General features: G+C 43.8%; 2 protein-coding genes and 1 non-coding gene across 12 annotated transcripts; all 3 read right to left on the bottom strand.

Moving 5' to 3' along the window:
• Window positions 1–47655: 47655 nt before the first annotated feature.
• On the bottom strand, window positions 47656–74440 carry YTHDF2 (YTH N6-methyladenosine RNA binding protein 2). Its single transcript, XM_036348005.1, has 6 exons — window positions 74075–74440; window positions 73550–73574; window positions 72887–72966; window positions 67823–69409; window positions 51058–51225; window positions 47656–48526 (listed from the first exon to the last, which is right to left on the bottom strand). Exons 1-5 carry the CDS (start codon window positions 74099–74101, stop codon window positions 51193–51195), a joined length of 1752 nt encoding a protein of 583 aa, XP_036203898.1. The 5' UTR covers window positions 74102–74440; the 3' UTR covers window positions 47656–48526; window positions 51058–51192.
• A 14365-nt stretch (window positions 74441–88805) lies between these two features.
• Window positions 88806–124988, bottom strand: GMEB1 (glucocorticoid modulatory element binding protein 1). 10 transcript variants are annotated; one of them, XM_036349536.1, is made up of 11 exons: window positions 123706–124325; window positions 116726–116858; window positions 115397–115551; window positions 104906–105018; window positions 103482–103606; window positions 101244–101347; window positions 99343–99500; window positions 95149–95280; window positions 93541–93678; window positions 92381–92503; window positions 88806–89630 (listed from the first exon to the last, which is right to left on the bottom strand). In XM_036349536.1, exons 3-11 carry the CDS (start codon window positions 115522–115524, stop codon window positions 88930–88932), a joined length of 1722 nt encoding a protein of 573 aa, XP_036205429.1. In that variant the 5' UTR covers window positions 115525–115551; window positions 116726–116858; window positions 123706–124325; the 3' UTR covers window positions 88806–88929. The 10 variants fall into 10 exon arrangements, with proteins under 10 accessions (XP_036205429.1, XP_036205424.1, XP_036205430.1 ...); XM_036349531.1 differs by lacking the exons at window positions 116726–116858; window positions 123706–124325 and adding an exon at window positions 124877–124988; XM_036349537.1 differs by lacking the exons at window positions 116726–116858; window positions 123706–124325 and adding an exon at window positions 124877–124988 and having other exon boundaries at window positions 104906–104988.
• Window positions 124989–143104: 18116 nt separating this feature from the next.
• On the bottom strand, window positions 143105–143238 carry LOC118678018. The gene has a single exon (XR_004974706.1). It is a non-coding gene; the product is annotated as a U11 spliceosomal RNA (small nuclear RNA).
• Window positions 143239–144179: the final 941 nt, after the last annotated feature.

Genomic DNA, 144179 nt, shown 5'->3' with positions numbered 1-144179 from the left:
TCATGGGCTGATGCTCAACCACTGAGCCACACCAGCCGGGCCTCCCTCAGCTTTTGACTTCATTACCCCTCAGTCATCCTTCAGCATCTCAGAGGCCTTCTCTGAGTTCCCTGCCCAGGTGAGACCCTCCCCGGACCCCAAAGCCCCCACAGCTACAAATTTAAGCTTATTCAGCTCCCTGGATTCTGACCAATGACCATCTATTTCTCCCACCAGACCCTAAGCTCCATAAGGGCAGGGGCCGTGTATTTGTTTCCTCACCATTTCCTCATCAGCATCTAGCACAGTGCATCCATAGAATCCTCTTGAATTAATTAATTCTTTTCATTCCATCACACAGAGACCCTCCCTGTGCTCAAAGGGCTTGAAAGGCTCAGCTACAACACATGATCACATTTAATCCTCACAATCCAGGATGCAGTGTATTCCCACTTTACAGGCAAAGAAATGGGCTTCAGAGGTTAAAGTCACAAGCCCAAAGATACAGCCAGTATGTGGCTTTGAACTCAGGATTTGAACTTAGTTATGTCTGGCTTCGGAGCCCCAGCTCTGCCACTATACCAGCCTGCTTTCCTGCCCCAAGGGGCCTTTGGATCTTCCCTTGCAAACTTTCCCCTGCACTCCAAAATGCCTAAGCTCAGAACTGACAAGCAGAATTCATTCATTCATTCATTCACTTACTCACTCATTCATTCAACCAATCAACTGACTCACTTATTGGTTGTGCCAGGCCTTCCATGGAGAGTCAGAGAGAGCAGAGGCTTTTCTCTGTCCTCACTGCTCTTGGGACTTTACCAGCAGAAGCCAAGCCCCAGGCAGCCACCCTGCCCCTAGTCTCCCACGCAGTGGGGAAAGACTAACCTGGATCCTCCTTCATTGGCCCTCCCCCAAGGTGAGCAGCCTAAAATACATGGGCCGAATAACATGCAGGATCACAGTCCATTAGGCCCCATCATTCTCTGAGGATTCTAGGACAAGAGGAGGGAAAGATTCTGCCCCCTCCTTCCGTGCATTTCTTTGACTGTCGCCTATCCCAGACAACTCTGGAAAAAGTTCTGGATGTGGAGTCACAAGACCAGGGTTCCAGCTCCGGGTCTAGGTTAGCTGTGGGCCCTTAGGAGAAAAAGTCGCCCTGCCTCTCTCTGAACCACTGATTCCTCATCTGTAGAATAGGGATGATGCTAAGGATTCCAATGCTTACCGGTCAGGGAGGAGGTGAGGATTAAATCATTCAGACCCAGATATACAGTTATCACATGGTTGGCCATGATCATGCAAAGTGGGGACCCCTGGGGGCTAGCTACACTGCTGGCAAGATGTGTTTTTTAAAATATTTTTTTATTGATTTCAGAGAGAAAGGGAGAGGGAGAGAGAGGTAGAAACACTAATGATAAGAGAGAATCATTGATCGGCCACCTCCTTCATGCCCCCCAGTGGGGATCAAGCCCACAACCCATATGTCCTTGACCGGAATCAAACCCTGGACCCTTCAGTCCACAGGCTGACGCTCTATCCACTGAGCCAAACCAGCCAGGGCAGCAAGATGCATTTGATAATGTGATTGAAGGAAGGTTGGTTGGGAGCACCCCTAGCAGGCTGAGCCTGAGGCCTCCCCTGAGTGGACCCTCAGAAGTGAGGCCTTCCCCTATCAGTGGTCGGCAAACTGCGGCTCGGCAAACCACGGCTCGCGAGCCACATGTGGCTCTTTGGCCCCTTCAGTGTGGCTCTTCCACAAAATACCGGCTCTTCCACAAAATACCGACTTCTGCGCATGGGCCACGAAGTTTCAATCTCACTATACATGCGCGCCCGCATGTGGTATTTTGTGGAAGAGCCACACTGAAGGGGCCAAAGAGCCGCATGTGGCTCACGAGCCACGGTTTGCCAACCACAGCCTAGCTCAATGGTAGCGGGGTGCTGTGCTCATCAGCCCACCAGCCAGAGGCCCTGGAGAAGAGGCTGGAAGTGGGACTGAACACACTGACACAGCTTTCCTCAGACTCGAGCACCAAGGGCTCCCCAAGAGAGGGTGTATGCCAGGAACCTGGAACCCTCAGAACAGGAGCCACTCTCAGGCCCACCTTAGGACAAGTGCCTCCCTCCCTCTCCCCTCCTTAATAGACACTAGATTCGAAAGGATCTGGAAAACTCCCCCTCTTCAGCTTCCATTTATTGGGCCCGGGAACCAGGCCAGCTGCATTACATATGCTCTCTCATCGACACCTCACAAAACCCTGCTGAAGAAGGTCCTATTATGACCTCATTCTAAAGATGAAGATAGTGAGGTTCAAAGACACGAGGTGACTCACCCACATCCCAAAGCCAGTTCATGACAGAGCTGGGATTGATACATACACAGGTTGGTCCAACACTATCTCAGAAGGCAAAGTGGAGAGAATCACTGACAGAAACACAAAGCAAAGACCAATGCTGCCGACGCTGGGGGAATTTGCCCACTGTAGCTAGTGATGAGTCCCTGAAAACACAGGAAATTCTGTGACGTCCACTCTTCCTGGGGGAGCAAAGATCCCCCAGAGCTCACGGATGCCAAAGCCCCCTCAACACCCACATACCGCATCCAATACTGTACTCCAGTGCACTGAGCTCTGCCCTGCAGAAACCCCATACTTCCCAGTTGAGGAGATTGGGTCTCTATCCTTAGGACAGGGAAACTGAGGCAGGTGGGAGGTTGGGCAGGGGGAATGGTTGTTCCCGCTCTGTGGGCATCGGTGACTGGATTGATACCACAGTTCACACGTCCAACTTCTGAGTCCACAGTCTCCCTCTGCCTTGCCTGGTGGCACCACAGCCCAGAGAGGTTTAGGGCTGTGCCCTCGATCAACCAGCACAAGGACCCATTGTCAGCTAACGGTAAATACCAAGGCATCTTTGCTGTTACAAGAATAGGAGTTTCCTTTCAATCCTTTTGCTCATGTCTGAACTAGGAGAGCTGGTTTGGGGGGCTGCTGCTGGGGCAAGACAATGATGTTTTAGACTTTATGAGAGGCTCATGGATACCAAGAAGGAGCCTTACTTCCTGATGCGAAAGCACAAACTCCGGCCCAAGCACCTGCTGCTGCCTTTGGCAGGAAAAGACGATTAGAAGAGAGGAGGGGAAGAGTAAACTGAATGAATAAATTAGAACTTGCTAAAAAATATATTATATTGACAGGACAAATCAATGGAATATATTTTAAAAAGAGAGAGAGAGAGAAGAGGTGAACATGGGAAGGGCATTTGTGAAGAGGATCTGGGGCCTCTCAAAACCACACCCAGCGCTCCCGACCGGATGGCCACGGGGGATGGAGCAAAGGACTGACCGGCCTGGCCAGTGCGGCTCAGTGGCTGAGCATCGACCTATGAACCAGGAGATCATGGTTTGATTCCTGGCCAGTGAAGGGCATGCAGGAGGTAGCCAATCAATGATTTTCATCACTGATGTTTCTCTCTCTCTCTCTCTCTCTCTCTCTCTCCTCCCTTCCTCTCTGAAATCAATAAAAATATACTAAATAAATAATAATAAAAAGAACGGACTGGCTGACCCACAGCTGTTGGCCACGGTACCCAGGAACCATGGGCTCTCCACTGGCAAATGCACACACAGCTGCATAAACACAGTGTCCAGGGGCACTTTGGATGCCCCTGCCGCCGTTTCAAGGATTTGACGAGAAACAACACCTTGTCACGTTATCATACACAGAGAATCACAAATTGACAGTGTGGGGCAAGCACACACCCACACAGGGACCCAGCGGGTGATCACCAAATGTGGTGTGGTGAGTGCCCCACAGCACCTTGCAGACACACTCTCTTGTGCCTCCCCCCCCCCCCGCCACACACACACACACACACACACACACACACCTGCATAGGCAGCCTATACACAGCCGTTTCCCCCAGAGTTCCCTGGCACTTCAAACACCTCTGCCCACCCCTACGGGGTTCAGAAGTCCAAACACACAGAGCATTTGTACTGTCACAAACACAGAATCACCCACTCACAAACTGGCAGACACACAGACTGTCGCCAAACTGTCCCCCAACGCCGGATGCAGAAGGAAATGCCAACAGATGATCCCGTGTCATTAGTTACACACACACACACACACACACACACACACACACACACACACACACACGGAGATGCAAACCCAGCGTCCTCTCCCAATGAAAGTGGTCTTGCCGCTGGGCCCCATGCGCCCCCTACAGGAAAGTACGGAGGAGGCCCGGGGAGTTCGGGGTCCCAGGTCAGGGTCCCGAGTCCGCGGTCCCTCCACACCCGGGCCCAGCCCCGCGGCGCCAGCCGGCAGCGGACTCACCGGACGATGCCGTACATGACGAGCACGTTGCCCAGCAGCCCCACGGCGCACACCGCGGAGTACAGCGCGGTGATGGCGATGGCCAGGGCGAGGGACGAGGCGCTGCGGACGCCGGGCGGCCCCGACGCATTGGTGCCCGCGCTGGGGAAGGCGCTGGGAAAGGCGTCCGAAGCGGTGGCGAGGAGCGGGGACTGCAGCTCGGCGTCGGTGGAGGGGGCCGGCTCCATGGCGGCTGGGCGGCCGGCGCCGTGTGAGTCCCCACGGTGCGCCCTGGGCGCAGAGACCAGAGGCGTGGAGCGCGCCACGGGCTGGGGCTGAGGCCGAGGCCCCGACGCCGCCGGCCGCAGCGCCCTGGCCGCCCCGCTCCCTCCGCGCCTCCGCCGCCCGCCTCGCCGCCCGCACCCGCCCTGCCCCGGGAGCCCTCCCGCCTGTTCTCCGCGCCCGGAGCTCTCTTAACTGGGAGCCGCTGCGGGCTCCTCGGACGCGTCCGCCGCGCGCACCACGTGGCCCGGAGGCGGCCTCCCGTCTGCGCCCGCGACCGGGGGCGGGCGCTGCACCACCGGCTTGGAGCTGGGCGAACGCTCTCCCGGAGATGCTCCTTGGGCTCGGGTGTCCGCGACCCCAGCCGGGACACCCGCTCCCCACCCCCCCACACACACACCTTGGCTGCTTTGGAGTCAGAAGGACCTGAAGGTGAATCTTGCCTCTCACCCTGCACTAAGGAACAGTGACCTTGAGCGAGTCACTTAACCTCTCAACTCCATTACCCTCCTCGGTAAAATGAGGATCATCACACCGCTTGGCCCAGAGATTAATTAAGTCAAGAACTTAGCTCAGTGCGTGGCACACAGTAAGTGCTCCGTAAATAACCATTAGTATCCATGGTTTCTTGTACCCCATTCATTCACTCAGCGGACTTGGGCGGGGGTTGGTAAGAGCCAGGAACTACTGGGGATCCGCTAGTGCACGAAAGCTGGTGTGGCCCCTGCCTCCTGCGCCCTACCTTCAGTCCAGTGAAGGGGAGACACCAACCGTAAAATTACACCGATGAAGATAGAGTTACAAATGGAGGAAAGTGAAGGTAAGCAAGGTTTTCCTGCGGCAGCGCCTACAAAACACAGAGGTCAGGACAACTTCCCTGACCAAATGGCACTGAAGGTGAGATGTGAAGTTTGGGAGTAACTAACTTAGGGAACCACATGTCCACATGTGCAAAGGCACTGTGGTCAGAGGGCTCAGAGGAGGCCAGGAAGAAGACAAGATAAGGGAGCAGGTGTGGAGAGAATGGGATGAGGTGGGGGAAGGTCTCAAATGCCACCGGAAGGGGGGGCATTTCTCATATTCCTTCCCTCCCCTGACCTGCGCAGGCCGAGAACCATCCTCCTTCTTGGGGCTCCTGTCCTTCCCAGAACATTCTCTCTACCAACCATCACTCTGTGCCTGGCACTTTATCCATGCATCAACCCTTTGGAGTAGATTCTATTATTAATGTCCCCATTTTACAGATGAGAAGACTAAGCTAGGCACTAAATTATCCCATAGAGCAATTATTTCTACCTGAGTTTGTTTCCTCCTTGGGAAAACCAGGCTTGATTGATCTCTCCACCCAGTAGAGGGCTAGGGTCAGAGTGGGTGCTCAGAAAATACTGGTTAGATAAATGGAATGGGACCACATTGGGTTCCTGAGCTGGAGGCTTTGGGGTGATGCTCATGGCCCTGAGAGTGGCTGGCAAGGACCCCTCACCCATATCACTCTCTGGCTTGAGTCATCCATCTATATGCAAGACTCTTACCCTTCCCAGGAAGAGCAAAGCCAGAATTCTCAAGTTCACCCTCCTCTCCATTCTCTTTGCCCCTCCCAGCTGCTGCCCAAGCCACTCAATCAGCTACAGTAGACTCCTCACCCCCAGGCTTCCCACTTAACCATCTAAGGCAGTGGTTCTCAACCCTCTGGCCCCTTACATACAGTTCCTCATGTTGTGACCCAACCATAAAATTATTTTCGTTGCTACTTCATAACTGTAATGTTACTACTGTTATGAATCGTAATGTAAATATCTGATATGCAGGATGGTCTTAGGCGACCCCTGTGAAAGGGTCGTTTGACCACCAAAGGGGTCGCGACCCACAGGTTGAGAACCGCTGATCTAAGGACTCCTCAGAGAGGTGATTTTCGCTCTGTGGTCACATGTGTTGCCAAAACTCTCTCCCCTGTCCCAAAGGGCCTGACACTCAGAGACTTTTCTGGTGCCAGGGGAAGAAATTGGGACAAGAAAGAGGAGAGCTACTTTATTGGAGTTCTGGCCCTCCCTACCCTTCCAACAAGCCAAACGTTTTCCTTCCTCAGGATATTACACACTCTGTTTCTTCCACTTGGAAGGCTGTCACTTCCCCAGGCTAAATGCTATTCATCCTTCAGGTTTCAGCTTAAATATCACTCCATTCACTGCCCCCATCCCACCAACTGGACCAAGCCCCTTGTTTTGTTTTTAATATATTTTTATTGATTTCAGAGGGGAAGGGAGAGGGAGAAAATTCAATAATGAGACAGAATCACTGATTGGCTGCCTCCTGCATGTCCCTACTGGGATCAAGCCCGCAACCCAGGCATGTGCCCTTGACCAGAATCGAACCTGGGACCCTTCAGCCCACAGGCCTACGCTCTAGCCACTGAGCCAAACCGGCTAGGGCTCCCCTTGTTATTTGTTCTCATATTATCATGAGCCTCTTCTTTACAGAATGTCTTACATAGTATTTATACCCTCATTGGATTTTTGTGCATCACCTTTACAATAGGTCTAGTGCATTCCTGTACCCCCACCTTAGTTCAGTTGTTGGTGCTCAGTGAGTGAGTGAATAGGTAGTTCAGTTCCAACTTTGGTGAGCTCTCATTTTGCTGAGGGAGACAGAGCAAACAGAGCTTAATGCAGGCCTAGGAATTCTAAGCAATTAAAACCCTTTGCATAAACTCTGCAATCACATCTTACTTGGAACTGAAATACTAGATCCCAGCTCCATGCCCATCCCTGGCTTTTGGCCATCACCAAGCAAGTCTACCCTCACTCCTTGGCCTTGCATTGGTCCCTCCCAGGGTGGTCCCAACCAGGGTTTATTGCTGTCCTCTTGCGACTCCATCCCCTACTCCTACCCCAATGGCATGCTCCAGTCACTCTGGGCTGAAAGCAATTTTTTTTTATTGCATTTCACAATGTTTCTTTGAGTCCCTCCTGGATACAGAGATGCTATGGTGGAAACCCATAGCTATAGTGGAGGCAAAAGACAGAAAAAGATTCCCTTCACTTCTCTGAGCCTTAGTTCTCTTCTGTAAGGTAGAGAGGTGCAGATGGGTGAGAATCTGGTGAAACAACCGATGCTCTGCCAGCTGAGAAAGGCTGCCTGAGCATCGTTATTAGACCGTAAGGATGAGTAAGACCATTGCTCTCTAAAACAAGCTCAAATCAAGAGGCTGTGAGAGAGCCCTGGCCGGGTTGGCTCAGTGGGTAGAGCGTTGGCCTGCGGACCAAAGGGCCCCGGATTCGATTCTGGTCAAGGGCGTGTACCTTGGTTGCAGGCTCCTCCCCAGCCTGGGCCCTGGTCAGGGCTCGTGCAGGAGGCAACCAATCGATGTGTTTCTCTCATGTCGATGTTTCTCTCTGTCTTTCCCTCTCTCTTCCACTCTCCCTAAAAACCAATGGAAAAATATCCTTGGGTGAGGATTAACAAAAACAAACAAAAAAGAAGCTGTGAAAGATGTAAATGACCAACTACTTGAACAGAATATCAAAATTGCCCCCCCCCCAAAAAAAAAAAACATATACTAGTATATGCAATTATAAATGGCCCTTTCTAAGAGTTTGGTCAGGGCTCATGCAGGAGGCAGCTGATCAATGATTCTCTTTCATCATTGATGTTTCTATCTCTCTCTCTCTCCACTCCCTTCCTCTCTGAAATCAATAAAAATATATATATCTTTTTTAAAATGGTTTAGGAAGTCACCCCATAAAACATAAGATTCCATCGCTTCTGCCTCTGCTTGGCAGTTTTCCCCTTGAGTTCATCCCTGCTCTTGGTCAAGCACAGGGTAGACACAGCCCTCCATGGCTGGGTTACACAATGGTAACCCAGGCTTTGCTTGGGGCTCCCCCCCCCCTCCCGCCCCAGCATCCTTGACTTCAGGGGAAAACACAAAAACATAAACGCTTGGGAAATCCCGAGCCAACTGGGGGCATCAGAAGGTGTCAGCAGTGGAGAAACAGAAATCACAGAAGGAGTCGGAGCAGAGAGGAACTCCCTGGGGAAGCTATTAACAATTTAGTACGTGGGAATGTGGTTCCCACCTGCCAGAGAGACAGCTCCGCCTGATGGAAAATACAGCGGCTCCTCTGCGTGAGCAGGCAGCTCCCCTGGGCTGCCTTTCAGTCTGGCTCCATCTGCAAGCCCCCGGAGAGGGAGGACTTTAACAACATCCATAAAATAATAACCACTTACATTGGCAAAGTACTTCTGACTTTCCGAGGCACTTTCCTATTGATGACTTCATCTTATCTTGACACCATCTGGATACATGGGAAGGTCAGGTTTCATTATCTTCGTTTTACAGCTAAGAAGACAGATATCTAGAGAGCCTGGGTGAGAGCCCCAAGGATACATAGCAAATCGGGGAAAGAAATAGGGTTAGTACCATCCATCTGGTTGCTCAAGCCAGAAACCTGAGAGTCATTCTTGACTCCCCTCTCTCTTTCCCTCTAATCCAGTGGTTCTCAACCTTCTGGCCCTTTAAATACAGTTCCTCCTGCTATGACCCAACCATAAAATTATTTTCGTTGCTACTTCATAACTGTAATGTTGCTACTGTTATGAATTGTCATGTAAATATCTGATATGCAGGATGGTCTTAGGCAACCCCTGTGAAAGGGTCGTTCGACCGCCAAAGGGGTCGCAACCCACAGGCTGAGAACCGCTGCAACCAATCCTTAAGTCCTGTCCATTCTTCCTAAATAACCCACGAATCCTACCATTGTCCTTTATTCTTACTATCATCTTCCAATCCGATGGCACCACCATTTATTGCTGAAATTACTGAAATAGCCCTGGCAGGGCCTCCCTTGCTGCCTTCAAGCAGTCACATGGCTACAGGATGCTCACTGTCACCCCTATCTTGTAGCCTTTTGTTGTACCACCTTTCCCTTCACACACTATGTTCCAACCAAAATAAACTACGTGTGGGTCTCCAAATAACCTGCTACTCTCACCTCCAGGTTAATCTAAGTGGTTCAGAGGGGAGCTTTGGCCTGGCTGGTGTGGCTCAGTGGTTGAGCATTGACTTATGAACCAGGAGGTCACGGTTTGACTCACAGTCAGAGCACATGCCTAGAGAGCAGGTTTCAGGCTCGATTCCCAGGAGGAGCACGTGAAGGAGGTCACGGTTTGACTCACAGTCAGAGCACATGCCTAGAGAGCAGGTTTCAGGCTCGATTCCCAGGAGGAGCCGATCAAAGATCCTCTCTCATCATTTATGTTTCTATCTCTCCCTCTCCCTTCCCCTCTGAAATCAATAAAAATATATTTAAAAAATAAATAAACTAAAAAAGAGGGGAGCTTTGGCACCAGACTGGTTGAATTTAAAATCCCAACTTAGCCACTTACTGGTTGCACAACCTTGAGCAAGTTACTTTTTTTTACTTCATTAAAAAGTTTATTGTCCTAGTCGATTTGGCTCAGTGGATAGAGTGTCGGCCTTCGGACTGAAGGGTCCCAGGTTCGATTCTGGTCAAAGGCACATGCCCAGGTTGCCGGGGTGTGTAGGAGGCAGCCAACCAATGATTCTCTCTCATCATTGATGTTTCTATCTCTCTCCCTTCTCTCTGAAATCAATAAAAATGTATTTTTTTAAAAAAGTTTATTGACTTTATTGGGGTGATATAGGTCAATAAAACTAAATAGGTTTCAGGTATACAATTCTACAATACATCATTGGGCAAGTTACTTAACTTCTCTGAGTTTCATAAAATGGGGACAACAAAAGTATCTGCTTTATACTCCTGGCATGTAGACAGTGCTCTATATGTGTTAGCAGTCGCTGTGATGGTTCCTCTGCCTGGAACATGCTACTGCAGGCTCCCCAGCCCTTTTGTCACCTAACCCACTCCCATGCTCCCCTTACATCCCAGCTGACATGTTGCTTGATCCCCCAGATTAGTTTATAGCACACATGGCCTGTTCCTTTTGGGTATGTCTCCTTCCTGGAAGCACAGTCAGGTCCTGGGTCCCTAGAAAACCATCCCCCAAGATGTTACTGGAGAGACCTTGGTCTGTTAGGAGGGGAGGATGGAGTTGAGGAGGGAAGGGGAGAGTTGGACTCCCTGAGAAGGGGAGACCAGAAAAGCTTATAAGTTCCTTGTTAAAGACTTCGATGGGCCATAATAGCCTGAAATTTCCTGCAACAAGTTCAGGGGCAAGGGAGCAGAGATAGCCTCCCACTTTCTAATGGACCCTTGGGGCTTGGACAAAAGCATCTCAGAGGTGACCTGGATGGATGAAATGCCACAGGTCTTTGTCCCATGTTTCCTGGGTCATGCAAACCCCAGAGAGGAGAATGACCAGACTACCCACCCAAGCCTCATCCTCCGTGAGTAACCCTGGGTTTTCCAACCCTGGTGGATGGGGGCCGAGGCAGAGTTCAAATTTGTTTGTTTGTTTTTAAATTGCTTTTACACCTGAGTTTCATGAGGCCCAGGCCAAACATCAACTAAAGACAGATGGAAATCACCCTCTTCAGAAAAAGGAAGGTGACTTGGAGAAATTAAAGCTGCAAAGTCTCCCTCCTCCTCCCTGTGCCTGGGTGAGTCCCCTGTGCAGACACTGTCAGCCATCTGCCCAACAACCATGTCTTTGCCTGATTCCCTGCAACTGTACCCTGACCAGGGGTATGGATGTTTCCTTGATTTGGGGAGAAGGGAGCCTCTTCTGTACCCCAGGGGGTGAGTTGGCCTAAATAAATCACGGTAACCTGTGGTAGAATGCAAAATAGTCACATTCTTCATTGCTCTCTGCATCTACGCCCTACGCAGCTTTGCAGCTCTTCCCATCAAGTGGTGGAATCCACGTCCCCACCCTCATACCTGGGCTGGCCTTGTGACTTGCTTTAAGATGGAAACGACAGTGCCAGGTCAGAGTCCAGGCCCCAAAGGGCCTTGCTGCTTCCACCCAATCTCTTGAAACTCTATTGCTGCCATGGAAACAAGCTCGAACTAGCCTGCGGAATTAAAGACCCAGTTACCCATCACCCCAGTTGACAACCAGCCAACACCAGATATGTGAATAAGTAAGGCCATCCTAGACCAGGCAACCCCAGCAGACCCAACAGTTTCCACAGGTGCACGAGCAAGCCCAGCCAAGATCAGGCAGGCCCGGCTCGGAACAGAGAACCACTCAGCTATCCACTGACAGCTGACGGATAAGTGGCTGTTGTTTCAAGCCAATAGGTCAGTGGTCGGCAAACTCATTAGTCAACAGAGCCAAATATCAACAGTACAACGATTGAAATTCCTTTTGAGAGGCAAATTTTTTAAACTTAAACTATATAGGTAGGTACATTGTTATTAACTTAATTAGGGTACTCCTAAGGCTTGGGAAGAGCCACACTCAAGGGGCCAAAGAGCCGCATGTGGCTCGAGAGCCGCAGTTTGCTGACCACGGCACTAGGTTTTGGGATGACTTGTTAAGCAGGGGCCATCATAATACTTTCCCACATCAGTGATTGGTCTATGGGGAGATACATAACCAAATGAAATGCTAAGAGAAATCTACTGACGGCCTTTTTTTTCCATTAAAGAAAGCAAAGCCCCATCAGGAGACTGTTTGACCAAACCCCTTGGGATGTTGCTATGATGCCTGGAGCTGTAGCAGCCATCCTGCAATCAGTAAGCAATAAGCATGAAGATGAAAAGCTAATATGGTGAGGTTTTCTGTAAAAAGACAGAACAAACCTAGTCTTTGGTGACGCTGTTGAGCTCTTAGTACGCCAGCCCTGGGCTGCCTGCTTCAAGACCTCTTGTTTAAGCCACTCCGTAATGGCTCATCATTTTGTTGTTGTCATTGCAGCTTAAAGCATTCCTACAGGATGCACCAGTGTTCGGGTCACATTCTACGAAGAGTGACCCAGAAATAAACAGACATGGTTTGTTGGCATAAATGCATCTTTGTTTTGAGACTGAGAGGTGGCATTCTGTGATTAAGAGTAGGGACCCTGGGTTTGAGCACTGGGTCTGTCACATGCTAGTTATGTGACTTTGGATAAGTTTATCAACTTCGTCAAGCCTCAGTTCCCTTACCTGTAAAGAGGAAATGAGAATAATACGTATTTCATAGGATTGTGCAGGAGATGAATGAGGCGATGCAAATATAGAGCTTGTTGCAGTGCCTGACCCGTTGGAAACATTCGATGAACTTTGCCTTGGCTGGTACTATTATTCCAATAACCACGTTTACCGATCAACCTTCCTGCCTTGACGTTGGGAAGCAGTGATCCCAGATTTAGACGAATCCACCGTGGGATTTAGCCAGTGTTGGGCACACGTACTGAATGGTGTGCTGGGCCCTGCCTGGAGTGACTCACAGTGTCAAATTGCAGGATTTGTTTGTTCAGTGTGGAGGGTGAACGGGGAGGGACTAGAAGGGACTTGGAAAATGAGTGAGCGGCAGCAGTGGCGGGGCAGTGGCTAAGGGGGGAGTGTGGGACAGGCTCACACTCCCCAGCCCAGGGCCAATAGATCTGCATGAATAGAGGCCTAGGAGTCCCGGGCAGAAAGCAAGGGCCGCTGAGGAGGGGCCCCAGCAGCCCAGGCAGTCAGGTGTGACCCAGGGGGAGAAGGTTTTCTCTGGAACTCTACTCCGAGAACAGGGCGCTGGGCCTCCCCGCCGGGCTCCTGGGGACAGTGAGCGAGCAGCATGATAGTGGACGTGAACACACTCTCTCCTGGCCTTTTAATCCAGCTGTCATTTTTCTTAGACAAAAGGCAGTTCTCCCCCGTCCTTCCCCTACTCTTTTCTCTCTGTTTATTTCCTTCAGCTTCTCACTCCATCTCACCAACCCCCCACTGGGAGTTCCCATTCCCTCCAGTGGAATCCCTAATGCCACGCCCCTCCCCCTTCATCCTCAGGAGTCACTCTCTGGAGCATGGCAGCTGCCCGGCTCTCATCTCCACACTCTGATGCAGGGGGTGTTAAAACTTGCTTTCAGTTGACCTTGTCAAATGGGTACAGTCTCCTTATTCAAGGTATCCTTCTCTCCCTGCCCATCCCTGTCCTCCCCAGCCTGTCCCCACAAGGCCTGGGCAGGACCAGAACCGGAGGTGGACCCTGGGGAGCCAGACTGAACGCCAACACCCAGCCCTCATGGAAAGTTCTTGCCCTCAGAGGTCAGAGGCATCTCTCCCTCTCCAGCAGAGGAACTTCGGGCTCCGGGGGCTGGCCTCCTGGCTGGCCTCCTGGCTGGCCTCCTGGCTGGTCCTGGAGCCCTGCTGGCAGGGTGAGGTGGTGAAGGAAACACCGCTTTAGGAGCCCTAAGATAGCATTCTGTCACCAAATGCACAGCATTCAGGCCTGGACAAAAGCTTAGGCATCATCTCCTTTCACTTACAGAAAAAGATGCTGGGGTCCAAAGTGTTCAGTGAAGCAAAGTAGTAGCAGGATCTAGCCCAGAACCCATGCCTCCTGAGTCCTGTAACAATGCACTTTCCAGGGAAGGAGCATCATGATCCCCAGTTTACAGAGGGGGGACCCAGGACCCAGAGCAGTTCAGGAGCTTGTGCAGGGTCATGCAGGGGCTGGACTGGAACCCAGGTCTCTCTGACTCCAAAGACCCTCCTGGTCAAGGCACAAATCCTCTTTGACACTAAGCACCCTGGAACTCAGTTTCCTCACCTGTGAAATGGAGGAATTGGGCTCCATGGCCCCAGGACCCCCCTGTGGGGCATTGAAAGAAATTTCGAGGAAAGGCAGGCTGTTTGCTAGTTGCCGGCATTAGTGGGAGAATTTCTCTGTTTTCCCTATTTGCTTCAAAACAGCTCGCCCCCAGGTTTACACTGAGAGAAGCCTAGGGAAGGTGCCATGGTAACCACAGTGGCTCCAAGAACGGAATTCGCCTGACTTAGCCAGACTGGCAAACCCAGTGACCTTAAGCCTGCTGTCCCCAAGGGAGTCAGGGCAGAGGCAGGGCCTGCCCAGAAGACTTGAGTCAGACCACAGGGGGCCCAGGGAGGGGTTGAGCAGCCTGCACCCTGCCCCTGAGATCCTGCTGGTCGGGCAGAGAGAGCACGGGTTTGCAGCCTGAAAATAAGGCCCTGTGGTCAGATCTGTGACATGTAAATTTGGGATCTTGGGCAAGTCACTTAGTCTCTCTGAGCCTCAAGAGCTTCTTTTTCTTACCTAGCACATAGAATATGTGCACGATAATTAGTAGCTGCTATTATTATTATTACTAAAGGCCCAGTGCACAGATTCCTGCACCAGTGGGGTCCCTCGGCCTGGCCTGCAGGGATCAGTGGACCTCCGCGCTGCCGCAGCCCAGCCTTACCCACCAGCTCATCGAGCTCCAGCCTGCCGTGCGCATTGATCCCGCACAGCACGAAGTAGTGCATGAAGCGGCAGGCGGCCGGGGAGGAGCCTGAGCCCAGTCTGGGCGCCTGCTGCTCCCGCTCATCCCAGCCCCGCTGTGCCTGCCACTGCAGCTCAGGAGCGCAGGGGGGGTGTCTGCAGGAGAGCATGAGCCTGGCGTTTGGCGCGCATCTGGTGCCTGTCTGTCAGCTGAGTGCTGCTCCCGCTGTGGCAACACAATGACCACTAGGGGGCACTCCTGCATTGAGCGTGTGCCCCCTGGTGGTCAGTGTGCATCATAGCTACCAGCCCATCATCTGGTCATCCGGTCGCTTAGGCTTTTATATATATAGACTAGAGGCCTGGTGCACAGAAGTTTGTGCACTCAGGTGGGGGGGGTCCCTCAGCCCGGCCTGTGCCCTCTCACAGTCTGGGACCCCTCAGGGGATGACCACCTGCTGGCTTAGGCCCACTCCCCGGGGGATTGGGCCTAAGCTGGCAGTCAGACATCCCTCTGGCAGCCCGGGAGTCCTCGGGGAATGTCCACTTGCCAGCGGGGAGCAGGCCTAAGCTGCAGTCGGACATCCATAGTGCTGCTGAGGAGACGGGAGAAGCTCCCACCACCACCACTGTACTGGCAGCCATCAACCTGGCTTGTGGCTGAGCAGAGCTCCCTCTGTGGGAGCGCACTGACCACCAGGCGGCAGCTCCTGCATTGAGCGGCTGCCCCCTGGTAGTCAGTGTGTGTCACAGTGACCAGTCATTCCTAGTGGTTCTGCTGTTAGGGTCAATTTGCATATTACTCTTTTATTATATAGAATTGTTAATATCTAAATTCTGAAGAGTTGAATGCCCAGCAGAAAATGAACTTGAAAATGCTTTCTATATAGCAACAGATTATTATTACCCATTAAGAATATGCACACTCCCCTGGTTGTTGCATATAAATGGAACTGAGCATTTTCCATACAAAAGACACATGTTTGGGGAGAAGTATGAAGATGAATCGTGCATGAATCTTTTTTTTAAGAATAGTTTATTGATTTTTAGAGAGAGGAAGGGGGGAGAGAGAGGAAGGGGGAAAGAGAGAGAGAGAAACATCAAGGTGAGAGAAAAACATTGCATGCCCCCTACAAGGGATCAAGCCCAAAGACCAGGAATCCAACCAGCAACCCTTCTGTGCACTGGACAGCACCCAAGCAACTGAGCCACACCAGCTAGGGCATGCATGAGTCTTTATGGTCTCTAGAAGGTAACATATAAGACAGACAGGAGGAGGCAGTAGGTGTTATGAAAGAGAGTCAGATCGAGCTGCTGGGAGTTGAGAGACAGGACCATAGACTGAGTTGGAGAATGTAGCCTGGGAATGTAGCTGAGTTGGCAGGTCACATCCGCAGGTACACACGGGACTGTGGACACCTCTGTGAATGGGTTACAGTTATTTACAGACATTGTCTCTGTCAATTAGGACTCTGGTTGCAAGTAACAGAAGCCCCCTGCAGTTAATGTAAGAGGACAAAGGGGATTTGTGGCAAGGGAACAAGGGTGTCTGAGAATCCATGGTCAAGGATGTAGACGGGCTTTGGGAAGGCCTGGAGTCAAGACTAGAATCACTCCAGGGGCCTCACTTTCTGTTCCCCATCTCTCCTCCATTCTTCTCTCTGAAGACCAGCCTCCTCTTCTGCTCCAGCCACAGTGATGCCTCTGCCCAGCAACTAAAATCCTCAGCCTTGCCCTAACTGGTTTGGCTTAATGGATAGAGCGTTAGCCTGCGGACTGAAGGGTCCCAGGTTCGATTCCGGTCAAGGGCATGTACCTTGGTTGCGGGCACATACCCAGTAGGGAGTGTGCAGGAGGCAGCTGATCAATGTTTCTCTCTCACCGATGTTTCTAACTCTCTCTCTCTCTCTCTCTCTCACCGATGTTTCTCACTCTCTATCCTTCTCCCTTCCTCTCTGTAAAAAATCAGTAAGATATATTTAAATAAATAAATAAATAAATAAATAAATAAATAAATAAATAAATAAAATCCTCAGCCTGGCACACAGCAGATAGTGCAGCCAACCACCCTGGTTTTCCTGGGACTCTCCTAGTTTACCACCTCTCAGTCCTGGGAATATCAGAAGGGCTGGTCACCCTACAATAGCTGCTCAAGCTATATTTGAGTTCATATTCTGGCGTCCAGCGGGGGTAGGGTTTGAACCCCCATTCAACGATCCCGAGAGAAGGAAACCTGATTGGTCCTGCTTAAGTGAGGTGACCCTCCTGCTCCAATCAGCCATGGCCGAATAATTGGCTCAGAGTACAAACATGGCTTCCAGGGACCAGCAACCCTGGAGAGTGGAAGTTTCTGGAGATAGTGGGGGCAGGGGGGGGGGGTCATTGGTAAATGGTCCAGGTAGGTCCCTCAAAGGGTGTCAGCTATGTCTGCCTCCCCGCAAAATAATGAATTCTTCAGGAGAAAGGACTATACCCTATTGATCTTTGTAGACCCAGAACCTAGCATATGCCTGACAGAAAGTACCTAATACAAGTTTTTTCTTTCTGTTCTTCAAACACATCAAGCTTATTCTACCCTTTGCCTTGGCACTTGCTGTTCCCTCTGCCTAGAATGTCCTTCCCCCAGTCCCCACGTGGCTGGCTCCTCTAACCAATTCAGGTCTCCAAACACCAGTACTGAGCTCCCATCTAAATTGCATCCCTCTCCCACCCTAGCACTATCTTTCACATCAGCCTGTTTGCAACCTGTTATTACTTCCTGGCTTTCTTCCCAGCGCTTATCACCACCTGAAATTATCTTGTTCACTTACTGGCTTGAGTTGTGTCTGTTTCCCCAGTACTAGACTGTGAGCTCCGATAAGGTAGGCACCTTAACTCTCTTGCTCATCGCTGCATCCCCAATGCAAAGATAGTACCTGCCACCTTGCAGATGCTTAAGAAATATTTGTGAATGAATAAAAAACTGGATTAAATGTAGAGGAGGTGGGGTACATTCCAGGTGCAGTAACAGCACCAGGTGAAGCACAGAGGAAGGAGTCCATTGCAGGGTCTGTACTGAGAACAGAGAGTAGCTTAGTTTGGCTGGAGGGTAGAGAGCACAAAGGGAAGTGGGCAGGGATTTGATGAGTGGATGAGTGGGCATGGCCAGATCTCCACACCAGAACATCTAGGCCTTAGCTGATTCATGCCTGCAGGAGAAGGGTTGAGTGAGGCTCACATTTTTGTAAAAACAATAAATTTTTAATTGCTTCAGGCCACACAGGTACTGAAAAATCTATCAAAAGACCTACTTCTTAATAATGCCTGACAGGAGCATTTTGTAATAACACCAGGCATGCGCATAGACCTTTGTGGAATATAAAGTCTTTGCAGGAGAATGTCTTCTGTGCTGACAGCAGCCCTAGAGCCATACAAGGCCGGCTCTGGCCGCTATGCCGAGGAGACCTGTGGGGTGGAAAGAGCAGCTGCCTGTGTCCACCTCAGAAAACTTGGGTTTTCTTTCTTTTCTTTTCTTTTTTTTACTATATTTTTATTGATTTCAACGAGGAAGGGAGAGGGAGAGACAGATAGAAACATCAGTGATGAGAAAGAATCACTGATCAGCAGCCTCCTGCATGCCCCCCACTGGGGATGGAGCCCACAGCCCAGGCATGTGCCTTGACCAGGAATTGAACCACGACCTCCTGGTTCATAAGTCAACGCTCAACCACTGAGCCAAGCCATCAGGCAACCTGGACCTTCTTTTTGACAGCTGTGTGACTCAGACAAGACCCTCGCCCTCCTTAAATTAATCCATGTATTCATTCATTGAGAAGCTCCTTCGACAAATAGTTTTCATTGTGATGATTAATTTTATGTGTCAATTTGTCTGGGCCACACAGTGCACAGAGATTTGGTCAAATGTTATTCCGGATGTTACTGTAAAGGTGTTTTGGATGTGATTAACATTTAAATAGGTGGGTTTTGGAGATTTAAAATGGCGGCAAAGTAGGAGGATACTGCACAGACATGCTCCCAGGAACAAGCTGGAATTACAACTGAAATATGTTTTTGTTTTTGTTTTGTTTTTTAAATATATTTTATTGATTTTTTACAGAGAGGAAGGGAGAGAGATAGAGAGTTAGAAACATCGATGAGAGAGAAACATCGATTAGCTGCCTCCTGCACATCTCCCACTGGGGATGTGCCCGCAACCCAGGTACATGCCCTTGACCGGAATCGAACCTGGGACCTTTCAGTCTGCAGGACGACGCTCTATCCACTGAGCCAAACCGGTTTCGGCTACAACTGAAATATGGAAAGGCTTCCTGAATAATCAATGGAAAACTCATAGGAGAGAACCCTGATACTCAAGGACTGAAGGTGGAGATGGCATCGAGACTGGTAGGAAGAGCAGAGGTGCAAAAGAGCTGGTGGGCACCCACAGATGGCAACTGAAGTACCAGAGAGATATCTCAGCTGTGGAGGGGTGCCACTGAGAACTCTGGGATCTAATCCCAAAGCTGGGCTCCCCAGCAGAGAGCACCAAACTGAGGAGGGTACCCACATAACATCTAGATGTGAAAAGCAGTGGGGTGCTGTCTGCCAGGGAGTGGCAGCTGAAAGTTCAGGCACCCTCTTAAAGAGCCAATGCACAAAAATTCCCTGTGGAGCCACCCACATTATGCTCTGGCAGAGGGAGGGTAAAGTGGTCTGGAGCTGTGAGAAGAGAACCCAGACTGAGGACTCCGGGGATAGAGCTAGGAAGGCACTCCAAGTTTTCTGGGCTGAGTCATTCCCTCACACAGTGGAGGACATCTTTCCAACATAGACATCAGCCTTGCCTAGGAGGAAGACAGTTGACACAACCTATTGGAAAACACCTGGGGCCACTTAAGAGATTAAAAGTAACAATTAGCCTCCAGGCAGAAGCACTGCCCCACCCTGTTGGAAAAAACTCTCACCTGAGGACAATTGCCTGGGGGCAAGTCAAGTCAGAGTCCTATTAGTCTGTAGACAGAGGTGGTCTCTGGAGGCTTTGAGTCTTTGCCTGATCCAATTAGTCAGAAACATCCTTTAACACTGTCCTGCACTAGAGATTGAAAGGTATAGAGGATCTACCTAAAACATAGTCACAAACCCAAACAGACAACCAAAATCAGGAAACAAAGAAACAACTCCCAAATGAAAGAACTAGCAAATTCTCCAGAAGAAGAGATAAATGAAGCAGAGGTAAGAAATTTATCTGAAGAGAAACCAAGATCATGGCATAGGTAAACACCAGAGATTGCTGCCTCACACAACCACTTCAAAAATACAACTAAAAGACGAAACGGACATCATCCAGAACCACAGGAAGGCTGGTTGAGTGGAAATTCTACAACTAGAAGGAAAGAGAAAAGCATACCGAGACTCAGAGGAGGTGCGGTGCGGAAGTAAAATACAGAGGTACAGAGGCGCATGCAGAGAGGGTTGGCGGCTGAGGACACAGTTGTCTTTTTCAGTTGGGAGGGAGTCTCAAGCTCTGAGCTCCAGTTCTGGGTGAGTCTCAGGTTACCCAGACTCATACGGGAGAAGCGGGACTGTCTGGCATTGGTCGGAACTCAAGGACAGCTTTCTCTCGGGGGTGCTTGCAGCGATTGCCAGGACACTGAGAAGCAGGGCCTCTGAGGGCAGGACTGAGAGCAGCCATAACTGCTCGCTCCACCCTGTTGATCCCCTGGGACCCTGCCCCGCCCAAGCCACGGAGGCTTTTGCATATGAAAGGCCTGGCCCTTTGCAATCTGATAATTACCTAACAAACTGCAGCTGGCCCAAGGCCCCAGGGCAACTTGCATTGCGCCTCAGATGGCTCCTGCTGGATAGCCTCAGGCAGAGGCTAGATTAGCACCTCCTTAGAGATCCAGGAGCCAGTGTGCCCAGTGGTCAGAGTGGGACCATCCAGATTGCAGCTCCTCGGATTCATAAAGGACACACTCAGGGGGCAGACTCAGTGAGCACCAAAGCCCCATTAAAGCAAGTCTTGCCCCGGAGGGGTGTCTCCAGCACAGAAGTTCTCCCACTGCAGACACAGCTGATTCTCACAGCCAATTGGCCTGGAGGTCAACCCCTCCCAGTGTTACCTACAACAATCAAGGCTTAACTACAACAAGACTATGCACAAAGCCCACAAGGGGGTGCACCAAGAGTGTCTACTTCAGGTAATTGGGGAGGCTGAGCCACTGGGCCCTATAGGACACCTAACCAGAAAGTCACTCTATCGACACAGCGAAGCATAAAAAAATGCAGAGACAAAGAAACAGGACACAAATGACAGAAATGGAGGAAAGCAAACTACTGGATATAGAGTTCAAAACCACACTTTTAAGGTTTTTCAAGAATTTTCTAGAAACCGCCGATAAACTTAATGAGACCCTCAAGAAATCTAATGAGACCCTCGAGGTTGTGATAAAGGACCAACTAGAAATTAAGCATACACTGACTGAAATAAAGAATATTATACAGACTCCCAACAGCAGACTAGAGGATAGCAAGAATCAAGTCAAAGATTTGAAATATGAAGAAGCAAAAAACACCCAACCAGAAAAGCAAAATGAAAAAAGAATCCAAAAATATGAAGATAGTGTAAGGGGCCTCTGGGACAGCTTCAAGCATACCAACATCCGAATTACAGGGGTGCCAGAAGAAGAGAGAGAGCAAGATATTGAAAACCTATTTGAAGAAATAATGACAGAAAACTTCCCTTACCTGGTGAAAGAAATAGACTTACAAGTCCAGGAAGCCCAGAGAACCCCAAACAAAAGGAATCCAAAGAGGACCACACCAAGACACATCATAATTAAAATGCCAAGAGCAAAAGACAAAGAGAGAATCTTAAAAGCAACAAGAGAAAGACAGTCAGTTACCTACAAGGGAGTACTCATACAACTGTCAGTTGATTTCTCAACAGAAACTTTGCAGGCCAGAGGGAGTGGCAAGAAATATTCAAAGTGATGAATGCCAAGAACCTACAACCAAGATTACTTTATCCAGCAAAGCTATCATTCAAAATTGAAGGTCAGATAAAGAGCTTCCCAGGTAAGAAGACGCTAAAGGAGTTCATCACCACCAAACCAGTATTATATGAAATGCTGAAAGGTATCCTTTGAGGAAGAAGAAGAAAAAGGTAAAGATACAATTATGAACAACAAATACACATCTATCAACAAGTAAATCTAAGAATCAAGTGAATAAATAATCTGATGAACAGAATAAACTGGTGATTATAATAGAATCAGGGGCATAGAAAGGGAGTGGACTGACTATTCTAGTGGGGGGAAAGGGGTGTGGGGGATGCAGGAAGAGACTGAACAAAAATCGTGCACCTATGGATGAGGACAGTGGGGCAGGGGTGAGGGTGGAGGGGGAGGTAGGAAACGGGTGGAGGGGAACTATGGGGGGAAAAAGAGGAACAACTGTAATAATCTGAACAATAGAGATTTAATTAATAAAATAAAATAAAAAATAAAAAGAAATTTATCTGAAACAGAGTTCAGAGTAATGATGTTAAAGATGCTCAACATATGAAAAAAGATATAGTAACTATGAAAAAAAAGAACAGTCTGAGATAAAGAATGACATAACACAAATAAAGAACACATTGGAAGGAATACACAGCAGATTAGGGGAAGCTGAGAATCAAATAAGTGAATTAGAAGACAAAGTTGAAAATATCACTCAATTAGAGAACCAAAAAGAAAAAACAATTAAAAAACAGGAGGACAGCTTAAGGGAGCTGTGGGACAAAGTGAAACGTAATAATATTAGAATAGTAGGTGTATCAGAAGAGGCAGAAAGAAATAGAGAAGGTGTTTGATGAAATAATGATAGAAAACTTCCCTAACTTAGTAAAGAAAAAGTCACACAAGTTCAGGAGGCACAAAGAACCCCAAACAAGGAGAACCCAAACAGACTCACGCCCAGACACATCATAATTAAAATGCCAAAAATTAAAGACAAAGAGAGAATCTTAAAGGCAGCAAGAGAAAAGAAAACTGTTACCTACAAAGGAGTTCCCATAAGGCTGACGCCTGATTTCTCATCAGAAACTTTACAGGCCAGAAGGGAATGGCATGAAGTACTCAAGGTAATGGAAAGCAAGGATCTGAGACCGAGAATACTATATCCGGCAAGGCTATCATTCAAAATAGACGGTCAAATAAAGAGCTTCCCAGACAAAAAAAGGCTAATGGAGTTCATCACCACCAAGCCAGCATTACAAGAAATGCTAAAGGGATTGCTGAGAAGAAACAGAGAGAGAAAACTAGCCATACAGAATTAAAATGACTATAAATAAGTGCCTCTCAATAATAACCCTAAATGTAAATAGATTAAATGCTCCAATCAAGGTGTAGGATAGCAGAATGGATACAAAAACATGACCCAACTATAAGCTGTCTACAAGAGACCCACCTCAAAACAAAAGACACACACAGAATGAAAGTGAAGGGATGGAAAAAATTTTTTCCATGCAAATGGAAAAAAAAATAAAGCTGGAGTAGCAATACTCATATCCAACGAAATAGATTTTAAAAGCATCATGCTAAGTGAAATAACCCAGTTGGAGAAATATAAATATCATATGATCGCACTCATTTGTGGAATATAATGAACAATATAAACTGATGATCAAAAATAGAGCTGGGGGGGGAATACATACTAGAATGTAATAGAAGTAATCCTTTTATTTGCAGATTTTTAATATTTCCTATAACTTTTGTGATATACTATGTTAGTACAGTTTTGATAATATTATTATACTTAAAATCCTTTTATTCTTGAAATAGTAACATTTATTGCATGTAATGTTATTATATGTAAGATCATTTTTCTTGAATTGGTGTTTATTGCATGTAACATCATATTTAAAATTGTTTTTCTTGAGATATTAATGTTTATTGCATGTAACGTTATTATATTTAAAATCATTTTTCTTGAAATAAAAAAACTGGAAAAAAATAAATAGGTGGGTTTTGGGTAAAGCAGATTGCCCTCCATAACATGGGTGGGCTTCATCCAATCAGTTGAAGGCCTACATAGAAAAAGACTGATCTCCGCCCCCCCAGCAAGAGGGAGCTCTCCAGCCTGACACCCCTCAGACACGAACTGCACCATCAGTTTGTCCCTGGGTTTCTAACCTGCCAACCACCCTATGGATTTTGGACTTGCCAGCCTCCACAATCACATGAGCCAATTCCTTACATTAAATCTTTCTCTCTATATATACACATCCTATTGACTCTGTTTCTCTGGAGAACCCTGACTATGCAGCCTACTATTCGATTAATTCTGAAGACAGAGCAGTGAGCAAAACTGACATGGTCTGTGGCTTCACTAAATTTACATTCTAGTGGGAGAAGGAAACAATAAATTAAAGACAAGCACAGCATTAAACACATTCATTAGAGATGTTTGCAAGTGTGCAGAACCCCGAGTTGGGCAGGGCAGCTTTTAGGCAAAGGCCAAGATTTTTGTTAACTCTTTTGTAAAGTGGAGAGAAGAGTACCAGCTCTGTTGCCATAGAGAATGTGTAGAATGAGCTCATTTTTTGTTTTTAAAAAGGATGGATGTGTCTAGCAGGATGGAAGGAATTGTCTGTCGCCTTAACAGATGGCAGCAGGCTCCTTAGGGAGAGAATTGTCTCTGTAAGATAACACTCTGACAAGCCACCTGAGGCAGGAAGTACGCATGCACCCAAGGGCATTAGCTCTCAGACCAGCCTATCAGAGAGATGCGTTAGAAACAAGGAGAACTGGGGGGGGGGGGGGGGGGGGGGGCGGGGAGCCATGAGGCAGAGAGGACAGGGAGGAGGACAGGAGGTGGGGGCAGAGGACCAAAGACTTTCCTTAACAGCGTGTCAACATTCAATTTTAAATGGTTTGTATTCCTGTGACATAAGCCCACGATTTGTCCCTTCTACCTTAGGGATATTTGCAAAACACACATGACTTCCTGTAAATGGGGTTTTTGTTTTTTTTTTAATTGGAGGAAAAGAGCTAAATTCCAGGTCTCAGTTGTCCCGGGAGTTACACACCAGAACAGCCCATATTATCCCAGGAGTTACACACCAGAACAGCCAAAAGATGAAGGCAGAGACTAAGAATTCCCTGGAGCTAGGAAGGAGGAGCCAGAAGTGACTGTGCCCACTTACACCCCCTGGAGAAACATGGTTTTGAGGAGGGAATTGGAATTTTCCACTGGGCACAGAATGAAGGGTTCAAGTGCATTTTATCTCAATCTTAGGATCCCAGCATTGTTCCAGGTGACCTGGAAGTGAGTGTGTAAGAAAACAAAGTGAGGAAAGCTTGACCCCAAAATGCTAACAGCGGCTATTTCTGGATGATGGAATAATGTGATTCTGTTTACTTCCTACATATCTTTATGCAACTATAAACCTTTTACAATAAGCAGAGAAACTCCAACACTCTTTTCAGTTTTTAGAAATAAATAAATCTCCCCCTGCTGCCAATCCTGCTGAAGTGGCCCAGGCAGCAGGTGGCTCCTCAGCAGGAGGGGCGGTGGAGAGGGCCTGGGAAGGGCAGGCAGGGTCTCTCTCCTCCACTGCACTTGGAAACATGACTCATCTCCTCCTCAGACTTGCAAATTGCTCATCTCCCCCTTCTCTCTCTCTCTCTCTCTCTCTCTCTCTCTCTCTCTCTCTCTCTCTCAGTAAGAGGAACCCAACAGTCCTGCTCTTCTCTCCAGGGAGCTAATTCCAGGCCATTGCCTGCCAGACCCAGAGCTGCCTCCCACTCACCCTCAGGCCAGGAAGTTAACAAGGAGGGTGCTCATTTTCATTTCTTTCCTCCCAGCTCCATTGCCAGGCCTGGGTTCCAGAGAGAGAGAGAAGGCCTCCGCCCTCTGCAGCCTTTGCTGCCCACGGCCCTGATGCCAGAGAGGGCTGCAGGCCTCAGGGAAGCCAGAACTACCTCCCCTACCCTCCTGGAGACCCCACCCACAGCCTGGCAGCCCAGGTTACATGGACTCCTTCTCACCTGCTTCCACAGGACCAGCCTCCTCCTCAGATTATGGTCCAAGTGAAACCTGGTTACAAAGAGCACTGGGGCAGGGAGGGGGGATTTGAAAGGGAATAAAGGTAAGAAAAACCTAGAGTTAAATGCAAGAGTACTGCTGGTAAATGGTCTAAGTGAGAGAAATTATTATCAAGATGAAAACAGTTGTAACCTGAGAGTCCCCTCTTTTCTACTCTTCCTGGCCCCCCGCTTTCCTTGAATATCAGAAACAAATAGTTCAATCCTCCCTTCTGAGTGACTGCAGGGAGTCTAGACTTCTTGCCAATATTTCTGAGGGTTCCTAGACAATAGGTACTTTAACAACAACAAACCCTGGCCAGGTAGCTCAGTTGGTTAGAGCATTGTCCCAATATGCCAAGGTCATGGGCATATACAAGAATCAACCAAGGAATGCATAAATAAGTGGAACAACAAAGTCATGTTTCTCTCTCTCTCTCTCTCTCTCTCTCTCTCTCTCTTATCAATCAATAACTAAAAATAATAACAACAGCAATAATCTCTACACTAATAAAAGACAAACATGCAAATTGACCGTACCTTTGCTACACCTTAAGTCATGCCCACAGCCTATCAGAGCGACTATATGCAAATTAACCCAACCAAGATGGCGGCCGGCAGCCATGGAGCTGGAGCAAGCAGGAGGCTTGGTTGCCCCAATGATGAAGGAAGCCAAGCTTCCCTGCCTGCCACGGCTGGCTCTGAGCTCCACTCAAAGCAACAAAGTTTCAATTATAAAAGGTAAATAAACCCCAGATACCTGCTTTCAGCCGGCTGTGGCCATGGAGCTGGAGCAAGCAGGAGGCTTCCCTCCCGCCTGCCCTGGCTGGCTCTGAGCTCCTCTCAAGGCTACAAAGTTTCAATTATAGAAGGTAAATAAATCCCAGAATAAAAAGAAAAAAAAGGATTGGCTGGGAGCTTCTGTCGTGGGAGGGGGGGGGGTTGGCCAGCCTGAAAATGGCCATCAACCCCTCACCCAGACTGACCAAGCACCCCAGTGGGGACTCCCCACCCTAAAAGGGGTGTGGCCAGCCTGAAAACAGCCATCAGCCCCTCACCCAGGCTGGCCAAACCTCCATGGTGTGAGGGTCCCCACTGGGAGGGGGCTTGACCAGCCTGCAAAGAGCCATTAGCCCCTCACCCAGGCTGGCCAGGCACCCCAGTGGGACACCCACCCTGATCTGGGACACCCTTCAGGGCAAACCAGCCGGCCCCCACCCGTGCACCAGACCTCTATCCTATATAATAAAAGGGTAATATGCAAACTGACCCTAACAACAGAACGACTGGGAATGACTGGTCACTATGACACACATTGGCTACCAGGGGCAGAGGCTCAATGCAGGAGCTGGCCCCTGGTGGTCAGTGCACTCCCACAGGCGGAACTCTGCTCAGCCACAAGCCAGGCTAACAGCTGCCAGTACAGTGGTGGTGGTGGGAGCCTCTCCTGCCTCCTCAGCAGCGCTAAGGATGTCTGACTGCAGCTTAGGCCTGCTCCCCACTGGCAAGTGGACATCCCCCAAGGGCTCCCGGGCTGCCAGAGGGATGTCTGACTGCCAGCTTGGGCCTGATCCCCCAGGGATCGGGCCTAAGCCAGCAGGTGGACATCCTCTGAGGGGTCCCAGACTGCAAGAGGGCATAGGCCAGGCTGAGGGACCCCCTCGAGTGCACAAATTTTTGTGCTCTGGGCAATAACAAAAATAATACAGCAATAATAAAAATAATAATGTCCTGTGTTTATTGGTTCCTGGTTAGGTTCCATACGACTGCCTCTCTTAACCATATTTGAACACACACCAGCAATTTCATATGGTTGAACTGAATGAAGTCTAGGCCATGTGCACTCTACTAAGTGATGTACATACAGCATCTCATTTACCGACGCCCCCAGGGCAGCCCTATGATGTAGAGACTGTGATGCTCTTTAACAGAGAGTAAAAGTGGGGCACAGGGAGGTGAAGCTCACACAGCTTGTAAGGTAGAACCAGGAATCAAAACAAGACTATCTGATTCCAAAACTTACATCTTAACAATAGCCATGTCCTGCTGCCCCTTCATCTGAGCAGCTGCTCAGGTTCTTCCTGCTCATGCCAGGCTAGCCTCCCCATGACCTTCACCAATGACAGGGCACTCTCCTTCCCTTCCGTCCCCAAGCAGCACTAGCCCCAGCCTAAGTCCAAGTGGTGGCAGTAACAGGTTTTGATGACCACTTGGGTGCGTCATGAAGAAACTGCAACTCAGTCAACAAAAACTTAAAATTGATGTCCTACCAGAAAACTCAAATATAGACTCTCAAGGCCCCTCAGTCACTGTCCTCTGGTCCCTCAACCTCCCCACAGCCGCCCCATGACCCCTGCCAATGAGTGTGGCCTTCCCTGCTCAGATCAGGTCTCCTGTCCTTGCTCTTTCTTCTCTGTGACCAAACTGTGCCCCACATGCGATTCCTGGGTCCTCCAGAGAAAGAAAACAAGAACAGCATTTATAACCAAGACAAAAGCAAACAACAGCAACACAAAACAGCAAGCTCACCACCTTACCACACAAAGACTCCGCCCTGCTCGCGCTGGGCACAGTGTTAAGCTCTTCTGGCCCCGGCTCTCCATCCGTCCACATTGCTTCCCAGGCTTGCTTTGCATAACCGGGGGCCAAGGAGGCGTGATGGTGAGAAAAAGGCAGTCTCCCACCAACATGAAATCAGCCTTAGTGTACAAAATGCTATCTGGCTGCTTTTTAAAATGTATCGTTAAATATACATAAAATTTACTACTTCGAGCAGCTTTTAAAAATAGCATTTTTCCTCATCCCTGCTAAGTTATAAATAAAACGGGCAAATGAAGTCTAAGGAGAATGTGAATGACAAGGGGCTGGGAGGGGGACATCGTTTTCCCAGGCAAGCGGCCCCAGCGGGCGGCATGGCATCCCCTGTTCGGTCTGCCTGGCAGCCTCCCTGCTGGAAGTGACCAGCGATGCCAGAAACTGCTCCCTCTGTGGTTACCAGGCAGCAGCATGGACAGGTCCCAAAGCCCTTTCTTGGTCCTCATTCTCCTCAAACTTTCAGGAGCGGTTGGCCCTGGTGCTCACTACATCAGCTGGCCTGGGCCCAGACTCTTCCAGCTTCTTGTGGGTGCCAGGTTATTATTCTTCCTAAAGGACAAATAGGAAATCTCATTCCCTTGCTCAAAAGCCTCCAAACGTGCTTACTGCCCACTGGTTTCAGGAGAAACGCACCACCCAGGTACTCAAAGCTCTCCAGAAAACAGCCTCCACGGGCCTTCCCAGCTCCCTCTCTCATTGCTCCCTTGCACAAGTTGTGTGCCCCAAGTACAGCCCCGCCATTCTTCCCCGCCTCCCTGCCTCTGTCATGTGCTGATCCTTCCTGGAACCTCCCTTCTCTGATGGTCAGACTACTTCCCATCATCCATGTCCATGCTACTGCTTCTTTGAAAAGCTCTCTTGATCATCCCCAAATGTAACCAATGAGTTAAGCTGCTGAAACAAAGACACCTTAAAATACCTGGGCGTCAGTAAGCCTTCCTTGATTCCTGCCTGTTTTCTGACCCTAGTTCTCCAGTTTTCCTCTTGACTCTGTGAGCTATTTGATAACCTCCCAATACATTCCTTCTCTGCTTTAGCTATCCAGAATTGGTTTCTGTTGCTTGCGATCAATAACCATGACTGATACCCCTGCCTCCCTCCTAGATTGCTATCAAATGAGGTGCTGTGTACTTGGGTGCTTTGTGAACAGTGATTTATCATTCCACCCAATATTCCCCATCCGCCTCCTCCCATCACCCAGCTGCCTCCAACAGAAAAGAACCAGTGAACAACTCGCAATCACATTAGCCAAAGGGAATGAAGGGCCAAAAGAGACCCCAAAAGTTACACTTGATAATTACCTCTCTGAAGATGACTTTTACAATTACATAATTCCAAACTTTTTTTGTACTGTAAACAGATAGCAAATAATCTCCAAAACCACTTACTGATGATTTCTGACTCCATTAAGTGCTTTGTTTAGATCCTGTTACTGAGCCACGGAGAGAGAGAGAGAGAGTAGCCATTTCCCCCCTGCAGTTCCCTCTCCAGGCCAGTTCCCTTCACCATCCACTTAGCAGCAAGAATGCGTCTCTAAAGTCTTCTGGCACAATCATTTTTCAAATATAATTTACATACAGTAAAGTGCATAAATCTTAAGTGAACTTTTGGATGAATTTTTACATATTTGCCTATGCCCAGGGTTCCACTACCAAGATTGAAATAGAGACCATTTCCTTACATCTACACGATGGAATACTATGCTGCTCTAAAAAGGAAGGAACTCTTACCATTTGCAACGTCATGGATGGAACTGGAGAGCATTATGCTAAGTGAAATAAGCCAGTCAATGAAGGAAAAATACCACATGATCTCACTCATTCATGGATAATAGAGACCATTATAAACTTTTGAACAATAATAGATACAGAGGCAGAGCTGCCTCAAACAGATTGTCAAACTGCAGCAGGAAGGCCGGGGAGGGTTGGGGGGCAGGAGGTAGGGGGGTAAGAGATCAACTAAAGGACTTGTATGCATGCATATAAGCATAACCAGTGGACATAAGACATTGGGGGATAGGGGAGGCTAGGGGACTGTCTAGGGCGGGGGGATAAAATGGACACATATGTAATACCCTTTGTAATACTTTAAGCAATAAAAAAAAAAAAAAAAGAAATAGAGACCATTTCCAGAAAGTTCCCTCCTGCCTCGTGCCAACCCATACCCCAACAGGTACCACTGTTTTGACCTTTATCACCATAGATTGTTTAGCCAGCTCTAGAACTTCCTAAAAATGGAATCATGTAGTATGTTCTCTTTTGCTTCTAGCTTCTTTCATTTAACAAACTTTGAGTCCCCTGATTTTTTTTTTAATAACCTTTGTCACTTTGCACATGACAGCTTCCTTAGTTATGTACCTGTCTTCTCCCCTCCACCATACTTTGCAGTTGGACAACACGGTGTTGGACAGCTCCTTCCTTAGGACCCTCCACAAATTAGATGCTCAATATACAGTTCCCAAATGAATTCGCCAATGGAGATCAGAACAGACCCAGTTTCTCTGTCGCTCTTACCATCTCTGTCATGCTGCTGTGCACATCTATTGAGAGCTTACTAGATGCAGGTATGACTTTGTCCTGATTTCCACATGAGGAAGTGGAGTCTCTAGGTCAGCTTACGAAGAAGTAACAGACTCAGGACTCAGACCTTGGTCTGTCTGACCCAGAGCTGAGACTGCCAACCACTGCCTTGCAGTGAGGAAGGAAGCTAACATTAATGGTCCGAGTTTCCTTTGTGACAGCTCATCAACCCACACCCATCCCCTGTTAACCCAGTGGCCAACACCACTAACCAGTGGCCAACACTGGGAACTAGGATCCCTTCCAACATAAAGCCCATGCTCTTTGTGGAACACCATGGCCTGCCTTCCTGAAAGATGAGCTGACTGCATGAAAGGGCTTTAGCAGCAAGTCTCTGTGCAGGCTAGCTGTTTACTTTCTTGAACCAAGGAGATGTAACGATCAATGGTCTCCTTCAAAACACGGCTTTGGGTCATGGTAGACTTGATTGTGTGAGGTTATTCCTAGGGGGCCAGGTCTGTGGCAGCATTTAAGATGTCATCCTCGAATGTTCTAAAAACAGATCCAAATGGAAATGACATGTCCTTTAATTCAACCAATACGAATTGAGTTAATGACATGAGTAATGCATGGTATGGTGCCAGGTCTTGGTGAATAAGGCAGATCTGGTTTTAAGTCTCTTGGAGATTCTGGTCCAGTGGGGGAAACAGACATGAGTGATGTAGGGCAAGTTCAGGACCATGGGAATCCGTAACAGAGGTTTCTAACGGAGCCTAAAAGGTATGGGAGAACTCCAGAGAGGAAATGAGATTTAATTTAGACCTGAATGATGACCCCGAGTTAATGGTGGAGGGAAGTAGAATGCATGTCTTGGAGAAGGGAGTTCAGGCAGACGAAATAGGGCCTGAATCTGGAAGAGAAAACCCTAGAGCAGCAGTTCTCAACCTGTGGGTCGCGACCCCTTTGGCAGTCGAACGACCCTTTCACAGGGGTCGCCTAAGACCATCCTGCATATCAGATATTTACATTACGATTCATAACAGTAGCAACATGACAGTTATGAGGTAGCAACGAAAATAATTTTATGGTTGGGTCACAACATGAGGAACTGTATTTAAAGGGTCAGAAGGTTGAGAACCACTGCCCTAGAGAGAAGGGGCTTCATAAGGACAAAACATTCACCTTGTTCATGCCCAAGCATCTAGTAGTACCAAATCTGCCACAAATGAGACACACTATAAATATCACAAGCCAGGCATGTGCCCCACAGGGAATTGAACGGTGACCTCCGAGTTCATAGGTTGATGCTCAATCACTGAGCCACGCTGGCCGGGCTTATTTGCGTTTTTAAATAGTCACTGAGGAGAGAATGGCCTGCAGAAGGGGCAGCTCACAATGATGGCAGCGATGGCAGCAGTGAGAATGGAGAGCAGTGGAAAGATTCAGGAGACACTGAGGAGGTGGAATGATAGGTCTTGAATAAAGGATGACTCACACAGGCTTCTGGCTGGAGCAATAGGCCGGATGATGCAGCCATTCTCCACGACAGGGACCCTGGAGGGAAAGCAGGTTCTGCTGAGGGAGATGAGGAGCTTTTGTGCATGCTGAGATTAAGATGCCTAAGAAACATCTGAGTGAAAAAGTCAAGTAGGCTGTTGTTGGCTGTGTAGGCTGGAGCTCAGAAAGAGAACTACGGAGAAGGGAGAAGACCGTTACATCTAGATGGTAATTGAAACCACAGGGGAGAATGCGATCACCCAGGGAGAGAATAAAACAAGTAGAAGCCTAGAACTCAACCTTTCATGGCTACAGAGAGGATTAAGAGAGGCTGGCAAATGAAACCAAGAAGAGGAGAGAGGCAGGTGGCAAACTGGAGAGCACAGGGTCACACAAGTCAGAAGGAGAATGTTTCATAAAAAGCAGTAGTCCTCAAATTAAATAAAAATGAGGATTGAAATGTTTCCAGTGCATTTGGCAATATAAAAGTGATGGATGACATCAGTTGCTGTCTATATATATAAAAGGCTAAGTGACTGACCATCCGACCAACCGACTGGCCGGTACATATGACGTGCACTGGCAATTTATTTATTTTTTAATTAATAAATCTTTTTTTTTTAAATATATTTTTATTGATGTCAGAGAGGAAGGGAGAGGGAAAGAGAGATAGAAACATCAATGATGAGAGATAATCATTGATTGGCTGCCTCCTGCATACCCCCCACTGGGGATCAAGCCCACAACCTGGGCATATGCCCTGACCAGGAATCGAACCAGCGACCTCTTGGTTCCTGGGTCGATGCTCAACCGCTGAGCTACACCCGGCTGGGCAATTAATAAATCTTTATTGTTCAGATTATTACAGGTGTTCCTCTTTCTTCCCCCATAGCTACCCTCCACCTGGTTCCCACCCCACCCCATGCCCTTACCCCCTGCCACTGTCCTCATCCATAGGTGTAAGATTTTTGTCCAATCTCTTCCCGCACCCCCACACCCCCTCCCCCCCAAGAATTGTCAGTCTACTCCCTTTCTATGCCCCTATTTCTATGCTTCTATTATATTCACCAGTTTATTCTGACTTAATTTTTAGGTTCACTTGTTGATAGGTATTTATTTGTTGTCACTTCGTTGTTCATAATTTTTATCTTTACCTTTTTCTTCTTCCTCCTCTTCTTAAAGAATATCCTTCAGCATTTCATATAATCCTGGTTTGGTGGTGATGAACTCCTTTAGCTTTTTCTTGTCTGTGAAGCTCTTTATCTGACCTTCAATTCTACATGATAGCTTTGCTGGGTAGAGTAATCTTGGTTGTAGGTTCTTGCTATTCACCACTTTGAATATTTCTTGCCATTCCCTTCTGGCCTGCATGGTTTCTGTTGAGAAGTAAGCTGACAGTCATATGGGTATTCCCTTGTAGGTAACTAACTGTTTTTCTCTTGCTGCTTTTAAGATTCTCTCTTTGTCTTTAGCCCTTGGCATTTTAATTATGATGTGTCTTGGTGTGGTCCTCTTTGGATTCCTCTTGTTTGGGGTTCTCTTCGCTTCCTGGACTTGTAAGTCTATTTCTTTCATCAGGTAGGGGAAGTTTTCTGTCAGATTTCTTCTAATAGGCTTTCAGTATCTTGCTCTCTCTCTTCTTCTGGCACCCCGATAATTCGGATGTTGGTACGTTTGAAGTTGTCCCAGAGGCTCCTTACACTATCTTCATATTTTTGGATTCTTTTTTCGTTTTGCTTTTCCGGATGGGTGTTTTTTGCTTCTTCATATTTCAAATCTTTGACTTGATTCTTGGTATCCTCTAGTCTGCTGTTGGATCTCTGTATATTATTTTTAATTTCAGTCAGTGTATGTTTAATTTCTGACTGGTCTTTTTCCATTTTTTTTGGCATTCTCATTAAGATCCTTGAAGGTCTCACTAAGTTCCTTGGAGGTTCATAGAAGATTCTTGAGTAACCTTATAACTGTGGTTTTGAACTCCATGTCCTCCATTAGTTTGCTTTCCTCCATTTCTTTCATTTGTGACATGTTTCTTTGTCTCCACATTTTTGACTGACTGTGAGGGCCCACTGTGTCTATAGTGAAAGAACTGCTGTGCTGGAGACACCCTTATGGGGCAGGATTTGCTTCAGTGGGGCTTTGGTGCTCACTGAGTCTGCTTCTTGAGTGTGTCCCTTATGGATGTGAGGAGTCGAAATCTGGTATTTGACCAGGGGTACCCTGGCTCCTGGATCTCCAAGTCAACCACTGTGTGAGTCCACCCAGCAGGAGCTACAGTGTTATCAGCAGATTTCTCTTCTTTGTTTGGGGTTTGGAAGTTTTGGAGCTCTCTGACTAAGCTGCAGTTTGTTAGGTTAGGCTGCAAAAGTGCAGGTGATTCCTTTGCGCCTCTGCACACAGTTTGGGTGGGGATGTAAATTGAGTGGGGCTGGGTCTCAGAGAACCACCAGGGTGGAGCAAACAGCAATGGCTGTTGTCAGCGTCTCTGCGATTCCACGTCCCTGAGTCCCGCACCCCCACAGCAACAGTGATCCCTGCGAGCGCTCTGCGAGAAAACCACCCTTGCTTTCCGACCCGCTGCAAGACAGTCCAGTTTCTCCCCGTAGGAGTCTGGGACCCCAGAATCTCGCCTTAAACAAGCTCAGTGCATTTGAAAGCTTGTATCTCTTTCCGATTGAAAAAAACCGCACATCCAGGTGCAGCCCGCCTCGCACATGCCTTTGTACCTCTGTTCTTGGCGCCTCTGCACATCCTACCCGGTCTCAATGCGCTTCTTTCTTTCCTTCTAGTTGTAGAACTTCCACTCGGCCAGCTTTCCCATGGTTCTGGATGATAGCTGTTTTGTCTTATAGTTGTAGTTTCAATCTTGTTGTGGGGGGCATCACGCACAGGTTTATACCTTATGCCACCATCTTGGTTCCCAATCACAAGTTCTGCACTGGCAATTTAAAAATAAACGTTGACTTGCGCATGCACTGTACATATAAAGCTCTTGCTGGCCTTAATCACACGAGTGTTTTAATTTTATAATACTATATTATATATATATTATTTTGACATGTAATTTTTTGCAGTAACATAATTACCACACAAATCTTTTTTCTAATTAATTTCCTTTCAAGGTGCACGAATCCATGCACCAGGACACTAGTGCACCACATCTCCAGTGGGGGAGTATGCAGGAGGCAGCTGATCGATGTTTCTCTCTCATCAATGTTTCTGACTCTCTATCCCTCTCCCTTCCTCTCTGTGGAGAATCAATAAAATATATATATTAAAAATATATATATAATATGTATATGTATATATAAAAAATATATGTATATATATATATAAGCCTTTGTTTTACTATGGTTGCAAATATCAAAAAATTTCTATATGTGACACAGGACCAGAGTTAAGTTAGGGTTTTTCAAAATGCTGACACGCCGAGCTCAAAAGGTTCACCATCACTGCCCTAGTGTGTGCATTGCATTAGTTAATTTCCTAAGTCCTTTGTCCTTTCATCAAAAATGTAAACTCTCAGAAAGAAAATTTTTCTTTACCCTTTTACCTCCCACCAAACGGGGATAGCCCAGCCCTCCTAGGCAATTCACCATTCTCCCAATTTCCTATTAGTCCATTCCTTGTACGTCGAATGTCCTCCAACTGCATAAATCCTTCTCATTTTCAAGGCCTAGTTCAGATGTCACTTTCTTTGTGAACTTTCCCCTAAATGCCTCAGACGAATTTAAAGCTCCCCTTTCAGGATTCCTAAAGGTCAGAATAGCACTTGTCTTCATATATAGTGTTGATTTCCAGGTGGGGCTACTGTCTCCCTGGCCCAGCTGTTCCTCTTCTTACAATCCCTAGTCCCTAAGCCTAGAGTGCTTAGTTAAATTTGTCAAACATCAGTGGCCCCTCCCCTGGTCAAAATAGGGATCTGTGATGGGACTGTGAAGATCAGGGTGAGCTGACAACTCAGAAAATGCTCCTCTAGTGCCACCTCCTGGCTAGATAGGACATGACAGCTCCTTGTTCGAGGCGTTCCTTGGAGTGCCATCACTTCAACTTTCATTCTTTTTGGTTGTTGTCTTGGTTTCAGCAACATGGCAGACTTTGCTAATAGGGAGCCCTTTCTAACACAAACACCCCAAAATCCTGGAAAAACATTACAAGAAAGGAAGCAAGCCAGCAGGCCAAGAAGGGAGGAAAGTAAGCTCATTGCTGAACTTGTAAGAAGGGAAAATCAGAAGGAGCCAGAAACAGAGAGGCGAACAGAGCAAGGAGGCCTATGTCTCCCTTGTCCTGGAGATAGATATTGGATGTTTCCCAATGATTTTTTCTTTTTAGAGAGTGTGGGAGGGAGGGGAGAGACATACAGAGAGAAACATCGATGTGAGAGACACATGGGTTGGTTGCCTCCCTCACGTGCTGAGAACGCCCCCTCCACCCCGCTCTCCCCTATGCCCAAGAAGCCTGCATCAGAGGTATGATCCTTTTTAAAATACATATATATACATATTATTGATTTTTTACAGAGAGGAAAGGAGAGGGATAGAAAGTTAGAAACATCAATGAGAGAGAAACGTCGATCAGCTGCCTCCTGCACACCCCCTACTGGGGATGTGTCCGCAACCAAGGTACATGCCCTTGACCAAATCGAACCTGGGACCCTTCAGTCCACAGGCCGACGCTCTATCCACTGAGCCAAACTGGTTAGAGCGAGGTATGAACCTTTGACCGGAATCAAACCCTCAACCCTTCAGTCCACAGGTTGATGCTCTAACCACAGAGAAAAAAACAGCTAGGGTAACATTCTTTCATTCATTCGTTTGTTCTGGAGAGAAAGACAGACTCAGTTCCTGACCTTAGGAAGTTTAGTGCAGAAGACAGTCTCAGAACGCAAGTGTGATAGAAGCTGCGATCCTGAATATTTTTAGGCCACAGGAAAGGGGGTTTCTTTGCCTGCCCCTAAGGCTGCCATCCCCAGAGGCCAGGATTAGGGCATGGCCTGAGCAGATTACCCTCCTGTGACTACTTGTCAATTTGGGAAGCACATCTGTGTCAATCAGGTCTTCCACATTCCACCCTCCTACACACACATTACTTTTTCTTTTTAAAGCTATTGTTTGTTTTAATTTTTCTTAATGTATTTTATTGATTTCAGAGGGGAAGGGGGAGGGAGAGATAGAAACATCAATGATGAGAGAATCATCTGCCTCCCACACAGCAACCTGGGCATGTGCCCTGACCAAGAATCGAACTGTGACCTCCTGGTTCATAGGTCAATGCTCAACCACTGAGCCACACCAGCTGGGCTAAGCTTATTGTTAACAAAGACAAACAGTACACCACACTACAAAACAAGTCAGTGTCTCTTTCGGTGCCTCCAAATGACTGGGACCTGGAATCCATGTCTTATGGTCTTGAAGCCCTAACATGAGAGCCACAATGTTAGAGCTGGAGGAGACCTTCATTCTTTCATTCATTCATCCTGTAAATACTTATGGAGCGCTATTAGGTCCAAGCATTGTGTAAAGTTCTGAGGACATAATAGTGAACAAGAAAAATCATGGCATACACTCTCATGATGTTTATGTTCTCTTTGGGGAGATGAAAAACAAAGCAAGTAAACAACTTTTAAATATGTATTTATTTTTAATAGGTGGTACATTATATGATTCAAAATACAAAAAGGTGCAGTGAAAAACCTCCCACTCTTACTGCTAGCTACCTAGACCCCTCCAGTTTCTTCTGCACCCACCAGGAGATAACATATGCATATACAAGCAAATACCCTCCCTCCCCCCATCATACAAATGGCGGTATTCTACACACTTTGTACTGCACCTTGGATTTTTTCACTTAATAATATATCTTAAGAAATTGTTCTATATCAATACATAGATTTCTATTCTTTTTATAGTTATATGGTATCCTATTGTGTGAGTAGTGCATGATTTAAAATAACATTACATTGTGATGTTATGCTGCAAACAGAAAATAAGTGGAAAGCTGAATTTTAAAATAACAAGGGCGATCTGGCTTTAGATAAGGTGGTTAGGAAAGGAAGTTCATGCTCAGGAAATGTCACTGAAGAGTCCTAAAAAATAAGAGGGAATCCACCAGGGGAACACAAAGAGAAAGGACGTTCAAGCAAAACAAAGGATTGCCAAGGCAGGTATTAGCTTGACATTCTGGAGTGGCTGGAAACCACGGTGGCTGGAACCAGATGAGGTGTTGGAAGCACAGAGTCAGATGGTGAGGGGCCTTATAGGCAGGTGAGCAGCATAGGGGTGATTCTACTAGTAAGTGCAACGGGAAGCCACTGGAGAGTTCAAGAAATGGGCACGCTCTGATTTATAACTAAAGGAAAAAAACTTCACTTAGGCAGCGATGTGAAAGTGGATTAAAGAACAAGAATGAAAGGAGAACAAGAGGAGGAGGATGCAGTAGCCTAGGCAAGAGGTAGTAGCACATGGAGAGAGGGTGGTAGTAGACAGCGCTGGGATTTAGTCTGGAAGCAGAGATGACAGGATCTCATAGATCATTTAGCAGTTCCCTCACTTTCCAAACTGACCAAGCCAGTGACTTGCTTGCCACAGGTCAGAGAGCTCCTTATGTAGATCCAGGCCTACACTCCAAATCAGTGTTCTATCACTCTAGAATTTGAGAATAGAAACTGTATTTTAAAAATGCTGTTAACCAGTAATGACTGATATATTCCATTTTTAATTCATTTGACAGCTTTCTATTTGCTTCTTGAAACCCCACCTCAGAGTAGAGACAGAATGGACTCTCAGGTCCACCACTGCCTACATAAGCCTGGAGCAAGGGAGACAGGCAGTGTGGGACACAGTGAATGGAAATAGGACAGTCAGGGGAGACCTTGTGATAGGGTAATCCCACCTGAAAAGCCTGAAGGAAGTGAAGGTTTCAATGGGCCTTGCAGAGATCTGAGGGGAGGGTATTCCAGGTGGAAGACACTCCTGGGGTCAAGACCCTGTGACAGGAACCTGGCATGTTTGAAGGGTTCCTTGGATGCCAAGGTGAATGGAATAAATAAGAACAGTGGAAACGTGAGCAGAGAGAACAGTAAGATGAAAGTGGAATGGGGAGGGGGCCAATGGCATAAGGCAGTGATGGTGAACCTTTTGAGCTCGGCGTGTCAGCATTTTGAAAAGCCCTAACTTAACTCTGGTGCCGTGTCACATATAGAAAATTTTTGATATTTGCAACCATAGTAAAACAAAGGCTTATATTTTTTATATTTATTTTATATATTTAAATGCCATTTAACAAAGAAAAATCAACCAAAAAAATGAGTTTGCGTGTCACCTCTGACACGCGTGTCATAGGTTCGTCATCACTGGCATAAGGCTTTATGAACCGTAGAAGCCATTGGCCTTTACTCTGAGTGAGATGGGAGCCATGAGAGGTGACAGGATCTGTGCATTTTCACAGGATCCCTCTGCTCTTGCGTGGACTGTCGACTGTAGGAAGCAAAAGTGGAAGTAGAGACCAGCTAAGAGAATGTTGCAGTCAACTAGGTCACAAGGATGATGACTTGGCCCATACATATGGCAAAAAGTGGTCAACCAATAAGATTTTCTGACAAATATGAGAAAGGGAGTCAAGAATTACTCTCCAGGATTTGGCCTGAGAAATGGGAAAGATGAAATTTTTTATTAAATGAGATGGGGACGATGGTGAAGGAAGCGGTTTGAGTTTGAAAGTGTTGGGTTTGAGATGTTGGTGAGACACCATTGGAGAGGCTGGGCAGACTGTCAAATATACCAGAGTTCAGGAGACAGACCTGGGCTGGTTCTACACTTAGGAACTGTTGGCACATGGATGGTGTTTAAATCCACAAGACTGGATGAAATCTAGTGTATAGGGGGTCAAGGGCTATACGCTGGCTCACTTTGGCATCAAGAAGACAAAAAGCAAGAGGAGGACCCAGCCAAGGAGACTAAGTACCAGTGAAATAAGAGATCAATAAATATGCTAGAATCCAAGTGGGGAAAAAAGTCAAGAAGGAAGAATAATGCCACATGCTGTTTTTAGGTCAAATAAGTTGAGAACTGAGAATTAAAACTGTGACATCACCAGACCTTGACAAAACCAGTTCCACTGGAATTGAGAGGATGAAAGCCTGATTGGAGTGGGTTAGAGAATGAAAGAAGTGGGGCCCGTAACAGCTTCTTCTTTGGGGGTTCAGGACATGGTTGTACACTGATGGGAATGATCCAATAGAAGTAAAATTGGGGTGTGGAAGAAAGATTTGATGGGGCCATGTTCTTGAGTTGGTGATAGACTGAGGTCTCAGGAGTGGAGGGATTTTCTAGACAGAAACATGCATAGTCAAAGGACACCATTTCTCAAGCTCTAAGGTTCATAGAATCACCCAGAGCACTTACTAAAGCAGATTGCTATGCCCCCTCCCACCTTGCCCCGATTTCTGATTCAGTGTCTGAAGTGTCATTTGCCCTTATGACATGTTTCCCAGTGGTGCTGATGACACTGGCCAGGAGAGAAGCCTTCAACACTGATCTGCAATTATGTGGAGCAGATGTGGTGGAGGGAGTCTCATTCCTCAGTCGAGTAGGAAGTCAAGTCATTAACCGAGAGTTAATACGGGATACGAGATGTTGGAATTTTGGGGAAAGGGAAAGGCTATTAAATGGTTCTCAACAGTGAAAAGATGGGGGAAATGATTTCCTTCCCGAAGTTAGTAACCATGAATTTAAAATGAGACTGATTATTTTTCTCCAACCACTCTAAACAGCCTGGGTGCAGGCAGGTGGGGATTTGTATGTAACCAGGATTGTGGCTTGTCAATTAAACTAAATGAAGTAAGAGAAGAGGGAAGATGATGGTAAATACAAGATGGGGAAGGAGATTATGGTGGAGCACAAAATTTAAGTTGGAAAAGGAGACACAAGGGATGATGAGAAAAAAACGAAAAGGAGATATACTTTTTTCAGAAGTGGGTGCTTTCTTCCCTTTGTCTTCATTTCACCTCTCTGGGCTTCTGTAGAAAGACTCTCTTGCAGCCTTAAATCCTTGTTACTTTTCTCTATAGCATTAATCACTACCTGACAACTTTGTTCATCTCTCCACCACCATTACAATCCTATTGAAGGGAAGAGCTTTTTGTTTTCTGCAGTTGCATGCCTATAACTCTGCCTGGCTTGTAGCAACCCTCCCCCAAGTATCCTCCCAATCCAATTCTGGCTGGCTTGCTCTTCACAGGCCCAGGACATGTCCTTAATACGTCTGCATCAAGATGCCTTGACTTTGAATGGCATGCATCTAAAAACTTGAGTACCTAATTCAAGCTGATAAGCTTTGGGGAAGCAGAAATCTGGAAGAGTTTGGGTTTCAATGCTTGAGAGGCCAAGATTAAGAGGGCAGGCTTCTGCCAAACCCAGGCCCTTGGGGCACTCACTACTCATGCCAAAATTCTATAAAGCCACCCATATAAGATTGTCATGGAAGACCTGAGTCCTTCTTCAGCAGGCCAAAATTAAAACTTCATGGAACCACAAAGAAGGGGTTAAGTGACATTCAGCAGGTGATTTGGTATTATTCTATTTTTGTAAAATAACTTTAAATTATGTGAATACATGTATTTAGGAATACACATATGCTATATATACTGATTTTACATATGTCATAAAACAAGTTTTTTTCTTTTTTTTTTTTGGAGGAGAGGGGGAAGTGGGGGGGGATCAAAACAAGTTTTTTAAAAAGTGTTAAAAAGATAGTAAAGTTTTAACAAGGTGTAGACATTTTTTGTTCTATATATTGTAACTTGTTTTTAATTAGAAAAGCACTAGTTAAAATGCATTTAAATCCCTGTAAAAATCACAATCAAATAGCTTCAGAGGTCATTTCCACTTTCCAATAAGCAAACGTGTTACAGGGCAATTCCCTGACTTGCCCAACACCACACAACTCATTAATGATGGAGCAGAACTGCCTAAAAGAGCTAAAGCTGTAAAGGATAATGAAAAGTCAAGGGGCTCATGCGGTTCCCACCAAGACAGGGAAAAGCTAGGAAGACAAATATCAAAAGAGCAATCTTCTGCATAAATGCCCCTCTTCTCTTCTTATAAACAGCCTGTGTGTCCCTCCTACAACTCCCAAAACTGTTTTACAATGTAATCCTTAAACTGAATTGAGAGGTCAAGAATCATATTTATTCCCTTTCCCCCAGTGGCCAACAATAGCACCAAACAGGAACTCACAAAATACAGGCTAAATGACGAGACAGAGATGGACACTCACATGCAAAAGTGAACAAAGCAGCAAAATTGGGAGTTTCTTCCCCTGAAATGGGCAAATGTTAATTTTTTTGAGCATGTGAGTAGCACATAGGGCCAGTAGGTGGGGCCAGAGTAATAACTTTACAACCTTTAGACAGTGACATCTGAGCATTAAATAGATGAAAACAATAAACCATACATGGCACGAATGACATTTTTGCCACTCACTAATTTTGTTGGGAAAAATCCCATTTCCATCTAGCTCACCTGTGACAGTAAGAGATTTGACACAGTAGAGCTTTTGTGCAGGTGCTTGATGAGGGCTCTCCCCAAAAAACGAGAGGGAATGCTGAACAGCCCCAGCCTGAGTTGGCGGGGTTGCAGGAGTATGGAGAGAATCAGGTTAGCTGATTTGACCTCCAGCAGCTCGCAAGTGCTGTCCAGTGGCCCAGCCCAGTAGTCAGGCAGGACCCTCGTGGTATCACTCTGTTTCACAACCTCCCACCCCAATCCCACAGGTGGGGCTACGGAACCAGTCCTAGAAACCTGGAAGCAGAAGCCTGAGGTTTGTGGGACCTCTAATCCACGTATCCTGGCTGTGGATGGCTTATCCCACAGCCATGTCAGCTTTTGACCTGCAAACCCAGCAGCTGTAATAAGTATTACCGTTCCAAAGAAAGGCTTCTCAGGATTAAGAAGTTTCACCAGCTGCCCAGAAACCAATAGTAATGAATGAGAGTTATAATTGGGCACTTCCCCAAAGCAAAAAATTAAAATTGTGAACTAACTTTATCAGATCTGAATTCTAGGGACACTTTAACTCAATTTCAGAAAGAAGGGTCCTACATGACAGACACAGACCACATTTCAAATAAATCATTTTTCAAATGGACAAAATAAGTGGCAATATTCAAGTGCTATAATGAAAAACAAAATTTTTAGTATATAACCATTGATTTTCTCACAAATAGAAAAAGGCCTGAACCCGTAAAATAGTTTAGATGGGGTACAAACCAGGGCTCCCAACATTTTTGTCTGTTAACTAAACTACAGGTAGGAATTATGAAAGGGTGCAAGCCAATGTGCATTCAGTGGGTCTCATCTAGGCGAAGCATTATGCTAAGTGAAAGCCCTCTTCATAACTCCAGAAGATTCATATACAGTGCTGTAAAAAATAAAGTGGTTAGGTGTTTGGGTTAGGCTAAATAATCTTCCATCTATCAGTAATAAAAATCCATTTTCTAATCTTGCAATTTAAAAAATTGCTTAAAAAAAAAATCAAGCCCGGGCCTGTATTTCTCAGTGGTTAGAGCATAGGCCTGTGGACCCAAGTGTCTCAGCTTTCATTCCCAGTCAAGGGCACGTACCTCAGTTCCCGGTTTGCTCCCCGCCCCAGGTCAGGGCATGTGGGCACATGCAGGAGGCAACTAGTCGATGTGTCTCTCTCACATCCATGTTTCTTTCTTTCTTCCTCTCTCTCTTTTCTCCCTTCTACTCTCTCTGAAAAGCAACGGAAAAAATATCTTCGGGTGAGGATTAAAAAAATTATTTTTAAATCAAGGGATGATTTCTAAATATTCTCCAATAAAAAGGAACCTTTGTTCCTTGGAGAAATGGGGCCATAGCAGGGAAAATACAGAATTATCCAGGAACATCTTGTAGTTCCAGAAAGAAAGGGCTCCAAAAAATGTTGGGGCAGTCAAAAAGACAAGAGCCAACTTGAAGGAGCTCCCAAGCCGCAATAATTTGAGCAACCAAATAAATAATAGCACTGACCCGTGGAAAAAAATATCCGAGTCCATACTGATATAGCTGAATAAACAAAAAGGGGAAAGAGGACAGCTTCTCCTAACAAAATTCTAACTATGCCCTGGCCAGTGTTGCCCGATAGTTAGAGCGCCTGCCTGGGCACTGGAGGTTTGTGGGTTCGAGTCCACTAAAGGGCATGTACCTAGGCTGCAGGTTTGATCCCCACCCACCCCAGGTCAGGATTAAAAACAAAACAAAACAAATACATTCTAATTAGTATAAATGTAGAAGAAATAATAAACATTTGGCAAATGCTACTTGTTGCAGGCAATAACAACCCAAAGGTCTCAAAATTAGTAAACCAAAGATTGATAATCTTAAAGTGTACTCCTCCATGAGTTACTTATTAATTACAAAGGAAAAATCAATAACTTTACAGTGGAGAAATCCAGGAGACACTACCTTAACCAAAGGTCAAAGTTAACATCACCAGTAATAAGACATGGACATCATGTATCCTGATATAATGCATTAAGAAGGGTACATGACTTCTTACATTCTTGCCAAAAAGTAACTTAATAACGAGAAAATCAGACAAATCCCAGGAGCAGTCCATAAAATAACTGGCTAGTACTCTCCACAAAAGTCAAAATCATAAAAGGGGAAAATTAAAGAACTCACAGGCTAGAGCAGGGGTGGGCAAACTTTTTGACTCGAGGGCCACAATGGGTTCTTAAACTGTTTTGGATGGAGTGTTTGTGTGAACTAATATAAATTCAAAGTAAACATCATTACATAAAAGGGTACGGTCTTTTTTTTTTTTTTTTTTTTTTTTTAGTTTTATTCATTTCAAACGGCTGGATCCGGCCCGCGGGCCGTAGTTTGCCCACGGCTGGGCTAGAGGCTAGAGACAACTAAATGCATTTGGGATCCTGGATTGAATGCTGAGCCAAAAAAAAAACACAAAAAGACATGCCTTAGACAACTAGCACAATCTAAATAATATCTGTAGATTAGTTAATAGTACTATATCAATGCAATATGTTAACATTTGGAAGAAGCTGCGTTAAGGTTATATGAGAACTCTCCATATTCTTTTTGCAAAAGACTAAAATTATATTATAAAAGGACTGTGGCCCTAACAACCAAAGACCCGTGCGGGTGGGCAGGGCTGGGAGCACGGTGAGCCCACACGGGGGGGGGGGCACGCAATTTTGCGCATTGGGCTTCTAGTTCCAAAATAAGATTTTAAAAATGGAACATGCTGGGGGAAGATAGCCAATCAAATGTAACTAAGATTAAATTGAGTGAGTGTGATACATTTTGTTAACATTAAAGGTTAAAAATGCTTTGAATTGCCCTAGCTGGTTTGCTCGGTAGTTAAAGCTTCAACCAGCGGACTGAAAGATACCTGGTTTGATTCCAGTCAAGCTGCAGACTTGATCCCCAGCTCTGGTGTGGGAGGCAACCAATCAATGTGTCTCTCTCACATTGATGTTTCTCTCTCTCCCCCTCCCCTATCCCTACAACCCTACCACTCTTCCTAAAAAGCAACGGAAAAACATTCTCCGGTGAGGATTAACCAAAAAAAAAGCTTTTGAACTGACATGGATCATACATGGTGAGACTATTTTCCCTTGTCTTCAACAAAGGAGAAAAGTAAACAAACATAGCTATTCAAAGTCACAAATGACAACAGAACAAAGCATTGAGAACAAAGAGTCAAAAGTCAACAATTTCCACTGGCAAAACTCATTAGCAAATAACAGAACTAGTTTAGCTGCACTTTCAGGTCTTCACCAAACCAATTTGGCCTAACTCTTAGAGTGAACACAGTCTAATTTTTTATACTACAGAAAATGCCAATATGGTTTTGGGGTTTTCCAATACACAAATCCAACCTCCTGACAGCCTCCCCTCCTCCCCCAAACTCTCAGGGAGCGCTAGGGGCTCCAAATTCAAATCCCTTTCAGATTGCACCCAAAACCATACCAGTATTTTCTATGTGACATGAAAACATTGGGAAGCATTGACTTAAACTAAACATTTCAAATTGCAAAAAAGTATCTTGAATGATCTGACATCCAACCTGAATACAAGGTAGGAAAATCTAGGTAAAATTCCTTTTGAATTTGTTTTTCTCAGGATATTTTCCTTTTGGAAGGTGAAATGCTAAACAATTAAGTCCATGGGAGTCCTCTAAAGGTCACAGACAGTTGAGCTAAAATTGAACACACATTTCTAATTTGGAAATTGGGCATCTTCAAATGGATGAAAGCACAAAGGACTCCACAATATTGAGGAAACTATTTCAAGAAGCTTGGAAAATTAGAATTATCTAAGTATATTTTACTGTGCCTCAGATAGGCAGAGAGAAGCTCTCAATCTCAAGTGCCAACTATAATGCTAATTACAAATCAGCAGTTATTAATTTTATCACACCTTGATTTAGTAGCCTGGGCTGTGTAGACTAGAATGAATAAGTCATTTGAAGGCAAAACACTATCCAACAATATTAAAACCCATTTTCAGAACCTTATTACAGAAGTTTTTACACATTTAACTCCCAACATTGGGACATCTTAAGTGCTAAAAATCTTTGAGGCAGAAAAGCCCAAAACCTTTGAAAATAAACAAAATTAATCAATTACCATTAGGACTATATTGTTCACAAAGACCCAAAGCCACTGGAATTTGTTCTTGGACCTGCATCCATGTGGATGGAATCCTGTCTAAATCCTGTATTTCAGATTAAAACCTTACATCCTTGATTCTGGGCTCTTTCAGGTTTCTACAGGTAAAGCACAGTGACTGGCATCTAAGAACTCACAATCAAATATTTGTTGAATGACTTAGCAGTGGTTCTGCCTTCTCTGGGAAGTATCCAGAAATAAATCTTTATAAATTCTGGCCCACCTTGTTTTGCAAAGGTCATTGTTTTCTAGCCCTGGGTACAAAAGCAAACCTGAATTATTTCACCTCAGCAAATTTTCTTAAAATAGTTGATGTCTCATTTCTTCAAACTCCTTACACTCCAAATCTTTCATAAAATATACCAGACTCAAATAATACTAATAAATGGTACTAAAAGTGATGCTCAACAGGATCTCACGTTTATTGAGAAGTGATTAATGGTAAAAAGAAAGGCAATGCCCTTTCCTCATTGGATGAACAAGAAACTGAAGAAACATTCACTACACGTTTTACAATGTTTTTCTCTTCCAAAATGCATTTTTGTAAACAAGTTTTTACCACTGTTCTTAGCTGTGAAATAAAATTAATCCTGACTCAATCAGTAAAATGTACAAGAACAGAACATTTCTTAGGAATCCTAGTACTTTACTTTGAGTAACAAAGGGTCAGAGAAAATGAACCACCCTTAAAGACACAACCTTGGGTAACACTGTTAAATTCTCCAACACAAAAATTCTTCATAAAAATGTTCTTCCAGTTCGGAAGGGAAAAACCAAATTCCCCCTTTCTGGGGTGGAGGCAGGCCCATACCTTCAAAACTCAGGTGTTCTCCAAGTGCAAACGTCAAAATGGGGGGGGGGGGGGGAGGAAAGGGTTTAAAAATTAGAGAAAACTGTATGCACTTACGGACTTTAAAATCCGAAAACATAGTAAAAAGACAAAGAAAAAAAAAGCAGTATGCTCTGAAATCACAACCAAAACCAAAATATAAGGGACATTTTTCACCTACGCTACCTAGAGGGATTTTTTTAGGTTTTTTCTTTTTCTTTTTTTTCCACTTTCCAGTTAAGTCCTATGTCTTTTGTGAAATTCCAATACTTAAACTGCAATTCTGTAATCGTCTCTGAAGTCAATGAAATTAAGAAAAAAGTCCTAATTTTCTTGAAGGTCATTTTTTTCCTCTTAGGGATATGCAGATGAAACCGTTGCTGTGGTCTGTGCAGAACTGCCTTTTATTTTCCACGGCCTTGACGTTCCTAGAGGTTAAAAAAAATTTGAAACGGTTAGTTAAAACTCATCTGATATGCTTAAGAATTAAACTTCACAGAATAACTCAATACAAATTGAGTTGTTTGTGTTAAATATTCCCCACCAATAAAAATGGTCATTTGTTCATTCTGACCCAAGGATATTTTTTTCCATTGATTTAGAGAGTGGAAAGGGAGGGAGAGGGGGTGAAGGGAGAGAGAGACACAATGATTGGTTGCTTCCTCCAACCCAGGTACGTGAATGGCAATCGGTATGCTGGACCACTGAACCACACCGGCCAGAGCAAGAAAAACCGACTTTTACTTCTTATATTTTAAACCAAAGTAGTAACATTCAAGCATTCCAATTAATACAAATTTTTATTTCACTCTAAAATGACAACTAAAAAAAAGGTTAAAAATAAATAAATAACATTCCTCACTTGATTGATTAAAATATAGTATACTGGCCAGCGTGTCTCAGTGGTTGAGCATGGACCTATGAACCAGGAGATCAAGGTTCAATTCCCAGTCAGGGCACATGCCCAGGTTGAGGGCTCAATCCCCAGTGTGGGGCGTGCAGGAGCGAACTGATCAGTGATTCTCTCTCATCATTGATGTTTCTCTCTCTCTCTCTCCCACTCCTTTTCTTTCTCATATCAATAAGAATATATTATACTAAAAAATATATATTATCCTAAAAAAAAAACAAACAAAAAACTAGCCGTATTAGTCATCCCATTTTAGTTCCAGAGTTTTAGATATATTTATAAGCCTCAATTTCCTTTTTTGTAAAGTGAGGATATGTATCTCTCACAGAGCTGTGGGAGATAACGAGCTAACATATAGAAAGCTTTTAGACCACAGCAGGCAAGAAAATTATCCTCTTCCCCTAGAGCAAGCATGTCAAACTCAAAGGCTAACACGGGCCAAATAAACAAGGTTTAAGTTTATGTGGGCCGCAAAAAAACAAAAGCTTCAATTTTCATAGAAACATGGGTTTATTTCAATAGAGACATGCTGAACACAAAGGGCTGAAATGAATAATCATTAGCATAAAATAATAGAACATTTAATAAAAATTAATATTTTTCTTGAACATTGACTTACCAGACACTGAATAACTGCACAAATTAATAAGCGTAATGCAAATAAACCTAATTTTCTTCTCTGAAATCGAAATATTTCCTGTTGCGCACACCAAACCAGTCAGTACAAGACTAGTGATGTGGCTATCAGCTACTAAAATATTCGCTGCTGGTATTAGTAGAGAGAAATGGTGCGCCTGCGCTTCAGTGTCGTAAGGGAAATGAATGCATCACGATTACATTAATCAGTCATTAGCAAATGCTGTAGTTCATTATTAATAATTATGTATAACAGGATATTGTAAAAATTAAGTCAAGAAATTTTTATTAAAACGTTTCTTAAATTGGCTGAGCCGCAAAAATATATTCATTGTGGGCTGCATGCGGCCTATGGGCCTCCAGTTTGACATGCTTGCCCTAGAGCAGTGGTTCTCAGCCTTCTGGCCCTCTGAATACAGTTCCTCACATTGTGACCCAACCATAAAATTATTTTCGTTGCTACTTCATAATTATAATGTTGCTACTATTATGAATCATAATGTAAATATCTGATATGCAGGATGGTCTTAGGCGACCCCTGTGAAAGGGTAGTTCGACCGCCAAAGGGGTCGCGACCCACAGGCTGAGAACCGCTGCCCTAGAGTTTAAAATCCACTTAGAGATGGATTTTGACAACTGATTGAAATAACGAAGTTTTTCCTGAAATAAATCTAAATGCTCATTTCTTATTAAGAATCATAAGCCTCTCATAAATCTATTCTAAACAGCTTTCCATGTCACACACTACTCATTTATTGAAAATTTTTAAAATATGACTCAATCCATGTGTCTTTTAAAAGCAAAAGCCTTAACTGGTTAGGAGCACAGGCCTGAACTTACACTTTATTCATCAATCTAACTTGAATAGAGTCACCTGCTCCCATTTACACTATGGTAACTACAGTTCTTAAGTTAAATATGATCCCTACTAAAAAGAATAGCAACTAGTATTTATGGACTTCCATGTTCCCAGAACTGTACATAATAATGATCTTTATAACCACCCCACAAAGACTGTATTATTCCTACTTTAGATATACGAAAAGGAAAGTTCAAAAAGATGCTTAACCGAAGTTACTTAAGAACCAAGATTCAAACCTAAGGCTATGTGGCTCTTTCGCTACACCATGTTGTTACAAATATTTTTTGTTGTTGTTGTTACAAATATTTATGTTAAAGTCAACAAAAGTAACTGAGGCTTTGTGATGAATTGACTACCCTAAAACTAAACTGCTCCATGAATAAAAATATGGTAAAATTATGTATTCAGAAAGAGCAGTTATCTTTTTGTGATGTCCCACTTCACATCTCTGGATTTCAGGGATAAACTCACCAAAGATCTGGGATATTGTTTTTTAAATTTGGATGGACACCATTTATCTAACTTCTCTTCTATTAATGATCAAGATCTACCTTTGACTTCAGGAAATCTGGACTCTTCTTGATTAAATCTCATTCCTATGCTTTTATTACTCTTCAAGCCAAGAATGTCTAGCCTTCTGTCCTTCAAGATACAGTTCAAAATCTCTTCCCTTCTTTGAGATTTCCTTAGCCCTTGCAGCTTTCAATGTCCTTCCAAATCTGTATCCACAATTGAAAATTAAATGTAAAATTAGCCCCAACTCAATCAAAAGCTCCCAGAAAGCAAAGAACAGGTCTTCAATTAACCTCACTCACAAACTATTTATGAGTTTAGCAATAGATAATAACTTACAATCAACTTCTAAATAAAATTCTAGTTCTCATCACATACACAAAAATTGTAACTTTGTTAAGTGATGGATATTAACTAAACACTGTGGTAATCATTTCTCTCTGTGTACATATCATATCATTGTTATATACCTTAAATTAATACGTTACTATGTATGTCAACTGTATCTCAATAAAACTGGAAAAATACTTTGCCTATTACCTCTTATTTCAATATAATATAACCCCAGGAATACAAATAAACGTATATGCCCCAAATTATACTGATAAAAAAGAAAACCTAGACTTTGCCAAATCCATAAAGAGACTTGTTTCTATATAAGTTCACCAGCATGCTTAATTAACAGCCATTTAGAATATAATCAGAAGAAATTCAAAATAACATTGTGTGCTGCCAAAACCGGTTTGGCTCAGTGGATGGAGCGTCGGCCTGCGGACTGAGGGGTCCCAGGTTCGATTCCGGTCAAGGGCATGTACCTGGGTTGCGGGCACATCCCCAGTGGGAGATGTGCAGGAGGCGGCTGATCGATGTTTCTCTCCCATCGATGTTTCTAACTCTCTATCTCTCTCCCTTCCTCTCTGTAAAAAATCAATAAAATATATTAAAAAAATAAAAATAAAAAAATAACATTGTGTAATTGCACATACTATGTCAACTCATTTTTTAAAAAATTTGTCCCTTTTCATGTGCTACCAAGTCCACAACTACCTGTGCTCAATTTTGCCTCAAACGTAACATAAAACTAACTACACCCAAATCTTAACTATACAATGATACCAAGAAGCTAAGTATAACCTGTGCCCTAATGTAAACCTGTATGTTAGGTTTATTTTAAATTATGCAAATTACATACAAATGGCATTAGCTGCCTTAATCTCCTGCCCAATACCAAGGAAGCATCACATTGGTACAATTAAGCAGACTGACTAAATTGTTCTTCAAATCCTATATATACTATGTACTTTCCTATACATAGATAGCTTTCACTCAAAGGAAGCACTTTACCACTTCTCTTTGACATATCCAAATTGCCACCATCACTGTTCTTGCACTTTTGGCCACTATTTTTTTCTTAATATATTTTTATTCATTTCAGAGAGGAAGGGAGAGGGAGAGAGAGATACAAACATCAACGATGAGACAGAATCACTGACTGGCTGCCTCCCACAGGCCCCACACTGAGGACCGAGCCGGAAACCTGAGCATGTGCACCCTGACAGGGAATTAAACTGTGACCTCCTGGTTCCTAGGTCAATGCTCAACCACTGAGCCACGCCCGCCGAGCTTGAGCCACTATTAAGTAAGGGTGACTTGAACACAGGTGCTGTGATACCACAACAGCTGACCTTTTTTTTAAATTTTTTAAATTACAGTTAACTTTCAATATTATTTTATACTAGAGGCCCAGTGCACGAAATTTGTGCATGGGTAGGGTCCCTAGGCCTGTCCAACAATCAGGGCCAATCAGGTTCCCTGCCTCCCTGCATCCTCCTTCCCTCACTCCCTCAGTAACCCGCTGCCGCCGCTGGTCACCTGCCATGTTCCACACCGCCCCCTGGTGGTCAGCACACATCATAGAGAGCGAGCGAACTCCCAATCTCCTGGTCGAACTCCCAAGGGAACACTTTGCATATTAGCCTTTTATATAGAGAGATTAGTTTCAGATGTATGGCATATTAGTTATATAATTACATACTTTACTAATTGTTCCCCCGATATTTCCAGTACCCACTTGGCACCATATATAATTATACACTGTACTTTATATCCCCTGTGACTATTTTGTAACTACCAATTTGTACTTAACCCCTTTACACCCAGTCCCATCATCGCCCTCCCCTCTGACAATCATCAGTCTGTTTTCTGTGTCTGAGTGTTTCAATTTTGTTTTTTATTTTATTCTTTAGAATCCACATATAAGGGAAATCATATGGTATTTGCCTTTCTCTGACTTATTTCACTTAGCACAATAACCTCTAGGTCCATCCGTGCTGCAACAGTACTAAGTGGCTAACGTGTGTGTATTGGGGTATTAGCATACACAGCATGGATAGACAAAGGGATGATTCATATGTCCTCCAGGATGGAGTGGGGCAGCATGAGATTTCATCACACCACTCATAAGAGTGGCATGAAATTTGAAACTTATGAATTTTTATTTCTGGAATTTTCCATTTAACATTTTTGGACTGTAGCTGATTGCAGCTAACTGAAACCATAGGAAGTAAAATCACAGACAAGTGGGGACTACTGTACAGTTTTGATGTATGCACACACAAAAATAAGCTCATATATTTAGAAATAATAAAGATAACATCCATCTTCTCGGAAATTATAAAAGATACTTAAGCATTTATATCATACTACCTTGAAAAGTAAACTTTAGCACCAATTAAAACACTATAGCCCAGACAGAGGGTGCGCACAGGAAGTAGCCAATTGATGATTCTGTCATCATTGGTGTTTCCATCCCTCTCTCCCTCTCTGAAATCAATTAAAATATTTAAAAAAAATTTTTTTTTTAATATATTTAATTGATTTTTCACAGAAAAGAAGGGAGAGAGAAAGTTAGAAACATCGATGAGAGAGAAACATCGATCAGCTGCCTCCTGTACATCTCCCACTGGGGATGTGCCCGCAACCCAGGCACATGCCCTTGACCGGAATTGAACCCGGGACCTTTCAGTCCGCAGGCCGACGCTCTATCCACTGAGCCAAACCGGTTTCGGCTATTTTTAAAATTTTTAAAATAAAAAGATACTAAGGCTGAGAAGCTTACTTGGTCAAATCAGTGACAGTGGCAGATATGGTCTTTTCTAGAGCCCCTAGTCTTTCCATTACTATACATATGATAGGTGTAGTACCTAAACTTCTTTTTTTCCCAAAAATTTGATTTTAGAGAAGGGGGGGGAGGAAGGGAGAGACGTCAATTTGCTGTTTCATGCATTCATTGATTGCCTCTTGTATGTGCCCTGACCAGGAATCAAATCCGTAGCCTTGGCACATCCAGACGACACTCTAACCAACAGAGGTACTGAGCCAGGGTCTACCTAAACTTTTTTTTTTTTTTACCTAAACTTTTTTTTAAAGGCCCATCAATGAAATATACTTAATAGAATCCCTTCCCACACCCCCAAAAAACTGACTACTTTAAAAAATCTTAGTTTGGCCCTAGCCGGTTAGGCTCAGTGGATAGAGTGTCGTCGGCCTGAGGACTGAAGAGTTCTGGGTTTGATTCTGGTCAAGGGCACATGCCTGGGTTGTGGGCTTGATCACTAGTGGGGGTCATGCAGGAGGCAGCTGATGGATGATTCTGTCTCATCATTGATGTTTCTCTCTCTCGCCCTCTCCCTTCTTCTATGAAATCAATAAAAATATGTACTTTTTTTTTCAATCTTAGTTTGGACAACTTCAGGATGGCTAGTGGCCCCTAAATCATATAGCTTAAAATTATCTAACTCTAAAAAGTTAATGTCCCCGCAAAAAGGAAGACACAATAGAAGAAACACTAAATGTAAAACTTAAAACATTAAACCCTCAGTGTAGTACAGTGGTTGAGCATCAACCTATGAACCCAGAGGCTGCTGATTTGATTCCCGGTTAGGGCACGTGCCAGGGTTTCGGGCTCGATCCCCAGTAGGGGGCGCGCAAGAGGCAGACGACAAATGATTCTCATCATTGATGTTTCTCTCTCTCCTTTCATCTCTAAAGTCAATAAAAATATATGTAACACAAACATTAAAGCCTCTTAGAAGTAGCCATAATGCCTCTAAAGAGATTATAACATGAAGCTACATGTGTAGGATATTAAACCAAAGACACAGCCTTTTTTTTTTTTTTTTTTTTTAATTTCAGAGAGGAAGGGAGAGGGAGTGAGAAACATCAATGATGAGAATTACTGATTGATCGGCTGCCTCCTGCACACCCTCTACACTGGGGATTGAGCCCACAACCTGGGCATGTGCCCTTGACTGGAAATGAACCTGGGACCCTTCAGTCCTCAAGCCAATGATCTATCCACTGAGCCAAACCAGCTAGGGTGACACTGTCACCTTTTAATGGACAAAAAATACAGGCAATTCGCCGAAACCGGTTTGGCTCAGTGGATAGAGCGTCGGCCTGCGGACTGAAAGGTCCTAGGTTCGATTCCGGTCAAGGGCATGTACCTGGGTTGCAGGCATATCCCCAGTGGGAGATGTGCAGGAGACAGCTGATCGATGTTTCTCTCTCATCGATGTTTCTAACTCTCTATCTCTCTACCTTCCTCTCTGTAAAAAATCAATAAAATATATAAAAAAAAAAAAAAAAAAAAAAAAAAAAAAAATACAGGCAATTCACCAGAGGCTTGTAATACTGACAGTTGATGAAAAGCTACTCAAAAGATTCTTTTAGCTTTAAAGTATTGAAAGGTACAGCCAGGCTTATCAGACACATGTGAATTCTAAATTTTCTCAAGATGAAGTCTTGAGACTAGCCAGGGCAGCACAATAGTACTAAGAAAACTTTAGAAATCAAACTTGCAAGAAAATAAACATGAGGATTGAGCAGTGGATGTTACACAAAACTTGACTGAGATACATAATCCTGGAGTACTCAAACTTTAAATACAAGAGAATCACCTACAGACCTGATAGAATTCAGATTCCAAGGCCTCAGCTCCAAAGAGGCTCATTCAATAGCTGAGGGAAGACAAGAACCTGCAACGTAAGTGTTCCCAGATGGTAACTTGTACAAACTAAGTAACTCCTCCTCAGTCATTTCTAATCATGTAAGAAATACCTAGGGAGCTTACTAAATAAAATGTCTAGCTTAGTAAGTTCAGGGCAGAGACTAGTTATCAGTATTTTTATAAATATTTTCCAGATGACTCAAAGTTTATTTTAAATCGTTAACATTTTTTTGAAGCGCTCCACCCTGCTCCCCTCCCCATCACATTGCAGGCTTATGGACTACAAGTAAAGTAACGTGTCATAAATGACTCAATTACCCAAGAACTTGTCTGGGTTTTACTTCTAGCACTGCCATTAAAGTAAGGTAATCTTGCAATTTGTGTACAAAATGAGAGTGGATAGACTAAATCCTTCCCACTCAATTTTTAACATATACATATATATATATATATTATTGATTTCAGAGAGGGAAAGGGAAATAGAAACACCGATGAGAAAGAATCATTGATCAGCTGCCTCCTACACCTCCCACACTGGAGATCGAACCCGCAACCTGGGCATGTGCTCTGATTGGGTATCAAACCATGACTTCTTGGTTCATAGGTCGGTGCTCAACCGAGACACGCCGGCAAGCCCCACTCACTTTTATAACATTATCCAGAACCATTTGTTTCTCCTTATTTCTGCTGCCTTAACAGCAACTTTCACTAGGTTAGGCAGAGTAGATCCAATTCACTCCATTTTGATGCTCATGATGAGGGATGCTTAAACCCAAGTGCTCAATTAATTATGCTCTTCTGATACATCCACAAAGAGGTGCCTGGCTACTGGCATTAGTCAGTAACAGAACATTGTTAACTATCTTAAATAATAAATGTAAAGATGCAGCAAGGTACAAGAACAAAAAAGACTTCTGGGTCAAAACAAATTCCAGCTCTTCTATAACCTATGTATCTTGAGAAAGTTATTTCTTTTTTAATAACTTTCCTTTATATTATATTCTTCTTTCAATAACCCTAACCTACTGCACATCCCATATTCCTTATTCCTCAATTCCCTATCTTTAAAATGAAGATAATCTTAACTATTCGACAGGATTATAAGGGATTAAAGATATGAAAATTGCCTAACATACAGATGTCCAAAATAATGGCTAAATATGGGTAAATACCTGAATAAGGGGGAAAAGCAGGATAAAACACTAATATGATTATAACTGTATAAACCACTTGTGTAGGTAAAGAAGAGAAAGAAAAATGCCAAAATGAGAAAAATTGTAACTGATTTTTTTCTTCATTTTCTACACTTTTTGTACGTTGGTTATACATTGGAACCTCGAACTTAATTTGTTCCGGAAAGCTGTTCAAGAAGTGATCTGTTCAAAAACTGAATCATTTTACCCCATTACAAATAATGTAAATTGAGCCCTAGCTGGTTTGGCTCTGTGGATAGAGCGTCAGCCAGTAGACTGAAGGGTCCCAGGGTTCAGTTCCAGTCAAGGGCACATGCCCGGGTTGCAAGGCTCGATCCTCAGTAGGGGGCATGCAGGAGGCAGCCAATTAATGATTCTCTCTCATCATTGATGTTTCTATCTCTCCCTCTCCCTTCCTCTCTGAAAAAATATAAAAAATATATTAAAAAATATAAATTGAATTAACCCATTCCAGACCTCCAAATGGTTTCCTGTTTTAACCTTTCTTATATACAGTGCATACCTAGGATCTATAATAATAAAAGCATAATATGCTAATTAGACCGGACAGCCAAACAACCTTCCAGTCGTCCTCCCGGACAAAGCCGCAGGGGCCGAGGCAGAGGTGGTTAGGGGCAATCAGGCAGGCAGGCAGAATGGTTAGGGTAATCAGGCAGGTAGGCTCAGTGGTTAGGGGCAATGAGGCAGGCAGAGGCAGTTAGGGGCAATCAGGCAGGCAGGCAGAATGGTTAGGGTAATCAGGCAGGTAGGCTGAGTGGTAAGGGGCGATGAGGCAGGCAGGCAGAGGCAGGGGCAGGGGCGATCAAGCAGGCAGGTGAACAGATAGGGGCGATCAGGCAGGCATGCAGAGTGGTTATAGGCGACCAAGCAGGTAGGCAGGTGAGCAGTTAGGAGCCAGTGGTCCCAGATTGCTAGAGGGATGTCCAACTACCGGTTTAGGCTCCATCCCTAAACCATCAGTTGGACATCTCCCGAGGGGTCCCGGATTGCGAGGGTGCAGGGCCTGTAGTAATCTATTAAAAAACAACACTTTTCTTAAATTTATCAAAATCACTTTCAGCACTCATTCCAGGGGTGTCTTTCAGGTCAGAATGCAGCATCTTTGCTTGTTCATATATCACTGCCTCCGAAATGGCTGTCACCGGCTAACTGGTTTTTGTTAATCCAAATCAACAGTTTTTCTACCTTTTCAATTGTTCATAGTTTCTTTCACACCCTTAGCAACATTAGCACTCTTGATGGCCTCTTTATGTCTTAAAATTATGCTAATCATGATTTCACCAACAACAAAAGCATTCTCTCCTTTGTTGCCTGAGAGATGCTTTTTGTCATGCTAAGATATCAGCATGAAGGGGTTGTCAGGGTAAAAGAGGAAGTTTGGTTCCACAACCAAGACATTTTTTGTGTGAACTTGGTCAGAAACAGAATTGTTCTAGATGGGAGATGTTTGAGGGTCGACTGTATTTTACTATGAAAAACAAATGCAAAGACAAAAATTTGGAAGTATAAAATTTGCAGAGCACAAGTTTTTTTTACATGTAAAAATACTTTTAAAAGGTCTATATGCTATCCACAGAGGTTACCAAAAAAGTTCACATGAAGCCAAAAGCTTACGTTTTAAGTCTACCGTTCCTAAATGGCTTCATGGTTACACAAGAGATATGGCCAAATGTTTAACTGACATATGTACAAGAATACTAATTACCTCAGAAGAACCACCACATATTGCAATAGCAGTAAGTGCAAATGAGTTAGAAGAGTAACTACCTGCCTCCTCCCTTTCCCCTTCATATCCAATAGTTCAAACTTGAGGGTTAGCCATTTTCTTTCTTCATCTTTCCACTATCTTTTCCTATCCATCCTTCCAGACATAACTCAAACCCAGTCTTCCATAAAAATGCCTTGATTCCACCCTAATGGGTCTTGCGATTCTTTTCCTCTGCACTTGGGTCTCATAATGTAAAACTACCACTTTAATATACTGTCCTATACTGTTTCATTTATGATATCATCTCATAACTTGGTATCTTCTCCCGATGGCTAACTGGACTAAAATTAGCTCAATGAGGAATTCTTCATTCAGGAAGGGATGAAAACCATTAGGGCATTATTTATTGAGCTAGTTGTTGTAACTAGAAGAATTTGGTCCACAGGGAATGGCAGCAGCATGCTACAGACATGACACACTGAAGTTCAATCTACAGTAATATTTTCTCCATCACATTAAGTCTAAACAATCAATAAAAATCAAGTACTGGTTTGTATATAGCATTTACCAATTTCCATGGTGTAAACAACATGGCCGATTTCAAATATCAATGTGGTATCATTAAATGTGGAGTTGAGGAAAAATGTACAATAGTGGGGGGGAGGGTGTTTTTTAAATGTTTTTATTGATTTTTATAGAGGAAAGGAGAGGGAGAGACAGAAACATCAATGATGAGAGACAATCACTGATCGGCTGCCTCCTGCACGCCCCACACTGGGGATTAAGCTGGCAACCCAGGCATGTGCCCTGACAGGGAATCGAACCTGTGACCTCCTGGCTCATAGGTTGATGGTCAACCACTGAGCCACACCCACCGAGCTACAACAGCAGTTTTATATATTGATGCAATAGATGTAAATTAACCCAAAAGTAATGAGTTTGAATATTAGTTTAACGGTAATAATTACATTTTCCTTTTTGTAGTCTAACGGTAATTTATATTACAAATAATAATTTATATTGTAATTTAATATAACACCTTTTATTTAGCACAATGTACTTAATTTTAAGTTTATGTAATTTCTTTCATAATTACCGTGTTTAACAACCAGCTTGCTAAAATTCTTAAAAGCTAAACAGTTGGCCCACAATTAGCCAGTTCCAACACATCATTGGACTTCCACTGAAATACCAACACCACCACATATTAGCTATGAGACCCTGTATAAGTAACTCTGAGTCTGCTTCCCCATCTGAAATATGAGAATGATATATTAGATGTATAGCTAAACTTTTATGTGTACTATGTTCCAAGCACTTATATGTGCCAAGCACTGTGCTATCCTCTGAGTGATTACTCATTCTATTTGACATGGTTCAAATGTTATTTCCTCCATGAAGCCTTTCTTAATTTTCCCAAATTGATCACTGTTCTCCAGAAAACCACATTTCTTCATTCCTCTATTACAGTTCTCACCCCATATTTTATTGATTCCTTTGTCCTCCTAAAAATGCTGTCTGGCCCTAAGGCAAAGATGGTACCTTGGTTATTTGTTCTAAGTCAGCAATTAACAAAAACATTTATTGAAAGACAGATACAGCCCTAGCTGGTTTGGCTCAGTGGATAGTGTCAGCCTGCGGACTGAAGAGTCCCGGGTTCAATTCCAGTCAAGGGCACAATCCCCAGTAGGGGGTGTGCAGGAGGCAGCCTATCAGTGATTTTCTTTCATCATTGATGTTTCTATTTCTCTCTCTCTCCCATTTCCTCTCTGAAATAAAAAAAAAAAAAATATTTTTTTTTTTAAAAGAAAGATGGATACAAATAAAGGGCATGGTTGAAAGAGATACAAATTCAGTATCACCTATCTTCTAGACCTCCTTTAAGGAGGCTGCAGGAAGGCATTTTATCTGCCGAAAAGCAAGAAAAGTGATGAGTAATACAAATAGAATTTCCTCAACCCTTTTGGTAGAGAAACAAGTAAATTCTGCAAGACAGAAGTAGATATAGACAGCCTTAGAATTTTACAAAAGTTCAGTTTGTCATCCCAATTTAAAAAGGATGTCCACTAACTAGTTTTGAAGAAATAATTTAAAACAGCAGCAGAGAAGAGAAATGCTAAATGGGAAGAAATACCCATGGTTATTTATTTCCTATGGACTTAAGAAAACAATATAATTGTCTAAAGTACTGTTTTCTTCCCCTGACTTTTGTATCACTAAAACTTGGCTATTTTTAAATTTTTTCTAAGATTAAAAATGGAACCAATGTGATTACTTCAAATGTTTCTCAACAGGGGGCAAATGCCCAAATAAAAGGGTTAGGAGAGGGAAAAAATGGCTGTAAGAAAAATAAAAACCCTGCCCTGACCAGTGTTGCTCAATGGTTTGAGTGTTGGTCCACACAGCCAGGATTTGTGGGTTCAATGCCCAGTCACGGGCATGTGCCTGGGTTGTGGGTTCGCTCCCCACCCTTGGTGGGGATGTTTGGGGGAGGGGGCAGCCAGTTGATGTGTCTCTCTCACATCAATGTTTCTCTCTCTCTCTCTCTCTCTCTCTCTCTCTCTCTCTCAAGAGCAACGGAGGAAATATCCTCAGGTGAGAATTGGCGGGGGAAGTCCTGGCCAGGTAGCTCTGTTGGTTAGATGGTTCTCAACCTTCCTAATGCCACAACCCTTTAATACAGTTCCTCATGTTGTGGTGACCCCCAATTTCATTGTTACAAACTGAACATAATTAAAGCAATGATTAATTCCAAAAACAATATGTAATTATATGTGTGTTTTTCAATGGTCTTACGTGACCCCTGTGAAAGGGTCATTCGACCCCCAAAGGGGTCCCGACCCACAGGTTGAGAACTGCTGGGTTAGAGTGTCATCCGGATACTTCAACTTGGGAGTTTAATCCCCGGTCAGGGCACATATAAGAATCAACTAATGTATGTATAAATAAGTGGAACAACAAATCAATGTTGCTCTCTCTCCTTCCTTTCTCTCTAGCCTCAAGTCCTTATTTTTTATATGTAATAAGTATTTGGGTCAGAAATTATAGAATTGAAACAATAACTTTCAAAAGAGACCTATTTAGTAGCTTTAATTCCTCTTCCATGACCTCAAATGTTATCTGGGGCCAGCTAACCCTCTTTGTCCCTGGTTTCTCTGATCTACATTATCCCATGTATTAATCTTCCCTATAACATCCTATCCTGTATAATAAAAGGTAATATGCAAATTGACCCTAACGGCAGAACGACAGGTCGCTATGACACACACTAACCACCAGGGGGGCAAACACTCAATGCAGGAGCTGCCCCCTGGTGGTCAGTGTGCTCCCACAGGGGGAGCTCTGCTCAGCTACAAGCCAAGCCTCTCCCACCTCCTCAGCAGCACTAGCAGCACTAAGGATGTCCGACTGATGCCTTAGGCCCACTGCCATCAGCCGGACATCCCTCAAGGGCTCCCGGGCTGCCAGAGGAATGTCTGACTGCCAGCTTAGGCCTGATCCGCCCCAGGGAGCAGACCTAAGCTGGCAGGTGGACATCCCCCAAGGAGTCCTGGACTGTGAGAGGGTGCAGGCCGTGCGGAGGGACCCCCCTCCCCGCCAAGTGCACGAATTCTCGTGCACTGGGCCTCTAGTACATAATAAAAGATCTTTCAGTTTCTTCTTGAAATCCTTCATTTTTAGAAAGTTCTCCCTTTAACTTCTATCCACTGGTTCTAGTGCTATCTTTTTTTTTTTTTTTAAATATATTTTATTGATTTTTTACAGAGAAGAAGGGAAAGGGATAGAGAGTTAGAAACATCGATGAGAGAGATCGATCAGCTGCCTCCTGCACGCCCCCCAGTGGGGATGTGCCCGCAACCAAGGTACATGCCCTTGACCAGAATCGAACCCGGGACCCCTGAGTCCGCAGGCAGACGCTCTATCCACTGAGCCAAACCGGTTCGGCTCTAGTGCTATCTTTGGCATAGAGAATAAACCCACCAGTAGAGCTTTAAAAGCATTTTATAACAGCTATTATGTTCCCCTTCAAAATGATCTCTTCTAAGCTAAACATTCCACCAAACACTAAGGGACTATTATGATGAGAATTAAGATAACATATATGAAACATATTGTGGGAAGAAGATATATGTATTCAGGGGCGGGGGGGGGGGGGGAAGGTTGGGGGTTAATGGGGGGGATGAGGACACATTTGTAATAAAAAGATATCTGTTTTCAGTAATGATAACTATTATTACCACATACTGGTACACCTTAACTTCCAAACAAGCTTCCCATCACTTTCCATGGAAAGATCACATCAATGAGCAGCTTCATCTTGATTCAAATTAGACTTTACTCCTAATTCTTTTAAACTCTCAATACTTTTTCAAGCCAACTTTATACTTGACCTGTCTTAGATTTCTTCTGTATCAAATTAAGTACATATACACTTCATTCAATTCCCTTCTACCAATCTAATCTTCAAACTTCCCTTTTGGGAAACATGTTCCACAAATACCAATTAGACCTTTCTTGTTCAAGTTATAGCTACACGGTGTCACAGATTTAGGCTGTTATGAACCATTCTTCCCAAACACCTACCTTCTATACATCTTCAAGGTTCAGCTAAGAGATCGCTTCTTCCAGGATTTTTCTATGACCAATCCACCCACGCCCCAGGCTGGGTTTGGCAATCTTCAAGCTTCCAAATTGGCACCCTGTACATACCTTGAGAAAACACTTTCTGTTTTATACTGTTACCTGTGCCACTAATGTAAGGCTCTCTCGTAGTTACTAGAGAAACTCCTGGTCTAGTACACAGTAAAGTTGTTCAAAAAAATAAAATAAAAAGCTTCATCTCAATTCTTAAACAGCATAATAAATTTTAAGTATATCCAAACACACTCCTAATCACCATATCCACTTGGGTCTTCCACTTGGGTCTTCCACTTGGGAAATTTTAGAGGATTTTAAGAAATCCTCTTAATCTCACCTAGTAGCAAAGAATTTTTTTTAAAATACACATCTTGAGCTGTTATCACCATAATCACATCTTCTTTAGATCTGTCTTTCTCCCCAGTCTCCCATTAGCTTTCCAGTTATTAAAAAAAAAAAAAAAATTATTTACCCATGCCTGATTGAGTATAACATTGGGCTAGGCTTTAAGAAAATTATGCAGTTCCTAGTCCCCTCTACTATTCTTATTTTTACTTAAAGACTACAAATATAAGACAAAAACTAAAACAACCATTATGAGGTTTATAAAAAAAATTATCACTAATGCAGGACTATTCCAAATAATGCCAGACTATTCCAAAGTTGAGTCAAAGGGAGTTATTAACACACTGTAGTCTTCTTCTAACAGCTGGCATTAATTCTCTTAAAATTTTTTTCAGAATGAAAAAGGCCCATATGGCAATATATTAGCACAGCCAAGATCTTCAAAAAGCATATATCCTTTGACCCAGTAGTAACACTCAAGGATAGATGTGAATCAATATTTATATTAATGTTCACTGCAGTGAACATTTTATTTTAGATGGAACAAATTATTAAAGAGCTGACATGCTCAACAATTAAGAACTAATAAATTATAAGATAGAATACTATGAAGTCCATCAAAAGTGATGTCACAGAATATGTAACAATTAGGGGAAGGTTCTAAGCAAACACAGGTTATAAACTGTATCTATAGTATACAACAAAGCAGACCACATATCAGAATTTTCAAGCCAGAGAGCTCTAATGCTTGAAGCTTCTATGATACTGAATGATATCATGTGACAGAACAAGTCAGTAATACTGCTAGGCAAAAATGGCTATAATTTTGCTTCAGTGTGCTCTGCCAAGATACATGCCCAATCTCAAAACTTTGGAACAGCTGTGACATCATTTTCAGGATGAATGTTAAGTATTTCCCTACATACTGAATTACCATGCCCATTTGGCATGAAGATTTTTTGCAATCTTGTAAATAATACAAAGGCGCACAAACACCAAACCTAAGAAGGCTATCTACTGCCCCAATAAGCTATCGGTCCCATTCTCATCAAACTTGTTTTGTTTTGGAAGCCTAGTAGAGACTAAAACAATAGTTTCCAGTCACTTATGTAAGGATGTTAAGGATAACAGTGGGCAACAGAGGAGTAAGGTAATACTGACTGAAATGGTAACGGACCTTCCTGAAAGCCCAGTAAAGCTCTTACAGAAGGTAAACTAAAAAGTAATCTGACACATATAATCAAAGCCTTTTTTTTTTTTTCTGGTGGTTTGTTCCCCAACCTGAGAACAATTAAAATATTCCAAGGCCTTTATGGAATGGTTTTTAACAAAGATCCATTAGTTAACTTCATAAAGACCCTAAATATTATTATATTCACTATTAAAACATTGTAAGACTGGTCTATTTCAAAATATGAATCTTACACCTACTTATGAAGTTCAATTATGCATTAAACCACTCAAGTGAATTTAACACAAATACATACTTGACTAAAAGTTTACGTAAATTAACAGTCCTCTTGCTACTTCATTTTTAAACCAGTTTCTCCATGGTTCTAACACATAATATCAGTTTATCTTAGTATCTACATTTCTAAAATTATTCCTGTCTCTGCTTTCCTGCTTTTAACCACAAGATATAGGACAGAACTTTGCAGATGAAAGAAAACTGATGAGATAAATATTATACATGTTTCAAATGGTTAAACCAAGCACCTGGACACCCCTTCACACGTTAAAAATCTGTCATGCCACTACATGGTGCCTTCCTTGTATCTCTAGAAACAGGGATCTGTGAAGACATCTTTAGAGCCTTTCAGATGTCTGGCAAACATAACCACTAAACTACCTTTTTCTACATGATTATTGAAGATTTTAAGTTAAAACTGTTAAACTTTGGGGAAAAGGAGAGTTTAAAGGATAAAGTTTCTGACAGCCAACTTTTCGGTAATCTGGCTCTATATCCCCAATACTTTTGGCATCACTGACAAGTGTATCTCCATTTATTTGTCTGTACACATTAGAATATAAAATGGCAACCATTACACTTTAGTTGAACAACTATGCACCTCTAATCCTGTGTTAAGGAGGTGAAAAATCTACCAAAGAGCCCTCCTCCCACTGTTCAAAGGAGAAAGTTTTTATAGAGGCATAACAAATGCCTCGGTTTCTACATCAAATATATAAGATACCTATGAATTCATAACCAATTTAAGAAAAATATATTTACATAAGCTTGTTAGGTTTTGTTTTTATTTTTAATTAAATTTATTGGGGTAACATTGGTTAATAAAATTATATAGGTTTCAGGTATACAATTCTATAATACATCATCTGTATATTGTATTGTGTATTCACCACCTCAAGTCAAGTCTCCTTCCATCACCATTTATTCTTATACCCTCTTCTACCTCCTCCCACCCTCATGGGGGGCGGGGGGGGAGGCGTATTTTACATTTAAGGCTAACTACTCAGGATTCTCTCAGTCATTCATTTACAGATCTTTTTTTTTTTTTGTAATTTCCTCCTTGCCCATAATCTTTCTACCTACTTCCTACACATTATATATGTCTAAGTCCTATATAATCTATGACATACCCCAACCAGTATTTTAACATTCTTTTATGGTCCTGACATTTACATTAACTCAGTACACAAGGACCAAGCAGTATTACCAACTCTTTAGTTTGTATCTATTCTCCATCAATCTAACCAAGATTCTCATTTGTTACAAAGGAAACAAGAGAAAGCGACTCTTTAGGAATACAATAAAATGTTAGGAGCAAGAGGTCAGCCTTTTGTGATTATCCAAGTTTTATGTAATACATGTTTAACTTTTCCAATGGAAAAAAGGTTTTGAAAAAAAGTAAGCAAGCCGAAACCGGTTTGGCTCAGTGGATAGAGCGTCGGCCTGCGGACTGAAAGGTCCCAGGTTCGATTCCGGTCAAGGGCATGTACCTGGGTTGCGGGCACATCCCCGGTGGGGGATGTGCAGGAGGCGGCTGGTCCATGTTTCTCTCTCATCGATGTTTCTGACTCTCTATCTCTCTCCCTTCCTCTCTGTAAAAAATCAATAAAATATATTTACAAAAAAAAAAAAAAAAGCAAGCAGGACACCAAGGATAGCAGCAAGAAAGTAAGTTCTTAAAAACATCCACTTAATGGCCTGGTCAGCATGGTTCAGTGGTTGAGCATCGACCTATGAACCGAGAGGTCACAGTTCAATTCCAGGTCAAGGCATATGCCCAGGTTGCAGGCTTCATCCCCAGTGTGGGGCGTGCAGGTGGCAGCCAATCAAAGATTCTCTCTCATCATTGATGTTTCTCTCTCTCTCTCTCCCTCTCCTTTCCTCTCTTAAATGAATAAAAACATATTATTTTTTAAAAACATCCACTTAACATTGCCAGTTGTCAGAAGGCAGGCTGAAAAATGATGGCAAAGCTTGGTGAGACACCAACTCTTGGGGAAAACCACAGTACCCATTAAAGCCAAAAGTTTATTACAACAGAACTTGTAACTTTTTTCTCTGCCTTATTACAGCCTCAATCTTTTCCAACTTTAATTTTCATAGTTTTATCACTTCAATCATTCCCTTTGCAATTCTTTCAGGCTCATTCTTCACCTCTTTCTACATCATGTAAATTCATTTTCTATACATTGTTTTCCCTTAAGCACAGTTCTGTCCTCCATTAATATTCCCACATTCCTTCACACTAAGGTTCAAGTAGTTAAGACCCAATTAGACTCCCATAAAGGACTGAACTGTTATGTGATACTTGTTATTTCCAGAGCTTTTATTAAAGCTTTTATTATTCAGTATAATACGTCTCCTGTTCTTTCTAGTTCCTTCTCCCCTTCCCTAAAAGTCTTAAGAATTATAAGCAGATTACCTTTTTAACACTTTCTTCTTCCTCTTGGCGTTTCTCATAGTGTGAGAAGTCATCAAAAATGGAAGTGGTGTGCTTGTAGCTGGCTATGATTTTCAACACCTGCTTAGCCTTTTCCAGAGGCACTTCCTGAGTGTCCCTGGAGTTGGTCACTGGTTTATTCTCGTTGTTCTCTAGGCGAATGTGTCGCAGCTGGCTATTGGGAACGTCCTTCACAAAAATCCACCTGACATCAAAACGACCCTTCCATTTGTCCTGGGACCACACACCTGCACATGTGTTATAGTCCACAGCAGATTTCATTTCTGCAACGCCACAGAAGTGTCCACTGCCGTTGACACTGAAAAGTAAGTAAACGGGGCCTTTCCCGTTCATGGAGCGATAAGCAGCATCCAGTCTCTTGTTACCATGCTCTGTGCTGCACCAGATATTATACTTAATGGAACGGTGGATATCGTCCTCAGAGTAGCTCTTAATGATGAAAACCCGGCCATGTTTCAGATTCCAGTCAAAATCCTTAGGGTTATAATTATTAATGGACCGTAGCTTCTCCAACACTGGGTGAGGTTCTGAAGGAGTAGATCCAGATCCAGCCTGAGACTGTCCTACTCCATTACCATCCACTCCATTATGACCAAACCCACTGCCACGGTTCCGAGGTGCTACCCAGCGGGTTGGCTGAGCTGCCTGTTGTTGGACTGAGAGCTGGGCAGACTGTGGTGGAGGTGGGGGCAATGGCTGTGTCTGTTGCCCTACTGATGCTTGAGCCACTGGTGGGCTATTGTTAGCCTGTTGACCGACAGGCTGGGGAGACCCCTGGGTTGGCTGCTGACCTATATTCTGAACCAAAGCCTGTGAGGGGGCTTTTGCCACAGGACCCTTGTTATCCCAAGTTCCAATATCCATGTTATGCTTTATTGGGGGTGGTGGTAGACTTGACCCTGCAATGCCATTCTTCGTCTTCAACTTAGGTTGCTGTTTAGCAGGCTTACTAGCAATATCAGCCCAAGATGCTGGTTTTGGAGGAGCAATGGTAGCTGGAGGCAAACTATTAGAAGCCACAATGTTACTAGTAATGGACCCACTACCAACAGCAGAGCCTACAACTTTTGGAACATTGCTTGCAACTTCTGTGCTACTCAACTTCAGTGCTGCCATCCCTTGGTCTATAGTATTCATGCCAGGAGCTTTATTGAGGGTCTCACTGGCAAAAGCGGACTGTCCATCAATCATGGCTCCACCTAAGGAGCTAGGTGCATAAGCATAATTGCTACTATATCCAGAGCTCTGAGTAGACTGTCCCTGAGAACTGTTATTTCCCCAAGCTGAGAAGTCAATACCACTGGGAAAGAAATTAAAACCATGCTGACCAAGAAACGGAGTGCTACCAAGGGCTCCTGGTTGTCCAAACATTGCATCTGGTAGGAAGTGAGGCTCTCCGTTGCTCAGCTGTCCATAAGAAGTTAGATAGGGCATGGCTGTGTCACCCCCAGTAGACCAAGCAGCTTCACCCAAAGAATAGGAGAAGCCAATGGAGGGGCTGTAGTAACTGGGTAGGTAGGAATCTGACATGGCAGTATATGCATTATTCTGTGGAAGAAAAAAAAAACACACAACTAAACTAAACACAAAAATAAACAATCAGGACATTTCCTTTCCCAATTATTCATATAATTCAACTATTTCATCCATTACCATAAAAAAAGGAGAGTGACCATTTCAGATGGTCGCATCTCAACAACTAGTAAACTATTAAAACCATACTATAATAGGTAAAATAAGACAAAAAGAATTGGAAATTTAAAGTTCTCTCCCAAAAATCTGTGTAGCCATCCATCAGCCATAAACCAAAAAGCAAGGTTCTGCAACTATATTTAAAGAGCAATAGTGTCTGTGTGTCAAGAAAACTTCTTAAATCTTATTAGTAAATATTTTTATGGTATGATTTTTACATTCATAAATCCTGCACTGTATTCTGTTAAAATATTGGTGCATGAAATTATTTCCTTTTTTTAAAATATATTTCTATTGATTTCAAAGAGGAAGGGAAAGGGAGAGATAGAAACATCAATGATGAGAGAGAATCATCAATCGGCTGCCTCTTCCACACTCCCTACTGGGGATCAAGCCTGCAATCCGCAACCTGGGCAAATGCCCTAACCAGGAATCAAACTGTGAACTGGTTCATAGGTCAATGCTCAACCACTGAGGTACACCAGCCAGGCTATTTTCAATTATCAAAGTATAAAAAGAATATATAATTTAAAGACATTTTGGTATGTATCAAATAAATTTGTATGTTTTTTTAAAAAAACAAGGTTCACTACATCTAATTTACTGTGGTAGCCTCCTGGCAAACCATCTGGGAACATCAACAGATGTCACTATTTAATTATAACCTGGAAAGGAAATGTACAGTAGTTTCCAGAGAAAAAACTAGAAAAAAATGTTGCTACCTGTTCTGCTTCTCCTATAAAATGAACTGCTATAATCTAAAATGCACACCCAACTTTTCCATTAAAAACAGAGGAGTATATTTCAGTCTGTGTGGCTCAGTGGTTGAGCATCAAACTACGAACCAGGAGGTCATGGTTCTATTCCCGATCAGGGACATGCCCAGTTGTGGGCTCCATCCCCAGAAGGAGGTGTGCAGGAGGCAGATGATCAATGACATTTCCCTCCCACCAATGTTTCTATCTCTCTCTCCCCTCCTCTCGCTCTAAAAGACAATTTTAAAAAAACATATAAAAACAGGAGTATAATTCTGAAGGTACCATACAGTCCATTATCCTTAAAAAAGAGGAATTATCCTAAATAATAACCAGAAATATAAACTTATATGCAACTAGTCTTCACATAAGATTACATTGCAAAAACCTCAATCATTCTTGATTTCATTTTAGTTTGTGCTGAACATATTTTCCCTTTTTTTTATAAATTCTATAGCTCACAGAATAGTCCCTTAAGTGAGAGTTTTTAAGCTAGAGATACATAAAATTGGTCTCTATAGTATACTGCTCAACTCAAATAACTCTGGTATATAAGAATCCATTAACTAATCAAAAATATGGAGTTTTATTTTTAAGAGATGTGGATGACTACCACTATCTTAAGGCTGAAGTTTATATTACCAAAGGTAAGAGTGCTACTCCCTAGCCACTAAAACACATCTCTTGAAGATTAAACATTTCCAGTAATGTGGTTAGATAAAATGTGCTTTTCTCTGCCAATTTAAATTTTCCCTAAAAAATCAAATAAAATAAAAATCAAGCTGTCTTTCTGCACACAGACTTCTCTTAAAATTAAGTATTTCTCAAAGATAGTGTTAATACTTTAGCAAATCCATATTTTATTAAAAATTCAGTCTATAGTGACTGGATTAAGCCTGAAGGATTATTCCAACATAAGGTGATGAAAAATTGTTTAAAAAAGTAGATGAATTACTTTTGAAAGTAAACTACAATGGACACTCTCAGATCTACTCAACCAAGATTTCTATTTCCTCACAACATATTTTTTAAGTTTTTTTTTTAGTTTATTTTTTATTGTTGACATTATGATTCTCCCCTTTTCCCCAATATTTTTTTTTACATAAAGACATTTAAGCTTTAGCTTACTTGAGAAAGAAAAAAACAAACTATCACTGGTTATGCTATTATATAGCTAAATGCCTACAACTGAAGTAGCAGGTTCCCACATGCTACTGAACTCAAAAATCTGAATTACACAATGTTTCACAAGAACTACCTAGAATTTTATTTCCAAATGCTCCCTCTCTCCCTGTTATAATTACGTAAGCAAACTACTTCAATAGCAAGAATCTATTAATAGTTCGTTCCTTTACTTCCTTCCCTACTTTTCCTGATGAACTAGTTATCTTCTGCAAAAACTTTTTTCCAATCAGTTAAGTGAGTTCTATATATTCAATGCAGAAAATTTTACCTAAGGAATCTAAAAGTTTTATGTAAGAATTAGGTCCAAATATGGACATACACTAATATGCCAAGTTATTCTAGACCAGTGGTCGGCAAACTCATTAGTCAACAGAGTCAAATATCAACAGTACAACGATTGAAATTTCTTTTGAGAGCCAAATTTTTTAAACTTAAACTATACAGGTAGGTACATTGTTATTAACTTAATTAGGGTACTCCTAAGGTTTAGGAAGAGCCACACTCAAGGGGCCAAAGAGCCGCATGTGGCTCGCGAGCCACAGTTTACCAACCACGGTTCTAGGCTATAACACAGCATCTGTTCAGAATTTATATAAATATTCTATAAGCTTTTTCTTCTTTTAGGGTATTTTGGATGAGTAATTGCCTTTTGGTTTATTAATTGGAAGCTGTATTTGCTACAACTTTGTAACTATGTCTTTGGGACAAAAGATATTTATACAAAAGAGCTGCCACACTAAAGTATGCAACTAATCTTCACATTAGAAGATAGGTTAAATTACAAAAACCTCAATTTTTATCTTAATTTGTGCTACACAGCATTTCACCTTTTTTAAACTCAATTTCATAAATCCTAAAGCTCCCTATATGAGAATCCAAAGTTGTTCTCTATACCTATAGATACAGCTCAACTCGAAAAATGAGAACCTAACGCAAAATAGTTCTAATCTAAGATCCCACTAACTAGTGAGCAGAGGAGAAGAATACCCAGTTCTGCAGCGCTTAATAAATTTCAGGTGATTGATTTTTTTTACTAGTTTTTCCCATCACATATGAATCCAATTTCCAGAAAAGAAAAAGAGTTTGGGGTGAAAACTCAGAATATTTAACACTAGAAAGGATTAAGTTTTACATTGTATATTCTTGGTAAGGAGCAAGAATTACTCAAACAGGTGTTACTGTTAGTACGCTGTAAAGTGCATCAGAACTAGCCTCAGAATACAGTATGTTTGCTGACAAGAGAGATGGGAATCCTAGGGATCTATAACATTTGTAACAACTTTTTATAACACATTGACTAGTAGGAAGACAGTCACCCCGAAAGTGAGACTCATAGGGAAAAGAAAGAATTTATACACCCTTTGATCAGGCATGTAAATGGTTAATTACTCACGGGCCTTGCCTGGGGACTCAAGTAAGGTTCAAAATCGTCATCATTTAATCCATCCTTTTGATGTACAGATCCATTTTGAACTAGAGGAAAAAATTCAAATTAAGAACGTCCCAGTCATACAAGCCTCCCTCCCAAAGTCACCAAATATATCCTAACCAGAGAAAAACCTTACTAAAACAGAGAAATTACGTTTGCATTTCAAAACACTAAGGATGGGAGTGCATGCTGAGCAGCATTCCGTCAATAAAAATGTCTCCCTCCACCCCAAGCAAGTGGATCTAAAAAGGTCCTTTTATTGGTTCCTCTCGCTCCCCGCGCCCTCCCGCTTCCTCCCACCCGCTCCACTTGGGTCACATGCGGGCACTTCCAGAGTGTGATCCACGAGGACGAAACACAAAGGCCTTCTAAGACCTACAGGAAACCAGGGACCTGAGACATTGCACAACCGCATCCACCCCCACCCTCAGTGAATGACTCCTTGTTCGCTGGAGAGCTGTTCGCCCGCGGAAAGAACACGCCGAAAGGGTCAAATCCTTCCGTGTGAGCGAGGCACCTGCGAACCCCGGGGCTTCCCAAGGATCCCGGCCTCGGGGCGCTTCCCGGGGGCCCCGCCCCCACTACCCCGCGTCCCCCTCTCCAGGCCACCGGCGGGGCCGGGCTCACCTTTGTTTCCTTGACCTTTTGGTCTCTGCGGGCGAAGGAAACGTCGCCGAGCAGCAAGGTATCCGAGGGAGAAATGGAAAAGAGAAGACAAATTAAAGCCGGGCCGGAGAAAGGCAGGAAGGAGCAGGCCTCGGGGTCGGCGTCAGGAATGGTGGTGGAGGGGGAGGCCGGAGAACGGGAGGCGGGGGAAAGCGCTAGGCCGGCGAGGCCGCCGAGAAAAAGCGGGGGACGCGCCAGCGGCGACGCGACGGGGCCCGGGCTTCAGGGAAGGGGAAGGGAACGAGGAAGGAAGACGAGGCCCGCTGAGGAGGAAAGGCGGCGCGGGCGTTGGGCAGCGAGGACCGGGGAGAAGCGGGAAGAGCGGGCTGAGGGCGAGGCGCAGGGCGCGGCCGGCCTGAGAGGCCCGAAACCCGGCCCGCGAGAGGCGCCGCCTCGGCTCGGCCCGACCGGGGGCGAAGGGCCCGGGCCTGGTCGGGCTCCCTCTCGCCTCACACAATGGCCGAGGCATGCGGGCCGGGCCTGTACCTGCTCCAGGAGGCTGCTGGCCGACATGGCTCTCGGATCCTCGCGGGTGGCGGCGGCGGCGGGCTCTCCTCAGAGCGTCGGCGGCGGCGGATGAGCCCCAGCGGCGGGAGCAAGCGGCGCGGCGGCGGCTTTTGTCCCTGACACTCTGGGCCTCGGCGGACGCAGCGGAGACACAGCGCGCGGCTCCGGCTCCGGCTCCGACTCGGCGACGCTCTAGCCCGAGGGCTCAACGCCCGTCTCTATGGCTGGGCGCGCGCGCCCGCCCCTGGCCGCCGAAGTGAGGGCGCTGAGCGGCGGAGGCGGACGGCGAGCGCGGCGCGGCGCGGCGCTGACTCTCACATTCACTCACCCACGCGGAAGGGGCCCGGCGCGAAGCGCCCCCAGAAGGACGAGGCGGGGCCGCAGCGCCCTCTGGCGGGCCGGAGGAGCGGAAGCGGCGCGCGCGGCCTTCCCGCCCCCACCGCCTCGGGGTTGGGGCCTAGGAGGGTGGGGACCGCAGGGTCGTACCACGAGGTTTTTAACTAATACCTGGAGGGAGTAACTTTAGCTGGAGAAACCCCACAAAAACCTGCCTCTCGGTGAGGAACCGGCCCCTGTAGCCTGAGAGACCTTAAAATAAACCTGCTTCCCAGCTGCAGATGGCACCCCACCCCCACCGGGGAGGAAACCCCGGAGAGGGTCCCAGAGCCCCCAGGGAGACTTCCTGGGGGCGCTGCCTCCGAAAGACGCCCCTCCCCAGGGGCCCGGTCATCCTCCTGTTAGCAGACAGCGAACGAAAACGTGCCCAGGGAACAAGAACAGAAACACCCACCGAAATGTGGTTCCCTGCAAGAAATAGTCATTGCAGGGAGGAGAATCTACACTTTTTTTTTTTTTTTTTTTAGAATCTACAATTTTTTTAGGATAGTCACTACCCCCCTCCTCCCGTAATCTGTGGCCTTTGTTTCCAATGAAGTCACCCCTCACACATTTACACAAAATTTCTCATGACTTTCAAGGAGTCCGGAGAATCTATTAGGTCCATGAAGTCTGTGGACTCCAAAAGGAAATGTCCTGCCCCGCCCGGTAGCTCAGTTGGTTGGAGCGTCGTCCCGCTGAGCCGGGTTGTGGCAGGTTCCACTCGGTGAGCACATGCCGGAGCCTGCTGGTGTGTGCACGGATCAGTGGAACCGCCGACCTCTCCCTCTCCCCGCCCTCTTCCCCTCCCCTCCCCTCCCCCCGCCCTCTCCCCGCCTTCCTCTCTCTCTAAAATCAATTAAAAAAAGAAAATGTCCTTATCTGAGGAAGAAAGGAAATTAATGCTACTTGAATACCTGCTCTGTGTTAGGTTTCGTTAAGTGTTTTCAAAGCCTTAATAAAGGCTTTCAGCATCTTCAAAATAATTTGTCCGTCTCTCCATTTTACAACGCAGGGGGGCGGGGGGGGGGGTCAACGTGGGGGAGGGGGGAACACAGAGAAGTTAAGTAATGTGTTCAAAGTCACAAAGTTATTAAATAGGTGTATCTGACACCAAGAAGAACATAATAGTGTCAGTCTGCCCCCAAGAGAAATCCTGTATTCAAGAATCAGAATCCAGAAGCGATCAAAGGATGGGCAAAAGCATTTTTAATCAGAGGCAAACCCACCTCATGCAGGGATATTTGATCCTAGGATAGCCCAATAGCTTTTGGTATTGCAAATAGTAGTAAACAGATAAATAATGCACTATTAAGTGTCAACCTGATACCATTCGCACCCTGGATACAGGAGACTTTGGTGGACTCAGTGGTAAAATAAATAATAACATGGCGTATTGGATTTTGCGTCATAATTATGCTCCCAGTGCCCAATTCATTTTTTTCTGCCTATAATTGCATTTATGGTTGGAATAAATAAAGTCAGACACCACATGTGATGGACTTCTGGAAAAGACAATAAAATGTCAAGTCGCAGAGCATAGGTCCCACCAAGGGAATAAGAAACCTAGTAACCCTCTTTTAAAGCTACTCAGCCACTTAACCCCATGGCCCAGATTTATGTATAAACTGTAAGCAGTTGCCTACACTTATTCTTGAAATCAGCATAGTAAAAGGAAGATTGACCGGGAGTCAAACCTGGGGGGTGGGGAGGGACCAGATTTGCAACATCTGGTAAATTACTAAACCTTTCAGAGATTTCCTCATTTGATAAAGGGGATAGTATCTCCCAAGACTGGTTGTGAAGATAACGTTAAAAAAAAGACATTGAAGCAAGTCTAGTACATTGTAGATTCCTGTAATTCCATTATGGCATGATAGTGAAAATTCCCTCCTCCCAATAATGATATCTTCATGGTGCCTGAAATTATTAGATCCTTTGGGATTATTTACTGTCATCTGGGAGTTCCCAGTTAAAATGCAAATATTCTTGGAGAGAAGGGTAATTAATCTCTAAACTAGGATTTTAGTTTACCAGATTGATTTTGATAGGCCCCTGAACAGAACACACAAAAGTAATATATTTAATCACTGGGAAGAGGGAGAGGAAGTCTGGAGTGAGGGGTATCATTTTATATGACAGACCCTCATGGTTTGAGAAAACAAAACTGTTCTAGTCATGGGTCTGTGTTCCAGTTGCAGCTCTGCAACTGGGTAGATAAAGCATTCAATCCCTCTTTCAACCAGTAATTATTGAGGGCCAGGCAATGTGCTGGAGAGAACGACTTAAGAGTTCTCTTAAGCCTATAGACTAGTCAGGGAAACCGACTGTAAGCAAATAGTTGTTCAGTTAAAGTTGCGCAAAGTGCAATGAGAAAGCACAGAGGAACTGGCCTGGGGGTGTGGGGGACAAAGGAAGTTTTCCCTGAGGTGGTGAGCTTCAGCTAAAGCCTGAAGGATAACCAGAATTGACCAGACAGTGAGAGAAGGGAGCCGGGGAACAATAGTGCAAAGGCCCCAAGCAGGGAAAGTGCTTGGCACCAGTGAGGAACTGAAAGAACGCCAGCATGACTGGCACATAATGAGAAAGAGGGTGGCACCAGATAAACTGGAGAATTGGGCAGAAAGGAGAACTATAGGAACTGAAGATGTTAGCTACAAATGATCAGCTGGTAACAGGTTAATAGCATTCTCAGGTATCTGTTTTAAGATGATGTTAACTCTCTTTAATTCTGGTTGCAGTGTGGGAAATAGGTTTAGGGAGAAAAGAGAAGGTTAGGAATTAAAAGAGTATTGCAGTAAGTCCAGGCAAAAGATATGGTACAGCCCTAGCTGGTTTTGCTCATTGGATAGAGCGTCAGCCTGCGGACTGAAGGGTTTGATTCCAGTCAAGGGCCCATGCCAGGGGTTGTGGGCTCGATCCCTAATAGGGGGCGTGCAGGAGGCAGCCGATCGACGATTCTCTCTCATCATTGATGTTTCTATCTCTCTCTCCCTCTCCCTTCCTCTCTGAAATCAATAAAAATATATTTTAAAAAAAAGATATAGTATAATAGAATGGCAGTGAAGACATTGAAAAATGGGCATTTTAGGAGGTAAATTAGAGATATTGGTGATTGATTGGATTTGAGGGAGGGCATTAAAGAAGGACCCGGTATCAAGGATGATATCTCATTTTCACCTGAGGACATGCTTAGAGAGAGGAGGGAAAGAAAAAACATAGATGTTGTTTGTGATCAAACCCAGGTACGTGCGCTGACCGGGAACTGACCCAGCACAAGACAATGCTTAACCAACTGAGCCACTCCAGCCGGCCTGATGGCACCTGGTTTGATTTGAGTAACTGGGTGGATGAGGTTTCAGTTTCTAATATCAGAGGGAATACTGGAGGAGATTTGTAGGGTTGGAGAAAGATTATAAATTTATCTTTGGAGAAGATAAAACATTAGATAGAAATGTTCTGTAGACAGAGAGTTTGGAGCATAGAGAGGAAAACTGGGCTTAGAATACAAATCATGGAGATTTTGGGATACTGATGTTAGTTGAAGCCAAAGGAGTCTATGATATAGTTCCTCAGAAGAGGAAGAGAACAAAAGGCCCAGCACCAAACCAGAGAGATATAAGGGAAACGGAGACAGTAAATAATTTCCTCACTCAGGCTATTTCCATCCCCAGTGTGGGGCGTGCAGGTGGCAGCCTATCAATGATTCTCTCGTTGATGTTTCTAACTCTCTATCCCTCTCCCTTCCTCTCTGTAAAAAATCAGTAAAATATATAAAAAAAAATACAAGGCAGTGTGCTGTATAATTTTGTTAACCAGTCACCCAATACATTCAATAAAAAGCATTCAATGAAAATGCTTAGCAGTCCTCCAGGAAGTGAGAAAGGTAATGATAATGTAATGAGTTTTTCATAAAGTTGATGGTTGGCTTTAAGTGCAGGTATGTTTTTATGAATTACTGAATGGAGGTGTGAAAAGAGCAACCTGAGACCAGGCTTTGGGAAAAAAAGACAGCTGGGCGAAGTGGCCTTAAAACACTAGGAATTCACAGCTGTATATATCCAAGAACAGATGTTAGAGACATCAAGGGCAAAAAAGAATCAAGAAAGAGCCAGCAGTTGAAGGAATGTTGAAGAGTCAACTCAGAGTCTAGAGGTGAGAGCAGAATTTTTAAGATTTTTAAAAATTGATTTTTAGAGAGGAAGGAAGAGAGAGAGAGAGAGAGAGAGAGAGACTTCAATGTGAGAGAAATATTAATCAGCTGCCTCCTGCAGGCCCCCTACAAAGGACTGAGCCAGAAACCCGGGCATGTGCCTTTGACAGGGATTGAACCAGCAACCTTTCAATGCACAGGACGATGCCCAACCAACTGAGCCACACCAGCCAGGGCAAGAGCAGAAATGCTTAGCAGTCCTCCAGGAAGTGAGGAAGGTAATGATAATGTAATGAGTTTTTCATAAATCTAAATTTATTCAAAGCAGAGAACTATTCTTTATTCTGAGATTATTTTTCTCCTACCTTTTTGAAGTAAAAATGCCCTTTCTTTTCAAATGATGCTAATAACAGTTGGCCATTAAAAAATATGTCCACATTGCCCTAGCTGGTTTGGCTCAATGGATGGAGTGTCGGCCTGTGGACTGAAGGATCCCGGGTTTGATTCCGGTCTAGGGCACATGCCCAGTTGTAGGCTTAATTCTCAGTAGCGGGCATGCAGGAGGCAGCTGATTAATGATTCTCTCTCATCATTGATGCTTCTCTCTCTCCCTCTCCCTTCCTCTCTGAAATCAATAAAAATATATATTTTTAAAAAATATATCCATATTGTCGAAACCGGTTTGGCTCAGTGGATAGAGCGTCGGCCTGTGGACTGAAAGGTCCCAGGTTCGATTCCGGTCAAGGGCATGTACCTGGGTTACGGGCACATCCCCAGTAGGAGATGTGCAGGAGGCAGCTGATCGATGTTTCTCTCTCATCGATGTTTCTAACTATCTCTCTCCCTTCCTCTCTGTAAAAAAATCAATAAAATATATTTAAAAATATATATATATCCATATTTAGTAAAATATGATCTTGGCCAAAACCGGTTTGGCTCAGTGGATAGAGCGTCGGCCTGCGGACTGAAGGGTCCCAGGTTCGATTCCGGTCAAGGGCATGTACCTGGGTTGCAGGCACATCCCCAGTGAGGGGTGTGCAGGAGGCAGCTGATCGATGTTTCTGACTCTCTATCGCTCTCCCTTCCTCTCTGTAAAAAAAAAAAAAAAATCAATAAAATATATTTAAAAAAAAAAAAAAAAGAAGAAACTATATGGTTAAAAAAAAAAAAAAAATATGATCTTGGGCCCAGCTGATGTGGTTTAGTGGTTGAGCATTGACCTGTGAACCAGGAGGTCATGGTTTGATTCCCAGTCAGGCCACATGCCCAGGTTGCCAACTTGATTCCCAGTAGAGAGCGTGCAGGAGGCAGCCAATTGATGATTCTCATCATTGATGTTTCTATCTCTCTTTCTCTCTCCCTTCCTCTCTGAAATCAATAAAAATATTTTTTAATGTATATATAATCTTGGGAACCTCATGTTGGTTACTAAGACTTTGGTGGGGGGAGGGCTTCTTTTTTTGATACATAGAGTCTAAAAGTCCAAATAGCACTGTGCTAAGGAACAGTTTACATTGTAATTTCAATCTAATACAATAGGCTGGAGAGAAAAATGAAGCATAAACAAGATTTCTGGAAATAGCGCCAAGGGGAAGTGAAGCTAGGGAGTCCCTGGAAGGACTGGTTCCATATTCATCTGTGCCAAGAAAAAAATAGTTAAACCAATGCAAATAGTTAAACTATTTGTGGCAATTTTCACTGATAAATTATTTTGGTCCTTGGGTGGTAGCTACAAAGAACTTAAATAATTAAGAATATGAGAGGCCATGTCCAATTTGATCAAAAAGGCTAATCAGAATGTCTCCGTCAATGGAAGCATTAACTTAGCATTTCTGAGGCATAGTACTTTAATTTTCGTCTCTGGGGCTGGAGAATATTTGCTTTTTGTTCAGTCGGCAAAGGCTTTATAATACTATCAATGTTTTATGGAGTAGGTTCCCTGTATAAAACTGGCACATGGGGTTGGGCTTAGCAAAGAAATGAAGGAATTCTAACCAGGGACACTGACATCAGCATCATCTCAAACAAGGCCATTAACAAATCAGTACTTCCTGTGACAGGTGGACAGATGAGCTGGATTCTAAAATCCTTCAGCAGGTAAGCAGACTTTCCCAAAGTTCCAGTACTCTCTCTCCAGTACTCTTGAGAGAGGGTGAGTGGGATTTGCTGCCCATCAGATAGCAAAATCAGATCCACTGCCCCAGATCTCTGAAATCTCAACTAAGTTACATCAAGATCTAGGCCCAGTCCTAAAACTAAAAATTTTAATATACTAAAAGTTGAATGTAAAAAAAAAAAAAAAAAACAATTTAAGGAGCAACTGAACATGTTATCAAATCAAACATTATTATAAAGTGATTTGTTGCAAGGCTCCTTTTAGATATTAAGCTTCTTTAGTATATTTTAAAACTATTTCATTAATTTGATGGGTACCCTATGCTTCAAAATGTATGTTGTTTAGAGTAGAAGATAAATGTTAGTTTACTCAATGTAAAATGAAGTAAATAATGCTATCTACCACATAGGACTGTTGTGAGGATCAAATGGTTTAACATATATAAAGTGCTTAGAACAATGCTTGCTTGGTACATAGTTTCCCTTTAATAAGTATTGGTTGTTATTATTACTACTAGAGGCCCAGTGCACAGATTTGTGCACCAGGGGAGTCCCTCAGCCTGGCCTGCAGGGATGGGGCTGAAACAAGCTCTCTGACATCCCCCCAGGGGTCCCAGATTGCAAGAGGGCTCAGGCCAGGCCAAGGGACTCCACTGGTGCACAATCGGGCCAGGGAGGGCTCCAGCACATGTCTGGCCCATCTCACCTAGTCCCCATCAGCCAGACCCCAGCAGCAAGCTAAACTACCTGATGGAGCATCTGCCCCCTGGTGGTCAGTGCATGTCATAGCGACTGGTTGAATGATCAGACACTTAGCATATTAGGCTTTTATATATATAGATTGCATCAAGTATCTATCAAGCTCTACTACATGCCAGGCACTGTTCCAGAGGATGTAGAAATAGTAGTGACTAAGAGATAAGAAAGGTCTCTGCTCTCATAGAACTTCCATTCTAGTTAGGAGAGAAAAAAATAAATGTATGTCAGGTGATAAGTAAAATGGAGAAATAAAGCAGGACAAAGGCAAATAGGAAGCATAGTGTGGAGAAAGGTTGCCATTTTTTATAGTGTGGATTGTCAGGGAAGTCCTCTCTGATAAGGTAGCATGAACAGACTTGAAATGAGAAAAAAAGCTTTGCAGTTATCTAGGGAAGAGTGTACTAACAGATTATTAAATAAAAAAATAATAAAGCTACCAAAATAAGCAGGTCTAGGTTTGTAATACCTAATACTAAGGGACAGGATCAGTAAAGAAGCTATGCCCCACCTAAGATAGGCCTCAGTTCCAGTCAAGTGTTGCTATGAGGAAATGTGAACCAGTGTTATCAGATCTTCTATTTTTTTTAAACTGTATCTTGTATTTTTTCATGTGAATTGCCTTAACTTTTGAAACTGTATAGGCATAAATGCATATATAAATGTTCATCAAGCCCTAACCGGTTTGGCTCAGTGGATAGAGCGTCGGCCTGTGGACTCAAGGGTCCCAGGTTCGATTCCGGTCAAGGGCATGTACCTTGGTTGCGGGCACATCCCCAGTAGGGGATGTGCAGGAGGCAGCTGATTGATGTTTCTCTCTCATCGATGTTTCTAACTCTCTATCCCTCTCCCCTCCTCTCTGTAAAAAATCAATAAAATATATTTTTTAAAAATGTTCATCAAAAGACATGCAAGAATGTTCAGAGGCATTATTTATAGCAGCCCCTAACTGGAAACTACCCAAGGGCCCCTCATTAGAATGGATCAGCTATGGCATAGTAACAGTTTCTACACAGCAATGAGGAGGAACCAACCACAGTTTTTACACATTATGGGTGAATCTCACAATATAATGTTGAGTGGGGGAAAAAGCCAGTCACAAGAGTTCAAAAACAGGTAAAAAGCTATGGTGTTAGAGCTATGGTGTAGTGGTTACCCTGGCTGGGTGAGGTGCTGGTAAATTTTTTTTCTTGATCTGGAAACTGATTTTATGGGTGTGTTCAGTCTGTTAAATTTTTCAAATTGTGCAGTGAATTGTGACTTTCCTGTTTGCATTTATACTTCAATAAAAAGTTAAGACAAACAAAAACATGGGCCAAAGTAAGTCTTCAGGCTGAATCAGGACTGTGGAATTCTAGTTTGCTCTGTAATACATAGATTTCTTTAGAGAAAACATGAAAGAAATTACCCCCACCCCCACCAAAAAAACTTATATTTTGAAATGCAGGTAAACCAATGGTTCTCAACCTTGGCTGCACATTAGAATCATCTGTGAATCTTTTTAAAATCCTAATTTCTGGGCCTCATCCTCTGGAAATTCTGTTTCTTTGTTATTTCCGGAGGATGAGGCTCAGAAATCAGGATTTTAAAAAGATTCCCAGGTGATTCTAACGTGCAGCCAAGATTGAAAACCATTGAGGTAAACCCTTCTGTGTATGATTTCCTTAGAGAGGCTCCTACAAAGCCCAATGAGGAACTTTATCTTCTGGGTCATTACCCAGCCTCACACTTACCCTTATACTGTATGTGATCCAATACTATTGTTCATCCTCAAACTAAGAGAAACACACACACACACACACAAGCCATAACTACCAGTAAAGATAGAGAATTGGAAACCACACATGCAGGAGAACCCAGAGTCAATTTCAAAGTAGGGTCTGGTCTACTTTAGGTTGAAAGGGCACCCGATGTCTTTAGGCTGAGAGGCTCATAAGAGTAGAAATTTCTGGTATTTGTGAAGAGGTAATAGGAATCATATTTGGCTTAAAGAGTTATCCAGGAAATAGGCATGTCTTAGCCTGAGTCACCGACCATAGGGAGAAAACCAAGCATATGTAAAAGATAGGTCTTAGAACAGGGGTGGGCAAACTTTCTGACTCAAGGGCCACAATGGGTTCTTAAACTGGACCGGAGGGCCGGAACAAAAGCATGGATGGAGTGTTTGTGTGAACTAATATAAATTCAAAGTAAACATCATTACATAAAAGGGTACGGTCTTTTTTTTTTTAGTTTTATTAATTTCAAACAGGCCAGATCCGGCCCACGGGCCGTAGTTTGCCCACGGCTGTCTTAGAATCTGTGTGTGTTGGGGAACTTAGCTATAGTCAGTGCATTAGCACTTCCCAAAGGTATTTCAATTCACTAGAGTGAGGAAGGCTGTTTTAGGTAGTGAAAACAGCAGTCTTTGGATGTATGCTGAGGTTTGGGTCCTGGGGATGCCCTGAGAAATAATTTTCTCCAGTTGAAAGTTACTAACATGGCAGAATTTGGGAACCAAATGCAATTTGGTTTGGGAAATAGTATGGATAAGGAAGTTAGAGGAAAGTAGAATCTTCCAGAAGTCAAATTGCATAGCTCAGGAAAAAGGTGTTCCAGAATTGGGAAGGAAACCTGGAAAGGACTCAATTAGAGCTTAGAAGACAAATCCCAGGGGCAAAGAGAGTCCAAATCTGGCAGAACTGATCCCATGAAGTCCCTTGCCTAGTGCAACCACCTCAGTGATTACTGTATTACATTACAGACTACACAAGAATTTCGCAGGGAGGAGGTATCCTAAGTGTGAGGGAACTGTACTAGATAAGTTATCTGAAAATGCAGGGACTAGTCTAGTATCTGAATTTTTTTCTCAGAAAGGACTATTTCCTCAGGGGTATTGCCCAAAGTGAGTCCCAAACTCATGCATATTTTTAGAATGCCATCTTTTCTTTATCCTTCCTACCTTCTTGACCTGGACCCATTATAACTCAATGAACTAGTAATCCCATATTTCATACTTGATTTTACTAGTACTATTTTTATAATAAAACTAGAGGCCCGGTGCACGAAATTCATGTGGGGGGGGTGAGGGGTTCCCCTCAGCCCCACCTACACCCTCTTCAATCAGGGACCCCTCGGGCGATGTCCGACTGCCAGTTTAGGCCGATCCTGGGGATTGGGCCTAAACCAGCAAACATCCCTCTCACAATCCAGGACTGCTGGCTCCTAACTGCTCACCTGCCTGCCTGCCTGATTGCCCCTAACTGACCCCCTGCCAGCCTGATCACCCCTAACTGCCTCTGCCTGACCTGATTGCCCCAACTGCCCTCCCTGCCAACCTGGTCACCCCCAACTGCATCCTCCCCACTGGCCTGGTTGCGCCTAACTGCCCCCTCTCCCCTGCCAGCATGGTCGCCCCTTACTGCCCCCCCTGCCGGCCTGGTTGCACTCAACAGCCACTCTCTGCTGACCTGGTTGCCTCTAACCTCCCTCCCTGCCAGCCTGGTTGCCCCCAACTACCCCCACCCCCCGTCGGCCTGGTTGCCCCTCACTGCCCCCCACCGGCTTGGATGCCCCACACAGCCTGCTGCTCAGTTGTTTGGTCATTCCTCACTAACCCCCCTGCTGACCTTGTTGCCTCACTCAGCCTGTTCGGTCATTTCGGATGTGACAGCCCCTGGCTCTTTATATATATAGATGTTACCAATACCTATACTTCCTATAATACAAACTTACCTTTAGTGAGTTTTACGGAAATGAGATAAAATGACATCTCTAAAGAGCATCATCCACCTAACCTGAATATTAATTTCCAAGGTATTTGGATTAACATTGGTTCTCCTTCCCTAATGTGGACAGACATGTAAAAGAAATTTCAGTGAAGTGACTTTGAATCCTGAATACTCAAGTCTATTGTCCATTTTTATTTCAAAATAACTGGGAGTGGTTTTTGTTTTGTGGGAGTGGGAGATAGGGAAGGAGCCTGAAACAGAGAATAAAGTGGGGGCCAAATAGGGACATGGCCAAGGTGAGACATTTGTACAGTTGACTCTGAGGCCTTTGTAGAAACCACATGACAGGAAGGTTTGGGCATTTACCTTCCACCAGCTAAATTCCAGTCTTGCACTGGATTCATCTGATGGAAACCTAGAGAAGCTGACACATGACTTGGTTTTCTCCAGTAGGGTACTCTTGGGAGAAACATCTCATGCTGTTGACTTAGCGTGGCTCTGGAGGCAAAAGCAGCAAGAGACCAAGGGTTGTTTTTCTCTTGTATAAATAAACCCAACTACTTGAAAATGGAGTACAAAAAGAACACAAGTGGCTGAAAATGGTCTCTCCTAAATCAGCTTAGGGTCACACCAACAGAAAAGTATCTCATATTTGCTGACCCCTGCTCCCAAACTAGGCTAGGTACTTATCCTTTGTTTTCTCAGCTCCCAGCCTAGAACTTTATCACTGTACTTACTCCAATAAGATCAGTGGTTGAGCTTCAACCTGTGTACCAGGAGGTCAGTTAGATTCCCAGTCAGGGCACATGTGGGCTCAGTAAAGGGCATGCAGGAGGCAGTCAATCAATGATTCTCTCTCATCATTAATATTTCTTCTCATCATTGATGTTTCTATATCTTTCTCCCTCTCCCTTCCTCGCTGAAATCAATTAAAACACATATATATGTGTATATATATATATATATATATATATATATATATATATATATATTAAAGATTATGTTTCAGTATCTCACTAGAGAACTTAACCTCTTTCTGCCTTTGGTGGTCTGCTGCTGAAACCTATGGATCAATTCTCGTAATAATGCTTTTCAATGCATGAAATAAAATACATAGGATTACAAAGGAAATAATTATATTGAAGTATAATTCCAGAAAATCTCTGGAGTATGAATTCCTTGAGTGTACAGACTGACTGTGTTTCCACCTCTGTACTGCCAGTGCCTAGCACAAAGCCTGGCACATAAATCATACTTATAAATGTTTATTGAATGAATGAACAGAAAGATAGATGGCTACTGCAAAGTCAACCTGAGGAATGATTCATTGAAAATGCCTGTGCACAGACCAATGGCTTGCATATGTCTCACCCCATATGAGATCATCTATACCAGGGCTGCGAGGGAACTCCCACTCAACAACGGGTGCTATAGCATCTAGCAATAATGACAGGCTATTGGAAGACCAGAAAACAACAAAGCTCATGTATTTCCACTAGCTGGAATATACAGAAAGTAAAAGTAAACAGGCTCTGTTAGCAGGAAATCTCTTGACTTTGGAAGCATAATGTTCACACTACTTTAAAACACTATCAACAGCTCTGATGGAGGGAAGAAAGGAACCTGAACTAGTGTATAGGTGTTCTCCAGGGCTGCTCCTCTGTTCTGAAATGGGACTCCTGTCTCTGGGAAAGAGAAAAATGTCCCTAAAAACCACAATAGGGATGATATGCCTTTCTAGGTTTAAGTAGCAGTTTTACTCTTAGACAGAAATACTGGTTTTGTTTATGTACTAACAGGAAACCTAAAGAAGCAAGAAAAAAAAGCCACTTTCCTCACTAAAGATATATAAAGGGCCAAAGGTTTGTTCTAAGCTGACTGCTACATCTATTAAATATTTTGAAAAGAAAAATACAACCCCAGACAATTTTAAAGTTGAAAACTACAACTGTATGGGGTTCAGAAATCTCACCCTTAAGGCTTTTATGACTGACCCTCCTAAGTTAAAGGGCTTCTCCAGCTATATACATCCTTCTGAGGGGTAGCAGAACTGTTTCCACTTGCTTGACAACAGGGTTTCCAACATCTGCTGGAAGAAACATGGCTTCAAGTGGGTGCCTTCTTAAAAAAAAAAAAGTAACTATAGGTCTAAGTTTTAATTAAAAACAAAAACCCTCCCACTCCTTAGGTGTGTGCTTTTTTGACCTATTTTTCCTTTATACTGTCTGCAGTTTCCCTATATTTTTCCTAATGCAGTAAACAATGCAACCAAAAGAAATAAAAACCAGGGTCCACTCTTACCCCAAACACTGAAGATGGCCAAAGAGAAGTAATCAAAGCACAGAAAATGGCCCAGCTCTAAATATACAAAAAACATTAAAAAAAGAAAGAAAACAAGACACACACCCCCCAAAGACATTATTATTGACATTTCTGGTACATTTCCTATAACATAATGTTGCAGACAATGCTTCTTTCCCAGGGAGTCCAGCTTGCTCAGGAGGAGACATCCACTCGGTGCCTCAGGATAGGCTAGGGGTGTTGAGTCTTCCTGCCAAGCCTAAGGCTTTTTTTATGAGCTCAGTCTCACAGAAAGATCTGTGGTATAAATGACTCTAAAAGGGGATGAAGGCAGGCACCTGTCACTGTTCTCCAAATCAGCTAAAAAGCTGAAGAGCATGGGATCCAGGAGACAGATGCCATTAACAGTTAAGGGATAGAGGGTAGAACAAGAGGAAGCACCAAATGAGTGGCTGCTTTTGGTTCCAAAGCCAAAAGAGGGCCCCACCAAAAAGGGCAGCTGGTCTGGATGAAGAATTCCTCTGCTCCTGGAGTCATGCAATAAAATGATGGGCTTGGAGCCTCACCCCACAACAGCCACAGTCCAAGAACCAGAGCAATTTACACCATATCACACAGTTCACAGAGTAATGGACTGATCCTAGTTTAGAAAGGTAAGTGCTTTGACAAAGTTGGGGGCAAGGTGGGCTTGAGTCCCAAAGCACAGCTGTGACATCCCTGGATTTCTATTTCTCCTGATGCTACTTGCTCCATGCCAATGTACCTTCCACTTACCACTGGCCTCTCCTCAAAATGGCACCTATAGTGGTAACCCTCAGAGGTACCAAGAGGCATCAGTTGCACTTCTGGAAATAAGGTAATTTCTTTGCCCCATCCTGGCAAAGCACTTCCCTTTTTAAACTGCTGCTCCAAGCAACAGAGTTCCCCCTCCAAGCAGAGTTCAACTTCCTTTCAGAGTTTTGCACTGGCCTCGAAGGGCCCATTCCAGGATACAAAATAAATTTCCTTCTGTATCCATGTGTGAGTGGGTTGCCTTCCAGTATCAGGTCTGTGTTCTACAGTTTGGTCAATGCATCTTTAAGAAAATAAAACCACATGCGTACACAGATAGATTAGCCTGGAAAGGGCTTTTGGAATAGGTTTCTGGTTATCTTGATGCCTCCCCTAAAAGAAATAACTTTCTTGGTGTAAGAGGATGAGGACATTGAGTGACCTACTCTCAACTTCTGGAAGGACAGCTTGTTTTGTCCATTTTTTCAATGAGGGGGTGGGAGGGACCCAACATATTCAGTTACATCAATGAGATTTGTTTTTCTTTTAAAAAAAAAAAGGATCCTACATGGAAATGAGTGGGACAATGATAAAAGTAAACAAATATTTAAAATTTCAAACCAAAACATATTTCCTGGCCCCAATATCCCCAGTTAATCCTCTAAGACCACAATCTCCACATTGTGGACTTGATGCTGATGTTCTTCCATCTCAGCCACAACTTTCTCCTCAGTCCTAAGCTCTGTCTCCAGAATGACTGCTTTGCCCTCAGTATCCTCAGCCTCTGGGTCTGGGGCTGGGTCAATCTCAATGATGGTCTGCCCATCCTCTGAGGTGCTTTCAACAGCCTGGATTGCTGAGGTCAGGCCAGACTCCATGGCCACCAACTCCACAGGGCTCACCATAGTGGTCATGTTGCCCAGGGTATTCCCATCCTGCATGGCAGTAGAGCTTAGCAGCGCCAAGCTAGATGAAGGGTGGATGGTCACTGTGTCTGGTGAGCTGCTCTTGGCAGAGGAGACGACTGTGGCATAGCGGAAGAGCTGAGGGCCAGAAGGCAGTGTGTGGACAGTCACAGGACTGGAGCCCTGGCTGAGGGTGGCCACTGGAAGATTGCCCATGGAAAATGACTGACCCACTGGGGTGATCGTGATGGGTGAGATGACTGTGAACTGAGGCTGCTGGACAGGAGGAGATGAGCTCAGGACGGTGGTGGAGGCTGGCCGCTGGAGTCGAGGCCTTTTTGGAGGCTTAGGAGTGCTCACAGGCATCAATACCACATTTTGAACTGTCTGGGATTTCAGCCTCTGATCCTGAGCTTGTTTCTTCTGCTCTTCCAACTGGCGTTCCAAGTCTATGGAAAAAAGATAGACTTTGTATGGATGGAAGTATAATCTTGGGAACAGTAAAATGGGGTGAGGGGACCTGGGGTTTTGCCACTCTGTAGCCTCAAGAAAGTCACTTCATTGTTTTTATTATTTTTAATTATTATTATTTTTTGCTTCATTGTTTTTAAGAAGAAACTAAACTGGATGATTTGTTAATCTCTTCAGTAACAACATTTCCTTGTATGATTATAGGCAGGGCAATAATCCAGGATCTTTTCAAGCTGTAATCCTACTATAGCTCAACTCTAGAAGCTCCTGTGGCATTTTGTCGCCTGTCAGCAAAATGCAAACCAAAGCAACCTCCGGTTGGTCTAGTAGCTAAGATATGCCCTGCCTCAAACTACAGATGAAGATAAGAAATATCTTTATAATCCCTTTGGAACTGCAATGGATCTACAATGGCCACTCTAGAACACAGTGATTCCCAAACTGTGCTTCAAGGCAGGATCACCTGGTGATCCAAATGGCCTTAGTCTACTATTAGCCCCCAGAGAAGTCTGGAGAAAGTTACAGAGGAAGTTTCTAAGAAATACAGAACTGAGGAGGTCTTAAAGTTTCAAAGTGACTGACTTAAGGTCACAGAGCCCGGGACAAAAGTCTCTGATGGCCAACTTGGTGGCTTTTCCATCACAATATACCTATCACTACCTTTCTCCAGGTGTCCAATTCAACCTTGTGACCACTGGTGAATCTGGTTCTACACCAGAACGTCTCTATTACTTAGTACCTGATAAACAAGCAATAAATAATCAGTTACACCTTTACAGCACTTTGTTTCCTATGGAACACCAAGAGCTAGTTAATTACTTGCTAGGAATAAAAGGAGTAGGTAGGGATCAAGAACATGTTCACAGATTTTAAAATACGGCTTTTTAAAGTTACGATATACTGCATTTTTTCCATTTTCAGTAGTAATCAAAAAAATGTGAACCTAAACAAGATAAAAATAAAATCTGTAATTTTTAAAAAGCTAAATCAGGGATTACTATAATAACAATGTCCAATGTTGATGAGTTCAAACTGCTGGCATAAATTGGCATAATCTTCTTGGAAATTTGACAATAATTCACAGAAATCCATAAAAAAAATATCAATACTATAACCTCAAGCTTAATCCTGGGAAGTAGTTGAAAAAAAAACCTCAAAAATAGAAGTTATAGGCCTGGCCGGTGTGGTTCAGTGGTTGAGCACCGACCTATGAACCAGGAGGTCCCAGTTCAATTCCTGGTCGGGGCACATGTCCAGGTTGTGGGCTCTTTCCCCAGTAGGGGTGTGCAGGAGGCAGCCAATCAATGATTCTCTCTCATCATTGATGTTTCTATCTTTTCCTCTTCTGTCCTCTCTGAAATCCATAAACATATATTTTAAAAATATATATCTCTATCTCTATCTATCTATCTACATAAACTGGGTATAAAAATAACTTTAGAGCAACCTAAATTGTTCTTCTCTTATCAAATGACCTTTCAAGAGTCTTTGGGCTTTATAATTGACTATAATTTGTTCTACATCATTCAAAGGCTGATGATCCTCCTTGACTTATTTTATATCCTTCACCTGCTTTACCTCCTTCAAAAGCCTCTCTTGATTCCTTCCAGGTATAAGTGATAACTCCCTTTGTTCTTCCATCATACCTGCTATAAGCCACTGTCATAAAACAGATTACTTTTTGCACTTATTTTTATGTCTGCTTTCCCTCGAGTTCCTTGAAGGCCCTCAATATTCAACATTATATTTCTAAAACCTAGTTTGAAGACCAGCACAAGATAAGTACTTAATAAAAAGAGTTAAAATATCCATGTGCTCATCATTTATTACCACAAATAATGGAAAATAGGCTAAATGTGTATCTGTCAAAAGATTCAGTAATAATAATGTAAAAAAGACAAAAGCCAGTTTCTTCTGCCACCAATATTACTGGATTGATGGAGCATTCTTGCAGACATCCTAATTCTCCAAAAGATATAGAAGGAGTACTGTGATGCTGGCTTCTTTCTCTTTTCCTTTGTGCCTTCTCTGCTTCCCACTACTTCACCCCACCTGGGTCTATATATAAAGCAAAAGTCAAACATGATACTATGTGAGTTAAAAGAAATAAAAAGAAAGAGGGAGTTGGGGGTGGGGGTAGGAAAAAGAAGCAAAGAAAGGCCTGGCCACTGTGGCTCAGTGGTTGAGCATTGACCTTTGAACCAGAAAGTCACAGTTCAATTCCTGATTAGGGCGCATGCCCAGGTTTTAGGCTCAATCCCCAGTAGGGGGTGTACAGGAAGAGTTGATCAATGATTTTCATCATTGATGTTTCTATCTCTCTCTCCTTCTCCCTTCTTCTCTCAAAATCAATAAAAATATTAAAAAGAAGCAAAGAAAATACATATTTTTTTTAAAAAGAAGCAAAGAAAGAACCACGCCAGTCCCAACAAATTTCAACAAAGAAATGTCAAGAGTTGCCTGGCAGGCGTGGCTCAGTGGTTGAGCGTCAACCTATGACGGTTTGATTCCCGGTCAGGGCACGTGCTCAGATTGCAGGCTCAATCCCCAGTGTGGGATGTGCAGAAGGCAGCCGATCAATGATACTGTCTCATCATTGATGTTTCTATCTCTCTCTCTTCTCCCTTCCTCTCTGAAATCAATAAAAAATATATTTTAAAAAAAGAAAACTGGCAAGACTCAAAAGATAGTAGTTTATCACCTAAGAAGAGAGATAAATTATACATACCTGTCAGAGTATAGAGAAACTGCTCTTCTCCTTGCTCTATTTGGTTCCTTCTGTTGTCCAAAACCTTCTTAACCGTGTCCATTAGGCCAAATGTGTGTGCCACATTGTTGAGAACAGCAGCATCTATTTAGAAGAAAAGACATGTCTGTCGACTTAAAACAGAAAGGTTTTCCACCAACTCCCTCTTGTGCTGTTTACAAATATGGAACAATCCGAAAATGACGGGACTATAGTCTAATAAACAATTTTAACAAAGATGTATCACATGTATAACTAATTTAGATTTGTTATATCTATATTAATATACTATTGACATATCTATAATATCTATATTAATATAAATAAGAGAGAATTGAGAGAACTACTTTTTGGCCCACTGATAATGGCAATTATCAGGTAATTACCTGTGGAAAAAGCATGGCTAGACCTGAGTTCAAAACCCAGCTAAAGCCCTGGCTGGGTTTTTCAGTGGTTAGAGTGTCAGCCCATGCACCAAAGGGTCTTGGGTTCTATTCCCGATCAAGGTCACTTATTTCAGTTGCAGGTTTCCCAGCCACAGGAGGGGCTATTGAAGGAGGCAACCAATCAATGAATCTCTCTCACGTTGATATTTCTCTCTCTCTCCCCCTCCTCCCTCCCTTCTATTCTCTCTAAAAATCAATGGGAAAAATACCTCGAGTGAGGATTTTTAAAAAAAAAAAAACAGTTATGACCCTGGCCAGTGTTCTCAGTGGTTAGAGCATTAGCCCATGCACCAAAGGGTTATGGGTTTGATTCCTAGTCGAGGACACATGCCTGAGTTGTGGGTTCGATACCTGGCCCTGGTTGGGCTGCATATGGGAGGCAATCAATCGATGTATTTCTCCACATCAGTGTTTCTCTCTCTCTCTCTCTCTCTCTCTCTCTCTCTTTCTCTCTCTCTCTCTCTCTCTCTCCCTCCCTCACTTCCCCCCTTCCACTCTCTCAAAAAAAAAAATCAATGGAAAAAATATCCTCAGGTGAGGATTAACACACACACACACACACACACAGTTATGATCTTTAGAGAAGTAACTTCTATGAGCCTTAGTTACCTAGTGTGTAAAATTGGGATACCTATACATCAGTGTTTTCATGAGGCCAACAGGATAACTAGATATTGTTAGAATTAACACACTTACCTGTGACCTGGAAGGGCGCTTGAATGAGCCGCTGCTGAACCCCCCTGAGTAGCTCCTCTATTTCCTTCTGAATGTTGCATACAACCTCTTCCATCAGCCCTACATCAGCTATTCCTTTCCAGAACATCAAAGTGTCCTCTGGTACAAGAGGAATAAGAAAGATGGTAAACAAGGGATGCTATATATACTTAGGCACATTTCTACAGTGTGTTAAATTCAAAATATTTCAATTCAAAAGGATTCCTTTTTGGGCCACTTCTGGGAAAAGGGAAAAATCTTTTGGAGTATTAGCTGCCTCCCTAAGTTGGTAACTAATTATTTGGCCTCTTTAGCAAACTAGGGACTTGGGATAATTGCCTCATTTTGTCATGCCCTCAATTTGTCATTGCTCTGGCTACAAGGAATAGGTATGTTCCTCTAATAAATATAACATATTAAATATTATTTATTTAAATAATTTAATTTAAAATTAAATATTTAAAAATTTAAAGTTAAATAATAAAGATATTAAAGGTATACTAAAATAAAGGTATATTCGCTCTAATCATATACTTCAAAAAACAAAGTAAAACAATTGAATAGGTGGTATTATAAACTCCCTGAAGTCAAAGGCTATGTCTTTTCATTCACCTGTCTAGCATCTAGCAACAGTACTAACTAAAAATAAGCAGCTCCCTAACTGGTTTGGCTCAGTGGATAGAGCGTCCGCCTGCGGACTGAAGGGTCCCAGGTTCGATTCCGGTCAAGGGCATGTACCTGAGTTGCGGGCACATCTCCAGTAGGGGGTGTGTAGGAGGCAGCTGATCGATGTTTCTCTCTCATTGATGTTTCTGACTCTCTATCCCTCTCCCTTTCTCTCTGCAAAAAATCAATAAAATATATTTAATAAATAAATAAAGCAGCAAGCCCTAGCTGGTTTGGCTCAGTGGATAGTGCATCAGCCTGCGGACTGGAGGGTCCCAGGTTCAATTCCAGTCAAGAGCACATGCACGGGTTGCAGGTTCGGTCCTCAGTAGGGGGCATGCAGGAGGCAGCCCATCAATGATTCTCTCTCATCATTGATGTTTCTATCTCTATCTCCCTCTCCCTTCCTCTCTGAAATCAATAAAAATATTTATAAATAAATAAAAGTAAACAGCAATAAATATTTGTTAAATGAATAAATAAATGGAGGAGGATGTGAAGCCTCTCCTGATCCCCTCTAAGTGAATCATTATTAATCACCATCTTCTAAACCATCTGCTACCTAATTTTTTCTTCTAACATCTTGCAGCTTGGTTTATCCAAGAAGTATACCAAAGTTGGAAGTAGTTTGACAGGATGAAAAGCATGGACTACAGTCAAACTCAGCTGAACTCAGCTCTGATACTTATTGGTTGTGTTACTGATATTAGGCAAGTTGCTGAACCTTTCTGAATCTCAATTTCTTCATGTGTAAAATGTGACTGCGGGATGTTGCATTGATTAAAGTAAGAGGTTTGCAGCTATAATTAATATTAATATGCATGAGACAAACCAGCAAAAGTAATTAAAAGGACTTCTGTGTCCATAATTATAATGGTGATAAGGTCACAAAACTGTAAAATATCTGAGCCCATAGAAAATTACCTGAAATTTCCTCTGAGTCTTTCTTCACTCCCTCTTCTGTGGCCATGGTGACAGCAGCAGTGAGGGCCGAGTTCCATTCTAACCCTGCTTCTTCCATGCTCTCTTCTGAGATGGCAATCTGTGTGATGTTACCTAAAAACAGTCCATTAGCGATAAGCTCAGTAAATTTTATGAAAAAGTCATAACTATCTTCCATCTCATACTCAAAGCCCTGTTATTTTAATATTTAGCTTTTTGCCTTCAGATCCCTATATTAAAAACTAGAATCCTAGAAAAAAGAAAAAAACAAACAAACCTAGAACCCTAGGAAAACCAAGAAAAATACTGGATTTTCTAAAGAAAATCTGCCTTGCAAAGAAAATGTTTTCTTCCTACTCTGAATAGAAAGTGAAAGGTAACAACCCTAACCAGTTTGGCTCAGTGGATAGAATGTTGGCGGACTGAAGGGTCCCAGGTTTGATTACGGTCAAGGGGACATACCCAGGTTTCGGACTCAATCCCCAGTAGGGGGCATGCAGGAGGCAGCGAATCAATGATCCCCTCTCATCATTGATATTTCTATCTCTCTCTTCCTCTCCCTTCCTCTCTGAAATAAAAATATGTTTTAAAAAAGACAAGTGTGGACTCTACATGCTAGAAGATATCAATAATCAAGCAAAGAGCCCTGGCCACGTGGCTCAGTCAGTTGGAGTGTCATCCCATATACCAAAAGTTGCAAATCCAGGGCACATACCTAAGTTTTGTTTTCAATTCCTGGTCAGCACCTATGGGAAGCAACCAACCATTCAATGTTTCTCTATCACGTTGATGTTTCTCTCTCTCCCCCTTTCCCTCTCTAAAATCAATAAAAACAAATGCTCCAGTGAGAATCCTATATAATAAAAGGGTAAATAGCAAACTGACCCTAACAGCAGAAAGACTGGGAATGGTCACTATGACACACACTGACCACCAGGGGGCAGACGCTCAATGCAAGAGCTGCCCCCTGGTGGTCAGTGTGCTCCCACAGGGGGAGCTCTGCCCAGCCACAAGCCAGGCTGACGGCTGCCAGTACAGCGGTGGTGGTGGGAGCCTCTCCCGCCTCCTCAGCAGCACTAAGGATGTCCAACTGCAGCTAGGCCTGCTCCCCACTGGCAAGTGGACATCCCCCAAGGGCTCCCGGGCTGCCAGAGGGATGTCTGACTGCCAGCTTAGGCCCAATCCCCCCGGCAAGCGGGCCTAAGCCAGCAGGTGGTCATCCCTTGAGGGGTCCCAGGCTGTGAGAGGGCACAGGCCGGGCTGAGGGACCCTCCCGAGTGCACAAATTTTTGTGCACCGGGCCTCTAGTCCTATATAATAAACTAGAGGCCTGGTGCACAAAATTCGTGCACAGAGGGGGGGGGATTGTCCCTCAGTCCAGCCTGTACCCTCTCTAATCTGGGACCCCTTGGGGGATGTCTGACTGCCGGTTTAGGACCGATCCCACCCTAAAATGGCAATCAGACATCCTTCTCACAATACGGGACTGCTGGCTACTAACCGCTCACCTGCCTGCCAGCCTGATCACACCCTAACTGCTCCCCTGCCGGCCTGACTGACGCCTAACTGCTCCCCTGCTGGCCTGATCGCCCCAACTGCCCTTCCCCTTCCAGCCAAATTGCCTCTAACTGCCCTCCCCTGCTGGCCTGATCTCGCCCCCAACTGCCCTCCCCTGCAGGCCTGGTCACCCCCAACTATCCTCCCCTGCCAGCCAGATCGCCCCCAACTGCCCTCCCCTGCCGGCCAGATCACCCTCAACTGCCCTCAACAGCAGAAAGACTGGGAATGGTCACTATGACACACACTGACTAGCAGGGGGCAGACGCTCAATGCAGGAGCTGCCCCCTGGTGGTCAGTGTACCCCCAGCTGGCCTGATCGCCCACAACTGCCCTCCCCTGCCGGCCATCTTGTGGTGACCATCTTGTGACAGCCATCTTGTGTTGGCCATCTTGTGACTATGTGAGGGCAGCCATCTTGTGGCAACCATCTTGTGACAATGTCACACAAGGGTGTTGCATGATGCCACCTAGGCTTTTATTATAGAGGATGCCTAATATGCTAAGTGTCTGGTCATCCATTCAACCAATCAAAGTGTAATATGCTAATGATGTGCTAAGGCCACTCAACGGCTTGCTATGACATGCACTGACTACCAGGGGGCAGATAGTCAACCAGTCGACCAGTTGCTATGATGTGCACTGACCACCAAGGGGCAGTCAACCATTCGACCAGTTGCTATGATGTGCACCTACCACCAGGGGGCAGACAGTCAACCAGTCGCTATGATGTGCACTGACCACCAAGGGGCAGACACTCCAACCGGTAGGTTAGCTTGCTGCTGGGATCCGGCCGATCGAGACTGAGTGAGATGGGCCAGACATGCCCTGGAGCCCTCCCGTAGTCTCTCCCCAGCTGGCAAACCTCCTGTGTCCCTCCCTAGCCCTGATCAGCCCTAATTGTGCACCAGTGGGGTCCCTCGGCCTGGCCTGCGCCCTCTCACAATCCAGGACCCCCTCAAGGGATGTCGAAGAGCCAGTTTCAGCCTGATCCCGCAGGCCAGGCTGAGGGACCCCACTGATGCACGAATTCGTGCACCAGGACTCTAGTTAAAAAATAATAATAATAAGCAAAGAAGTAATATCAATATGGACAATAAATTAAGGAGCTTTGGACAAATAAAAAGGAAGTATATAATTTCACAGCATTTTTCACTTTTCAAGTGAAAGAGTCACATGAACAAAAATTCAAACTGCTAGATATTTTATACTTTCCTGAAAAGAACTTAGGTTCCAAGAGATTTGGCTTCTACTCACCCAGTCAATACAGAATATTAGGTCTGATCAAAAGAAACCTAAAGAGGCATTTTTAAAGCACAGTACTTCCCTTATATCCTTTAGTTCTTGTGACTCTGTCAGATATATTTATAAGTCTTCTGGAAGTAGTTGACACATATTCTATGTAGTAATCTTGACTGTGCTAATCTCCAGCTGGACTAACTGAATCCATAATAATAACCTCACATGGCTGCATCTGTCCTAGAGATGGGCAGGGAGCCCTAGTCCCAAACTCAATATTAAGGAAGTGTGTCCCCCATCCTGTCTCAATTGTGAGGAAGCCTCAGCTTGGTTATCCAGAACCCTTCCAGGCAGAGCTCTTTGATCCTTTTAGCAGAGTCTCCAGAGTCCATCCCAGCCAAGGATAAATTGTCTTTGATACATCTCAGTTCAACAACTGAAAACCATTCACTATTCTAATCCACCTTCCTGCTTTAACCACTAATAGAGCACAGAATTTTAAAAACAGTCTAAATTCAAAGATATGCCAAATGGTACCCAAGTGAAATGAGATTACTGAAAAAGTATTAGAACTATTGAACCATCTTTCTAATGTTTACCATGCATTGCAAAAAAGAAACAAAGAAGGAGGTCTGGCCAATAGGAATCATTTGGGAGGGGAAAAAAATTTGTTTCTAAAGCATGGAATCCCATCCAAGATTACCATGACTTTTAAGGACATCAACACTCATGAGATTTGAAATTAAGAAACCCAAAGAACATTGGGGGTAAACACATAATACAATATACAGATCATGTATTATAGAACTACTAGAGGCCCCTCAGCCTGGCCTGCGGAGATCAGCTGAAACCAGCAGTACTACATCCCCCGAGGGATGTAGTAGTGCACGAAGCGGCAGGCGGCCGGGGAGTACCCCAACCTGGGGCCAGATGCTGCACCACTCCTGCTCATCCTGGCCTAGCTATGCCTGCCTCCACAGTCCCAGTCTGGATGAGGGAGGGGCGCACAGGGAGAGTGTCCACGAGAGAGGCTTGCACCCCTGCAGCTGTGCTCGCCAGCCAGCCATGAGCCTGGCATCTGGCACCTGTTGGTCAGCTAAGCGGCACTCCTGCTGTGGGAGCTCACTGACCATCAGGGGGCAGCTCCTGAGTTGAGTGTCTGCCCCCTGGTGGTCAGTGCGCATCATAGCTACCGGCCAGTCATCCAGTCACTTAGGCTTTTATATATATAGATAACATCTAAAATCTATATAATTTCACTAACCAATGTCACCCCAATAAATTCAATAAAAATTAAGAAAAAGGAAACACAAAAGAGAAATGAGGGGGAAATGCTACTGAAAAACACAATGTGCTTTCAGGTGGTTTCCTACCCCCTACCATCGACCGAAGTGGGTGTCTGCACCACACTTGTCTGCTGTCCTGGCACTGGAGCTCTTGCACTGCTGATCAGAAGATCAAATTTGGTACTTCTGCAGGTATTGGAGCAAACCTTGTCATGTTGGTAAAAATCAATCTGTCCGGAGTCCATCATTTTCCTGCACAAAAGGAGACAAGAAGTACCACTTCAGCCTGCACTTTGGAAACTAGTGAGTCTCCTCTATAAGTTAGTGAAACCTAATAGTATTAAAAGTCATTAGGTTGCAAAGATTCTAATTAGGACTATAAAATTTTCATTGGTCCTGCCCACATTTACAAGTACTCCTCTTCCCTCCCTAGTCTACTCATGAGTACTTTTTCTTTTATATTCCACTATCACTAAGGTTTAGATATACACTCCTGACAATAGCTAAGTTTCCCCACAGGATCTCAATGAAACAAAACCCAAAGGGGAAAAAGGACTACCTCATATCCAAGCACAATTAAGGAATGCCACAATGGAATTAGAATTTTGTGATGAGATTCTGATGTGTTAGTACTCCTAGACCAGCAAGATCTGTTGTCTCTTTTGGAGACATAAAACTTCAGCATATTTCTTTCCTTAAAAAAAAAAAAATTGATAACAACTCTCCTATAAATACAAAACAAAGCTGATTATACTAAACCCCCACTATAAAATATCCTTAGAACTGAATTCACAAGACATTATGATAGTCCCTGAGTAAAACCATGCAGTATTTTCATTACGGTAAGTATGTTATATTGCTACTTGTCTTTCACTAAAGATTTTTAAGGCATTCTTGTTCCCTTTTACATTTGGGGAAAGTTGACATATGCTTGTTTTTCTGGGCAAATAAAATGGACCAAGAACTACAAAAATGAAAGTTAAAGGTATTTCTATCTCCCCAATTTCATTTAACTACTGATTTCTGCATATAAATCATCTGTAATGATTTTTTCTTTGTTTCTGACTAAAAAAAATAGTATGTGAAGAAAAAAAATTAACATTTTTTTGTGAAAAATATAAAGAAAACAATTACACTTTTTAAAAAATATCCCACAACACAGAGATCACATCAACATTTTGGTATATTTTCTTCTACTAAATTTTACATATGTAGTAGTTAGAGTGTCATGTGTATGTGTTTTAACACAATTAAAATCACACTGTTTAAAAAAAATCACAGTTTAAGTGATTTTATATTTTGTCTTCATTCTTACACATAAGCATTTTTATGTAAAAACTCTTTAGAAAAAAAAAAACTCTTTTAGAAATATTTTAATGACTACATTGTATCCCACAATATATACTCATATATATTTAGATGAGCCATAATTTACTTTACATATACCTATATTAAAGCAGACTAATTTTCTTAATAAATAATGTTGTAATGAACATATTTATGCTTGAATCTCTATAAGCCCTGTGGATTTTTCTTAAGACAGAGTCTTTAAAAAGAATTAAAGACAAAGGGTAAGGTGTTGAAACATGAGGCTTGAAACATGTTCTGTGTGGAACTTTTAATTTTTAACCACATTTTTAAATTTTCTACCAAGAGGTGAGTACTCAAAGAATGAGCACTAATGTTAATCAACTAATGTTAATTTTCAGAGGGAAAAAAATTACAATAGGAAACTTGCTGCATAAAAGGGGGCATTGGAAGTAATAAGCATTCTGAATTTTATTTCTGTGGTACAGTGATGGCACAGATTGCATTCACTGTGCATCATTGGTACTTATTAATAGCACCCCTCTACTTTTACCAATTATCCCAGGATGTGCCGGTCAGACTAAACTTTTCAGTGGTTGTCACGCTTCCTCAGCACCAGGCTTAGCCTGCCTATGCTTGGTGATCTCAAGTCAGTTGAAAGGTAAGTTCTTAACTATTAGAGCTCACCTGAGCATGATTCCCCCCAGACGAATAGCTCTCTTCCAGTCTTTTAGGGTGGACTTGCCAGCCAGATGAACAAAATGTTTGGGGCTGATCAACTGATCATTGAACTAAAGTAAAAAGAAAAGTCCAAAATAATCCAATGTCAACTTAGGCAGGTCAGAGGAAAACTAAGAGACGATTCTACTTGTTATGTACAAAAAATACCCGATGACATCTTAAGTCATAAACTTGTATTATTTAGCCTTCTGCCCTATTGTACCAGAGAAGATGTCCTTCTCTGAGCACAGTGCCCTATCCTGGTACAAAGCTACAGATGACTTTGGGAGCATCAGAGATTAATATACTAATTAGTGTTTAAAATCAATTTATAGCCTTGGCTGGTGTTGTTCAGTGGTGAGAGCCTCGACTCATGTACGAAATGGTCCTGGGTTCAATTCCTGGTCAAGGGCACATAGATTGTGGGTTCACTCCCCAGCCCGGATCTGGGTACCTGCAGGAGGCAACCAGTCGATGTGTCTCTCACATGGATGTTTGTTTCTCTCTCTCTCTCTCTCTCCCCCTCCTTCCCTCCCCCCGCACCTCCCCCTGCCCCCAGCTCCTTCCGTCCCTTCCACTCTCTCTGGAAAAAGCAATGGGAAAAAAAAAACCTCAGTAAAGATTAACAAAACAAAACAAAATCCATTTATGCCATGAATCAGTAGTTGGATCCAATGTCACAAAGGCTGTTTAAGTAAACGAAGTGATCTATCTAGCCCTAATGACGTGATTCAGGATGTGGCAGAAAGAATAAGTACAATAGACACCAATAGCACTGCAGAGCATCAAAACTACGTAATCTTGCCTGGCAGGCATGGCTCAATGGTTGAGTGTCAACCTATGAACCAGGAGGTCACGATTTGATTCTCGGTTGGGGCACATGCTGGGGTTGCAGGCTTGATCCCCAGTGTGGGGTATGCAGGAGGCAGCCGATTAATGATTCTCTCTCATCAATGATGTTTCTATCTCTTTCTCCCTCTCCCTTCCTCTCTGAAATAAACAAAAATATATTAAAAAAAATACAAAACTATGTAATCTTTTATATATATATATATATATTTTATTGATTTTTTACAGAGAGGAAGGGAGAGAGATAGAGAGCTAGAAACATCGATGAGAGAGAAACATCGATCAGCTGCCTCCTGCACATCCTCCACCGGGGATATGCCTGCAACCAAGGTACATGCCCTTGACTGGAATCGAACCTGGGACCTCTCAGTCCGCAGGCCGACGCTCCATCCACTAAGCCAAACCGGTTTTGGCTGTAATCTTTAATGAATCTAGGATCATGCCACTGATGGTGACAACTATCTATGTGTATAGTTATGGCTATCAATGGGGACAAAATAAGCAATAATTTCGACGCTGTGCTCTCATGATTATGTATTTTTATTCAGTAATAACTTTCAATAAACTCTACCATAATGCACACCAGGGTAAGGCATTGATAGAGCTAGAACTCCATTCATTCATTCAACAAATATTTATTGATAAATACACCAAGTTCCATTCCTAAGTGCTGGGGATACACTGATGAACAAGATAGACAAATTCACACACACAAAAAAAAAGACAAGTTCTCAGCTCTCATGGAACTTGTATTTTTTTTTTTTTTTTTTTTTTGGTATTGATTTCAGAGAGAAAGGGAGAGATAGAAACATCAATAATGAGAGAATCAATCAGCTGCCTCCCGCACGCCCCCTACTAGGGATCAAGCCACAACCCGGGCATGTGCCCTTGACTGGACCTAGGACCCTCAAGCCATAGGCCAATGCTCTATCCACTGAGCCAAACTTTAATCCAGGTCCCATCAGAATAAAATTTTACTCCCAAGTTATTTTTATCTAATATGATGCAATGTGACTATAGCCACAAAATTAAAAATACTGGCATGGCCCTGGCAGGTTTGGCTCAGTGGATGAAGCATCGGCCTGTGGACTGAAGGGTCCTGAGTTCAATTCTGGTCAAGGGCATATGCCCAGGTTGTGGACCTGATCCCCATTAGGGGGTGTGCAGGAGGCAGCCGATCAATGATTCTCATCATTGATGTTTCTCTCTCTCCCTCTACCTTCCTCTCATAAATCAATAAAAATATATTTTTAAAAAATACTGATATGGTGGAAAAGAGAGATTAGGCATTGAAACCATGCCCTTTGAAAACAAGGAGCCCCAAAATAGGTTCCAGCAAGGAGAAAAGACAATTACCTTAACACATTTCACATTTATTCCTGGACATACAAACTTCTTCCAGAGAAGAATGGCTTTGCTCTCCCCACAAGTTATGGGGTAAGCAATTTCCATATCTTCATTTGCTTCTATAGTGCTTGCATCTGAAAATGGAAAAAAATATCAGTGATTTATTAAACACTCTTTTCCAAAGCTTAATTCAAAATCTTTAGTCTCCTGGTTCCTCTCAGGGGTTAACAGTTTACATTAGCTGGTACTGTTTAGAAATCCTCTGGAAAAAGTTAGGCATAACAGCTGTCTTACTGAACTCCCACTATGCAACACTGTGCTATATGCTTTGATGTGCTTAATCTTATTTAGTTCTTGCAACAACCCTTGGAGATAGTGATTGTTTTCTGTTTTATATAACTGTAATGTGGGACTCCAAAAGGTAAAGTGACTTTCCCAAGGATACAGTTAAGAAATGAGAAAGTAGGCTCCAAACTTAGGTTTGCCTAATTTCAAAATTTCTTTCCACTGACTGTCTTCCACTGAACACCTTATCAGTCTTTATCAGCAATTTCCCTACTGACAAGAATCAACCTTGAGGCTCCAATTTATTTGTGGGATTTTTATAGATGAAAAATCTTTTTGCTTGACTTGTGTATCAGTGGTTGAGCCTCAACCTATGACTCAGGTCACGGTTTGGTTTCTGGTCGAGGCATATGCCTGGGTTGCAGGTTCGATCCCCCGTGGGGGATGTGCAGGAGGCAACCGATCAATGATTCTCTCTTATCATTGATGTTCTGTCTCTCTCCCTCTTCCTTCCTCTCTGAAATCAATAAAAAAAAATTAAAAAATATTTTTAGCAACTCTAGCAATATGATGTTAGACAATCTACTGAAGGCTCTAACACCTTAGTCAGTGGTGTCTCTAGATCAGCAAGTTCTCAACCTGTAGGTCGCGACCCCACCCAAGTGGTGTGCAGAGGCTTTTGCATATGAATGACCTGGCCCTTTGCAATCTAAAATTACCTAACAAACTGCAGCTGGGTCAGAGAGACCCAGAACATCCAAAAGAAGGCCCAAGGCCTAAGACCATCGGAAAACACATATATAATTACATATTGTTTTTGTGATTAATCACTATGCTTTAATTATGTTCAATTTGTAACAAAGAAAATACATCCTGCATATCAGATATTTAAATTACGATCTATAACAGTAGCAAAATTACAGTAGCAACAAAAATAATTTTATGGTTGGGGGTCACCACAACATGAGGAACTGTATTAAAGGGTCGCGGCATTAGGAAGGTTGAGAACCACTGCTCTAGATATACCAACATCAAATTGGTAGCTGCAACATTGATAGGGCACACTGAGTAGGGTGAAAAAGGCACCAAGTCAAGAAATCTCAGCTAGGGAAACTAAGGTCAAATGTACTAGAATAACAAAGACTCACCAATCCCTTCTTCAATTTTGTGTATCGTGTGAGTTTCTACTGCCACAACTGCTGTGTTGTTCTCGGACCCAGCTTCATAAATCCTGTTGTAAAAGTGTCCATCGATAAACAAACTATATAAATCATGAAAAAATTAATATTCACAGCATGGGGGTTAAGAAATTTCTTTTAACCTATCTCAAAGGACTAAAATAAATATACTTTACAACTGTATGTAGTGCTTTGACTAGTTCGCCATTGTTTTTAAACTCTAAGCTGCCCATGACTGCTTAGCAGCTACTACCATGAAAATGAATCAACAACTTTCTGCACTTCAGAGCAAAGTTCCTCTTGCTACTTATTTACACCAGACTTTTCCCTTCATAACTTTAAAACCTCATGATAGAGAAACCAAGACGACAGCATAGGTTAACACCTGAAATTGCTGCCTCGCACAACCACTTCAAAAATACAACTAAAAGACAAAACGGACATCATCCAGAACCACAGGAAGGCTGGCTGAGTGGAAATTCTACAACTAGAAGGAAAGAGAAAAGCACACTGAGACTCAGAGAAGGTGCGGAAGTAAAGTGCAGAGGTATGGAGGCGCACGTGGAAAAGGCTGGCAACTGAGGACGCGGTTGTCCTTTACAATCTGGAGGGAGTCTCAAGCTCCCGACTGCTCTGAACTCCAGTTCCGGGCGAGTGAGTCTCTGGGGACCCAGACTCATACGGGGAGAAACTGGACTGTCTGGCATCGGGCGGAACTCGAGGGCGGCTTTCTCTCAGAGGTGCTTGCAGCAATTACCGATTACCGTGGGACACTGAGACCCGGGGCCTCTGAGGGCAGGGCTGAGGATCAGCCATATCTGTTTCCTCCGCCCTGTTGATTCCCTGAGACCCCGCCCCACCCAAGCTGTGCACAGAGGCTTTTGCATATGAATGACCTAAAATTGGTCATTCATATGCAATCTAAAATTACCTAACAAACTGCAGCTGGGTCAGAAAGACCCAGAACATCCAAAAGAAGGCCCAAGGCCCCACAGCAGCTTGCATTGCTTCACAGCTGGGCCTCATCTGGGCACCTCCAAACCCCAAACAAAGAAGAGGAATCTGCAGATATCTCCATAGCTCCTGCTGGGTAGCCTCAGGCAGAGGCTAAATTAGCACCTCCTTAGATCCAAGAGCCTGTGTGCCCAGTGGTCAGAGTGGGACTATCCAGATTACAAATCCTCAGATCCATAAGGGACACACTCAGGGGGCAGACTCAGTGAACACCAAAGCCCCACTGAAGCAAGGCTTGCCCCAAAAGGGTGTCTCCAGTATAGAAGTTCTCCCACCGTAAACACAGCTGATACTCACAGCCAATTGGCCTGGAGGTCAATTCCTCCCAGTGATACCTACCACAATCAAGGCTCAACTACAACAAGACTGTGCACAAAGCCCACAAAGGGGTGCACCAAGAGTGTCCACCTCAGGTAATTGGGGAGGCTGAGCCACTGGGCCCTCTAGGACACCTAGCACACAAAGCCACTCTACCAACACAGGGAAGCATAAAAAATGCGGAGACAAAGAAACAGGTCCCAAATGACAGAAATGGAGGAAAGCAAACTACAGGATATAGAGTTCAAAACCACACTTCTAAGGTTTTTCAAGAATTTTCTAGAAACCGCCGATAAATTTAGTGAGACCCTCAAGAAATCTAGTGAGACCCTCGAGGATATGAAAAAGGACCAACTAGAAATTAAGCATACACTGACTGAAATAAGAATATTATACAGAGATCCAACAGCAGACTAGAGGATTGCAAGAATCAAGTCAAAGATATAAAATTCGAAGAAGCAAAAAAACACTCAACCAGAAAAACAAAAAGAAAAAAGAATCCAAAAATATGAAGATAGTATAAGGAGCCTCTGGGACAACTTCAAGCGTACCAACATCTGAATTATGGGGGTGCCAGAAGAAGAGAGAGAGCAAGATATTGAAAACCTATTTGAAGAAATAATGACAGAAAACTTCCCCTACCTGTTGAAAGAAATAGACTTACAAGTCCAGGATGCGCAGAGAACCCCAAACAAAAGGAATCCAAAGAGGACCACACCAAGACACATCATAATTAAAATGCCAAGAACAAAAGACAAAGAGAGAATCTTAAAAGCAGCAAGAGAAAAACAGTTAGTTACCTACAAGGGAGTACCCATACAACTGTCAGCTGATTTCTCAATAGAAACTATGCAAGCCAGAAGGGAGTGGCAAGAATATTCAAAGTAATGAATAGCAAGAACTACAACCAAGATTACTTTACCCAGCAAAGCTATCATTCAGAACTGAAGGTCAGATAAAGAGCTTCACAGATAAGAAAAAGCTATAGGAGTTCATCACCACCAAACCAGTATTATATGAAATGCTGAAAGGTATCCTTTAAGAAGAGGAAGAAGAAAAAGGTAAAGATACAAATTATGAACAAGTACATATCTATCAACAAGTAAATCTAAAAATCAAGTGAATAAATAATCTGATGAACAGAATAAACTGATGAATATAATAGAATCAGGGGCACAGAAAGGGAATGGACTGACAATTCTCGGGGGAAAGGGGCGTGGGGGGTGTGGGAAGAGACTGGACAAAAATCATACACCTATGGATGAGGACAGTGAGGGAGGGGTAAGGGCAAAGGGTGGTCTGGGAACCAAGTGGAGGGGAGCTATGGGGGGATAAAAGAGGAACAACTGTAATAATCTGAACAATAAAGATTTAATTAAAATAAAACAACAACAACAAAAAAAAAACCCTCATGATAGCCCAGCCAGTGTGGCTCAGTGGTTGAGTGTCAACCCATGAACCAAGAGGTCACTGGTTTGAGTCCCAGTAAGGGCACATGCTGGGTTGTGGGCTCAATCCCCAGTAGGGGGCGTACAGGAGGCAGCCGATCAATGTTCCTCTCTTATTGATGTTTCTATCTCTATATCCTTCTCCCTAAAATAATCAGTAAAAAAATAAATTTTAAAAAACACTCATGAGATAAAGTGTTGCTTCAAGTATAATAAGGTTAAGTCATAGTAAAGAATTATTCTAACAAAACTAAAAAGTAGCCGAAACCGGTTTGGCTCAGTGGATAGAGCGTCGGCCTGCGGACTGAAGGGTCCCGGGTTCGATTCCGGTCAAGGGCATGTACCTGGGTTGCGGGCACTTCCCCAGTGGGGGATGTGCAGGAGGCAGCTGATGGATGTTTCTCTCTCATTGATGTTTCTAACTCTCTGTCTCTCTCCCTTCCTCTCTGTAAAAAATCAATAATATATATTTTAAAAAAACCAAAAACTAAAAAGTAATACTGCTGGACAGTTCAAAATGCAAATGTTGAGCATAGACGTTGATGGCCCTTGTTGGAATCTTGGCACTGAAGTATTTTTAAGCACTTTAGCATGTTTTAAAGCACCATAACCAAACTATTGACATGAGCAGAGTATAGTGAAAATAAGTAAGAGACAGACTATGCCCAAAGTGACTAGCAATAACTAGAGGTACCACTTAGGGAAAGTGTCTTTCTAAAATGTTTCTAAGAAATAAGCTCAAAATTACCTAATAGGATTGAGCAATGTCCTTTAATTTCTATAATAAACCTAATGTGTTAATTATTGCATCCTGCTACTTAAGAGCACCTCCTGAATAATCTCCTTTGCATCAGGGATTACCCAGCCCATAGTTACACCTCTAGCACAGACCTCCCTTCTGAATTTCACACCAGAAGTTAACTGATAAATGAATATATACATTTGTATGTCCCATAGGATTTTGTTCAATTCGTTATGTCTAAAACAAGCAAGTTCTCTTCCCTCTCTCATTTCCCAAACTACTCTTCTTCCTATACTCCCTATCCTTGAGATGACACCACCTAAAATACCAGAGCCTAAGAGAAAAGCCTGGGAATTACATTAGATTCCTCCCTTTCCTCTCCCTCAACTTACACACGGTCAGTCACCAAATCCAGCCAGATGCATCTTTAACACTAGCCATCCTCCCTATCCCTGCTTCTACTGATACTGCATTCAGGCTGCATAACTGTTAGTCTGAACATCTCTCCTTGCAGCTACCTGACCTTCTATATTCCCACAAGCATAATCATGTAACTCTCTCCTTAAAACCCTTTAAGAACCCTTGCCAGTTTGGCTCAGTGGATAGAGCATTGACCTGAGGACCAAAGGGTCCCAGGTTCAATTCTGGTCAAGGGCACATGCCCGGGTTGCTGGCTTGATCCCCAGTAGGGGGTGTGCAGGAGGCAGCCAATCAATTATTCTCTCATCATTGATGTTTCTATCTCTCTTTCTCTGGGAAATCAATAAAAATATATATATCTATTTTAAAAGTTACATGTGGGCACATTTTAAAACCAATGTAGTGTTATTCTGTTTGGGGGTATTTTTTTAATATATATTTTTATTGATTTCAGAGAGGAAGGGAGAGGGGGAGAGAGATAGAAACATCAATGATGAGAGAGAATCATAGATAGGCTTCCTCCTGCACACCCCACACTGGGGATTAAGCCCACAACCCAGGGATGTGTCCTGACCGGGAATCAAACCATGACCTCCAATTTCATAGGTCGAGACTTAACCACTAAGCCATGCCTGGGGGGGGTTGGGGGGCAGGGGGTTGTTTTGTTTTATTTTATAGAGAGGAATAAGGAGAGGGGGTGGGAGAGGAAGACAGTTGGGGGGTGAGAGAAACATCAATGTGAGAGAGAAACATCAATTGGTTGTCTATTATATGCACCCCACCAGAGATTGAACCTGAAGCCTAGGTATGTGCCCTAACCAGGAATTGAACATACAAGCTTTTGGTGTACAGAATATATCAATAGCAAAAAATGCAGGTTGTGAGGCCTGCGGACTGAGAGGTCCCGGGTTCGATTCCGGTCAAGGGCATGTACCTGGGCTGCGGGCACATCCCCAGTGGGAGATGTGCAGGAGGCGGCTGATCGATGTTTCTCTCCCATCGATGTTTCTAACTCTCTCTATCTCTCTCCCTTCCTCTCTGTAAAAAATCAATAAAATATATTTAAAAAAAAAAAAAAAAAAAAAGAATATATCAATAGCAAAAAATGCAGGTTGTGAGGCCTGCGGACTGAGAGGTCCCGGGTTCGATTCCGGTCAAGGGCATGTACCTGGGTTGCGGGCATATCCCCAGTAGGAGATGTGCAGGAGGCAGCTGATCGATGATTCTCTCTCATCGATGTTTCTAACTCTCTATCTCTCTCCCTTCCTCTCTGTAAAAAATCAATAAAATATATTAAAAAAAGAATTAAGTCTTTAAGCCAGGGGTCCTCAAACTACGGCCCACGGGCCACATGCGGCCGCCAAAAACATTTATCCGGCCCGCTGGGTGTTTTTGCCACCGCTGCCTGTCCTGCTTAGCAGCTGACTTGTCCCGGGCCCGCAGTGCGCATGTGTGGAATGTCTGAGGGACAGTGAACTGGCCCCCCGTTTTAAAAGGTTGAGGACCTCTGCTAAGCAATAGAGAAGCTTTTTCTGTCTTTAGTAGGAATAAGACCAGTGACAACTGGAGCACTTTTTAGAAAAATTTTTATAAGAATTTATTTGAACCTGGCTGGAATGGCTTAGTGGTTGAGCGTCAACCTATGAACTAGGAGGTCTCAGTTCAATTCCCACTCTGGGTATATGGTGAGGTTGCGGGCTTGATCCCCAGTAGGGGTTGTGCAGGAGGCAGCTGATCAATGATTCTCTCTCATCATTGATGTTTCCTATCTCTCTCTCCCTCTTCCTTCCTTTTTAAAATCAATAAAAATGTATTATATATTAAAAAAAATTTATTTGAGCCAAACTGACAACATGCTGGAGAGCAAGATCTCAAATGTTCCTTGGAGCACTTTGGAAAGATAGAAATAATGACTCCATATGAAAAATAAAGCTGGCTACAACTAAAGGACCTACTCTTTAATTCTTCATCATGTACCAAAGGGTAACAACTACTAGTATGCATATGTGTAACAGATAAAATTCCCACAAAAGAGAATTTGAATAAGCATACATAATCTGTTGGTGCCAAAAAAATTTAAATCACTCTATTATCTCTATGTCAGGAATATGTATCAACTTTCCCTTATAGATCCTAGAATATTTCCTCATGCTTAACAATATTCAGAAATGTCAGCAAACTATGGTTATATTTTTAAAACTAAAAAGTCCTTATCTTACAGATACATACTAATATATGGGATTTGCTTTAAAAAAAATTCAGGAGTAGGTGGATGTAGAGATGAATAAGACTGGCCATGTGTTGATGATTCTTGAAGCTGAGTATGGGTGCTTACACTATAGTATTTTCTTTATTTTTGTGTAAATTTGAAATTTCTATACTAAAATGCTTTTAAAATTACCAAGAGAGGTTGATTGTCTTTTCCAGAAGTGTTTAAGACAAGGTACACTATTTAGATGATTAGGATTGGATTATATGTTTGCCCAAGAGCATTGTAAATCATATGAAGAATCTTTCATACATTCCCCAAGATAAAATAACTACCCTTCCTTTCTCTCTAGATGCAATTCTTTTCTTTTTTTTATGCAATTCTTATTTAACCTTCAAGACCACAGACCATTTTTTAAAACTTATTTCTTCAAATTCATAGCGGTCCCCTGAATCGAAAGTACTTCCTAACCATGCCATTCAGCACTTCTTAGATTTTGCCATATAAGTTATCTCTTTACCTATATACTAGAGGCCCAGTGCACGAAATTGTGCACGGTTAGGGTCCCTAGGCCTGGCCAGCGATCAGGGCTGATGGGGGCCTTTGTTCCCCCGGCTACCAGCTGCCAGCTGCGGCCTTCCTTCATTCCGCGCTGCCCCCTGGTGGTCAGTGTACATCATAGCAAGCAGTCAAACTCCTGGTCAGTCGCACTCCGAGGGGGAAATTTGCATATTAACCTTTTATTATATACTAGAGGCCCAGTGCATGAAATTCATGCACTGGGGGGTGGGGTTCCCTCAGCCCAGCCTGCCCCTCTCACAGTCCGGGAGCCCTCAGTGGATGTCCTACTGATGGCCACAGTTTGGCAGCAGAGGCTCGGAGCAGGTGTCCTGTGTGTGTGTGTGTGTGTGTGTGTGCGCACGTGTGTGTCTGCTGGGGGCCTGCCACACTATGGAGGCTTGGAGCAGGAGCCCCTCTATGTTAATCTCTCAGGCTCCTGGCCTCCACTGCATATTGAGCTATGGCCAGGATGGGGGTGCTGCTTGCAAGCCGGGCTTTCCTGCTCCCGGATCGCCATGGCGACCGGGGAGCAGGCCCAGCTGGGGGTTGCCCATAGGCCAGGCTTGCTTTCCTGCTCCCAGATCCTCATAGCGACCGGGGAGAAGGTGCAACTGGGGGCTGCCCGCAGGCCGGGCTTGCTTTCCTGCTCCCGGATCAGGCGCAGCTGGGGGCTGCCTACAGGCCGCACTTTTCTACTTACCGATGGCCGGATCACCACAGTGACCCAGGGCCCAGCGGCACTTTCCTGCTCTCCAATAGTCATAGGGTCCCGGCTGGGGGCGGAGCTTAGCAGTGCGGGGCTTAGGTGGTACGGGGGTCCCTGCTGGGGGCTCAGGTGGCACACAGGGGTCCCAGCTGGGGGTGGGGCTTATGCCCCACTGCCCAGGGCTGCACATGGGGTCCGGACGGCAGCACGCGCTCTCCCGCCCTGCCTGTAGTATAGGATAGAGGCCTGGTGCACGGGTGGGGGCCGGCTGGTTTGCCCTGAAGGTGTCCCAGATCAGGGTGGGGGTCCCGCTTGGGTGCCTGGCCAGTCTGGGTGAGGGCCTGAGGGCCGTTTTCAGGCTGGAGGGCAACTTAAGCTCCTAGCCTCTCCGTTTTTTCTTTTTTTTTTCATTCTGGGATTTATTTACCTTCTATAGCTGTCACTGGAGCTGAGAGCCGGCTCCAGCTCTGAGGGCTGAAAGCAGGTTCTGGGTCTGTTTGGCTTCTATAATTGAAACTCTGTTGCCATCACAGCAGCTCTAAGCTCTGAGGCCTGGCTGGCTGAAAGCAGGTTTCTGGAGCTTGTTTAGCTTCTATAATTGCAACATAGTTGCTTAACGTGCAGCTCAGAGCTGGGCTGCGGCAGGCGGGGAACCTTGGCTTCCTCCATCGCTACAGCAAGCAAGCCTCCTGTTCACTTCAGCTGCGTGGCTGCTGGCCGCCATCTTGGTTGGCAGTTAATTTGCATATCCTGCTGATTAGCCAATGGGAAGGGTGTCGGGGTTATGGTCAATTTGCATGTTTCTCTTTTATTAGATAGGACTAGAGGCCCAGTGAATGACATTGTTGCACAGTGGCAGGGGGCGGGGGGGTGCGCAAGGGGGTCCTCAGCCAGGCCTGCGCCCTCTCGCATTCCGGGACCCCTTGGGTGATGTCTGCTGAGGGGTCCTTAGCGCTGCTACAGAGGCAGGAGAGGCTCCTGTCACTGCCGCTTCACTCCCCAGCCGTGAGCCCAGCTTCTGGCTGAGCGGCACTCCCCCTGTGGGAGCACACTGACCACCAGGGGGCAGCTCTTGCGTTGAGCGTCTGCCCCCTGGTGGTCAGTGCATGTCATAGTGACCGGTTGTTCCACCGTTTGGTCTATTTGCATATTAGCCTTTTATTATATAGGATAGGATATGTATTTTTGGTTTGCGCAGCTAGACTGCAAGCTCTATGGTAATGGTAACAATGTGTTATATTTCTTCCAACACCTTTATAATAAAAATATATAGTATAAAAATAGGTAGTTAATGCCAGTTGATTCAGTGACCCCACTTCTAGGAATATATCCTAAGAAGCCTGAAACACCAATCAGAAAGAATATATGCACCCCTATGTTCACAGCAGCATTATTTACAATAGCTAAGATCTGGAAACAGCAAAGTGCCCATCAATGGAAAACTATGCAGCTGTAAAAAAGAAGGATCTCTTACCCTTTGAGACAGCATGGAGGGACCTGGAGAGAACTTTGCTAAGTGAAATAAGTCCATCAGAGAAAGACAAGTATCACATGATCTCATTTATATGTGAACTCTAATAAACAAAATAAACTGACCGAAAAAGTAGACCCAGAGACATTGAAGCATGCAACAGACTAACATATTTCTGAGGGAATTGGGGTGGGGAGAGATTAATCAAAGAACTTATATACATACTAGAGGCCCGGGGCACAAAATTCGTGCACGGGGGTGGAGGGGTCCCTCAGCCTGGCCTGCATCCTCTTGCAATCCGGAACCCCTCGGGGGATGTCAGGCCTAAACCAGCAGTCAGACATTCCTCTCGCAATCCGGAACGCTGCATGCACCAGTGACCATACTTTTCATACAGGTGAAAGGCATCTTACTGTTGTATGGGCAGCTACATTTTTTTGCCTTGATTATAAAAAGTAGTATATAACATGATCCTTCTGAGGCAGTAGTACCATTTTCCCCATCTTATGGGTGGAAAAACTGAAGCAGAGAGAAGTTAAGTAGTTGGCTTTGTCACATAGTTATAAGTATCAGAATCAGGGCTGACCACAAAATGTGCAAGCCACAGTCCATGCATGTCATCGCTGCATCATTCTGTTTTTTTTTTCAGTGTTAGAGTAGCCTTGCCAAGTTTTAATTTTTAAACCTAAGAGACTGTTCCCAATATATAGAGAAGGGTCCCTAGGCCTGGCCAGTGATCAGGGCCATCTGTGGGGTGACGGGAGGGCAGGGTGACCAGGGGGGCCCCCACTGGCACTTGCCTTGGCTGGCAGCCTGGCGCCGCCCACTCACCGGCCCCGCCCCCTATCGCCACAGCTGGTCGCCTCCCTCTGGGGGAGGGGGACAGACACTCAATTGAGCATCTGCCCCCTGGTGGTCAGTGTGTGTCATAGCAACCTGTTGTTCTGCCACTTTGTTCCACCGTTTGGTCGATTTGCATATTAGGGTTTTATTATATAGGATATGCATATATGCATAACCCAGGGACACAGACAATAGTGGGGTGAAGGCCTGGGGAGGGAGACAGTCAATGTGGGGGGAAGAGGATACCTGCAATACTTTCAACAATAAAGATAAATTTTTTTAAAAAAGCACACACACAGAAAAAAAAGAATAGTTAATATACTTTTTATTTTAATAGATTAAGCTTGATAATTTGTCCACCCATGACAGTTCAGAGAGATTCTAATAGGAATACTTTTATAGTTACCTTGCCTAATCTCCTTTGACTCTAACTACACTGTCTTTTGGTAAACATGTACCAGGGCCCTGTACTAAACAGTATGGATAAATAAAATAAGGGAGCCATGTAACTTACCCTCAAAAAGCTAACAGTGGAAAAGAGGGGAAAAGATAAGGAAATAGCTAATTGTAATAAGTACTGAAATGACAAATATAGCACTCATTACATTATTATAGAGATGATAATTTGGCCAACTCTGAGATTAACTTGCCTGTACTAAGCAAGCATAAGTTATAATTTCCCCACTCTTTAAACTTCTCCAATTTTTCAGAATATCATTAGTCACTTACCCTTGTTGCACAGGCTGTAACTGCAAGATCACTTGGGTTTTAGTGTCTTCAGGGTTCTCCCCATCATTTCCTTCAGTGGGTACCACAACCACATCCCCCACTGGGACACTCACTTCTGCATTAGCCATCTTTCACATGAAGTCAGATAGCTGAAGCTGCTGTCAGAAACAAGAAGCACCAGTAACTTCGTCTGGTTTAAAAAGATGGCAACCATAGGAAAGGAAAACCAAGATAACTACCAGATCCAAGGGCACTGTGGAGATCATGGTTCTCTGAAAAGGATGGGAACGTGAGATGGGGCTGACATAGGCTCCGATCATTCTAGAAATATCTCAGTATTCACTTGCTATTGTAGGCTTTCCTAAATATGAATGATTCATTCAATGGCATCTCTATCAGCTCTACAAGATCCTAAGAACCAATTGTGTATATCACTTTCCAACTCCATGTTTAGTGACATTTTAAGTTGATAACTTAAAATCAGTGATGCTGGAAGTATATACACCACAGAAATTGGCAAACACTACAAATCAGAATGTGTGTTTTTCCTAGGGAGCTGGTTTATAGCACACCACTAGTTCCATCCCAAATAGCAAGCTGCTAGAAAGTAGGAATAGGAATCTATTTTTTTAAAATATATTTTTATTGATTTCAGAGAGGAAGGGAGAGGGAGAGAGAGATAGAAACATCAATGATGAGACAGAATCACTGATTGGCTGCCTCCTGCACACCCCCTACTGGGGATCAAGCCTGCAACCCGGGAATGTGCCCTTGACCAGAATGGAACCTGGGACCCTTCAGTCCGTAGCCCAACACTCTATCCACTGAGCCAAACCAGGTAGGGCTGGAATCTATTTTCTTTGCAACCAGCCATTATACTTCATCAAGTGCTCTGTCTTTTGTGAGTACTTAATAAGTATGTGCTGCCCTACCTGATTTGGCTCAGTGGATAGAGCGTCAGCCTGTGGACTAAAAGTCCTGGGTTCGATTCCAGTCAAGGGCACATGCCTGGGTTGCGGGTTTGATCCCCAATACGGGGTGTGCAGGAGGCAGCCAATCAATGATTCCCATCACTGATGTTTCTGTCTCTCTCTCCCTGTCCCTTCCTCTCTAAAATCAATAAAAATGTGTTTTATTAAATAAGTATCTGCTGACTAACTGAACTAAGCTTATAAGAAGAAAAAGATAACTTGCAGTGTGTAGTTGTTTAATAAATGCTGAATCCAATTTTATGACCTCTAGAACATTTTTTTTTTTTTTGGTGCCCTCTCTGAAGCTAGAACTTCTAAATATCTTTCTGCCTCCGACTGAATGGAGAAATAATCTCACCTGACATCTCCCTTGCAGAACTGTTGAGGAGACCAGTGTCCAGCACCACATGCTCCTCAACTCTAAAGTAACTCAAAGCATTGTCCCAGCCTTAATGAAAACTCAGAGGGCCACAGGATATTCTGCAGTTAGTCTTCACAGTTGAAAAGGAAAGAGAGAGTAATTTAAGAGAAAATGAATAGGACGACTGTATTTACTTAGACACGTAGGTGAGGATGACTAGGGCTGTGCTGAATGGAGCAGGCACACAATGGATGCAAGTTTGAATATGTAACTGGTAGTCAGATGATTGAAACTGTATTTCAGCTCTGCCACAGCATTTGTTTGCCTGTAATACACATCCTTAAGCATGGTACTCAGTCTATTTGACCCCAAAATACTTTTCCAGTCTTATCTGTAACTCTAATACCCTAAGAATCCTAAACTCCAGCCCTACCAACAACCCACTGTATTCTGAACATATAATATGAACTTTCAGGTTTTTATACTTTGTTATTCCTTATGTCCAAAACTCCTTTCTCCTTCTCTCCTTCCCCTTTCAGGCCCAGTTGAAAGATCACTCCTCCACATAGTCATTGACAAACCATTTTCTTTTCTGAAGTGCCTCAAACTTGGTTTGTAGCTGTCCTCTAGTATTTACCCACCCTGTGTCGTGTATTGCAGTTAATTGAATGGGCATCTATACTCATAACCATACCGTACTGTCAGGACACAGGCTGTTTATATATAAAAATAATTTTCTCGCCCTAACCGGTTTGGCTCAGTGGATAGAGCATCTGCCTGCGGACTGAAAGGTCCCAGGTTCGATTCCGGTCAAGGGCACATGCCGGGGTCCAACCCCAGCGGGTCCAGGGGTCCCCAAAGGTGTGGACGGAGTCGGCAAAGAAGGAATGACATGGAGGCAGCGTTCAGTTGATCAGCAGCCTAGCCAGGATCTCCAGCCAGGATCTCCAGCCAAGTTCTGGTCTGGATCTCCAGAGAGGTTCTGCTTCAGATCTCCAGCCAGGTTCTGTGTCCATGTTCTCTTGCTAGGTTCTCCAGCCAGGTTCAGTCCAGGTTCTCCAGCCAGGTTCAGTCACCAGGTTCTAGTCAGGTTCTCTTGCCCATTTCTGTAGTCAGGTTCAGTCCAGGATCTTTTGCCATGTTCTCTCCAGCGAAGTTCTTCTGTCTCTAGTTCTGTCTCTTGCTGTCTTATTGCATCTGTATTTATACCAGTTGATTCAATCCTATCAATCTCTATTACAAAGGTTAGGGCGTTTCTTATCTTCATTCCAGGGAGTAAAGATTATGTAGCTTAAGCATGATTGTTCCTAGTTAAAGTGATTAATTACCCACCTGGCACTAGTTAAGAGGTTTTATTCCCACCTTAACTTCAGGGGAAAATCCCTACCTGGGGAAACAACCTTTCTCAGAGAGGAGACCTTGGTTAAAACACATAGTGCCAAGAAGGTGAGCAAACATATTAAGAACAGTATGCCATATGTGCCAGGTCCCTTGAAACAGCAAGCATGGACCGGCTCCCGGCAAATTCCCCCTTTTTTATTTTTTAAAAGCAGGCATTAAAAAGAAAAACCCCAAATGCTCTCTTGTATCCATTTTAAGAGTAGGATTGGCGCTTTCCGCTATTACCTGAGTCCTGATCTATCACCCCAGGGAGATCTTGCCAATCCTGCACTTTACCGGGTGGAAAGGCTGCAGTGGGGTTAAGGATAAGGCTCCTTGGGCCTACCTTCTCCCATGCCATTACATTTACCTTTCCTTCCTCAGAAAAGCATGGACATACTTCTTGTATAAAACGTTCTGTCTGACTGGGAGTAACCTTAATTCCTCTGCTAGCAAGCATATGTGTTAAAAGATCAATACAGAGTCATTTCTTTAGACTCAGTAAGGTACATCCTCTTAATCTAAAGATCAATACAGAGTCTTCTTTCTTTGGACTCAGTATGGCACATCTTCTCAATCTAAGAATCAATACAGAGTCTTCTTTCTTTGGACTCAGTATGGCACATCTTCTCAATCTAAGTTCTGTACTATCCACCTTCTTACCCTACTTATCCTCTATAGGGGGGTCTGTAGCACCCTGGTGGAGTCCTATCCGTCCCGAGTGTGGGGGTTCTCAATGGGGGGGGGGGCCTTACCTAGGGGAATCCTGTTCCAGGGGTTCCCAAAGGTGTGGACAGAGTCGGCGAAGACTATCCACCCTCTCCTACGGTGGAGTCCTATCCATCCCGAGAGTGGGGTGCTTACCTAGGGGTCCCTGTTCGGGCGCCATATGCCGGGGTCCAACCCCAGCGGGTCCAGGGGTCCCCAAAGGTGTGGACGGAGTCGGCAAAGAAGGAATGACATGGAGGCAGCGTTCAGTTGATCAGCAGCCTAGCCAGGATCTCCAGCCAGGATCTCCAGCCAAGTTCTGGTCTGGATCTCCAGAGAGGTTCTGCTTCAGATCTCCAGCCAGGTTCTGTGTCCATGTTCTCTTGCTAGGTTCTCCAGCCAGGTTCAGTCCAGGTTCTCCAGCCAGGTTCAGTCACCAGGTTCTAGTCAGGTTCTCTTGCCCATTTCTGTAGTCAGGTTCAGTCCAGGATCTTTTGCCATGTTCTCTCCAGCGAAGTTCTTCTGTCTCTAGTTCTGTCTCTTGCTGTCTTATTGCATCTGTATTTATACCAGTTGATTCAATCCTATCAATCTCTATTACAAAGGTTAGGGCGTTTCTTATCTTCATTCCAGGGAGTAAAGATTATGTAGCTTAAGCATGATTGTTCCTAGTTAAAGTGATTAATTACCCACCTGGCACTAGTTAAGAGGTTTTATTCCCACCTTAACTTCAGGGGAAAATCCCTACCTGGGGAAACAACCTTTCTCAGAGAGGAGACCTTGGTTAAAACACATAGTGCCAAGAAGGTGAGCAAACATATTAAGAACAGTATGCCATATGTGCCAGGTCCCTTGAAACAGCAAGCATGGACCGGCTCCCGGCAGGCACATACCTTCGTTGTGGGCACATCCCTACTGGGGGGTGTGCAGGAGGCAGCTGATCAAGGTTTCTCTCTCACCGATGTTTCTAACTCTCTGTCCCTCTCCCTTCCTCTCTGTGAAAAATCAATAAAATATATTTAAAAAAATAATTTTCTCTCTCACAGACCTGTTCATCATAGACACTGACATAGATTGGTTCAATGTTTGTATTTGACCCACTTTTGTATTTGAAAATTCCTCATATCCGACTTACACTTCTGCCCTTTATGATCTCACATTTAACTTTTATACCTGAATTTTACACCTTCTATATCCAAAAGTCTCCTAAAATATCTTTTGGCACCTTAAACTTGCTCTTATTTTCTGCCTCAGTAAATGGCACTAGCCTCCACCCATTTCTCCAACCAGAAACTAAGGAGTTATTTTTGACTCCTCTCTTTCTTCTCTAAAGCTAATCAACTAATAAATCCTATCCATTTTTTTTAAAATATATTTTATTGATTTTTTACAGAGAGGAAGGGAGAGATAGAGTCAGAAACATCGATCAGCTGCCTCCTGCACATCTCCCACTGGGGATGTGCCCGCAACCCAGGTACATGCCCTTGACCAGAATCGAACCTGGGACCTTCCAGTCCGCAGGCCAACGCTCTATCCACTGAGCCAAACCGGCTTCGACAAATCCTATCCATTTTATCTCACATATATATATATGTAGTGTGTGTATGTGTGTATATATATATATATATACACACATATATATATATATATAAATTTTTTTAACCATCTCCCATTCTCCATCTGTGTTGCCACCACCATATTCTGAGCCACCACACTGCCCACTTGCTAGCCTCATTTCTCATAGTTTTTCCTCTCACAATATGGGTTCCTATCATTGAATTTTTCCCAATTTCTCAAACATACCATATTTTCTCACCTGAGCCTTCACACTTGTTTCCTCTACCCGGGATTCTTTTTTTCTTCCTCTTTGGCTAGTAGTTACTGCTAAATTTTTGTGACTTATTTAAAACATCACTTCCTTGGAGAGACTTTTGGTGACTTCCTTTACTAGATTTGAGCTTGTGTTCTTGCTCCCACAGTGCCTGCAGTACCCTTGTCACAACCATCATCCCACTTTGTCAGTCTCTCTCCACCAGACAACATCCTGGAAGAACAAGGATTGCTTTTCTTTTTCAACAGTTTCCCTGTGTCTAGCTCAGTGCTCAGGACACAGGAGTATAGTACTTTTCAAATATCAGACTTCTACAAAACTCCTACCTAAAACTTTCTAAGGAAATCTGGCACATAGCAGGTATGTAATACATTTTAACCTAAAAGACTTATAGAATTGTCTATATTTCTAACTTAGGGAATATAAATTTGCTTAGGCAGCTAGTCTAAGCTGTCTGGCTTATTGCCCCATCATTATGGCTAGTTCACCAAATATTTACTAAGTTTCTACTCCATATCAGCATAGAGTTAGGCTCCTTGCACACGAAAAGAGACATATCTGCTCTTAAGGAACTACAAAAGGGAAAGAGATGCATGACACTGTCATATACTAGAGGAAAAAAGCAACTAAATTACGCACTTCTGTAAATTAAAGGTTTAAAACCAGAAAAAGAAGAGAATCAATGGACTAGTGTGGCTGGCTTCTGGCAGTAGAACCAAAGCAATTAGGCTCTGTGAGTCTAGAAAAAACCAAAAAGGGATATGATGAAGTACATACATATTGTCAAGCCCTGGAATTGAACCAAACTATATTCAAAGTTTAAACTATAAAAATGTAGGATAAATTAAAATAATCACAGCTAGCCCTAGCCGGATTGGCTCAGTGGATAGAGCGTTGGCCTGCAGACTGAAGGGTCCCGGGTTAAATTCCAGTCAAGGGCACATGCCTGGCAGCTCAATCCCCAGGAGGGGGCGTGCAGGAGGCAGCCAATCAATGATTTTCTATCATCATCGATGTTTCTATTTCTGTCTTCCTCTCTGAAGTCAATAAAAAATATATTTAAAAAAGGTATTCTTTTTAAAAAATATATATTTTATTGATTTTTTACAGAGAAGAAGGGAGAGGGATAAAGAGTTAGAAACATCGATGAGAGAGAAACATCGATCAGCTGCCTCCTGCACACCCCCTACTGGAGATATTCCCGCAACAAAGGTACATGCCCTTGTCCAGAACTGAACCTGGGACCCTTCAGTCCGCAGGTCAACGCTCTATCCACTGAGCCAAACCGGTTAGGGCAAAAAAAAGATATTCTTTAAAAAAAAAAAATCACCACTAACATTTGTTGAACACGTTTATTGTCAAGCACTATTGTTACCATTACATATTTAATGAATTTAAAAGATGTAATATCTTACCATGTATCAAACTTATGGAATTTATTATCCCCAAAAAGTGACTTAAAATTTTAAAAATAGGGGACTGTCTAGGGCGGGGGGATAAAATGGACACATATGTAATACCCTTTGTAATACTTTAAGCAATAAAAAAAAAAAAAAAAATTTAAAAATAGTTTAGGTGAATTAATGGGTTAGAGAAGCAGAATTAGAAGGATGCTTCTAATTTCAACCTTCTACCCTATGGTTGGGCCCTCCCTACAACACTAAGTGGTCGACTAACAGCCTGATTAATACTTTCCTCAAAGGAAACTCATACTTTATTCCTTACCCTACCCACACCTTGGCACTCAAGAGGAATGTTCTGGCTGCTTCTCTAACTTTCTGAGAGTTTATCAAAGAGGATAATAATAATTATCCATAAAGTGTCAGTCAGAGACACAGGTCTGATTCAGTAACATGGCATTCTTTGGAGAACCATGTTGATATTCTTTAGAGAAGCTAGTTTGGGCTCACTCTATTACTGTAAATACCATATTCCTAGCAAGTAACCCGAAACCAGCTCTTCAGACTACACTGGCTAACTGCAAGGTCATCTCTTTGAGCTGAGTGTAAACTGAAAAACAGCTCTTGTTTATATCAACAAAAACTCCTGAGGCAAGAGAGTGAGTTAGTTGATCCTTTGGGTATTTAATGGAAAGGGCCTTCGAGTATTCATTGTGGAATCACACAACACTTCCTGTAATTCTAGCACACACATAAAGGAAAAATGTCAAATTTATGTGAAAAGTTAAAATTATTTTGTACTTATTCTCAAAGACAAAAAAGACACCTTGAAAGTAAACTCATGACTGCTTACCTAGGCTATTGGAAAACTAAACAAATGACAACTGACTTATTCTGAATGAAATTGTTTTGTCCCGAAAACTAACGTTTAAAACATGGCAAAGGATTAAGGATGAGTGTCACTTGATCACAGGAACATGTGAGTTGGTAACTGATACGAAATAACAGAAATACCAGATATCCTGAAGTTTTCTAGCCCCCAAAAGTATTTATGTGTTGCATACTGTAGTGTAATTTTTGTAGACTGTGTAGTCTAGTCTTAAGAAATTTCCAAGTTAAAATTTGAGGCCAAAATTCCTTGACTTTTTCCCCCCTTTCTTTATTCCTTCTCGTGTACTTAGTAGGTGATCCAGAGTGCTTCCAGATGTAACTGAAGCCAACAGAAAGGCTACACGGGACCACTGTGAGGGAAACAGCCAGAGCAAAGGAAGTTCAGGATAACTCACTGTCATTGGAGATCACCATGTAGGAATGTGAGGAAGCAATCGGATAAAAGCCTTCTAGGAAGTCCCCTACTAGAGTCTAGGGGACTTAGGACAAGACCAAAACAGAGCCCAAACTAACCCAAGGAAGTTGTGTACAAGTTAGCTTTTGGATATACCTGTTGAAATAAATATGAATGGTTCATTAATGAAAGTCATCAAGTCGGTAAACACTGAATACACATAATTGATAAAAGGCTAACAAATTAGGGGAGGCTGTCCAAACACTTAATGAAAAAGTCCTCTGAAAGCACTTCACTAATAACCTTTTGCAGATGCCAGGGGTGGGGGTGGGGGGGAGGGAATAAACCCTCCGTGAAGACTAGAATGATCTACCTGTTCCTCCCTTTCATCTTCCAGGCTGAGAATAAAACCCACTTCTTGGTTCTCCTGAGCAGACATCAAAGCCCCTTTTGTATCTGCTATAACGTGGTTTTGATCTTCATTTCATCTTGAGAGGGCAATGTCGGTCTCCTTCCACTCCTGGGAGAGCCAAGCCTTTCCCTGAGCCTTGGGCTCCACGCGCCTTCACCTGGACCCTCAGGTCAGGTTCCCCCGGGCCAGTTCCCCTGACATTTCAGAAAGTGGGGGGACGCTGAGCTTCTTCCCCTCGAATATCTTCTCTCCGGTCCTCAGAAACCAGGGTTTCCCCATCCCCTGACATCCCCGGGGGCCCCATTCTCCACCTATACGTCCGGAGGTACTCAGACCTCTCATTTCCTCATAGATGTGGGCCCTTCTTATTCCGACTCATTCCTTACTCCGACCGGCCCCACCCCCAGGCCTGTCCACCCGCCTGGGAGGAGCACCCGCAGCCTGCTCTGGACTGAAAGGCCGCGGCTTCCAGCGCGCCCCGCAGGTGAAGCCGGGACCCTCCTTTCCTCAGCAGAACCCCCTGATCCTGCTCTCCCGCCGAGGCGCCCCTCCCGGGCCGGCGGCCAGGCTCCCCCACCTGTCCCCCTCCTGCCACCCCACTCCCAGCACCACACAGGCCTCGCCCAGCTCTTTATCCCAGGGCCTGGTGCTCCCTGGCCCCCGCCTCTGGGGCCACCCCAGGATCCCGGGCCTCCTCGCCAGGGTCCTGGGCGTCCGGTCCCTCTGAGTCCGGAGTCCTCCGGCCCCTCCTGGCCCCTCGGACAAGGACTTCCGGGCCCCTCGGTCCGGAGGCGCCGGGGCCCCCCCAGTGCCGGGTCCGCCGGCCCCCGCCACCCTCGGCCGGGGGCCGAGCTCCGGCGGCGCGGCCGGCCGCGCTGGGGGCGGCCCGGCAGTTCGGGCGGACCCAGCGGCAGCGTCCCCCCACCCCCCCGCGGCGCCGCGACGTCCGCTCGCTCCCCGGCGGCGGCGGCGGCACGCACAGGGCGTGGGGAGGCGCCCGCGGAGGCAGCAGCCCCCCGCCCCCTGTGCGCCCGCCCGCCCTCGCCGGCCGCCGCGCGGCCCCCGCGCCCGCCCCCCCGCCCCCACCCCACCCCGCGCCCGCGCCCGCGCGCCCACCCCTCCCCCTCCTCACCGTCTCCGTCGGGCAGGCGGGCGGCGAGCGGCCAGGGCGGGCGGGCGACAGAGCATGCGCAGAGGCCGCCACGGCTGCTACCGCCACCGCCGCCGCGAGGCCGGACTTCAACACTTCCGGCCGCCGCCGCCAGCGAGCTGGCGCCTTAAAGGGGACGCGTCCCTCTTGTCGAGCCCGCGGAAGACGAACCTCAGCTGGAGGGGTTTGAGTGAGGCTTTACCACTGAGCAGGGTCTTCTCTGGAAAGTCCGTGCTGGGAAGGACGCCAGGGACCCCGATAACTGTTCTTCCCCCATTTCATGGATGAGGAAAATTAAAGAATCACTGTCGGGGCCAAAGACAGGTCTCTCCACTCCTCTGGAGGACCTTGCCCCCTTTACCTCCCAAATCCTGTTCCGAAGCTTACATCTTACTAGACCCCCAGAAGTTATGAGCCAGCTGTGAATTTGGAATCAAAAGGTCTGGTCACGAGTCCTTGAGCAAGCTGCTTGCTGCATTCTCTGACCTACGCATGTTTGCTAAGCTTTCCTGGTTGTGAGGTGGTACTAGGTTCAAGTATTAACTTCTTTGTGCGAGTTATTTAACAGCTCAAAACCTCTATTTTACATAAGGCTTAAGGTTGTTGTGAGTGTTAAAAGAGATGATACGCATGATCTCATATGTGGAATGTAATTAACAAAATAAACTGATGAACGGCGCGGGTCCAGAGACGGAGGCATGGGACAGAGTGTGGAGGGAGGGGAGGAGAATTGCTTCCCATCTCGCCTCTTCCTGTGCATCACACCTCTGCCCTCCATCCCCTTTGTCTTGAAGGGGTGACAGGGAGTTTTACAAGTTCTTGATTCAAGAACAAGGGAGGCAGCCCAGGAGTAAGCAATAGAACTGAATTGGGGTGCGGGGGAGGTCAGACAAGCTGGATTCTAGACTTGGCTATAGCAGCTCTCTTAAGCCTTGATTTCTCTTTTTTTCTTTCTTTTTTATATTTTTATTGATTTCAGAGAGGAAGGGAGAGGGAAAGAGATAGAAACATCAATGATGAGAGAGAATCATTGATTGGCTGCCTCCTGCTCGCCCCCTACTGGGGATCAAGCCCGCAACCCGGCATGTGCCCTGTAGGTCGACGCTCTATCCACTGAGCCAAACCAGCCAGGGCCAGTCTTGATTTCTTAATCTATAAAATAGAGATGATTTTTCCCACTGTGCCCACCTCTCAGTGCTGTTTCCAGGATCAAATGAGGAGACTTAGGACCCATGTTCGTGTCTGTTGTTATGATCAAGGACTTACACATTAGCAGATGATTCTGAATGTAATGGGGGCTGGTCAGGCCTGGACTGTTGACCTATGTGAACTATTCTTAGTGGGGCCATTTATATATTTTGATTATGTATTCAACACTCATTGAACATTTACGCAAACCTTGTCCCTGCTTTCATAAGCTCTTAGTTCACCTTCTGCAGACAGAATTGTAAACAGACAGGACAGGACAGTGTGATAGGTGTTACCCTGAGTTACAAAGAAAGCACTGAAAATCTATAAAGGACCCTTCCTGGAGAACTGGAAGGCTTCACAGAGAAGGGGATATTTGAACCTGGTCTCCAGAATGAGGAGGACTTCATCACAGGGAAAAGTGAGGAAGAGCATTCAAAAAAGTACACGAGCAGAGACAAAGAAGTAGGAAATGATGGGAGATGGGACTGAAGAGGGTGGCTGGAACCAGATGGTTGGCATAAGGAGTCTGGAGCTATCCTGAAGAGGGGGGAGGCCCAAGGGAGGTTTAAGTCCTCTCCAGCTGCACTGCTAACACCCAGCTGCAGCCCCCAGGACTTGCCTGGACCGCTGCAGCAATTTCCCAGTACTTAGCGACCCTATCCACCCTATCCCCAATTGCTATTCACCCTAGGCACCTAGAGTAATCCCTTAAAGAAGTACAGTTAAATGTGACATTCCTGTTAAAAACTTTTTAATAACCTCCCATTGCACTTGGAATAAAACGCAGACTCCCCTCGAGGGCCCCATGCATGATCTTCCTGCTGCTTCTGTATCCCTCACTCACTGTGCCTTCCCTGACTCCCAACTGATAGTAGGGTTCCCAGCCACATTCTTCTCTATCGTCGCTGCCCCTTTTTCGATCAGGGCACCTGTTATGTTCATTTGGTGGATTATTTCCGGGTGAAGACCACATCTGAGAACTCTCCTCCCCAAGCCCTAGTTACTGACTCAATCCCTCTGCTTAGCTTCATAGCAATTCCCATAATTTGAAATTCCCTAGATGATTTACTTATCTAGTTTGTGTCTTTTGTTTACATCACATAGCATTTGGAGCAGAGTGTAGTGTGCAGCTAATATTGATTGATCGGATGAATGATCAGAAAAAATTATAAGATATGGAGTCGTTAGGAGAAAGACCAGGAAAAGAAAGCTGTGGGGAACTGCTATGATCATCCAGGCCAAAGAGAAGAAGGGCCTCATGCAGGGCAGAGCCAGAGGGAACACAGCAGCCTTGATATGGAAGCAACAGGTGTTAGTGACAATGGAATGTAGGGGGTGAGAAAGAGAAAGGGACAAGAATGATCACAGGAAGAGTTGGTTGGGGATTGAGGGGAAAAAGAAATGATGGGTCCATTTAGACTTGTCTGAGGGGTTTGAGGGACATCCAAATGAAGGTGTTCAGAGGAAGTTGGATTGACTTGTCCCCAGCAAGAGGCCAGTGCTGGGATTTGAGATGGAACCACAGAGGACAAGAGTGGATGAGGTCACCCAGCTGGCAAGGCTCAGTTGAGCGGCGACCTATGAACCAGGAGGTCACGGATCAATTCTGAAATCAATTAAAAAAAGACATCCAGGCCCCCTTAGGGAGGAAGAGAGAGAGAGAAACATCAAGGATGAGAGAGAATCATTGACTGGCTGCCTCCTGCAGGCCCCACACTGGGGATCAAGCCCACAACCCGAGCATGTGCCCTGACTGGGAATCAAACCGTGACCTCCTGGTTCATAGGTCAATGCTCAACCACTGAGCCATGCTGGTCGGGCCATTTTTAAATTTTTAATCCTCACCTGGGGATATGTTGTTATTGTTTTTAGAGAAAGGAAGAAGAGAGAGAGAAAAACATCTATGTGAAAGAGAAATATTGATCGTTGCCTCCTTTATGCACCCTGATCAGAAGAGAAACCCGAAACCTAGGTATGTGCCCTAACTGGAAATCAAACGTGCATCCTTTTGATATATGGGATGCCGCTCCAACCAACAGAGTCACCCAGCCAGGGCTGCCATGCCATTTTAAACTCATTTAACAATGGTATGAAACTAGAAGTCAATCACAAGAAAAAATGAAAACACACATACTTTATTTAATCCCAAAAGGTAGTACTAGCAGTGTCCCCGTCCCACAGATAGGAAAATAGCTTGCATGGCTGGTAAGTACTATGGCCTAGTCATTCTGATTCCCTGAGACCAGCTGCTCATCAGGTTAAAGGGAAAAGAAACTAATATTGCGTGAGCCCCTTCTCTGTGTCTGCCACCGTGCTAGGAGCGTACCCATAGATGAAATTCCAGGTGGAGAATTTGCTTTCTGGGAAGGGTGTGTTATCCCCATTTTTCGGAAGAGGCAAGACAGGCTCAGTGAAATTAAGTGGCACACCTGCGTTACATGGCTGACGAGCCGCAGAGCTGCCACTCCCAGTGGGGTTGTCCAACGTCAAGGCTCTGGGCCAGGTCAATTTTTTCCTTTTCTAGGGTGCCACCTTCTGCCCAGGCCAGAGTTTGAAACTCCAGTGCTGCCCAGACCAGGCCTTGAATGAAATCTGCAGCAGTCCTGCTGGGGTCAGACCAGCCATGGGGTTCATGCCCCATCTGGAGGGGCGGTAGCTCCTGCCAGCCTGCCATGGCCTTCTTCGGATGTTGGTCGGCCTACTTGGCCAGAGCATCCAATTTGAAGAGGAGGTAGAAATCACGAGTTTGTTTAATTGGTTGATAAACAATTTAAAAAACCCCACAAAACTTCAAGCATCTCTGGGCTGTCCATTATCCATCTATGAAGAAGGGTGGCCTATGGCTTCTCAGGTGGCAGCCTCTGGTCTCTCCAGGTATCTACCTCTAACCTGGAACAGTGTTGCCAGCTGCCTGGCCAGCCACTGGTTCTGCAAACTCAACATGTCCACAACTGAATTCATAATTTCTCTCCCTACCTTTCCTTCGATTCCCTCCAACCACCAAACCTGCTTCTCCTCTTGTCTCTTCCACCTCAGAGACTGCCACCTTCATCCCTAAGTCATCTCCCAAGAACCCCCTAACACCACCTCCTCTCTGAATCCCCACTTGATCTGGGCCACCATCACTGCCTGCCTGTTACCTTAGAGGCAGAATTTCCTAATTGGTCTCCCCACTTCCTGTCATTCTGCCTTCCAGTCTTCATTCTTTTTGTTGTTGTTGTTCTTTTTTTGTTCTTTTTACCAGTCTTCATTCTTGAATCTTCCAATGGCCTTCCTTCTCCTTAGAATTAACCTTGAACTCCCACCATAGTCTACAAGACCCTACATGAGCTGGCGCTGGGATCTTCTCTTGACTCCTTTTCTTTCTGTCACTCTGCCCCAGCCTCTCTAGCCGCCAGGTTTCTGCAAAACATAGGTTTATTTCATGGCCTTTGCCCTTACCATTTCCCCATGGAATCCTGGAACACTTTTCTTCCAGATCTTCAGCTGATTCCTTCTCATCCTCTGGGGTCAAGCATGTCAAACTCAAAGGCTAACATGGGCCAAATAAACAAGGTTTAAGTTTATGTGGGCCACAAAAAAATAAAAGCTTCAATTTTTAAAAAATACATTTTATTGATTTTTTACAGAGATGAGGGGAGAGGGATAGAGAGTTAGAAACACCAATGAGAGAGAAACATCGATCAGCTGCCTCCTGCACACCCCCTACTGGGGATGTGCCCGCAACCAAGGCACATGCCCTTGACCAGAATCGAACCTGGGACCCTTGAGTCCGCAGGCTGACGCTCTATCCACTGAGCCAAACCGGTTAGGGCAAAAGCTTCAATTTTTATAGAAATGTAGGTTTATTTCAATAGAGACATGCTGAATACAGAGGGCTGAAATAAATGAGTAATCATTAACATAAAATAATAGAACATTTTAATAAATATTAATATTTTTCTTGAACATTAACTTACCAGACACTGAATAACTACACAAATTAATAAGTGTAACGCAAATAAACCTATTTTTCTTGTTCTCCGAAAGCAAAATATTTCCTGTTGGGCACACCAAACAAGTCAGTACAGGACTAATGATGCGGCAATCGGCTGCTAAAATATTCGCTGCTGGTATTAGTGGAGAGAAATGGTGAGCCTGCACGTAAGGCACATAAAGGAAATGAATGCAACACAATTATAGTAATCAGTCATTAGCGAACATTGTGGTTCGTTATTAATAATGTATAACACGATATTGTAAAAATTGTTACGAAATTTTTATTAAAACGTTTCTTGTAACTGTTATATTGGCTGGGCCGCAAAAATATTAGTTGTGGGCTGCATGCAGGCAAACTTGCATGGGCTGCAAGTTTGATATGTTTGCTCTAGATCAGCGGTTCTCAACCTGTGGGTCGTGACCCCTTTGGGGGTCGAACGACCCTTTCACAGGGGTCACCTAAGACCATCGGAAAACACATATATAATTACATATTGTTTTTGTGATTAATCACAATGCTTTAATTATGTTCAATTTGTAACAATGAAATTGGGGGTCACCGCAACATGAGGAACTGTATTAAAGGGTCGCGGCATTAGGAAGGTTGAGAACCACTGCTCTAGATCTTAGCTCCTGAGCCAAGCCTTTTCTGTTCTGTCTTCAGTGTGTCCCCTTTCAGTCATTCTCTCACATTTCCTTTATAATCTTTTTTTTTAATCCTCCCCCAAGGATAGTTTTCCATTGATTTTTAGAGAGAGTGGAATCGAGAGGGAAAGACAGAGAATAGCGATTTGAGAAAAACACACCAAGTGGTTGCCTTCTGCATGAGCCCGGACCAGTGCCTGAGCCAGGAGGAGCCTGCAACGGAGGTATGTGCCCTTGACCAGAATCAAACCCGGGTCCCTTCAGTTCGTAGGCCAACGTTCTACCCATTGAGCCAAACCGGCTAGGGCTCCTTTATAATTCTTACTGACACCTGACCTATCTTGTTCCTTGTCTGTATCTATTCCCCTCTCCTCCCTCATTCCCTCTCCCTTTCTACCTCTCTAGCCTCACCCCCACCCAGACACACATATACACTTTGCAATGAAATATCCTTAAGAGCAGGTACAAGGTCTATTTTTATTCATGGCAGGACTCCAGCTCCTAAACATTGCCTGGTACATACAGAACAATAAAAAAAAAGTGTGTTTATTAAGGATTGCCTGCAGTTGAGGGTCTGCCTCCCCATCCCCCACAGCTCACACCACCCTCTGCATCACATTCTCGGGAGCCAGAAGCCACTAACAGATGGGGAGTGAATCAGACAAGGAGGCAACAAGAGAAAAAGGAGTTCTGCCAGTGGGTACAAGGAAAAAAGTCTCGATTGAATCTAGAAACAGTCAAGTGAATCTCCTCCTCCCTCACCCCAGCCGCACCCCTACCCACTGTCCACCATCAGGACCAAAATAAAAGGCTGGCTTTCTGGTTTTGGAGTCAGAGAGGACAAGATGCAAGCCCCGCTGGTTCTGTGACCTTGGATCAATCTCTTTTTCTGCATCGTTTCTTAATCTGTGAAAGGAAGATGATTAATGATACCTCACAAAGGTTTGTGAAGAGTAAATGAGGACTTTGAATAATGTCTGGAATGTAGTAAGCACTCAAGAAATGTCAACTGGTATCACTATTAATCTTCTAACCGGCACCATCCACCTCCTTACAGAACAGAGTCCAGTCTGCTGCTTCCTTGGCTACAGGACCTTAGTTAAGACTCTCTCTGGGCCTCAGTCTCTTGGCCTATGCAGCACTGTTTTGTCAACTAGAGGGTAAGCCTCCTGAGTTGGTAACCAGCTTCTAGCCCAGTGCCAGTGACATCAGAGGCATGCCCCAAAATCTTGCTCTTCACCATCTTTTCTTTAAATTATTTTATTCATTTAAAAATTTTTAAATTATGGTAAAATGTTTGGTACATAACACAGAATTTACAATTTTCAAGGGTACAGTTCAGTGGCATTGAGTACATCCCTATTGTTGTGCAACCATCCATTTCCAAAACTTTTCCATCACCCTCAGCTGAAACTCCGTGTTCATTAAATAATAACTTCCCATACCCCCCCTCTCCAGCACCTGTTAACTACTATTCTATTTTCTGTCTCTATGACTTTGACTGTTTTAGGTACTACAAATAAGTGGAATCATATGATATTTGTCCCTTTTTAAAAATAGTTTATTGCCCTAGCCAGTTTGACTCAGTGGATAGAGTGTCGGCCTGCAGACTGAAGGATCCTGGGTTTGATTCTGGTCAAGGGCACATATAGTGGTTGCAAGCTCCTCCCCAGCCCAGGCCCTGGTCAGGGCTCATGCAGGAGGCAACCAATTGATGTATTTTTCTCACATCAATATTTCTCTATCTTTCCCTCTCTCTTCCACTCTCTCTAAAAATCAATGGAAAATTATCCTTGGGTGAGGATTTAAACAAACAAACAAACAAACAAACAAACAAACAAACGTTTATTGATAGAAAAATATCAACGTGAGTAAAATATTGATCAGCTGCCTCCTGTAGGTCCGTTACTGAGCATCGAGCCTGCAACTCAGGCATGTGCCCTGACCAGGAATTGAACGGACAACCTCTCTGTATAAGGAATGACGCCCAACCGAGCCACACCGGCCAGGGTGATATTTGTCCTTTTGATTCTGGTTTATTTCACTTTGCATGTCTTTAAGGTTCATCCATGTTGTATCTCCTTGTATATGAACTTTATTCCTTTTTATGGCCAAGTAATATTTCATTGTATGGATATTCATTCATTTTGTTTATCCACTCATTCTTTGATGGACATTTTGATCGTCTTCATCTTTTGGCAATAATGAATAATGCTGCTGTAAATATGGGTGTACAAATATCTTTTTGAGATTCTGCTTTCATTTCTTTTGGGTATATACCCAGAAGTGGAATTGCTGGGTCATAGGCAATTCTAAATCCAATATTTTCAGGAATCACCATAATGTTTTCCACAACGGCTGTACCACTTTACATTCCTACCAGCAGTGCACATGGATTCCAATTTCTTCACATTTTCATCAACACTTGTTATTTTCTATTTTTTTGATAGTAGCCATACTGATAGGTATGAAGTGGTATCTCAATATAGTGGTTTTTTTTTTTAATTAAATCTTTATTGTTCAGATTATTACAGTTGTTCCTCTTTTTTCCCCCCAGAGCTCCCCTCCACCCGGTTCCCACCCAACCCTCTGCCTTTACCCCTCCCACTGTCCTCATCCATAGGTGTATGATTTTTGTCTAGTCTCTTCCCGCACCCCCCACACCCCTTCCCCACCCACCGAGAATAGTTAGTCCATTCCCTTTCTATGCCCCTGATTCTATTATATTCACCAGTTTATTCTGTTCATCAGATTATTTATTCACTTGATTTTTAGATTCACTTGTTGATAGATGTGCATTTGTTGTTCATAATTTGTATCTTTACCTTTTTCTTCTTCTTCCTCTTCTTAAAGGATACCTTTCAGCATTTCATATAATCCTGGTTTGGTGGTGATGAACTCCTTTGGCTTTTTCTTATCTGTGAAGCTCTTTATCTGACCTTCAATTCTGAATGATAGCTTTGCTGGATAGAGTAATCTTGGTTGTAGGTTCTTGCTATTCATCACTTTGAATATTTCTTTTTTTTTTAATATATTTTATTGATTTTTTAAAGAGAGGAAGGGAGGGAAATAGAGAGTCAGAAACATCGATCAGCCGCCTCCTGCACATCCCCCACTGGGGATGTGCCCGCAACCCAGGTACATGCCCTTGACCGGAATCGAACCTGGGACCTTTCAGTCCACAGGCCGACGCTCTATCCACTGAGCCAAACCGGTTTTGGCAACTTTGAATATTTCTTGCCACTCCCTTCTGGCCTGCATAGTTTCTGTTGAGAAATCAGCTGACAGTCGTATGGCTACTCCCTTGTAGGTAACTGACTTTTTCTCTTGCTGCTTTTAAGATTCTCTCTTTGTCTTTTTCTCTTGCATTTTAATTATGATGTGTCTTGGTGTGGTCCTCTTTGGATTCCTTTTGTTTGGGGTTCTCTGCGCTTCCTGGACTTCTAAGTCTATTTCTTTCACCAGGTAGGGGAAGTTTTCTGTCATTATTTCTTTAAATAGGTTTTCAATATCTTCCTCTCTCTCTTCTTCTGGCACCTCCATAATTCGGATGTTGGTACGCTTGAAGTTCTCCCAGAGGCTCCTTATACTATCTTCATATTTTTGGATTCTTTTTTCTTTTTGTTTTTCTGGTTGGGTGTTTTTTGCTTCTTCGTATTTCAAATCTTTGACTTGATTCTTGCGATCCTCTAGTCTGCTGTCGGAACTCTGTATAATATTCTTTATTTCAGTCAGTGTATGCTTAATTTCTAGTTGGTCCTTTTTCATATCCTCGAGGGTCTCACTAGATTTCTTGAGGGTCTCACTAAATTTATTGGCGGTTTCTAGAAAATTCTTTTTTTTTCTAGAAAATTCTTGAAAAACCTTAGAAATGTGGTTTTGAACTCTATATCCAGTAGTTTGCTTTCCTCCATTTCTGTCATTTGTGTCCTGTTTCTTTGTCTCCGTATTTTTTATGCTTCCCTGTGTTGATAGAGTGGCTTTCCGTGCTAGGTGTCCTATACGGCCCAGTGGCTCAGCCTCCCCAATTACCTGAGGTGGACACACTCTTGGTGCACCCCTTTGTGGGCTTTGTGCACAGTCTTGTTGTAGTTAAGCCTTGATTGTTGTAGGTATCACTGGGAGGAATTGACCTCCAGGCCAATTGGCTGTGAGAATCAGCTGTGTCTACAGTGGGAGAACTTCTGTGCTGGAGACACCCTTATGAGGCAAGCCTTGCTTCAGTGGGGCTTTGGTGCTCACTGAGTCTGCCCCCTGAGTGTGTCCCCTATGGATCTGAGGAGTTGTAATCTGTATGGTCCCACTCTGACCACTGGGTACACTGACTCTTGGATCTCTAAAGTGGTGCTAATTTAGCCTCTGCCTGAGGCTACCCAGCAGGAGCTATGGAGAGATCTGCAGATTCCTCTTCTTTGTTTGGGGTTTGGAGGTGCCCAGATGAGGCCCAGCTGTGAAGCAATGCAAGCTGCTGTGGGGCCTTGGGCCTTCTTTTGGAAGTTCTGGGTCTCTCTGACCCAGCTGCAGATTGTTAGGTAATTTTCAGATTGCAAAGGGCCAGGCCTTTCATATGCAAAAGCCTCTGCGCACAGCTTGGGTTGGGATGGAGTCTCAGGGAATCAACAGAGCGGAACAAACAGCTATGGAAGATCCTCAGTCCTACCCTAAAAGGCCCCGAGTCTCAGTGTCCCGGGGTAATCGCTGCAAGCACCTCTGAAAAAAGCTGCCTTCGAGTTTCGCCTGATACCAGACAGTCCAATTTCTCCCTGTATGAGTCTGGGTCCCCAGAGACTCGCCCGGAACTGGAGTTCAGAGCAGTTGGGAGCTTGAGACTTCCTCCCAATTGAAAAAGACTATCGTGTCCTCAGTTGCCAGCCCTTTCCACGTGGGCCTCCGTACCTTTGCACTTTACTTCCACACCTCCTCTGAATCTCAGTGTGCTTTTCTCTTTCCTTCTAGTTGTAGAATTTCCACTCAGCCAGCCTTCCTGTGGTTCTGGATGTCTGTTTTGTTTTTTAGTTGTATTTTTGAAGTGGTTGTGCGAGGCAGCAATTTCAGGTGTTTACCTATGCCGCCATCTTGGTTTCTCCCCTCAATGTGGTTGTGATTTGAATTTTCCTAGTGATTAATGATGTTGAGCATCTTTTCATGTGCTTATTATCCATTTGTATATCTTTAGAGAAATATGTATTCAAGTCTTTTGTCCATTGTTGAATTGTGTCCCTTTTTTATTGTTGAGTTGTAGTTCTTTGTATGTTCTAGATATTAACCTCTTATCGGATATGTGATTTGCAGATATTTTCTCCAAGTCTGTAGGTTGCCTTTTCATTGTCCTGATAGTGGCTTTTTTTTTTTTTTTTTTTTTTTTCCAGAGAGGAAGTAAGAGGGAGAGAGAGATAGAAACACCAAGGATGAGAGAGAATCACTGATTGGCTGCCTCCTGCATGCCCACCACTGGGGATTGATCCTGAAACCCGGGTATGTGCCCTGACCGGGAATTGAACCGTGACCTCCTGGTTCATAGGTCAACACTCAACCACTGAGCCACACCGACTGAGCGATAATGGCCTTTGATGCACAAAAGTTTTAAATTTTTATGAAATCCAATTTACTTATTTTTTCTTTTGTTGCTTGTGCTTTTTGTGTCATATTCAAGAAATGAGTCCTAGCCCTGGCCGGTTTGGCTCAGTGGATAGAGTGTCAGCCTGGGCACTGAAGGGTGCCAGGTTTGATTCTGAAAAAGGGCACATGACTGGCTTGTGGGCTCAATCCCCAGTAGGGTGTGTGCAGGAGGCAGCCAATCAATGATTCTCTCTCATCATTGATGTTTCTCTCTCTCCCTTCCTCTCTGAAATCAAGAAAAGTATTTTTTTAAAAGTCAAAAAAAAAAAAATCAGTCCCAGACAGTTTTACACAGCGGTTAGAGTGTTGGCCTTCAGACTGAAGAGTCACGGGTTCGATTCCAGTCAAGGACATGTACCTTGGTTTCGGGCTTGATCCCAGGCCTGGTTGCAGTGCATGTGCACGGGAGGCAACCAATCAATGTCTCTCCCTTTCATCGATGTTTCTCCCTCTCTTTCTCTTCCACTCTAAAAATCAATGGAAAAAATATCCTCTGGTGAGGATTAACAAAAACAAACAAACAAACAAACAAAAGAAATCATTAACAAATCCAATGTCATGAAGCTTTTTCCTGTTTTCTTCTAAGAGCTCTATAATTTTAGCCAGCCGGCGTGGCTCAGTAGTTGAATATCGACCATATGAACCAGGAGGGATGGTTTAATTCCCGATTCCCAGTCAGGGCACATACCCGAGTTGCGGGCTTGATCCGAAATGGGGGGGAAGAGGGCAGTGCAGGAGGCAGCCGATTGCTGGTTCTCTCTCATCATTGATGTTTCTGTCTCTCTCTCCCTCTCCCTTCCTCTCTGAAATCAATAATATATATATTTTTTTAATTATAAGAGCTCTATAATTTTAGCTCTTATGTTTGGATCTTTGATTCATTTTGAGTTACTTTATATATGTGGTTCAACTTCATTCTTTTGTATGTCAATATCCAGTTTTCCCAGCACCACTTCCTGAAAAGATACTCCTTTCTCCATTGAATGGTCTTGGTACTCTTTTTTTCTTTTCTTTTTTTAATCCTCACTCGAGGATATGTTTTACTGATTTTAGAAAGAGAAAGAGGGGAAGGAAATGAGATAGAGAGCATCAATGTATGAGAGAAACATTGATTGGTTGTCTCCCGTACACACTCCCATGGGGGATCAACCCACAACCTGGGTATGTGCCGTGATTGAGAATCAAACCGGCAGCCTTTTGGTGCATGGGAAAACACTCCAACCAAATGAGCCACACCAGCCAGGGTGGTCTTATCAAAAACCATTGGATGTCAGGATTTATTTCTGGGCTCTCTATTCCATTAGCCTGCATATATGTCTTTATAACACCACCATACTGTTTTCGTTCCTCTGGCTGTTTAGTAAGTTTTGAAATCAGGAAGTGAATTCTTCCAACTTTGTTCTTTTTCAAGTGTTTTGGCTATTCAGGATCCCTTGAGATTCCACATGAATTTTAGAATGCATCTTTCTATTTCTGTTAAAAAAAAAAAGATGTTGCCCTAACCGGTTTGGCTCAGTGGATAGAGCGTCAGCCTGCGGACTGAAGGGTCCCGGGTTCGATTCCGGTCAAGGGCATGTACCTTGGTTGCAGGCACATCCCCGGTAGGGAGTGTGCAGGAAGCAGCTGATCGATGTTTCTCTCATTGATGTTTCTAACTCTCTATCCTTCTCCCTTCCTCTCTGTAAAAAATCAATAAAATATATTAAAAAAAAAAAAAAAGATGTTTAGGATTTTTATAGGAATTGCATTGAATCCACCAATCACTTGGCTGGTGTTGACATCTTAACAATACTAAGTCTTCCAATCTATGAACATGGAACATCTTCCCATTTATTTGTGTCTAATTTCTTTCAGCAATGTTTTACAGTTTTCAGTATTCAAGTTATACTCCCCCTAAACTTCACATCCTTGGTTCAATTTATTCCTAAGTATTTTATTCATTTTTGTTATTATAAATGGAATTTTCTTAAAATTGTGTGTGACCATCATTTCCTGTCTGTGGTCACTGATCCCAGTATCTCAGATATGGACCAATAGGGGAACTCAGTAGCCAGTTTGCTTGGTGTTTAAGGAAGGAGCCATGCTTATCTAGCCACCGGAAGGATGGAAACTTCCTCTTCTCTTCTAACCAACTGACAACCTCTTCCTTCCAGGTAGCTCAGTTGGTTAGAGTGTTGTCCCACTACCCCAAGGTTGCAGGTTCTATCTCCAGTCAGGCAGGGCACATACAAGAATCAACCAATGAATGTATAAATAAGTGGAATAACAAATCGATGCCTCTCTCTCTCGACCTCTAGTCTGATTTTATTTTTCACTTGTATTCCAGTGACTATGCATCCTCACAACTTCTCTAACCTGTCCATATTTAATAAGAAAATGTGGATAAACCAAAGGAAAAAAGCTTCACTTTTCAAAAAAATCTTCCCTAACAGATGCCACTATAGTTGACATTCGCCTTGGGCATTCTGTACAGACAGAGCAACTCATTCCTATCAAAAGACCTGGGCTCACCTCTTGCTACTTTCTATGTGATCTGGGCTTCCAAGAGCTTCTGTTTTCTTCTGTAAAGTGAATATAATACTACTACTTACCTCACTGGCTTATGTGATGATTTATTGGAGCTAATATATCTAAGAGCTTAATACAGAACCTGGCACTTGATAAGTGGTCCATAGAGATGAACCATTATCATAAATGCTTCTGTTTCTTTTCTTTTCTTTTTAAAGTATTTTTATTGATTTCAGAGAGAGGAAGGGAGAGGGAGAAAGAGATAGAAACATCTGTGATGAGTGAGAATCATTGATCGGCTGCCTCCTGCAAGTCCCCCACTGGGGATTGAGCCCACAACCTGGGCATGTGCCCTTGACTAGAATCGAACCTGGGACCTTTCAGTTCGAAGGTCAGTGCTCTATCCACTGAGCCAAACCGGCTAGGGCATGTTTCAACATTTTAATGAGTACATGGTATTCCACTGTGTGGCTCTCCCATACTTGGTTTGACCAGGCTCTTTTTGCTCTTGAATTTGTAGGCCAGGGGTCAGTAAACTATACCTTCCTGGCTGTTGCCTGGAAACCTAAGAATGTTTTCACATTTTTAAATGGTTAGCAGAAAAAGATATCAAAAGAAGAATAGTTTTGCCTTCTGGGTCAGGAGGTTGAGGTATAGAGACCTTCTTCTGCACTTTCAGAATTAAATTCTCACACAAATAGGCCCGTTTTGAAAAGGAGAACTGAAAGAAGACAGAAACATACAGGGCAGGTCCTGAAATGTGGTCATCTAGAGCCCATCACCCTGGGGCTGGCCTGATCTCCCATGGTGTCGGAATGTAAGTAGACAGGTACTGCTGGCTTCGTAGAAACCTTTTTCTCATCTTATGCTCTGCCTGCATCCCCAGAAAAGGCACCATATTCTATACCACCCAAGCACAAGTAGGATTCACAGTAAGGAGGGGAAACAAGAGGACCCACACCTTGGGCTCAGACTCAGAAGTGGAAAGGGTGCAACTCACTGCTTAACCTCGTCATGCCCATACCTCTGAGTAAAGTGGGGACAGATGGCCAGGGCACAAGTCACACTCCTTGTGGTAGTTGCTACCAGCTTTGCTCCCCAACCTCCCATCAAGAAGGTAAGTTGTAAATAAATGCTGTCTCTTCATAGCTTCTCACTATATACCACCCTTGCTATTCTGGTATCTCTACATAGAACAAGCCTAAGGGTTACTGGTTCAAGGTACATGTGACCTATGCTTCAAATGCCAATATTCAAAACATCAGAGTTTAGAATAAGGAAAGTTTTATTGATTGAGAAGGTGCTGCCGAAACCGGTTTGGCTCAGTGGAGAAGGTGCCAGCTCAAAAAGATGGGGGACCTTAGACTTTTCTCAAATCTATCTCAAGAGTCCAGAATTGAGGCTTCTTTTATGTTAAGGGAAGGAAGACTAGGTAGAGCAAGAAGTGTGTGAGACCTCAGACATCTAGGTGTCAACAGGGATCTCAGGAAGCGCAGGGAATCTCTAAATCTCACTGATCCCAGTCCTCTGCTAATCTGAGTCTGGCCTGGAGGCTCCTAAAAATCTTTGCCAAAAATTCAAGCCTCAAGCCAAATTTCTCTAAAATTAGCATATCTATAGCAGGAGCTGTTTGCCTGAAGGCCATGGGGAAAATGCAGGTAAGAGTTACGAAAGAGTCAGAGAGAGTAGCATTTCAGTTTGTTACGTAAGTTTTCCCCTAATAAAATAAAATAAAGAAGGTTTCCCCTCACATACAACTACTGCTCTCTCCTGAAGTGCCCACCTGGCCTGACATCCCTGCATCCTACCCCCTCTGCTTCCAGTCACTAGCGGGCACTGCTGAGCCAGTTCCTGCTTCCCTGGCCCTATCAAGGCTGGTGGCTCCCTCAACACCTGGTCCCCAACAGGTACCAGCAGTATCTGAAAGAACAGAATTCCATTAGGACCAGCATATCTTTGATCCTTCTTGGGGCAGCACTGACTGAAATGAGATAAAAACAGCAGGAATAGCCGAAACCGGTTTGGCTCAGTGGATAGAGCTTCAGCCTGAGGACTGAAGGGTCCCGGGTTCGATTCCGGTCAAGGGCATGTACCTGGGTTGCGGGCACATCCCCAGTGGGAGATGTGCAGAGGCAGCTGATCAGTGTTTCTCTCTCATTGATGTTTCTGACTCTCTGTCTCTCTCCCTTCTTCTCTGTAAAAAATCAATAAAATATATAACAAAACAAAAACAGCAGGAATAAAGGTGTTATGGAAACATGTGCCTTACCTGTAAAGAAATTCTGTTCCAAATCATCCTATATAATAAAAGGCTGATATGCAAATTGTCCCCTCAGGAGCTCGACCAGGAGTTCAATCACTTGTTATGACGTGCGCTGACCATCAGGGGGAAGCGTGGACCATAGTGGGTGACCAGCTGTGGCAGCGGGGTGCTGAGGGAGCCAGGGAAGGAGGAGGCAGGGAGGCCAGGAATTGGGGAACCTGATTGGCCCTGATTGCTGGCCAGGCCTAGGGACCCTACCTGTGCACAAATTTTGTGCACCAGACCTCTAGTATATATTATACAAAAAAACACTCTTCCTAACCAGAGGAGTGACATTTTTCATCATCATTTTTAATTTGTTTTCTTCTGTGTGTATGATTTTGAATTATTTCTGTTCGATAATATCAGCTGAATTCAGCCTATAAAAAGGATGTTAAGTTATGGACAAAATATTGCAAATGAAGAGAAATATATTGTACAAATTCTATATAAAAAGGCAGCCTGGCTGGTGTGGCTCAGTGGTTGAGCATCCACCCATGAACCAAAAGGTCCCTAGTTTAATTCCCACTTTGTACTAGGGCAGCCAGCACTGGGGCTTGATCCCCAGTATGAAGCATGCAGAAGGCAGCCAATCCCTCTACCTTCCTCTCTCTCTCTAAAAATAAATAAAAACATTTTTATAAAGTAAAAAACAAAGAATACTATTTCATGACATGTGACAAGTATATGAAATTTAAATTTCAGTGTCCATAAATAAAGTTTTATTGGAATACAGCTATACTCATTTGTTTATATATCATCTTTTACTGTTTTGCAACAGTAGAGTTGAGTGGCTAGCAAAGACTATAAGGCCACAAAATCTAAAGTATGTACTATCTGGCCCTTTATAGAAAAAGTTTGCTGATACCTGGTGTAGGTAATTTTTCATTTCTTCTGCTTAATAAACACTGCATGGAATCTAATGAACAAAATGAATTGACCAACAAAATAAGACCTGAAGCCTGGAAGCATGAGCAGACTGGCATACTCAATGTGGGGATGGAGGGACAAGGAGAGATAAACCAAAAAACTTACATACTTATATGCATAGCCCATGGACACAAGCAATAGGGTAATGAAGACCTGGGGGGTGGGTAGAGGCTGGGCGGGGAGGAGTGAAGGGGGGAGGGAATAGGAGACATCTGTAATACCATCAACAATAAATTTTATATATATATATATATATATATATATATAGAGAGAGAGAGAGAGAGAGAGAGAGAGAGAGAGAGAGAGAGAGAGAGACTGTAATGAACATCCCAGGCTTGTGAGACCAGGCTTCAGTGGAGTCTTCAGACTTCCCTCTGTCTTGCCAAGTGGATGGTTTCACTCTGGACGTTTTGGCCTTTCTTGGACTACAGCACATTCTCCCTCAAGGCTTTGGCTTTACTTAACAGCCCTTCCCTCCCACTTTGCATGATTGTCTTCTATTTATTCTTTAGGTTTTACCTTCAAAGTATTTGCCTCAGGAAAGCTTTTCCAGGCATCCCACTCAGAGCCCAATTCAGTGTTATCCACCCTTTGCTACTCTCTCCCTTCACTACATTTAAGCCTTGTGTAGTCAGGCACTGGACTGGGAGTTCAATATACACTGTTAGAATGAATCTCTATCTCTCCCTCTCCCGTCCTCTCTGAAATCAATAAAAATGTATTACAAACTAAACTATAGAATGATTGAACCCTTACCGCTAAATATCTTAAACATAATCTTACATAGGAGGATACATACTTAGGAGATGGAATATGTGTTGCTGAATTGCTGTCCATAAAGGTTGTTGCTACCAGCAGTAAGAGAGTGCTACTTATTAGCATTAGTGTTTTAAACTAATTGCCTCTATGTTCTTAAAGAGCAAAAATTATAAAGGACGTCAATCAACTCAGCTTAGGAATGGATACATGATGGATAAGTACCTCTTCCGATTACACTGCTACAAATCGCCTACATTACTTCCTTTATACTTCACAGCACGGGCGCCAGGACCAACGATCACCAGCTGCCCAAGTACCAAAAAATTATGCTTCCGAAATCTCTTGATGTCGATTCCGCACGTAGAGCAATCAGGCTGCTCTACGTGTGCCACTCACGACAGAAGCCCTTTTTGCCTCACCAGCCTGAAAGCAGGGACGCAGTGTTAGCGAACCCCTATTTTGGTAAAAGTGAAAAAAAAAGCTGCTCACAAATTCCTACTCTATGCGTCAGAAATTGAGGAGGAAATTTCTAGTCAAAGACATTCAGATTTGCTTTTTTATTTTTATTTAAAAGCAAAGGCAGAAACTTAGTCGATATGCAAATACCGCAGTGCTTGCTGGGAAGGTGCCCCGGGCACAGAGGAAGGGGCGGGGAAGACCCGTTGCGGAGGGAGAAGGGGGAACCGAGCGCTCTCCGCTGCAGTGGGCGGGGCCGCTGCTGTCCTCCGCTGTGTGGGAAAACCCGCTTCTCGGGGCCTATAGGTACCCATCTGGGAAAACACAAGTCCTACCCTTATTAAAACTGAAAAAGCACAAACGTGCGCCAGCCCCAGCAAGCGAGCCCCAAAGGCACGTGATCATCGTAAGAGCGAAAAACGGAGCAGCCTAACCTTCCTCATGACAACGGATTAGCAGAATGTGGTGTTTCTATGGTGTGACCTTCCAAGGAGTTAAACATCAAGAACACTGACGGTTAGAGCATCCTCCTGTACACCAAAAGCTTGTGGGTTCCATTCCAGATCGGGGCACATACCTAGGCTGCGGTTTGATCCCCGATGGGCAGGTATGAGAGGCAACATATCCATCTCTCTCTCTAGCTCCCCCTTCCGCTCTCTAAAATCATTAAAAAAAAAAAAAAATCCTCAGGGGAGGACTTAAAAAAACCACACTGATGAGAGGTGCAGAATAAGGCACAGCATGATAGAAAGGGGAAAAAGCAATACTGTACTTGGAATGTTGAAGCAGATCTTTATCAACAGATATAAAAATAGTGAAAAAGGTGTTGAATAGAGTATCAGGTACTGCATGGTACCATTAATGTAATAAAGAGCGCACACGTGTATACATAAGTGT

This window comes from Myotis myotis, unplaced genomic scaffold (assembly GCF_014108235.1).
Source record: "Myotis myotis isolate mMyoMyo1 unplaced genomic scaffold, mMyoMyo1.p scaffold_m19_p_2, whole genome shotgun sequence".
Classification (NCBI taxonomy): Eukaryota; Metazoa; Chordata; class Mammalia; order Chiroptera; family Vespertilionidae; genus Myotis; species Myotis myotis.
Note: the sequence above shows the minus strand (reverse complement) of the source record. Positions and strands in the feature narration are given on the sequence as shown.

What these genes read in the sequence shown, in the direction of transcription:
- GMEB1 (XM_036349531.1), bottom strand. Translation starts at nt 115,524, where the DNA reads ATGGCTAATGCAGAAGTGAGTGTCCCAGTGGGGGATGTGGTTGTGGTA. An exon ending in TTACAGCCTGTGCAACAAGG is followed by an intron (nt 105,019 to 115,396) that starts GTAAGTGACTAA and finishes TGATTTATATAG; the next exon opens with TTTGTTTATCGATGGACACT. An exon ending in GACACCCACTTCGGTCGATG is followed by an intron (nt 95,281 to 99,342) that starts GTAGGGGGTAGG and finishes GACTGTTTTTAG; the next exon opens with GTAACATCACACAGATTGCC.
- YTHDF2 (XM_036348005.1), bottom strand. Translation starts at nt 74,101, where the DNA reads ATGTCGGCCAGCAGCCTCCTGGAGCAG. An exon ending in AAAAGGTCAAGGAAACAAAG is followed by an intron (nt 72,967 to 73,549) that starts GTGAGCCCGGCC and finishes TTTTTCCTCTAG; the next exon opens with TTCAAAATGGATCTGTACAT. An exon ending in AAGAAGAAAGTGTTAAAAAG is followed by an intron (nt 51,226 to 67,822) that starts GTAATCTGCTTA and finishes TTGTGGATACAG; the next exon opens with ATTTGGAAGGACATTGAAAG.